The 133,408-nt window shown below is 45.0% G+C and overlaps 1 protein-coding gene across 2 annotated transcripts; it reads right to left on the bottom strand.

The window, feature by feature from the left end:
* Nucleotides 1-15,002: 15,002 nt before the first annotated feature.
* On the bottom strand, nucleotides 15,003-126,060 carry rrh (retinal pigment epithelium-derived rhodopsin homolog). 2 transcript variants are annotated; one of them, XM_084309846.1, is made up of 8 exons: nucleotides 125,958-126,052; nucleotides 63,973-64,088; nucleotides 30,440-30,630; nucleotides 23,136-23,235; nucleotides 21,774-21,927; nucleotides 19,736-19,904; nucleotides 18,307-18,485; nucleotides 15,003-15,583 (listed from the first exon to the last, which is right to left on the bottom strand). In XM_084309846.1, exons 3-8 carry the CDS (start codon nucleotides 30,590-30,592, stop codon nucleotides 15,478-15,480), a joined length of 861 nt encoding a protein of 286 aa, XP_084165972.1. In that variant the 5' UTR covers nucleotides 30,593-30,630; nucleotides 63,973-64,088; nucleotides 125,958-126,052; the 3' UTR covers nucleotides 15,003-15,477. The 2 variants fall into 2 exon arrangements, with proteins under 2 accessions (XP_084165972.1, XP_084165973.1); XM_084309847.1 differs by lacking the exon at nucleotides 63,973-64,088 and having other exon boundaries at nucleotides 125,958-126,060.
* Between the last annotated feature and the right edge of the window lie 7,348 nt (nucleotides 126,061-133,408).

The following is a 133,408-nucleotide window of genomic DNA, read 5'->3' as shown; positions in this document are numbered from 1 at the left end:
GGTGTTTGTAAAAATGTGTTCACGAGTCACATTAGCAATGTATTGGTAATGTATTGATTAGGGATGGTGTATTGGTAATGTATTGATTAGGGATGGAGGCGGCTCGAGTACTTATGTAACCTTAACTTTACACCATGACGTTGACAAATGAAATTTCTACTAGAAATTCACACATTGATTTAGTTTTGTCTGAGACTGAATAGAGAAATATATTTTCACACTAAATCTCACACCAGAATCTTGCAATTACAATTGAATCCTTGAGATGGCACTGTTGTGCTAGCAAACATGGAGGCAGAAATGTGCTTGCAGACATCTTCCGTCTCTGACTATACAAATTATCCCATTTTGTTAAAGTTTGTTGAATAAATAGCCAAGTACACTATGAAATAAGATCTACATCATTTGAAAACTGTACTAATACGCAGGCTAGCTGGCTAGTTTAGACCACCCAAATCCGTATTTAAAGGGGTATTTCACTTTAGTAGAAATTGTCAGGTTTCAGCAGTCTATCAAGTAAGCTAGTGACAATTCAATTTTGGGGTATACTTTGGGGTATTTTGTGGTATACTTTGGGGTATTTTGGGACACTTTGGGGTATTGTGGGGTACTTTGGGGTATTTTCTGGTACTTTGGGGTATACTTTGGGGTATTTTGGGGTATTTTAGGGTACTTTGGGGTATTTTAGGGTACTTTGGGGTAAACTTTGGGGTATTTTGGGGTATTTTAGGGTACTTTGGGGTATTTGGGGGTATACTTTGGGGTATTTTCTGGTACTTTGGGGTGATTAGTAGGCCTACTCAAATGTATTCTTTCAGCGCTTTGAGCACCACAAGCCCAATGGCATTCAGTTCCATTTTATTGGAGTGACGACAGACATCTCTACAGCAGAGGTTGGCAAATCACACCAGAACTATCTCGATGGATAGATACTCCGGGAAAGAGGAAAATGTTTTTTATTAAATTTTTTGGGGGAACTGCCCCTTTAATTGATGAATTATTATGCTATAGTTATGCTTTTTTATATTGTTTGAAAGGCTATTGGCTAATGACACAACACATCCCTAGTTTTGACAGAGATGTCAACGCTATATGCAGCAGACCTAACTCACCTATAATGAGTGGCAGTAGTGAAATCCAAGATAAACCCACTTGTACAAAAGATTTTTTTTGCTCTTTGAAGTGGTGTGAATTTTGGATATTGGGTTCAGAAGGTAGATGCAAGAGAAAGACCAATGGCTTAAAGGAACACGCCAAAACCTCTCTAAAAGAGCACCTACGGGAGACTGCAATCCGAAACTGGCCGTTGTAAATGTCCAACCTCACTTTGTATCACAAACAGTACTGTATTTGTAGATCTGGTATGTCATAAATGTCTAGATGTAGCAGTACTGTATCTGTACAGTATGTCATGTATGTTACGATGAATTGAAAATGGGGGACCCCGATGTAAACAAGACGAAAGTCTTTCTCTGGTCTGCATCCCCTTAACAATTGTGTGTATTGAGCTGTACTGTATTGTACCCATTCTGCAATCTGTTAATAAAATGTTCAATCAATCAACATTATGGGAAATGCACTTACTATCTTCCCCAATAAGATAAATACCTATTCCTCTCTGTGCGTTTAGTAGAAAGCCTAGCTTAGCACATAATGTAAGATCGAATAGAGCTTCCTGATCATATAATATTTACTCTATTGCGTTGTGTTTCTATAGCTCTATGTCGTATTACTAAAAACTGTTGTTGCACGGCGGAGAGAAGGAATCAAATGAGAGGTTTCTATTTCCCAGATCTCGTTTATTTTCAAAGTACAAGAATGATCTGGTTCAATCAATGAAAAATGCAATGATACTAATGAAAACAGGTACTATGCCACCAGTCATTAATATCAGACTAATCAAAAGTAGTTTAAAGAATAATAATCTTCAATGGAGCTTTGGTTGTGGAGCCTCGTTGGTTGTTGATTCCCGTTTCCAAGGAGACAAAGAAATCTTTGTTCTCGTCCTCAGCGTCTTCAAGCAGTCCTCCCTCCGTTTTGCTGTGCATACAATGTTTTCAAGAGCTTCCTTTTTTGTCTGGTCTGTGCAGACCCCTTTTAACGGCTAAATCCCGCCTCTGAGAGAACATTGAACTAGTTCGTCAGAGGGCGGGTCTCTACGGCCTGATTGGCTAAAGCTCATAGCGGCCATTTTGAATTAGGGTCGGCGGCCATCTTGCTTCTTAAAGAGTCTGCCTCTATTTTTAAGGACAAAATACTGTTCTGGAGTTTTAGCGTTTAAAGTTACAATATTTGGTTTTACTAACTTGAAGGATAAAAGATTAGTTATTAATTGACTAAGACAGTTAGTTCAAGTCCTTTCCTGATTTCTATAGCCTTCCAGGTACCAAGTTTAGCCATATTTGTTGGTTTTAACAAGAACAAAGGAATCTATCTTTCTATATTTCAAGTAAAAGGTTATTTTACTATTCTTTTATGTTTAGTTTATTTCCACTGTTGTGTCTTTACTCCAATTAGGTTATTTTATCTAACATATACTTTAAAGGGTCTAAAATCAGCCTACGTTGTTTTTAACTGACCAGAATTAAAACATCTCTACTTTATGGTTATTTTCCTGTATAGTTCAAATGTCTAATACCATTATAACTACGTTTTAAACCAGAACTAATTTCCTGTCTTTTGCCAGGCTAGGAGGAGCCATCTTACAGACATTTGCTCTGTGCCTTCAGGGCCACCTAGTAGCTCTTTGAAGCGCTGGAGCAGATGGTCTCCTAGGAATGTGTTATCTGCAGTTGGGGGAAGTTATCATTCTAATGTTAGGCGTCTGTGCCAGCCCTTTGTTCAACTAACCAAAGGGCCCTGATGATTTCTATAGCTTTGACTGTTACAGAGAGCGGGGGAGAAGATTTAATCATTAGTCTACTGTTTTTACTGTTTACCTAGCAAGCCCTTTTCAGGTCCTGCTTAAAGTAAACAAAGCCATCTATTGAAATGTTAACTTTTAGTAGGCTAGATTGGACCCAAGCTCCTATAGATTTAAATACAGTCTCTGGTCTCTTGTGTCTTGCAGACCCGAGTCCTGTTGTATTTACATAGTGTGTGCCCTCTGGTAAACTCTATCGTTCCCAGAGAGACACCTTTTAGATTTTAGTTCATTCAACTAACTGACTATACCTCCTTACCAATAGAATTCCGACCTGTAGCTGAAAATGCTTGTGGGAATTACATTTTGATACAGAAATATACCACAGATCCACCCTTGTGGGTTTCACAACCCACATAACACCAGTATTTTCTCAATCAAACATGTCTTTCCTTATATATACCATACTATGTTAACCTTAGCAAAGTCACCTAAAAAATCAAAAAAATACAAAGAACTTAAAACAACCAGTTTCCTTCTGTACAGTACAAATTCTCCTTTCATTCATCACCCTCGTTAAACTCTTCCAGTCACACACATTTATCAGTTATTTAAAGTTGACATCCAGACTAGGGCAGTTCCTCTATACAAAGAGGACATCTTCCCATATCAGCTTTTTTGTTGTATTTACTATACTTATTGTGTAATATCCAAATGTGTCTATTTTGTGTGTCTGACTCTGAAAGAAAAGGATTAATACATCACACAAAAAGATTAACATTTCTAAGAAAAGAGGGAGAGTAATCAAACAATATACAATTTCTCCCTCCAAGGACCACTGAGATCTCGATTATCATTAGCTTTCATCCTGCCAGTTATCCCTGTTCAAACCTCCTGAGGTTTTTACTGCTAAATTGTTTTGATCGCAGACATTTCTTTGGATTTGTGCTAACCACAATTTCCTCTTGGTTGTGGGCAGCCTTGGTACTGCTCCAGTCTCCACAGAAGGAAATCATTTTCCCTCTGTCCTGTTATTGCTTTTTGGATTTGTTATGTACAACAGACAATTGATTGGAAGATCACATTTTTCCGCCAGATACATTTCTACTGTTCTGCATTGACAATACATTTTTTCCCAAATTAGTTATCTATATATTCCACGGCTCCTTAGGTTATTTATTCAATTAAAATCACCTTTCTCTCATTTATTTTTGTGCTGTACTATATTTACTAGATCAAATGTCTTAAGTTCAACACAATACCACTCCCTAACCACTCCACCCTTGAGAGTGGAATATCATTATTACACAATCATACCTTGTTTCCAGACAGTTCCTTGGTTTGGACAGCCAGCTCTGACGAGACCCAGTCACCAACAAATCCTATATGCATGGCCACAAACCACAGTCGCCTTAAACACATATCTCCCACACACCATGCCAGCCTCTAACAAGCCGTCACAGAGTCCCCCATAAGCCAATTATCAATTGCACATGTCCACACCTTACACAAAAACTATTTGGCCAATGGCGACCAAAATCTACAGAGCTTAACTATGTACAGAGAACCATGTTTTCCCAACACTCACCACAAATTGTGACACAACCTCCCAGATGCTACATCTGGACTCTTATTGAGCGGAAAACTAAATCATGAACCAGCTCTAGTCCATCCACCCTGTGTCCAGCCCATTATATAGATATTTCCTACCAGTCCCGCTGTGTCACCACCATCCTCCTACCCTGACCGGTGAGAGATCCCTCCCAGCCCGTCAGGTCCTAAGAAAAAATAGAGAAAAGAAACAAAAACAAAGAAAAAACGCCAAAATAATGAACAAAATCTTGAGGGTCTTCATGTAACCCAACAAACAAAAACAAAACTTCCAGCCGGAGGCATAAATCGCTTGTAAAAACTAGAAAAGAAAATAAAAAGAAATAAAACCCTATATCTATATCATGATTGTTACTGTCTATCTATCAATATCAACTTTCTTACTTTCATTTTTTTTTTTTTTTTTTTTTTTTTTTTTTTTTTTTAATTGTGCAGTCCACCCTTTGACCAATCTAATTTTTGATCAAGCATGGATAATTACTACTGATCACTAGCTGAAGTAGTACCATATCATTGCTCTGTCTAATATTAAAATGTTCCATTTTTCCTGTTTTTAAACCTACCATTTAGGTTAGTACGATTAGCCATGCAATTGCCAGTTACTCCATCTTCCACTTATCCATGTTAGTCACACACCCATTTAGTAACTTGCACACATAATCTAACCATCTAACGCTTCTATACACATTCTATATTTCTGTTTTTCTTTTTTTTTTCACATTTTTTTTTTATTATTACCATCTATCTATATTTTTCTATTCAGCCTGTGGCCTCCGCAGACATGACCTTTGATAATGACCCAACCTCCCACAGGTCCAGCATGTCTGTCCTTGTTCCCTTGGTTGTGGGGCCCTGTGGGCCCCCCGCCTGTAATCGGATGGCCCTGGGTTTGTCGGCCCCAGAGTCTGTCCTTGCTCTCTGCCATTACCGCTTTGACCCTTTCAACCTCCTTCCAGTTAAGAGTACCCTCCTCCCGTTCGGATGCACTCCTTCCCCTACTTGGATGCACCTTTCCCCAAATGAGTTTAGGAGGTGCAAAGCGTGGGACAACCGGTTTTTCAGAGCCGCCTTGCCTCCTACGCCGGCCCCCCTCTCCCCCAACAGGGATACAGGCCTCCACTTCCGGCAGTAAGGTCTCCTCTCATGAACGGAAGAAGTCCCCTTATTTTACCTTCAGGTGCAGTTTAAGGCTGGGTCCCTTTCCAATCTTAGGAGTGACAATCCAGATTCCTCTGAATCGACACCCCTTACCCCTCTGCTTTCCAGTGGTTCTTTTCAAACCTGCTGATCACAGAAGCACAACTCACCTACTAACGCATTCGGTTTCGGTTTATTGTGGCCTGACTGTACATTGAGCCAGACGCATTTATGCCAATCAGGTCATAATGCTCATCTGACCGGCCGGTGACGCAGTCGATAGAGATCTCATAGTCCATCATCAAGTCAGGACCCCAAGCGGCCGACTGTCCGTAGTACCTATCAGCCACTCAGTTTTGAAACCTACGGTCTGCTCCCCATCCCACTTAGCTATGGGTATGGAAACTTTGACCATTTTCACCAGCCTAGCCTGTTCACAGCAGGTGCTTTGCCCCCTCCGGCGCACTGCCCCGCTACTAGGTGTGGATCGTCATCCACGTACCACCCAGTGCCCACATTTACTTACATGCGACATTTCCTGGGCCGACTAGACGGTAACACAGTAAGATGTTGGTCACCTTCTAGACACGGGGGCCATTCAGTATCTCCCCAGCTACTATAAAAGGGATTTAACGTGCCCACGGAATCTTCAGATTCCACTGCCGCCTGTTGTGGAGTAGAGGTTCGGGGAGCCTACCCCCTCCCTACTCCACGGCCTTTTCCTCTGATGGTCCATCTTTGGGCCCGCCCCCCTTGAGCCTGTTGTGGGGAGGGGCCTGGAAACTCACCCCTCCTGCGGTCTCTGTCACAATGCCCTTGCGGCCCAGTTCCCTGTCCGGGCAACGGAGCACATGGCATTGTTTGATCACGGCGCCCTAGGTCTGACGCTCGAAGCATCACTTCACAAATCGCATCACTCAGTAGTTCATTCTTTTTAGCCAGTTCTTGCTCTAGTTGTACTTTCATCTCGTGCCCAACTTGATCAATCGCCCGCTGTGTCTCCATCAGGTCTCTACGAACTGTCTCATGTTGTTCGAACGCTTCTACAAACGCTCTCCGTTGTTTGTAGGTCTGCCCCCCTTCCTCCATCCTGGCGCTGGTGGTCTGACTGCCCATCACCGGGCCCCACCTCTCATTCTGGCTCTGGTGTTGGGGGGGTTCTGGACCAGGGAAACTGGTGGGCTGTGTTCCCAATCCTTGCCCAGCCGATGTTCCAGCCGTTAGGCCAGGATGGCCCTGTTTGGACTGCCGTTTCAATGCAGCCTTCCATTGTCCATATCGCACTCTTGACAATTTGTATTTACCTGAAATGGTTAGTCCAGCGTGGATCGGCTCTGGTTGGAGTAAAACCATTGTCTCTGTTTGTCCCGCTTCAATGACCCCCTGTGTTGGAGTCAAAGCCATCATTTCAAGTCCCTCTAACACTCGTCACATGAGAGGAATCAGTCATATCCAAATCAATCAGGTTAACGTCACTGTTTAATTCTGTCTGGGAAGTGTCTGCAGAGATTATTGGCATTTCCCCACTATTGGTCTGACTATTTTTGGCCATTTCTATATCACCTCTACTTGTTATATTCCGGGTTATTGAAATAGACTGATTGTCAACACTAATTTTTGTTATCTTATTTCCGCTTCTAGTTGCTCCTAACAAAAGTTTCACCAAGGTGAACTTGCTCTACATTTAACATTCACACTACTTTCACGCACTCGTAATATTACCGTTTGGAAAAACAAGTTTCTCTGTGTTTAAAACTATTTTTACAAACTTGAGTTAAAAATCACTCACTCTCAGATTTTTACTGGTGCAGACAGGAATCGATAAGTTTCTTATCATACTATACTATACCCAGGCTTTCAATAGCCACTTTTTCCCATTTGGAGTTGGAATCGTCAGAACTGCCTCTGTCCTGGCCGAGCAACTGTGGAGAAAGAAAGAAAAAACACTTAAATATCAGTGATATTCGCTTTTCATTCCATCATTATCTTACGCATGGAAATGTTGTGCATCTCTATACTAATACATTTGAGAGATTAGGTGTAATTTATTTGAACATAACGACACAGCCTTAGCTGCGTTTTGTCCTTTGTCCAATCGGAAAACTGGATGTTCCAATCACTTTGTCGTGTATCCTCTCACACGACTCTCTGAGGAATACCAATTTTGCATCAACCTCTCCCGTCCGTTCCTGGTACGTTGATGATCCTTCCTTTAGACAATGAGAATTAGTTCCACACAACCTATCAATGTCTAAACCTTCGTAATAGATATGGTAATTTAGTTGATTCAAATATTTTTTTTTCCTTAATGAATTTGTCATATAGATCTCATAAAATACTCTAAATCCCAACGTCAGCTTAATGACTATGTGTAGATGTAATTTTTAACATTTCCTTCTATGTGTTTATTTGTCTCTGAGAAAGTCTAAAATGTATTCCTATTTTACATTCCTATTTTACTATTTTATCGATCCTGAACGAAAAACCCTCGGCTCCCTTTATAAGGAATATCACAAACATCGTCCCACCATACACAAACTCAGACGGGCCAGCGCCCACACGGCACCCAGATCTACATACATAACAACACTCCTCTGCACAAACCTAAGCTAAAAAATTAGAAGTGAGTAAGGAGCTAGTACCTCGCCTAAATGAAAAAAATATACACCCCACGCCCCCTCATCATACTGTCCCAAGCAAACCCCAAACTAATAAAACCTTCCCCAACACAACCTACCACCCTTTTTTGAAGGGCAAATGTGTATGGAACCAGGGAAGGAGGAGAGAGAGAGAAGTGGTAGGGGAGAGAGAGGGAGAGACGGGGGGGGCCTCCCAAATGAATAATAACACCATCTCACTTAAACCCGAACTAGAACTAACCTACAGACTATTTAATATTACTTGGTCCCGTAAATAAACAGGACACACTAATAAATAAATAAACAAGTTCACACTATACTCCTAAGCCTCACTTGTAAAGGCATCTATCAAAAAGGAGAATAGGAGAGAAAGAGAGAGAGTGAAAAGAGCTCGTATTATTGTAAATTACCCATACTCAAACCCATTTAACACTACAACACAGTTGAATCGAACATTCAACACCCAAAGCAGAGAGAGAGAGAAAGAGAGAAAGAGAGAGAGAGAGAGAGAGAGGAGGGGGGGTAAGAGAAAGAGTGAGTGCTACCACTGTACCTCATTGCACTCCCAAATGTACACCTGTTTTAACTCCATTTGTCCTTAAACTAAACTTCAATTTTTTCATTACACCGCTCTAACCACACCAAATGCAATACCATCAACTTAGCAATGCATGATCCATTTCCTGGATCAAAATCACCAGTACTTAAAACCGGCCATAACTGCTTAGAACAGATACAGACTCAAGCGTAAAACCTTATCCATTAACCCCAAACTGAAAACATAATTCTATAATTGAATATAAAATAGCAAGTCAACCTAGATTTCAAGAGACGGAGGCGGAGGAGGGGGGGGGGAGAGACGGAGGAAAAGGAGAGCGATAGAGAAGGAAAAAGACGGGATATTATAGCTTCCTATATTTCACTTACAGACTATACCACCAATTACTAACTATTACTGCTTATCAATCTAATTTACTATTAATGTAATAAAGTTATTGCAATATAAGAGATAAGACCTCTTGAAAATGACACAACAGATGAAAAAATGAACTCAACTCAGAACGGGAGCCTAAGCTATAGCTCTACCGCCCCCTAGTGCATTTTTAACCAAATACCATCTTTGCTGATCATCACGGCTCTCATTCACACACATATGTACTCAGAAACCCAGTGCGCATGCGCGGGCGAACCACGGCCTACCGAACTCCTTAACCCCAACACCAAATGGATATTTAAAATACAAATGGGGTTCACTCAATCATACTGCAATCACCACACGCAGTCACACACACGAACGCATCCACATCATAACGTTCACCCAACAACACAATCCACCCATCCACAACATTAGCTACAGTAGCTACTTCCCGTAACGCTCGTTAGCTCGCAGCCTAGCTTAGCATTTGCTACGAGCGTAAACGGCAGTCTATTCCGTTCACCGATCATTTATAACAGGCCGCGACGTCAGCATTATAATGACGTCAACTTTTAACAGAACTTTAACCCAATGTAAGCGCTATTCTACAGATTAAGAAATACAAAAACATTACACACAGAACAACTTCCGGGTCAATGTTTGTTGACACCGGCCATGTAATTGCTAGTTTGACCCCTATCCCCGCGAGCCGTTAGCGTCCACCATTTTGTCTAGCTTTAGCTTAGAACGACTTCCGGTTCAAAGGTTTTGTTGTCATCAGATTTGAAAAAGCTAGCTTGACCTTTCCAGCCAGCCGTTAGCTCAGCCGTTAGCTTCAGCCATTAACCTAGCTTAGCCATAAGCATCGCCACGTAACATTACTTTTTTCAATACTTTCCATGTACACATTCTTACCGTGCTAAGTGCGTTCTTATCACAATACATGCAACAATCATTTACATTGTACGGTCTTAAACTAAACGAACGTTTATAAGAGCTTAATTTACTTATGTCGTGCGCCGAAACAGTGGTATAGACGCCCCAGGTGAGCATGCCCTTCTGGGATATCTGCCGAACATTGCCTTGTTTAACTAACTGTCTCACGGTTAGCAGGCAACATCGATCCCTCCTTAATCAAGCACTAAACGGCCAGATCACGGTAGGACAGCTGCTTCTTCCAGTGAAAGATCCCCGCCCGTAGAAACACCGGGTATCGGCTAGCCTGGACGAACCTCTAAGCCAGGGGTGTCAAACTCATTTTCACAGAGGGCCACATCAGCATTATGGTTGCCCTCAAAGGGCCAAAGACCGTATAAATGTTAATGTAATGTAAAATAAATGTAGCTACTCATTTACATATTGTTAAACATGTTGTTTCTGTATTTATTACTTATTCAAGTTATACATATTGCATATGCATTTGCATAGATGTAAAAATATATGTTAGCTTATGTTATTTTAACAAATAGTTTTAGTTTATCAGAACCCCATATTACTCCATTAATCAATGATCAAACCATTCAAGTAAATAACAAAGAAGAATATCATCAAATACAAGACAATACGTTTGTTCAAAACCTTTTTGTCACAGTCAAGAGGGGCAGAACTAACAACTGAGCTGCAAAGAACACGTGGGACAGATGTAGCAGATGTTACAAAAACAAATGGCTGCACACAACCTTGCAGAGGCCATACATCCAACTAATGGAAGATAGTTTAATTAACTTTAATTAACAGATTGCAGAATGGGTACAGTACAGTACAGCTCAATACACACAATTGTTAAGGGGATGCAGACCAGAGAAAGACTTTCGACTTGTTTACATCAGGGTCCACCATTTTCAATTCGTAATGAAATTGCTATTATATGTCTGCATGAACACACAACTGTAACTGTACTCAAAAATAACAAAATAAGGGTTGTCTCAGTTCACAACTATATTGGTCAAGTTTTGGGTGGGACTTGTTTGCGTCCCTACAGCTTCTTATTCAATTGAGCGAGATGCTCGGTTATGTCACACAGCCAGTTTGCATCTGACAGTTCAGACAATATTTCTTCAACCCTTTGTTACCTATTCCGCCTGGATCTTTTTTGTATTTTGGTCTGTAAAATTGTCAAAGAATGTAACAAATGCAAATGCAAAAGAACTGTAACACGCAACACTTTGATGAACATTGTTACTCAGCTGATAGAGTTATACCCTTCTTGCTGTCTTGTCGCACAGAACTTGTAAGTCGCTTTGGATAAAAGCGTCAGCTAAATGACTAAATGTAAATGTAAATGTAAAGAATGTCTGAGGAGTAAGTGCTTTTGGCTTTTTTCCTTTGTTACTTCATCAATACCTCAGATGTTCAACATACATGTATGTGTAAGAATGTGTAATAACTAAGGCTGTCAAAGTTAAAGCTTTATTAACGCATTAACCCACAATTATTTTAACGCCGCTATTTTTTAACCCAAGATTAATGTTTAATTTTTTTTATTTAAATTTTTTTTACCAGAGCTCTTGGGGGGCCACATCAAATGATGTGGCGGGCCACATTTGGCCCGCGGGCCATGAGTTTGACACCTATGCTCTAAGCTGTACATGCTCACCCAAAGTAGGCCCCCATTCGTCTACACCCAACCATTTGGGACCCCCACGACCGTAACGATCTGTCATATGTGAGCTATCTTCCATAACCTTCTGATTCCGTGTACTGTACAGCGTTGAAATGAAGCCTGGAATATACCATTGCGTTATGGCCGACATGCTACACATCCAGTCTACTTCGCTTGAGAGGCGACGGTCGATGGAGGCATAGATGTAGCAGGCACATAACCCACGTTCACACACAGTCGCTGCACATAACACGAAAAAATGTCCCTCTTACCTCTACACCTTCTGAAAAAGCCAGCAGCCCAGCTGGTAATTCAGAATGTACACTAGCGCATTTCCAAAACGCCATAAATGATTTGGCAACGATCAGATACCAAACATAGAGACGCAGCGCGCTCCCGTCAATTACGAGTGATCTCTGAGACCCCCGCTTGAAATTGATCCTGCACATTATGACATTAATGATCGTCACGCTATACCCGTTACCATTATCGCGCCCACCGAGACCCCCGCGACACACACGGAGCTCCGGCGGGCGTTCCCAGCAACCCTACCCGTCCTGGACGCTCGGTATTCGGCATTACTGCCTTGTGTATCACTCACCTGATTTACGCAGATTGTAGAACGTCTCGAGATGTGATTCCGATCGTCAGGCGCTGTAGAATAACAAGCGTTTTGCTCGTATGCCGAAAAAATGAACGTTCCAGCCGCAGGTCACGAGCACCATCTAATGTAAGATCGAATAGAGCTTCCTGATCATATAATATTTACTCTATTGCGTTGTGTTTCTATAGCTCTATGTCGTATTACTAAAAACTGTTGTTGCACGGCGGAGAGAAGGAATCAAATGAGAGGTTTCTATTTCCCAGATCTCGTTTATTTTCAAAGTACAAGAATGATCTGGTTCAATCAATGAAAAATGCAATGATATTAATGAAAACAGGTACTATGCCACCAGTCATTAATATCAGACTAATCAAAAGGAGTTTAAAGAATAATAATCTTCAATGGAGCTTTGGTTGTGGAGCCTTGTTGGTTGTTGATTCCCGTTTCCAAGGAAACAAAGAAATCTTTGTTCTCGTCCTCAGCGTCTTCAAGCAGTCCTCCCTCCGTTTTGCTGTGCATACAATGTTTTCAAGAGCTTCCTTTTTTGTCTGGTCTGTGCAGACCCCTTTTAACGGCTAAATCCCGCCTCTGAGAGAACTAGTTCGTCAGAGGGCGGGTCTCTACGGCCTGATTGGCTAAAGCTCATAGCGGCCATTTAGAGGCAGTCCCTCTATTTTTAAGGACAAAATACTGTTCTGGAGTTTTAGCGTTTAAAGTTACAATATTTGATTTTACTAACTTGAAGGATAAAAGATTAGTTATTAATTGACTAAGACAGTTAGTTCAAGTCCTTTCCTGATTTCTATAGCCTTCCAGGTACCAAGTTTAGCCCTATTTGTTGGTTTTAACAAGAACAAAGGAATCTATCTTTCTATATTTCAAGTAAAAGGTTATTTTACTATTCTTTTATGTTTAGTTTATTTCCACCGTTCTGTCTTTACTCCAATTAGGTTATTTTATCTAACATATACTTTAAAGGGTCTAAAATCAGCCTACGTTGTTTTCAACTGACCAGAATTAAAACATCTCTACTTTATGGTTATTTTCCTGTATAGTTCAAATGTCTAATACCATTATAACTACGTTTTAAACCAGAACTAATTTCCTGTATTTTGCCAGGCTAGGAGGAGCCATCTTACAGACATTTGCTCTGTGCCTTCAGGGCCACCTAGTAGCTCTTTGAAGCGCTGGAGCAGATGGTCTCCTAGGAATGTGTTATCTGCAGTTGGGGGAAGTTATCATTCTAATGTTAGGCATCTGTGCCAGCCCTTTGTTCAACTAACCAAAGGGCCCTGTTGATTTCTATAGCTTTGACTGTTACAGAGAGCGGGGGAGAAGATTTAATCATTAGTCTACTGTTTTTACTGTTTACCTAGCAAGCCCTTTTCAGGTCCTGCTTAAAGTAAACAAAGCCATCTATTGAAATGTTAACTTTTAGTAGGCTAGATTGGACCCAAGCTCCTATAGATTTAAATACAGTCTCTGGTCTCTTGTGTCTTGCAGACCCGAGTCCTGTTGTATTTACATAGTGTGTGCCCTCTGGTAAACTCTATCGTTCCCAGAGAGACACCTTTTAGATTTTAGTTCATTCAACTAACTGACTATACCTCCTTACCAATAGAATTCCGACCTGTAGCTGAAAATGCTTGTGGGAATTACATTTTGATACAGAAATATACCACACACAAATTAATGGAAGTGGATACAGACCACTAGCCTAGCATAAAACTCCAGGAGAGGAAAATCGATATCCATCTTCTTGTCTGAGAAGACGGTAAGCTCATAATGTTGGTGTGTTCCTTTAATGTGGTCTTTTGGAGTGGTCAAACATGGTTTGATAGTGTACCACAGCTGTGTAACTAACATAACTTGCTGCAGCAACCTATTGCACATAATGTTACTTGTATAGCATAATGAATAGGCAAAATTCAAAAACAATGTTTATTACATAGTAGCCTTAATGAACAGAAGATATTGACACATGTGTTATGCTGCATCTCAAATTAATCTTCAGGGTCCCAGTGTTCTGATGGTGTGTAACACTTCTACTGTATGTGGCATGTTGACCTTGTATCCCCCTGTCAAGACCCCCCCCCCAGCCACATTGCTAACTCTAAAGGAGACTGCTTTGATGCACTGAAACTGGTGACATTGGAGGACCTGAGCTGCAATGCTAAGCTAGTTTTAGCTAATGAGTTTTCCTTTTTTTCAGGTGCATTCCACGTGGGGAAGTGGGGAGGGGATACATGCACGCAACATGTAAACAGCAACATTCATTTTGGACCCGCCAAAATGTTTCAAATGATAAATTAATCAATAATCAATCATTAGTAGGGATGCTCGATATTGGCTTTTTTACCGATACCGATATTCCGATATTGTCCAACTCTTAATTTCCGATACTGATATCAACCGATATCAACCGATACCGATATATGCAGGGTTTCCCACCCCAAAAAACGGAATAATTTCAGGTAACTAATAATTTCACTGGATATATATATATAACAAATATTGTTATTGTTTTTTTCTTTTTTTAAACCGATACCGATATTTTCCGATATCACATTTTACTGCCGATATCGGCCGATAATATCGGTCGGCCGATAATATCGGACATCCCTAATCATTAGTCATTATTAATGAATATCTTTTGGGGGGGGGAAGCAATACTTTTATTCTGCACCTTTCTAAAAGCTCTGTGGATGTATTATTATTTTTAAAATATTACTCTACATAAAGATTTTATCTATACCACCTTTAAAGCCAGACCCGGATACATGCCAGTGGGGTATCGGGATATATGTATAATTTATGTAAACAACTATGTGCACCGTATATCCTACAGTGTATGTACACTCAGTGGCACATGCATGCACTACAAGGGGCTGGCTACTGGCTAGCAAAGGTTAAGCCACTAAAGCACCACAACCACCCACCACACAAATGGTAAATGTTCTGTATTTTACTACACAGCAGAGGCAACCATGCAAGGTGCCAACCTGCTCATCGGGAAGTCACATTTGTCCCATCCTCAAGGATCCATACATCTTTTGTAGCAATAATAATAATATTGTATGTAACATTGTAGCAGTCCTTAATAAATCACTGGGTGAGAGGGAGTTGGGAGGTGGTCATGGGAACCTGGTTATTGATGGTAATCCGCTGCCTGGTTTGACAGCGGATCAATCCTATGATGGCTCTTCTGAACCTGAAGGAACAATTCATAGGCAGTGAGTAGAATAGAATCATTAAATACAGCTATAACAATTCAGTCTTATGGAATTAACATCAAATGCCTGTGCACACACACGCACACACACACACATACATACATATATATACATACATACATACATACATACATACATACATACATACATACATACATACATACATACATACATACATACATACATACATACATACATACATACATACATACATACATACATACATACATACATACATACATACATACATACATACATACATACATACATACATACATACATACATACATACATACATACATACATACATGGCCGCCTAGTTATAGTTGAAAGTGGGGGTGCAAGTATTTTTTTTATTCTTTTTTTTTAAATTTTTTTTTTTTTTTTTTTTTGCAAGGGGTGGTTTGGAGGGGGTCCGGCACGACCCCCTCCACGGCAGATTTTTTTACATTTAATGAACACCTGTATGTGCAATTTCCTGCAATATAGAGCCTTCAATCTTGACCAAAATAAAGCTGCTCTTTTCACTATAAAACTCAGTTTATATTGCAGTATGATAGCTATAATAACTTCACTGCGAGGGCTCTTTTAGCTAACGCTAGCTAGGCACGTATGATAGCCAATTACTATTATAATAATAATAATAATAATAACTTTCCCATCCTCCCAAAGCCCCTCCAGCCCTGTTCACATCCGCCGCACCAACAACAAGTAACAACAACAACTAATTGACGCTATCAATAGCCCCAGTGAGCGCGGCGGCTGAATGAATGAAAACTTTATTTAACAGATTGCAGAATGGGTAAAATACAGTACGGCTCAATACACACAATTGTTAAGGGGATGCAGACCAGAGAAAGACGTTTGTCTTGTTTACATCAGGGTCTGTGCTGCACCGAGTGAATCCACAGTCACTTGCTCCTCAATGGGAAACCAACCTAGATTTACCATGAAGGACTGGTTCTGGCCGAACCGTTCGTTATACAAGTATCACAGAGACATTACAAAGGTGCTCACAGTTGCACGAGGGGTTCGCACAGAGATACGGGATGGTTTGAAAGCTCGGCGTTGCTAATAAATATTTTTTATATTTTTTTTATAAACTGCTCAAAGCGGCATTATTTCCGTCGTTGGGTGATCACAGCGCCTGCGCAGTGCGCACCATCCCGTATCTCTGGATTCACTCGGTTCAGCGCCGAGGCTCACCATACGAGAAATATTCAGTTTCAATCTGTTTGCGCATTTAGTATACAGTCACAGTGTTCGACTTACGTGATGATTTGCTCCATTTTAATGTAAACGCCGAAGAATAATCCTCACGAGTCACAATGTTATCCAATATCCAGCCTGAATTTCGAAAAAGGTTCGAAAAAGCCGCCTCCCCCAACATGTCGTATACGTCATGCCGACAAACGCCCGTGGGCACTGGATCAAACCATTAAAGTGGGGGGTCACACAATCTTTGGAAACTTAAAAACTTGCTATTAAGTGTCATTGCGTATTATTAATTTGATTGAAATTACGTAGTTATGGTTCGATAAGATTTATAAATTGGGGGGGGATATTTATATCATATGATATGATCAAAAAGTGAGGGAGCAAAAAGACAAGCTTGCTCCCCCAAGTTCAATAGTCCTAGAGCACCCGCATCTTCTGCTCCATTAAGTGGGCGCCTATGCATACATACATACATACATACATACATACATACATACATACATACATACATACATACATACATACATACATACATACATACATACATACATACACACACAAACATAAATATAGACATACATACATACACACATATATATACATTATACAGACATACACACGTTACGCATATAGACTGCCCTTCCAACTGAAAAATGTCAGGATAGAATCAAAATATTAGGTAAAGAGAGAGAGATGCCCCATATTCCATTGCAGTTTGCACGGCCTCCTCACCGTGCCTCTCCGCGGACCTATATATTTTATGCATAGCGTGGGTGGTGATGATGATGATGATGGAAACCGCTGTGGCGCATACAGTTGAATGCTGGTATTACACTCATTGAGGGACACGAAGAAGTCAAGTCCGATGGGATTTGGGAATCTCAAATACAAATCGGGATTGGAATAAAAAATGCATTTATATTAAACAATACAGAATATACAGCACTTCTTGGGGTCTGTAGGGTAAGCACTTATTCCCTCCCCCCTGAACATTTATGGTGATGTATGGGCCTTTTAAGTCAGTGATAAAAGTGTCTTTCAAGGATAAGTGAGCTCCTGCACTGATTATTATAGTTCAATATTCAATATTTGATCACCAAAACCCCCCAAAAAGCATAAAAAGGGGGCCCCCGCCCGAAAAGGGCCCTTAAAAATCGTGCTTGCGCGCTCGGTTAATATATACACACAAGTGTAGTGCCCTTTTCAGCCTCTGAGCACCTGCCCCTCTAAAGTCCTGTGCATGTCCCTGCACGCGCGCACACACACACACACGCACACGCACACACACACACACACACACACACACACACACACACACACACACACACACACACACACACACACACACACATACATACATACATACATACATACATACATACATACATACATACATACATACATACATACATACATACATACATACATACAAAGAAACGAATCTTGTATCATGATAAAGTAACAAGTAGGGGGAAAATCTCACTTTTTGTTGGCAATGACGTAAATACAGGGGTTGTAAAAGGTGGAGGACTTGGCAAAAAGTGGACCGATGATGGCCATGGGAGCAGGAATCATCATGGGGTCCCCGAAGGACGCCCAGAGACACACAATGGCGTATGGTGACCAGGCCACGAGGAACATGACAATCATCACAATGGACATCTGCCGGCCACACACACAGAGCAGCAGACCATAGAATAGTTTTAGTGTCCTGGAATAAACAGATCACAACTGCTTAAACCTCACAAGAAGATATGGTTGATTTCCCTGTCAATGATCCCCCCACTAAGCTCTGACTTAAGATTAGAATTGTGAATGGCTCACATTGTCATATTTTATAGATATGATTTTATCAAAAGTCCTTACTAGATATTTAGAGCAATTAGAGAGACAATCTGTAATCAATCTGAGCACCAACCACTCTGAACATTTAGGAACACTGGGTTACCGCTTTGTTAAATGGTAAATGGTGCATTTATCCAAAGCACTGTTCCTCACGTTCACCCATTCCCTCACATATTCACACACCGACGGCGGAGGCAACCATGCAAGGTGCCAACCTGCACATTGGGAGCAATTAGGGGTTAAGTGTCTTGCTCAAGGACACTTCGCCATGCTGCCCGGGAGGAATGGAACCGGGAACCTTCCGATTACCAGACAATCGCTCTATCTCCTGAGCCACTTTAACTTAACGCTTTGTTAAGTTCAGCAACCTACTGGTCCTGGGATTTCACACTTATTATTATATGTGTGATGGACCAACATTTTTCTTCTCTAAGGAAAAGCTATTCTCTTTTAGTGAAATCAAGAATTCTCTCTATTTTAAAGACTAAATAAAACTGTTGTTTTATACTGAATTTGAACCTGAAATATGTTGTAATGTGTCACTTAATTCAACCTGCCAAGTGCCTGATACAAAGGTTCCTTCCAGATCAACTCTCACATCCAGTCCATAGTCTATTACTGCTGCCACCTACTGGACTAGCAGTATATACCACAAAGAACAGCAATGCAAGTAAAACATGTAACAGCCATGGTTAAGTATAAAGAAACATGTGCAAACTTAAAGCAAATTAAGTATACATTCCATCATAATAAGAAATTAAATATAACATTTCTGCCAGCTATTATCTTCCTGGATCTTTGCTGATAAATGTACACACAATTAATATGATTGAAAATATAATATAGATAACTAAATCTTTTTAGAACAGCGTTACAAATGGCTGCAGAATGAATAAGCTAAGAGAAAAACAATGAAAAACATACATTATTGTAAATAACAGAACGCAGCCATCGCAAACCATTTTTGCATTGCGACGTATTGTGTCACAATGTACCGTTGCACCCCTAGGGCCCCCCTAGCCACATACATAGATCCCAAGCCTACATTTCTTTCTCTCGCTTTTCACCTTGGTGACGTCCATCTGGTCCGACCAGTCTATGTTGATGCTGTCCAGGCGGCTGCTGGCTTTGTGTCTCGCCATGGTGACGGATACGTTGTAGTAGCAGTAAAACATGATGGCCAGAGGCAGAATAAAGTTCACGGCGATCACCGCCATCGTGTAGGAAACGAAGGAGCTGTGAAGAGTAAACAAGAGCCGAGTAACAGTGTCTGTGGTAAACCTTGGTGCATAATCTGTTCCAGTGATGATAATGTGACTGGTATAATGGTACATGATTACTGTAACACGGCTACTGTCGTTCCCACATTAACATGAGAGCTGCGATTTTTATCTGATTTTGATCATCTGAACGGTTTGGTCAGTATTTGTGAACATGCACCACTCACTCCTAAAGCTGAGAGAATCCTCATGGGTGTACAATATGGAACTGCTTCATAGACAAATGTGACATTGATTTTGTTTTTGTGTGAGTTAGGGTTAGGATTAGAGGGTCAGGGTTATGGTTAGATGGTTGGGGTTAGAGGGTAAGGGTTAGGGTTAGAGGGTTAGGCTTAGAGGGTTACGGTTAGAGTGCTCTTACACCCAAATTATGTTTACAATCTGGTTCAGACCTGGTTCACACCTCAGCAATACTAGAATATATTATGGCTCCACAAAGGCAGTGCAAGGAAATGCATTTGTAATTGGGAACAACTCTAACAATTTACACTATGTACTAACAGTGCATATTAAATATCATGGTCAAATGTGTCAGGGTTGTGTTCTGAGTCCCCTCCTCTACTCCCTGTACACACATGACTGTGTGGCTCAGCGGAGCAACAACGCAATCATCAAATTTGCTGACGACACAGTAGTGGTGGGCCTGATCTCTGCAAACGACGAGAGGGCCTACCTGGAAGAGGTCAAGGTCCTGGCGGGATGGTGCGAGGAGAACAGACTCTCCCTGAACGTCAGCAAAACAAAGGAGATGATTGTGGACTTTAGGAGGTCGGAGGTCAAGGACTACAGCCCCCTCAGCATCGACGGGGCACCGGTTGAGAGAGTGAACAGTTTTAAGTACCTCGGAGCCCACATATCCGAGGACTTGACATGGACCACACACATTGACAGTGTTGTGAAGAAGGCACGACAACGCCTCTACTTCCTCAGGCGCCTAAGGAAGTTCCAAGTCAGTCAGAAGATCCTTAAGAACTTCTACTCATGTACAATAGAGAGCATCCTGACTGGCAACATCACCTCCTGGTTTGGGAATAGCACTGCACAAGACCGAAGCAGACTACAAAGAGTGACACGTTCAGCGGAACGCACAATTGGAGGGGGGCTTCCCACCCTCCAGAACATTTACAACAAGCGGTGCAGGGGTAAGGCTAAGAGAATCATCAAGGACTCCAGCCACCCGAACAACTGCCTCTTTGAACTGCTGCGGTCAGGCAAGCGATACCGGAGTCTCAAGGCGAGCACAGAAAGACTCAGGCCATCAGGCTGCTCAACGAACAATAAACACTATGCAACAACCATCAAATGCACACAGCACACACATCCACATGCACACACTCACTTTAAACAAACAACACACTGCAGCACCCACTCTCCACACTTTAGATCACCTAAACACACTTTATATTTATTGGTAAAGGATTTGCACTACAACTCGTACACCTTACTGTAAATTGTACCTAAATTGTACCTCATCCCATTTCTGCTTTGCACTATATAGTATTGTATATTAGTATATTGCATAGTATATTGTATATTGTATGGTAACTCAGTTACTTCTAGTCTGCATCGAACATTGTACATATGTCTATACTGAACACTGGGACCTCTATTTTTACTTCTTTTTACATGCTACTTTATTTTATTTCATACTTATCTTGTCTAGCAGTCTCTGGAGCGTAACAGTAAGAAGCATTTTGTATAAAAGTATTCTGTACTTCTGTATGACAACTATTAAAGAAACTTGAACTTGAAACTCATGTTGGAGTGGGGAATCTTTGTAGAATCTGAGAGACTCTAAAACATTAACATATAGAAAGTAACTCACGCATCGTTCTGTCTCCAGTTGATGGTGCAAGTAGCTCCAGTTGGGTCGGGGGCATAGCCAGACCAGCCTATTACGGGCATGGAGGACCAGAACACAGCATTGAGCCAAGCCGCTACGATCAGGAGGGTGTACGACCGCGTGGTCATCTTTTGTCCTGTAGAGGAAAATGATACAAAACTCAAGAGTAACGTTGTAGTACCACTTTCATTCAATTCAGTGATGAATTCACCTTCTTAATTGACATACTGTCTTAGTGTCTTGACACTTCACCCTGTAGCGGTATGTATTTTGAAGCTGTAAAACGTTTGTTTTTATATGTGTACTGTGTGTAAACAGCCAAAAGGAACCATATTTTGTGTCACAGTGGACAGTAAAAGGTTGCAAAACTTTATTTTTCATCGACAAATGTGCAATCGCTCAAGAAGCTAGGGGGAGGTGTAGTACAGGTAGTACAATGGGCCCTTTAAACTGGAATAACTCAACTTCCAGAGAGATAGGGCTCTATTTTCATCCATCATTTTGTGGCTCAAAATGAATGTGATTGTACTGAGGTGGGCAAGTAATGGGAGCAGCCTGGACACAGAAATGACTGGGCCCCTGAAAAAGTCCAGTGAATGGGCCCTCCTCAAAACTGCTTAACTCGTCTCATATATTAAAGGTGCTATAGATAACACTTTTATGTAGAGTAATCTTTTTTTAAATCTTTGTTTTATATAGATAATAAATCCACAGGGCTTTTAGAAAGGCGTGGAATAAAAGTATTTTGTAAACAGTTTGTTTACATGCTGCAGGCATGTATCCCCTCCCTACTTCCCATTCTTACAAAATGGCATGGTGACATGGTTTGAAATATTCCATCTCCATGAACGTTATTCAACCTAACGTGCACCATGGATAGTCTACTACATACCCAAGTCTTCCTCAGGAGGGTAATGGATTGTGTAGACTATACATCCACAGGGAAGAAAAGTATATATAATTTCCCCCAGTGCCTAACATTTCAGACAAATCTATGCAAAGACTACGCAACACCCACTTCCCATAAGTCCCCTTTAAAGGTGGTGATACACTGGTCAACTTTCTGGCCAACATTGTTGGATGTCTCAACATGTTTGTACTGATTGCATGGCAACCTCTTGTTGCCCAGATCAATTCGAATGTATATTCTGCCCTCTGTCTCACTTAATTTCCTGTTGGCAAGCATATTGCCCTATCATGTTGCCCAAAATGTTGACCAGTGTATCGTGTAAGGCATGGCTACAGTGTGTTATGTGCAACTGCATTATTCACAGGTTAAATAATACTCACAAAATTATTTTAGTATTAAGCAGTTAAATGAATAAGCGATAAGTGAAAAGATACCTATATCAGGCCTGCAGATGGTAAGGTAGCGATCGATGGCCACCACAGTCAGCAAGCCAATACTGGCCATGCCGAAGAAGATGTTGAGCGCTGCGTAGATCTGGAGACAAACACAAGAAATAGTCCCTATAGTCTCTGGTTCACACATTTACATTTAGTCATTTAGCTGACGCTTTTATCCAAAGTGACTTACAAGTTCTGTACGACAAGTCATGAGGAAGGGCACAGCTGAGTAACAATGTTCATCAAAGTGTTGAGTGCTACAGTGTAGGTTAGTATATTAGGACAAGTGCATGACAATAAGTTAGTTAGGGTTAAATATTACATATTTCTTTCAGATAATGGTTGAAGAAGTGCGTCTTTACTCGATGGCGAAAGATTGGACGGGTTTCAGCTGTCCTAACTGGTGGGCAGTTCGTTCCACCATTGTGGGGCAAGGACTGAGAATAGGCGGCTTCTCCTTGATGACCCTCCCGGAGCTCGGATAGGAGTGGGTCTGAGACGGCCAGAAGATGCAAAGCGTAGGGGTCTTGAGGGTGTGTAGTTACTAGAGACCATTGGCCGGAGGTAGGCGGGAGCGGTTCCCTTTGCCACACAGTATGCCAAGTAGAGGGCCTTGAAGTGGATTCGTGCGGCAATGGGGAGCCATTGCAGTGCGTTGCAGTAGTCAAGGTGGGAGATGACTGTTGATTGAATGAGGAGTTGTGTGGCTTCTTTTGTAAGGAAGGGGCGGATCCTTCTGACGTTGCTTAGGAGGAATCTGCAGGTTCTGGTTGTCGCTGCGATGTGAGCGGAGAAGTTCAACTGGTCGTCGAGGACAACACCAAGGTTCTTGGCGGTCAGGGACGTGGTCACAGCTGCATTCTCGACTGTGATGGAAAGGTCGGTCAGGGGGGAGGATTTGGCGGATTTGGCATTTAAATCAGTTGGAGCCAACGTATTAAGCAGGTAATATATACAATGTTTTGTTAAATATTGTATACTCACCTTCATCAAAATCATATTGACAAGTGAATGCACATAGTTGTAGTGGTATTCTTTGATAATGCATAACTACACGAACATAGCATCAGAGTAAACTAATTGAGGCCTTGCACGGCATGTTTGTGTGGTTATTAGGGAATATTGCACTCCGGTTACATATTGGTGCACGCACCGGAAAGGGAAGTAGTTAGGCTACTGCTCTGATGTGAACAGACACACGTTTCCCCCGGCTCATGACTTGTTTGATTATTGTCATTTCGCCTATTAAAGCAAGTGAACAAATAGAATGTTGTTCTTATTTATAATCAAACAATGCTGTACCCTCCGGGACGCCGAGGGCTAATACCAAAATGGAGAAGCTCAGGCGCCCCTCTATAGCGCTAGCCGGGACAGCAGAGACCTGGTCATACTTTATAACCCGCTGGGGTGAATATAAGAGGGGCACCAAACTCATCGGGCCCGATGTTGTCACACAGCTTCTAGAGTGCTGCGAGGAGGATCTGAGGAAGGACCTCACTCGCTCGGCGGGCAGGAGCCTGGTGGACAGTGATGAGACAGATGTCCTCGCGGCCATGAAGACGCTCGCCGTCCGCGCGGAGAATATCATGGTAGCCCGAGTGGCCCTGTCTAACATGCGACAGGGGCACGAGGAGCTCATCCGGTCGTTCCACGCCCGCTTGAAAGGGCAGGCGGACACATGCAAATACGAGATGAACTGTACAGGTTGCGATCAAGTCAACGAATTCACAGAGGAAATACTACGTGTCGTGATCGCCCGCGGCATCGCAGACCAGGAAATACAGCTCGACTTGCTTGGTGAAAGGAACCAGAATATTCCGTTAAGGGACATGATAGAATACATCGAAGCAAAGGAGTCTGGAAAGCGCTCAGCGTCGCACCTGCTCGACCCCCAGAGCACGGATATGGTCAGTAGCTCATACCGTCGGGGGAAACAGCAGGATCTCCGCACCAGAGGGGCTACCAGGCCTGAGGCACCGAAGGCCAAGCCTGAAGGAACGTGCGTTTACTGTGGCAGGATGGGCCACGGCAAAACGCCCCCGTGGCGCGCCAGGCGCGACGAGTGCCCCGGATATGGCAAGACGTGCCGGAAATGTGGCCGCCAAAACCACCTTGAGAAGGTCTGCCTGGGTGGTCGGTCGGACAAGCCCCCGTCCAAGAGGACAAACGAGGTGTCCGACGAGCAGACGGCAGCCTTTGTCGAGCTATGCACGCTCACCGTGGCCAGCGCGGGCGGCCAGCTACACACGCTCCCCCTCGCTCACCACCTATAAGACGATATGTGTGACAAGTGGATGAAGCGCACATCCAACCCGCAGCCCTACATTAACCTCTCCCTCACTGCCAAGCGTGAGGATTACAGAGCACTGGGCTTCGACCTCCCGAAACGCACCCACACGGTAACCCTGCCCGCCATGGCCGACACAGGGTGCCAGAGCTGCCTGATCGGGATAAAGGTAGCACAACGAATGGGCCTGAGTACGGAAGACCTCATTCCCACTCCATGACCATGAAGGCGGCAAACAACGAAGGCATTCGGATTCTTGGCGCCGCGGTGGTCAGATTCTCCGGTGACAGCAACGGCGCTCGGATGTTGGAGACGCGCCAAACCGCGTATGTGACGGACTCTTCCGATCGCATATTCCTCTCCCGCTCAGCCTGCGTGGATCTGGGTATGATCTCCGACAGTTTCCCAACACTTGGGGAGGTGAATCTGGCAACCTCAGGACTATGCGACTGCCCGCAGCTTGCAGAGCCGCCAGCTAGGTCGACCACGCTCCCCATGCCGGCGACTGAAGCTAACAGGGAGGCCCTACGCGAGCACCTACTCAAGGCATACACTCAAAGCATGCTCATGCTCGACGAGAATGCGACGCCGGTCGCCCATCACACCCCCATCCCCATAGCCATACACTGGCAGGATGAGGTGAAGGCGGCCCTCGACCAGGACGTTCGCCTTGGGGTGTTGGAAGAGGTACCTGTTGGTACACCGGTGACGTGGTGTCACTGCATGGTGATCTGTGTGAAGAAGAACGGCAAACCGCGACGCACAGTTGATTTCCAGGCGCTCAACAAGCATGCGTTCCGCGAAACCCACCACACGCAGTCCCCATTCCACCAGGCGAGACGCGTGCCGAGCGGGAAACGGAAAACCGTGTTCAACGCGTGGAACGGCTACCACAGCATCCCACTGCACAGAGATGACCGCCACAAGACAACGTTCATCACTCCGTGGGGGCGCTACCAATACCTCTCGGCCCCGCAGGGGTACATGGCATCAGGGGATGGTTACTCACGACGGTACGACGAGGTGGTTGCGGACATTGGTAACAAAACCAAATGCGTGGATGACACACTGCTGTGGGCTGACACGATCGAGGAGAGTTACTTCCAGGCGATAGAATGGCTGGATGTGTGCGGCAGGAACGGAATCATCCTCAACCCAGAGAAGTTCGTCTTCGGCGCGTCCATGGTAGACTTTGCGGGCTTCACGATCACCATGGACAGTGTACGAACGTGCAGCCGCTACCTGGAGGCGATCCACGACTTTCCACGTCCACGCAACATCACTGACGTCAGATCATGGTTTGGGCTCGTCAACCAAGTGGCCTACGCCTTCAGTATGGCCAAACGTATGCTGCCGTTCCGGAAACTCCTGCAGAGCGGAGCGCGCTTCGAGTGGTCTCCGGAGTTGGAGGAGATATTCTGCGAGTCGAAAGACATGATTGTCCAGGAGATCGAGCGCGGTGTCCGCATCTTCGACAAGGCCATGCCGACATGCCTTGCCACAGACTGGTCGAAGGAAGGCATCGGATTTTGGTTGTTTCAGAAGCACTGCCTGTGCACACCAGTTAGACCTTTCTGCTGCACCGACGGGTGGAAGATCACCCTAGTCGGCAGCAGGTTCACCCACGCAGCAGAGTCCAGATACGCGCCTGTGGAGGGCGAGGCCCTCGCGGTTGCGGACGCCCTAGACAAGGCACGCTACTTCGTACTGGGCTGCGAGAACTTGATTGTGGCAGTCGATCACAAGCCGCTACTGAAACTCCTTGCGGACAGAGCACTTGACGACATACCCAACCCCCGCCTCAGGAACCTCAAGGAGAAGACCCTGCGGTATCGCTTCCGCATCGTCCATGTCCCGGGCATGAAGAACAAGGCGGCAGATGCCATGTCCCACAGGCCGGTCGGCACCTCGCGGCCGTCACTCATGAACCTTCCAGACGACAGCGCCGCCGAGGTGACCCACCTCTCGCCCTGCACGCAAACCGACGTGCTGTCTTTCCTGCGCCGAGCTGAGCTGGAGGACGACAGCGACATTGAGGATGGTGACCTGACGTGGTGCGCCGCGGGGCTGGAGTCATTGCGGTCTGTGACATGGGATCGTGTCAGGGATGCCACTAGCAGCGACGGCGATATGCGCGCGTTGGAGGAGATGGTGGCTGATGGCTTTCCTGTGTCAAGGGTCGGGATGCCGGAGGCGATTCGCGGCTTCCACCAGTACCGTGAGGACATCACATCCACTGACGGGGTGGTCCTGTTCAAGGACAGGGTGATCATACCGCCTTCACTACGAGGTGAGGTACTGAGCACCCTCCATGCTGCACACCAGGGCGTCTCGATGATGACGGCTCGCGCGGAATCCTCTGTGTTCTGGCCGGGCATGTCAGCCGACATCAGCACCGCTCGGAACAGCTGCGAGCAGTGCCACCGGATGGCGCCCTCGCAACCTGGGGCCCCACCGACCCCGCCCATCCCCGCCATTTACCCATTCCAGGCGGTGTGTTCTGACTTTTTCATGCACAGGGGGGTACACTACCTCGTGACGGTGGACCGTTACTCGAACTGGCCGATTGTCTCAAGGACATCAGGTGGCGCTCCCGACCTCATATGCCACTTACGTCGTGCCTTTGCGACATACGGGACGCCTGAAGAGCTCTCGTCAGACGGGGGGCCTGAGTTCACCTCTGCCGAGACCAGGTCTTTCCTGCGAAGATGGGGCGTCCACCACCGCCTTTCATCAGTGGCGTTCCCCCACAGCAACTGCCGTGCGGAGATTGGGGTGAAGACCATGAAACGGCTGATCACCGACAACACTGGCCCGAAGGGCGACCTCGACACCGATGCTGTGCAAAGGGCGATTCTGCAATACCGCAATACGCCTGACCCAGACACGAAGATTTCCCCGGCCATGTGCGTGTTCGGCCGCCCGATACGTGATTTCATCCCGATTGCCCCCGGAAAGTACAGGCCGCATGAGACTTGGCGCGAGACACTGACAGCGAGGGAGGAGGCCCTCCGCAAACGCCACATCCGCACAGCGAGCACCTGGGCAGAGCACACTAAACGCCTCCCTCCGCTCGTAGTGGGGGACTTGGTCCGTGTGCAGAACCAGACAGGGCTCCACCCCAACAAGTGGGACAGGACGGGCTGCGTCGTGGAGGTGCGTCAGCACGATCAGTATGTGGTCAAGATTGACGGCTCCGGCAGGGTCACACTTCGGAACAGGAGATTCCTGCGCAAGTTCTACCCGGTTCACGATGACCGGCTTCCGCCCCGATCGATCTATGATGATCTGCCAGTCCGCGTCGCCGCGCCAGCGCCCGTCGTGATTCCTCTGCTGCCTGGCCTCACACGCAGCTCTGGGTTGCCCGTGACGGGGCCTCGGTCCGGCCTGCCACCTGCACCGCCGTCGGCAAGCTCTCCTCAGCGCTGGACACGGCCCGCCTCTGCCCCGCCGGTGACACCGGCTCGGGACCCGCTGCCGGCCCCCGTGGCCCCAGTGGCTCTGTCTCCGCCGGACTTTGTTGCGTCGCCGCCGCCGCTGGCATTGGGATTATGCCGGTTTGCCAGGGCGACCTGCGTGCCCGCCTGGCACAGTGACTTTTCTATGGACTGACTTTACGTGGATGGTGCTCATGTTGTATGTTATACTTGTTGGTTCGCAACTGGTGCACTTGACTCTGCTGTTTACTGTTTGCTGTTGCAGTGTTACTATTCTAGGATTGTTTTATTTTAGCCTTTATTGTAGTCGTGTTAAAGACTCAGGAGGAGATAGGGAATATTGCACTCCGGTTACATATTGGTGCACGCACCGGAAAGGGAAGTAGTTAGGCTACTGCTCTGATGTGAACAGACACACGTTTCCCCCGGCTCATGACTTGTTTGATTATTGTCATTTCGCCTATTAAAGCAAGTGAACAAATAGAATGTTGTTCTTATTTAGTTATCTTACTTCCAGCATGGCTGCCCATAACCATTGGTAACCATTTTCAAAAGGAAATGCCTGTTCAGTGCAAAACATAGGAAAGGCATGCTATTACTGTTCCATTGCAACAGTAATTCTCTCTCTCTCGCATACTCAACACATACTGTAGCTACTATTGTTTTGCACATACATTAGCAACTGTTGTTTCTTATAACATGGAGGAATTTTATTCAGCATTCTAAACATTCTGTGAAAGGCCTCTATTGACACATTAGATGGCAGGGGTTCATCCAAGGCACACCATCCATGTTCTAAATAAAGCCACTGAACTTTGATACTGGCCTGTAGCAACAAAAGGCCAGAATTAAAACAGTCTACAATCCAATCTGCCCCCACCCCGAGTCCCCAGATTAATCTCACGTCATGTGGTGCATTAAACACTCTGAAATGACAAAGGGTCACAAAACAGCCCATAATCTCCTAAAAGAATCCAAATGTGTAGCATGCACAGAAGAAGTAAACTTTAGGAATGTCTGCTTTCAACCAGTTTACAGCAGCCCTGCTGTGGCAGGAGTCTGACAGCGTTGTAGAATTACTTTTGGGTTGGTTGGTCACATGAGCATAACATCTAAATGTAAAACTTGATAACTATTTATTAATGGACAATGTTTACACCTTTTGAATGAATACAGTATGTGAAATTTTGGGTGGGCTGGGTGATCACTCGATTCGGATTAGCTGGAAGGGCGGTGATTAATTTGGAATATTTTAGTCCTAAATTGGCCACTGATAGACCCAGTGTTGTTGTCTTAAGTGATGTTGCACTGTTACGACATTAATACTAGGTTATGTAACAAATCCTCTTAAAGGAACAGTAGACATACTCATTCTCCATGTCAGTGGAAATCTGGACACACAGCTCTCAGGGTAGAGGATGAGATTTGATTATAATTGTATGCCCGTTTTGGAACTCTAAATGGTCCCCATTCACTTCAATTGCTCAGGAGGAGGCTTAAGATGGAGCAGCGCTAGCAACTTGCTATATCTGACACAGATGGACAATAAACACAGAGGACTCACACGTTCCACTAACCTGGCAACCCGTGTAGCCAAATTTCCAGCTGCCGTGCAGGTCTGAGGCGGCAGACATGGGGTAGCCGATGCCGGCCACACCGATGTCAGTGAAGGCCAGGTTGATTATAATGGCATTGGTGGCATTGCGTAGCTCCTTGAACTTCACAAACATGAGCAGCACCAAGATGTTGCTAGCTAAACTGATGACACCTGACAGGAAAAACAAAGCGGAAGAGACAAAGAGAGATCTTAGTCTAGTTTAGCTCAAATGAAGGGAAGCGGATACAGACCAGCTAGCCTAGCTGTTGGGCAAAAACACCTCTCCCGCAGTTTTAATCTAGGCTAGTGGTCTGTATATGTATCTATTATCATTATTATTACTGATTGAATTCTGCCTTTCAACTCATTATTACTATGTTCTACTTACTTATTATTACTATTGCTATTATTATCTTTTCTGCCCATACCTCCCCTCCCCCCTCCCCTATGCTGCCATGACACCTGAATTTCCCCAAGGGGATTAATAAAGGAACACTTGTATCCGCTTCCATTCATTTGTGCTAACCTAGGCTAGCTTGCATCTGGATAGCGTTCTATTGAACATACAGAGAGGAAATTGGTATCTATCTTCTTGTCTGACTCTGTAGAAGATGGTAAGCGCATTTCCCACAATATTGAAGTGTTCCTTTAATTGCAGTTGATAAGGTTTAGAGAAGGGACATTATTGATTCACGTGAGACAGTATACATGTTTTCACTTCTCATTCATACAGTATGCTTCAGATTCATTTAGATGGTTGAGAAAATCACTCAGACCTATTCAAGAACGCAATCACCTGTGATACCTCTTTTTAAGCCCGGAGCCCTATTTTCTGAAAATCCGCCTATAATACATACCTAAGTAAATGGAATATTGCTCCACTTCTACAAGGTCCATTTGCATGTTCTTGGTATCTAGGGACATCTATGGACCTCAGTGAATGTATTCCCAGTGTCAGAAATATTGTGTCTATTACTAGGCTTGCTTAAATTGTGATGAAACAAAGGAGAATATGAATTATGATTTTTCTTTGCATCTTTGACAATGAATAACACCATGCTAAAAATGACCAGACATTCAGTACCTTCTTGAAATCACGTGTACAAAAAATCAAAGGAAATGAATAAAGGGAAGATGATTAAACAGAAGGTTTTGTAGATACAGTACTGAATTCTCCCATCCGGATGCCATTTGAAATATTATTATAGAATATAGAATAGGAGGCTTATAAATGACCTTATTATAGCCAATTCGCACATTTATGGATTGTGCCAAATCTTATCTTTCAAATGCCCAAGTTCAATTTGAATTTAGTATCACCAGTCGTGCATAAGAACAGATAATGAAATCTACTGCATGTACAGTAGGTTTATTATTCTGGCCAGAGTGACGCCATTTTGAAACTGATTTCAAATCTGATTGTTGCTTAATGCTCAAAACAGGGGACACAAACGAACTGCGCTCCAATATATGCCAATAACGTTCAGTTATATTTCATTGGCTACGCTTTTCTGCTTCGCCTATGGGGATACACTCATGCGCCTGTGCGCGTCAACTGAAACTTCTCACATGCACCTTTCATCTGCCCGACCAGGCGACCACGCCCACCTCCGGCCAGCATATAGCCCAGGTGTGGTGATCAACTCCCCCTTCCTCATTCTTTCAATGAAGCGTTGTGCTCACAGGCCTTCGGCAGTTGGAACAGAAGTTAGTTAGTTAGTTAGATAAGAGCTGTATGGATATACCACCGAAGTCCTTGTTTCAGGACTTCCCCGGTGCGTTCGGAAAGGGAAGCGCTTGGGGTGCCGCTGTAGTGCTCGTTATAGAGTTTTCCTAGCAGACCGGCGCTTCTCTTCAAAGGGCTGCCGGTATGCTGTGGCGAACCAGGGGAGAGACTCGTTGTCTTCTCTGGCGTGCTCCCCTCTGAAATGCTTTTTTACTCCCGCGTGGCGTGATGGGGTTAATTGCAGTATGAACAGGGCGAGGCGCGTCTTCGAGCAGAGGGATTCCCCGGACAACAGGAGGATTCCCTGGGCCTCGTCATCACCAGATACGGGGAGAGCAGCGCACGCCGTGGAGGCAGACACGGAGCGACAGGTGTACAGCAACAGCCCCAGGTGTAGTGCGATGCTTGTGTAACCCTGAAGTGTGTGTGTGTCCTTTCTCTCGAGTGGAGAAGGGACCCCACCCGTCAGTTTCTGCTGTGTGTTTCTTGGTCATTGCAATCTATGTCATGCTGGCTCGCACTGTATTTCGCCTGTCTTTGACAGCGAAGTACCACGCTTGGCTGTGCAGTTTCCTCACTCCTCACTCGTGTTTTCGCGACGTCGGGGGTTATGTTTTTAGACATATGTGTGTATATGTATGTATATATATATATATATATATATGGCAGATTGAAAACCGTTGCCATGTCTGATGTGGTGCCATACAGTGGCTTGATTGTGTGTGTTGGATATGACGTTTTAGTCTTATCTCCCATGAGAATATACTTGGTATGAATTCTGACTGTCTGGTATCTTGTGAATGAGGTACGCTGGGGTAAATAAGACTGTAATGTATTTTCCTTGGTCTGCATCCCCCTAACAATTGTGTGTATTGAGGCGTGCTGCTTTGTACCCATTCTGCGATCTGTTGATGCAATTTTCAATCACTATATCATGCGACTCGCGCCTTGTGTCACCTGTTTTTGAACATGGTGAGGTGCCGCGGGGCCATGCCGTGTGTCCACACTTCCCGCTCGTGTTATGTACGCGACGGCGGCGGATTATGGTTTTGGGCATATGTATATATATTTGTATTAGAGCTGGGCCGTTAACGGCGTTAACGTGCTGCGTTAACGCGATACTAGTATTGCGCGATAATATAATGGAAAGCGTTCCCCCCTCTCGCCCACGTTGTACATAATTCCTCTATTCTTTGCACTGTACATGCGATGTTTGTTGTTGTTTACGTGGGTTTTTTGTAATAAAAAAGCCAGAGTGAAACCGGTGGGTTCTGTTCAACAGACGTGCAATTATTCCTCCGTTACCATGTCTGATGTGGCCTTTTCCGTCGGCAGGTCCTTTTTCAGTAGAGAAAAGTGACTGTCTGGTGTGTTGGATTTGGTCAGTGGCCCTCCATCCTATTATTATTGTAATGCGCTTTGAACCCGCTCCCCCCTGGCATTTAGCCCGGGGGGCTGCGAGCGGTGCTTGAAGTTCCATCTTTTCTATTGAAAACTTGAACTGGCATTACGCTTGGTGGGGGCCTTTGAACCTAATCATGTGTGGGTTGGGTTGTGATATGACGTTTTAGTCATATCCCCCATGGAATATGCCATTTTACCTCTCCTCTGGGAGGTGAAATGGTGGCGTGTCTAAGGCGAGAACGTGCTTTTTCCGTCAGCAGGTCCTTTTTCAGTAATGTAAAATGACTGTCTGGTATACTGGGTTTGGTCAAGTGCCCCACCGATTCTATTATTATTGTAATGTGATTTGACCCTGCTGCCTCCTGGCGTTTAGCCCGGAGAATTGCGAGCGGTGCTTGGAGTTCCGTTTCTTTTTATTTGAAGAACAGGAACTGGCGTTACACTCGGTGGGGGCATTGTACTTGATCGTGTGTGTTGGATATGACGTTTTAGTCTTATCCCCCATAAGAATATACCCGGTATGATTATTTTTATTTATTTATATATATATATTTTTTGCCTGATTTTTCTATGCTTTCCCCCCCCAATTTAGTCGTTATGCCAATTCCCCCCCTCCCCTACCTGGTCGTTGTGCGCATGTTCCCCCTACTGGTCGGTACAAGGGAACTGTAACGCGTGGGAGGTCACGCTGCCTTCATCACTTCCTGCCTTTCGCTGAGCAGGCGCCCAGACCTGACCTGTAGGTGTCGCTGTCCACAACGCCAGATTACCACCCACGGCTTCCCTCCCCCTAACTCAGCCAAACGAGTTAGTATGACGATCGGCCCAAGCCACAGGCAATGCTAACTCCGGGAGTCGAGACCACAGCCTCTTGCATTGGTGACAAGCGCAATCTCCACTACGCCACCCGACCGCCTTACCTGGTATGATTTCTGACTGTGTCTGATAATAGACTGTCAGTGACCCTACAGTCTGTGTTATTTATAATAATGGTAAGGCCGCTGGATCCGGTGGCGCTCAGCCCGGAGGCAGCGGGCGGTGTCTGGTCCCATGTTTTCAAATTGGAACCGGCATTATACCTGTAGGGGGTCCTTTACAGTCTGTTCATGTGGGTATATGACGTATCGGTCTTCTCCCCCAGGAGAAGGCCTGATGTGGGGGGCTGTACTATATTTATTCATTAAATATATTACATCCAGCTCCTCTGGTCAACCATGAGCACGGACAACACGCCGCGTTGCCACTCCCACTGGGAGAAGGTCAGCGGTGACGTATGGTATTTACATCTGTATTTACATATCTATCCTTTGCATAGACAGGGTTCCCCGCTATCCGTCGGCGGATATATGGGGACCCTTGCTGGCCTTGGCGTTAGCAACCAGGGGAGTTGCGTGCGCACCTCCCCGGTTCGGGTTGTTTATTCAAGGTTCTTTTAAGAAAAGAGTAAAAGTCGTCTTGCCCTGTTTCTGGCTCTGCTGTGATACAAAAGCCAAAATCAGTTCGTTCTGGATTTTGTTGGCAAAATAGGTAGATTTTCCGGTCCCAGTAATAGGGACTGGTTAAGGGGTCTGCCCCCGTTTTCTGTGAAAACAGGTGGAGTAATTCAGACCAATGCCACGCATGTCTCCCGATCGGTTGATTTGGGAGGGGACATGGTGAAGGTTTCCATCCTCGGTATGGGCTGTTAGACAGCCCCCCCCCCCTACTGCTGCAAAGGGGGGATGCAATCTGCCCACACAGAGTGGCCCTGCTTGTCATTCGAATATGGGGTTGAAAGACGCACAGTGGTACTGTGCTGTGTTTCTCTCCCCGACTCGTATGTGAGTGGATGACGAGTAGAGGGTTTAAGCTGAGTTCCACATCTCTGATCGTCTTTTACAGCTGTGTGTATTGAGCGTGCGGTGGAGTACCCGTTCTCCAAGCTGTTAAGTTGGATTGAAAAGGTAGTGTGGAATAATATAATGATTCCCCAACTCCCTCATGTAAAGACATTCCCCTCCCCTTTCTCCCCTATCCTGTGTCCCCCCCACCACCCATTTGACCTATCAAATGGGACCACATCCCCCCCCTTTTAACTATATAAGGCTCCTCCCAACAACATTCCAGGTCGCTACCTGGGTCATTCAGCTGATCACCTGGGGCGCAAGCCTCAGCCATTCTCTCTATGTACTATGTATATTTCTATCTGTCCAGTTAATAATAACCTTGTTATTAACTGAACCTCGGTTGACTGAGAACCTTCTTCTTCAGGATATCCACAATATCCCACAATTGGCGTCACGAATGAAGAGAAAAGTGAGTAACTGTGGAATAATATATTGATCCCCCAACTCTCATGTAAAGACATTCCCCTCCCCTGTATCCCCTATCCTGTGTCCCCCCCCCCCCAATTGACCTATCAAGTCACCTCCCCCCTTTTAACTATATAAGGCTCCTCCCGACAGCATTCCAGGTCTCTCTACCTGGGTCATTCAGCTGACCACCTGGGGAGAGCCCCTCAGCCATTCTCTCTAACTACTATTTGTACATTTCTATCTGTTTGGTTAATAAACCTTGTTATTAACTGAACCTCTTCTTGGCTGAGAACATTCATCAGGATATTCACAATATCCCACAGTAGTTTTCAATTGGTTAGTCGGTCATTGATGTGGGACCTCGGCCACTGGGCTGTGTCACATCTCATGTGGCGGACTTCGCCGACTCCCTCTAACGTGGGGTGCCGGCCCAATACGGTGGGGAGGTAGTGGGCCTATTCTGCCTCCCTACGGCCTAACGTATTGGTAATTAGAGGTCAGTGCTCCCGGGTTCCGGTTCCTAAAACTGCCGTTAGGAACCGGGCACGCCCCCGGATCTGTCGGAACAGCATAGAAGCAGCGTTTTCTATGTGTACAGTGGGGAAGGACAGTTTTTTTTTTTTTTTTTTCTTAAATTTGTATTAAACATTTATAGACACACAACGCAACATATACAATAACTTCAACAACACTATTAAACAGACATAAATAATAAAGAAAAAATGTAATACCCAAAAGACTAAAAATGAAAAATACTGACTTAAGCAAATAAAAAACATAAAACAATTGTCATATCTTAAACAAAAATAAAATTAGAAAACATTAAGTGTGTGATATGGGTTCAGAGACCCTCTTTGAACCTCTTTCCTCCTTTACCCTTTGCCCTCTTGTGGTGTATTTGGTTCTTCCTCTGTGATGTCGTTTTCGTTCCCCTTGTAATCCTCCCACTTTCCCCATCTTTCTCCAAATTTCTCTTCCTGTAAACTCAGCATGTGTGTTATCCTCTCCATATCCTGTATCTCTTCCACTATTCCTACCCATTGTGCTATTGTCGGTGGGTCTTCTTTGTACCACAGTCTTGTTATTGCTTTTCTGGCCGCTATCAACATTATCTTTATTAAATATTTGTCCCCCCCTTGTATTCCCTTGTGTGTCAGGTCTCCTAAGTAAAGCACCAGTCCTGTTTGTGGTAACCCGTATCCTAATATTCTGATCATTGCCTCCCCTATCTCCTCCCAATACCCCTTCAGCTTCTGACATCCCCAGAATCTGTGTGTGTGATTTGCCCCCTCCTTCCCATCCTCCAGCATGCTCTTTGTGTTGGTGCATATTTTCCCTTCAGCTCTGGGGTTATAAAGAATCTGATTATGTTTTTCCATCCAAACTCTTTCCATATCCTCGATCCTGTTGTTGAATGTTGCACCTTGCATATGTTCCCCCATTCCTTCCCTGTTATTTCTATCTCTAGCTCTCTCTCCCATTTCTCCCTTATGTAATCGGTTGTGTGTCCCTTGCCCGGTATATTGCTGATATTACTCTTCCTTGCCCCCCTTCGTATGCCCATACTATCATCTTTATTATTCCATTCTGTTCTTTGTCTTTGGCCCCCCTTATTTCTTTGTTGTAGTAGTCTCTAACCTGTAGATATCTGAAGTGGTCCCTGTTTTCTAGTCCAAATTTCTCCTTTAATTTTTGTAGTGTCTGCATTTCCCCCTTCTCTATCATTTTGCATATCGCTGTTGCCCCCCCCTATCCCACCTTCTGAATCCATGGTCTAACCTCCCTGGTTTGAATCTCTTGTCATGTGCTACCCATCTCAGAACCCCTGACTGCTTCTCCAATTTGTGTGTTTTTACTACTCTGTTCCATCTGGTCAAGGTGCATTTGGTGATTGGATCTAATAGTCCCTCTTTTTCTTTAAATAGTTCCCTATCTCCCACCAGAGCTTGTACCTTGGGAAGGACCGTTTTTTATGTAGGTTTCCCTCATCCGGGCTGACAGTACTAAAGTATTGGTCAGCCTGTAGGTCCCTGTAACCCCTGGGGGGCTCGTGAGAGGGCTGGTTAAACGCAGCCTGAGACCCCCAAGAGAGGGTGACAGGGCAGGCCTGTGGTCACAGGGGGGGGGGCCCTGTGGTGGGCCAGTGGAATGCTGCTCTCTAGCGCCTCTGTGACTTACGGCCACTACAATAAAAAAAAATAAAAGAAAAGAAAAACTAAAACTAAAATCTATCTAATAACACTTTAACCTATTGGTAAACTAACGTATTGATGATAATATACATTATAACTGCTGTTGTGACATGGTTATGATGTTTATACTTGAATACGTTTGACAAAAAAAATATATAATTTTGTCAGACAGTCTGGAGAACTTGATTTACAGTATGACGTGATGTCATTTTGGGACCGGTACCTGTCCCGTCGGGCTTAAGAGGTTGATTACTGGCCCCATTTATACTGCAGTTGAACTGTTGCAACCTCTGTGGAACAATTAACGTTAGGTTATGACTATAACCAAGTTCTGTTAGTATAGTGACGCTCGGCGTCACTCTCTGCACTGTCCTCGCACACGTGCACACGCACTGAATAAAGACCACAATGTACCTTTAATCCCAATATTTGTCTGACCACACCCCTATCAGCTTACCCATATAAGCAGGGGTGGGGCCACCCACTCGCCTCCTTCCCAAGCTTTCACCACAAGGCGAGATCAAGGGCTGCAGCGGCGTCGGACGCCGAGCGTCACTATACTAACAGAACTTGGTTATAGTCATAACCTAACGTTCTGTATCGTATAGCTCTCGCTCGGCGTCACTCTCTGCACAAGGGAGGCCGAGCGAGAGCCATCGGCCGACAAATACACCCCGCTGAAAGCCCCCCACAACCATCAGAACAGGGAGGGCCGAGCCCCCCCGACCCACCCTAATGGAGGGCACCCCCCCTATTGGGGGCTTCACGGGAGGGCGACGGACCCGACCGTGCGAAGAGGCACTCAAGCAACTCAACGCACAGGGTGAGCAGACCGTGGCTTGACCCCACGACTACACACACGCACAACCTGCATGCCACCCGGGAACGAACGGAGGGAACAACCTCGTTACTGCCCCCAGAATCACGGGGTCAAGGGCAAACCCAACCCCGTGGCAAGGCCGTAGCAGCGGAGCGCGAAGGAAGACCCAGACCCACCAAAGGGACTGGACCCCCTGGAACGGGGGCCCGGAGAAGTCCATGATGCCAGCATCAAGACCCTACCAGGTGGGCACTTAGTGACCCCGCCCCCCACATCGCCAGCGTATTCGGACAAAGGCCCCTCAGCCGAGCGGGCCCTGTCCCCCCAATAGTACACCGCCTGGCACACTGACCCTGCAGAACAGGCAGTCAGCATGGCCGTAAGCACACAAAAAAGGTTAACCAACGGAAGCAGGCAGCGCACCGGGGAAAAACCAGGCAACAGGCTGTTAACCCTAGCCTGGAGACTGCGGACGAGACAGGCGCCAGAGGGGACAGCTGAACACAGCCGCCCCGGCGGAAGGGGCGTATGCTGGCGCTGTTGCATGACCAAGCCTCCATTTAAAAACCCCCACCCAGAGGGGTTGAGGCAGATAAGGCTGACACGATTGGCAGACGTCATGAACGTGCAGGGGCACCCTCAACCGGGTAACCCGGGAGTTGACACTGCTCCAACACACCAGGGAATCAACCACCTTGGTGTTACCCAATGCGGTGGTTGTTCCTATAACCCCTCAAGAAAAAACTCCAAAACACACCTGCGGGTATACACCGGCTATACCGCAGTACAAGTGTTTCAGTTTTCAAAAAAGGGTTAACCCAGGCCTACGGGTCGACGAAACATGACTTCGGACCGGGCCCGGCGATACGGGAAGCACAGGGTCACCAGAGGAGGTCAAAGACCACCCCAACAGGCCCCTCTTCGCCATGCGTGAGAGAGGAGCGAAAAAGAATGGAGAACCAGCCCCAAGCACACCGTACTTGGTATTCCCAGGCGGTCTCCCAACCATATACTAACCAGGACCAACCTGTGTAGCGGCCGAGATCCGACGAGATCGAGCGTGTACAGGTTGGCATGGCCGTAAGCCAAAAAATTTACCCAACCAGGGTCTCCATAGCGCTTAACCCTGTGACACCCGGACCGACCTGGCATTTTTCCCACTGAAAAAAGCCCAAGTCCCTCAGGGTACCAGAACAGCAGATCTGCATCCCCGGCGGACAACGGGTTCAACTGATCCGGACCAGCGTGACCAGAACCAGTCCCGTGCCCTAACCACGCCGACATGCCTACTCCAGGAGAAGGGGCAGATATGCGTGTTGATCTTAAACATGAAAAGAAGGCGCCACCCAGACGTTCGGGCGAAACGCGCCCGGTGGCCCACCCCCAGGGCGTGAGACCCCTCTACATATGTTCATATCCATTCCGTCATCATCCCCCAGATATGAACGAGAATCCGTCGATAACCAAACCAGGTCGTCGGATTTGGTCGTCGGAAGAGGAAAAACCTCCATCCCAGTTGCTTTATAAAAACGCCATTTTAACCTCAAGCAACCAAGGCGTGCCAGTCAGTCGCCTGTTTACAGAACACCCCGAGCTAGCACTATACGTGCGTCGGGACACACACACATCAATGAACAGGCTATTTAGACCTGTCATTGAATCCCCAAGGCGCCCAGGGGAACGACAAGAGGGGTGTGACACTTCCTAACTCCAACTCTTTTTAATAGAAAAGCAGGAAGCACCAACAGTATGTATCCCAGTCTACACAGCCGGGGGTAAAAATTGTTCACATTTTTACATCCCACCACCCTCCCATAGGAAGGAGACGGGAATCCCCAGAGAGACTTCCCACGCGAGCTGTACAGATTGAAAAGAATATATTGCACCTTGAGCCATGTAAAAAATTGGTTTTAGGGCTCTCCGGGGAGGAGGCACTGAACCCATACACACTCAATAATCGAATTGAATCGAATACATACACAATAGAGTAGGACTCCTTCTTGAGGGTCCACTCACCTTGACAATCTGAGGAGGAGGCTCTGTACTCTGAAGGAGGCTCCCTCACATGGAAGGAGGAGTCCCAACTCACAGAAGGCCCGAATAGGAACTTGGTGAGGAGGAGCCCTGACCACCCCCCGAAACAGATCCATCACATGGACCTGAACAGCACGCGGAAGTCCTACCAACAGAGACGCGCACGGTGACGTACTCTATGGCGGGGGAATTTCTGCGGTGCACACGCCCAATATTCCAGGCCGTGGGACCAGGAAACTCCCCCCCCCCCTCACCCTGTAACGTGCCGAACCGCAACGTGACAGGAACCTTGAAGGACAGGTGGGTTTACCCCTGACCAACAGAAAAAAGGGGAAGGAAAGGTTACCAGTTCACCCCTTTACGACCCCACACCCATGATACGATGTAATGACAAAAAGAGAGTATGACACAGTCATAGTCAGCTCTATGAAGCGTCTGACAGCTTCACACAGCGCATGAGCTAACCTGCTATCTGATTTTTACTAAGGAAAAAACACAGAATAGAGAGGGCTCTCCAAGAGCCCCGGTACCAAACTTACACATGTGCTTCTGTGGCCAGTCCAACCCAGTTGTAGGTCACATGACACACACAACCCATCATCACCTACAAAAAATGGCAAAAACACTCTACAGAGGAACGCCGTTTTTCATAATGAGAGAATACATAATTCTCGATTAGTATTGGCCACAGGCCTTGCTAAGCACACACGAAAGCGACCAAACAATCTTTTCTTTTAGGAAAATAAAGTTTCTCCAGCAATTTTAGCACAACCTCAGCAATCAAGCTAAGGGTTACATCGTATCACTACCACACAGTGACACAATGTAGTGCAACAACATGTCTGAGAGGAGGATGAAGAAGTCCCCAGGGAACCGGGGGGAAACACAATCCTCCTACTTTACCCTTAATACGGCCAGTTAAAACAGGAAAACCTGTTAATATGTGAACACACTGTTCATTGTCATTACAGGCTGAGAAAAGAATCATTCTTTACTCATTTGTCACTAAGCATAGCTTTATAGGTTAGTCAACCCCCTTAGTTGTGAGTACACGGTACATATAAACACACATGATGTTTCTCAACACAACAAACCAGATCATTTTCACATCTGTAACAACAACCCGATTTGCATGGAGAAGCTAAATACCAGTGACAAGACAATTCACACACAACTCGCGTCGTATCCTAAATGTAGTGCAGCAACACTGGTTTTGGAAAACATCGTTATTTACAAAACATTTAGAAGGGAAAGCCAGAAGAAGTGTACAAGGTCTGGCCAAACCTTGCCTACCCGGAGTGTAGATCAAGCGAAGTGCAGTCTCAAGGCACCGTAGTAAACACAGCCGTACCGTGTTGTCGATCTGGGCAGCGTCGCCGCTCCACCCCGTCGCTACGGTCCCTCTTGTTGACGCAGTCCTTGCCGTCCTGGCCCAGGGCAGGTTCGACGAACATCCTCTGTCAAAGATGACGTCGTAGTCAAGAGTGTTTAAAACATGTTATAATCAAAGCACGTTCAACAGAGTAGCATTAAGCTAACGGCCGCTCCAACCGTCGGTCGCTACCGCCCCTGCCCGCGAGACGCCGAGCGAACGGCGCACGCGACCATGAGGGAGAGGGGAGTTGGGAACCGCGGCGGCGCGCGAGGGGCCGGAGCCACCCCGCGCTGGGCCTCGGCCGATAGCAGCAAGCTAACGTTTCCTAGCCTAACCTAGGTAGGCCACCTAGTGATCACAGTAGGCCAGCGCCGCAGCTAACAGCTGACTGGCTAACAGGCCACCACTAGCACGTAAGCTAAGCAGCGATAGCAGCAAGCTAACGTTTCCTAGCCTAACCCAGGTAGGCCACCTAGTGATCACAGCAGGCTAGCGCCGCAGCTAACAGCTGACTGGCTAACAGTAGGCCACCACTAGCACGTAAGCTAAACAGCTATCACCTGAACTTGTACACAATGATATAACACTCACCCAGACAGGCCGCCGTTCTGAAACCCTCCTCACTTTTTAAGAGAAAAGAGAAACAAGATGTCAACACAGTTTTACAACGGTGATTTTACCAACACCCGACGGAGCCAGCACAATACCCAACTGGCCTGTGTAGCTGACTTTGAACACAGATCTTCCGCTAATGAACATCTATGCCCATATCTCCTCGTGAGGGAATACTCTCATTTGGATATGAAAGATGGGGCCTAACACGGTGACAGAGAGACATCCACTCGTCCAGAAAACACAGGGATCACCAGTGTTAATGGTCGTGGCCCACTAGTTAAACTATAATGGGCTTCAGACCAAGGTCTTCTGTCGCCTAAGAGGCTGAACAAAGGACCCTAGTCTGGGGCCGGTTTTCATAAACATTGTCAACTAGCCCCCATAGCACTAACAGACAAGTGGAGCTTGCCAGCAAAACATAACTCACCAAACCTGGAACCCACCGCTTCTCACAACAGCGGCGCGTCCTACAGCCCAGCTGTGTCTTTACCGCAACCAGCACACAGCAAGGACTGCAGTTGGAAAGGCATGTAGCGGCGCGAACTCCCAATACGAAAACCGGTGGAGGATTTTTAGAATGATCATCATCTTCCAGACACTCCAGTACGAAGACAATATCGCCGTATTTTCTCGAAAATAGTGAGAGAGAAAATAAAGATATGATGTCAACGTATCCTTGTTTTCCATCTCTTCTCCTACCATCACATCACTTCAAGTGGGGATCTACCGAGGCACTTCCTTGTGGTGAAAGCGAGAAGGAGGCGAGTGGGTGGCCCCACCCCTGCTTATATGGGTAAGCTGATAGGGGTGTGGTCAGACAAATATTGGGATTAAAGGTACATTGTGGTCTTTATTCAGTGCGCGTGCACGTGTGCGAGGACAGTGCAGAGAGTGACGCCGAGCGAGAGCTATACGATACAGAACATGCTGCATATGTCCAAATACAATACTGACATCATACAAGGCAAACATTCACTGCAAGTGTATCATTATGAAGGACAACAGAACTTTGACTGTCCAAACATCAGGTATCCTGGTCAGATATTGGGCACAATGAGCAATTTAGCAGCCCTACTTCTTTCTTGACTAATGCTTTATTACAAATACAAATACAATTCATTCAAACCTTTATAAAAGACTCTGAGAATCTATTAGGATAATCAAATGAGTCTGTACAATACTCAATACACGTGCATGCATATTTCCTATTTTCAATATCTGAATATTATGCAACTTCGGCAATGAAGTATTTTATTCATGACAATGACAATAAAGTCATTCAACAAAATAAACTCCAGAAATGAGGTTCCACTATCAGCCATTTATTTTCCAAGCTTTAAAAAGGCACTAAACCTCAAAATGACTAGGAGTTCTATACGGTACAGAACTATGAAAATGAACTATAGTAAAAGTAACAATGCTGCTGTAAACCATATAGTATTTTCTATGATAAGTCTCTTTATGAAATGAATCACAGGAATACTGTAGTGTTTCACCATTTTATTTCTATAGTAATTCACTATAGAAACACTATGGTGAATTGTTATAGTATTTCCGTGGTCTATAGTGTGGATGAAATATCCACTGGAATTCTACAGGGCTTTTTTTTTACCAAATATTCCACTATTGAAATATGACTACAGTATTTCTGTGGTAAATCTACATAGGCTATAGTATGAACGCAAAAAAACACAGGAATACTATAGTTGTACTATTTTTGTATGGAATGGGAGAGAGCTGAGCCTGGCATGGTCTTTATGGAATGGGAGAGAGAGAGCTGAGCCTGGCATGGTCTTTATGGAATGGGAGAGATGTTTACAGACATCACAGACATACAGAGAGACAGCTGTTGCCTAGGTAATGAGACGGGTAGATAACAAATTACAGAAAGGCAGTGGTAAGTCACTTATTAAGTTCAGTTGTTTCTTGCTACCAGAACAGACAGACACGCTGAGAGAAGAAGAGCACCAACCCTCCTGATGGGGGCTAGTGGAGGGGAAAGAACGGACCACGAGGAGAGAGCTAGCAAGCTAGGAGAGATAGGCCGCAGGCACAACCAAGGGAGATAGAACTTATTAATTTAGTTTCTTTCCTTAGACCTTTAAAGACTTTGTTCTTCCTACTTCATTTCATTCTGGATGATAACCTTTGTTTATATAAATAAGCTATCCTTAATGATACAATGGACTTTCAACGTTTGTTTTTTAATGCACAGGGAGAAGAGATAGGGTTTCAGCCAGTAAGCACGTGGGAGTGAGAATTCCACCAAACGATTGCCGCCATAAACCAAACAAACACAACGCAGAGGATCGATAAGACGGAGGCGATGAAGGCTGATAACGATCAACGACAGGCTGAAACTACTATAATATAACAATTTCCATTTCGATTTTATCAATCTGAAAAGGTTACTCAGCTGTTGCTCCCCATCCCAATGGTTGGATTTCTGTTTGGAAGGTTTTTCTTAACCTAGACCAAAAGGACTAACATTGCAGACATATCTATAATATAAGGGTAATATTAAACCTGGGTTTCATATTTAGCATTTCGAAAGATGCACAAAAATTTATTTAATTTGAAAAATGTGTTTAGGAATGTCATATTCTTGGTTATAATGATCTGGAATTTGTACTGCAAGGTTTAATAGAGTATACTATCTTGCCAAACTTATATCATGGGATGCCCTGACTTGGCTTGGGTAAGTTACATAATATTATAATATCATTAACACTTTGAGTGCCAGCCACGACATATGTTGTTATTTCGCCCCGCCCGTTGAATGCCGACGACGATAATTGTCGTTTTTTTTTAGCGATCTGAATTCATATTTCATCAACCGAGTCTCCCGTTGGTACAGCAGCCCCTCTAGGAGCTCCGATGGGAAAATACCGCCCCCTATCGTCTATCCCTGTGTAACTGCAGGCCATTCGATTACACTGGTGGATCTGTGGGGGGGAGCCTACTGGCTCCACTATGCTGGCGAGCCGTCTGATAAAGAGGGAAGTGATCCCGAGATGGAAAGCAGCCTGGAATATATATTTACAGCAGCCAATAATCAATCAATAAACGTGATCGATATTTGGAATGGCGATCAGGAATTGGAATAATCTTTTTGGAGAACATCTGATCTAAGGTAAGGAGTCTATTTTACCAGTTTTAGGATAATCAGAGCTGTTTTCACTGAGATAACAGCGTGTCCCGTATGTGTATATATGTGTGTGTGTGTGCTGTTGAGGAAATAAGAGAATCGATTTCTCAGCTCGCTTCTATAGCGTGCATAAGTACACATATACTATCGATAATCTAGCATTTATTTGAAAACGATTCATAAATAGGCCGACAAATGACAACGTGTCTAGTGTATTCGAGAATATTCCAATAAATGCCGTTTATGACGGAATTTTTCTATTTTCCTGAAATTTGAGAAAACGATAGCTTTTCGAAATGCTATAAAAAGGATATGAACCGATTAAAATACAATCCGTTTCAACAATGTTGACTGCAAACAAGTCATTGATAAGCGACGGGCAGATTAGACACATAATTTAAAACATAGATTATGCGTTTTTAACGCTATCATTGAAGTGGGTGGCGGCATTCAAGGGGGTAAAAAGGAAAACACGGCCGGCACGGAAAGTGTTAATGTAAGTAGAGAGAGAATAACTAATACAGGCTTTAACTAAGACAAATACTACTGTATACAGTACACATATTATACACATGGCAGAGACATAATCACGTTCAGACCAGATTCCATTGGCATTCCACCTCCCTAATAGGATTGATTCCACTACTGCTACCCGTTTGACTGTTCCTTGGTCATCTTAACATTCATACTGTTAAATGGAAAATGTGAATGCGAATGGGAGAGAGAGAGAGAGAGCGAGAGCGAGAGAGAGAGAGAGAGAGAGAGAGAGAGAGAGAGAGAGAGAGAGAGAGAGAGAGAGAGAGAGAGAGAGAGAGAGTCTGCATGCAATTTTGCAAATACATTCTCCGCACCCAGCGGAAAACACCAAATAATGCATGCAGAGCAGTACTAGGAAGATACCCACTAATTACCAAAATCCAAAAAAGAGCATTTAAATTATATAATCACCCCGTTGTCACGTGATTCATCAGATATTGCTGATTGGCTTGTGTGTTTACAAACAGGAAACAAAGTGCAATATCAAGTGGAGCTCTTTTGCCTAGATGTCACGGTTTGACTGCATTACAGATTCAAACTTTAGGGAGAGACTTCAAAGTAACTAGTAACTGATTTCCACTTCAGATAAATGTAGTGGGGTAAAAAGTACAATTATTTCCTTTGAAATGTAGTGGTGTAAAAGTATAAAGTTCCCTAAAATGAAAATACTTACGTACTGTAAAGTACAAGTAGCTTGGAATTGTACTTAAGTACAGTACTTGAGTAAAAATACTTTCCACCACTGGTCGTAAAATATAAGTAGCGCTTGCAATTGAACAAATTAAGTTTCTTTCTGCCATCAGCCACTATTTAAAGATGTGAATTTAATTCAGCATTTGACTATTTTACACTATTACACAAAATATTTGTGATACATAGACAGTACACACTATAGAAAAATACATGCATACGGATAAAAGCATCATACTAAAGCAAGACACAGTTCTGAATATATCACACAATGACAAGATACATCACCATTTAGTTATATAGTATGTGTGTGTGTGTGTGTGTGTGTGTGTGTGTGTGTGTGTGTGTGTGTGTGTGTGTGTGTGTGTGTGTGTGTGTGTGTGTGTGTGTGTGTGTGTGTGTGTGTGTGTGTGTGTGTGTGTGTGTGTGTGTGTGTGTGTGTGTGTGTGTGTGTTTGTGTGTGTGTGTGTGTTTACCTGCAGTGATAAGATATCCAGCCACTATGTTGTGTTCCAGCTGTGTAAAGGCACTTTTCCCCCCATAAGGTATGACATCACCTGAGGTATTGACTTCAGTTTCTGGCCCCATGTTCAGAGGTTTTCTCGCCAATGAAGCTAGCAGTCTTAATGAAAACAGTAAATAAAACTACACAGATGTCCCTGAGTCTGTATGGGGGAACAGGCTCAATGCTCCAAAAGGGATCAGTGGAAATTGTTACGTCTGCATGAAATCTGCCTGGTATTCTAGAGACATTGAAAGGAGTGGGAGGTGCATGTGTAGGGTTTGTGAGGATTACAGCATAGTTTCTCTCCTTTATTACTAATTACTAGAGAGGGGCTGTTGTTGGTACGTAACACGGGCAATAGGGATACGTGAGAGGATTACATCTCACGTGGATTCTCTTAGCAAGTGTGGCCCTTGCCAACGTGAGCCCTGAGATCATTCAACTCTAAACTGGGCCGGTGTTCTGCTGAATTCTGCTGCTTTCTCGAAAAATGCATGCCGTAGCGCGAATCGATAGCCGCGTCTGCCGATTTCTGCTGTTTTGTCGAAAAATATATACTTCTGGGGTAGCGTATTTCAATAGACCAATATATCTCTATCAAATAATGCTCCCACTACAGAATAATTTTATATTACCTCACAACTAACTCCATGTATACTGTATGCATATGGGGAGCATATTTGTATACTCTATCATAACATTTTTATGTAAGATTTCTGGGGTAGCGTATTTCAATAGACCAATATATCTCTATCAAATAATGCTCCCACTACAGAATAATTTTATATTACCTCACTGCTCACTCCATGTATACTGTATGCATATGGGGAGCATATTTTTATACTCTATCATAACATCTTTATGTAAGATGTATGGGGTAGCGTATTTCAATAGACCAATATATCTCTATCAAATAATGCTCCCACTACAGAATGATTTTATATTAACTCACTACTCACTCCAACATACATATGGGGAGCATATTTTTTATACTCTATCATAACCTCTTTATGTAAGAGTCATTATGTTTTGTATTGGCTCAATACTCACAATGAGTCAACAAACTACTCATAAATAATGAAATCATGCCAAAATATACATCAACGTCCATAACTACACAGTGATTAACTTTGCAAGGTGGGACATAAACCTTGTATAGCTAACTATTGAGCTAGCTAGCTATGATGGTCGATAGTCAGAGGCGAGAAAGCTAGCCTGACCCACATTTGTAACGTTAGCTGTGGTCTAGCAAAAATAGTTCTCATGTAAATAAAATTGCACTGTAAAATAAGCAAAGAAAGGTAAGGTAGGTGGGGTGGGGAAACTGTACATTGGAGGTGGTTGGGTGGGTGGGGGGTGGGGGGGTCAGGGTAGGCGGGGTGGGAATGAGCAAATCAAATCAAATAAAATGTATTTCAAACAGGTAAAGAAGAAACAATCTAAATACATTAAGAACAATCTGTCCCCACCACCTATTTCAGTCAGTCAGTCAGTCAGTCAGTCAGTCTGTGTGTGTGTCAGTGTGACTAGTATAGTGTCATGGTAGATCTCGGTAGTTTATGTTGTGGATCGATGCAGCTTCTGAGAGACCAGCAGGGCTCTAATGTGATATTCTGAGTGGATAAGCTTTTCTTCAAATGCATCTCTTAATCACATCACAGATAAATCTCAACCGTGGGTGTCCCGGCCTCATGGTGTGTGTGTGCGTGTGTGTGCGTGTGTGTGTGTGGTAAGTGTGTGTCTGTGTGAGGCAGGGTTTCCGTTAGAATTTTTTTTTGCAGGTCCGAGTGTCCGGTAGATTTCAATCTACCGGACAAATTCCGGTCAGAGTTTATTGAGCTTAAAAACAATTGATAGGCCTATATAAAGTATGACATCCTCAAGGCATTTATAATATTTGACTTAAAACTAGGCTACTTTTGCGTATATACAGTCATTAACACTTTAACTGCCGGAGGTTAAATTCATGATATACCATCCGTTGCCAGCTCTATTTAACATGGAGAAGTTCCCCTTCTTTGCAGGGCTATAACTTTTTAAATTCTATTGCTAGATTGCCATTATTAGGGCCCATTCAAGGTCCTATATGTATTGTTCATTGTGTAGCAACGTTAAACTTTTTCATTCACATATTCATACTAAAATATGGTCTAAAGTATAAGTATGTTTTCATCTCTTTCTGCAGCTTTATCCAGAACGTGATCTATAGCCCCAAATGTATTATATTGATGATGAAATACAGTTTGATAGCAATCGGCGCGATATAAAAAATTCCAACTGGACGTACTTCTGGAAGTTACTACACGTCATCTGATGTTGACCGGATGGGCGAGGGGGCGTTTATAATTCCGTGGGCAGCGTTATACCATTCATCTAATGTGGGTCAAATGTTCATCATAGCAGTTAGTGTCGAACACGGTAATACTACACGCTAAAACTCACCCCAGTCTCCTCGGGCCGTTGGGCGATCAGCGTGGAGTAGACAGTTTTCCATTATGGGATGTCGAAATACCCGGTCCATTTCCAGGTTGTATAATAGTATATACGTCCAAATCATGTTGTTTATCGAGTTATTGGCAACGGATCGCTATGTATTGTGTCGAGCTCGAGTCCCGGGACCTATAGCGAGTGCCCGGAAGTAATATGGGTGATCACCACTTCATCCACATGACTTCCTGTTGGGCGATCTGCCGATCGGCCACCAGATGGCGCTCTTGAACCGCTAGAGGATTGAGAGGAGATCAGAACTGTGTGTGAAGGCTGCAGAGGGGAAATATGATTCCGATCACAGATTTTTGAAATATTGATATCAAAGACGAGTTTATGGCGTCCTAGGCAACTTGAGCATGGCTAGGAAAGACGCCTAAACACGTTTCCGGCACTTAGAGTGTTAATATATTCCAAATAAAATAAGTCCCTCGAGACTTCGTGCTGCTGCCGACTTGAGGTGTCGGTGGGCAGTCTGCCCGACATTAATAAACAGCAGTCTGTTATAAGTCTCATTTTTATGAGCCAATGAATTCCGTTATATTGGACATTTGTATTAATTATATCAAGCGAAGAACTGAGAAATTTGGCAGAGAGAGACGGCAACATTATCGTGGGTTTGCGTGATGTATATCTCCACCTCCCAACGACTTGGTGCTGGTCATAATGTCCGGTGAAAATAATTCCCTCTAAGCACAATTTGATTATTTGAATTGTATTAAAATAGGCTAAAATTAAATAGCCTATGCGATGAACGAAACAATCATTACATTTGTTTCATTGTTGCTTCACCAAGCAGCCGGTCTAATGACATCGCTGTTGTCAGCGCGAGCTTGCTGCTGCTAGATTTGCGAGAAGCATCCAGCTGCAGACCCGCAGAGCAGCGGTGTTTTCAGGTCCGGTCTGGGGACCGCTCAGCAGCACCCCCCACCCAACAGCTGAATTGCCAATGGCTGAATTGGAGTACTGCACTGTGCCGGCAAAGCTGGCGGGTTCTGTGGGTCTGCAGCTGGATGCTTCTCGCAAATCTAGCAGCAGCAAGCTCTCGCTGACAACAGCGATGTTATTATTAGATCGGCTGCTTGGTGAAGCAACGATGAAACAAATGTAATGATTGTTTCGTTCATCGCATAGGCTATTTAATTTTAGCCTATTTTAATACAATTCAAATAATCAAATTGTGCTTAGAGGGAATTATTTTCACCGGACATTATGACCGGAGAGATTAAATATGTCGGACTTCAACAGATTTTGCCGGTCAAATACAGTACATTGTTTGGGTGTTCAGAGACTGCCTTAAGGTACACAAGGTTTGTTTGCACTGTCCACTGTGCTCCCTGCTCTCCACGGTCTGTCGTCCTCAAGAAATTCCTAATTATTGTTCAAAAAAAGAATGAAAAGGGTCGGCTGATTGGCGCAGTGGGCAAGGCGCTCACCACTAACGCATGAGACGCTGGGTTCGAGCCCAGCTCTCGGCGTTGCTACCGGCTGGCGGGTCGTTCGTACTAACACAATTGGCAAGTGTTAGAGGGTGGGAAAGCCGGTGGGTGGGGATTGGACGTTGTGGACAGCGACTCCTACAGGTCGGTTTGGTGACGCCGGTGCGGCGTGTGGTAAACATTGACTGTATTTCATAACTAATATGTGTGAATAATTAGAGAATCATAATGTAAAAGCCAGGCTCAGCCAAAGGTGATATTATTGGAGTTACAAGAGACAGACATTCCAAACCAACCCCCACTCTAACAGATGTAATCAGTGGAGAACAAAGACTGTATGTAAATATAAGTCACACCCAGCGCCTAACAGAATACAGGCAGAGGAACACAGATCTAACTTGTTTTTGCTAAGAGTTCATGGAAACTAATTCACAAACAAGTTATCTATTAATCAACTGTTTAGTATCAAAATGCACGCAAAAGAGTAGAAACTGTGATAAAACTGGAAGAGTGTAATTCAGAATCCACTAGAGATATTTGGGTAAAATGTTTAAATAGGAGATGTCTCTGTGGAAGAAAGCCACAGACCCCCTGGACTGAAGCGACCTGAGCAGCAAAGGAGGGGGTCATCAAAAGCACCCTCCTCTGTTTACTGAAGGAAGACACCGACAAGGAGATCGAGGAGGGGGGGGGCAGCCAGCCCCCACAGAGGAAACCAGGGGGAGGGGCGGACCGCCCTCACAGAAGACCACCTGATTGGACCAAAACGTACTACGTTTTGTTATGATTGGGGGAAAATGATAGTATTTAAGATCGAACACAGTGTTAATTCAGGAGCCCAGACACCCCAGGTCTGCCACTCCCCGACCCATCCAGAGAAGGCTGTCTGCTGATTTTTCATGTGAGTAAGCTGGATGGAGTAGTCACTGGTTGTGATATATAGATTTAGATGCTTATCTTAGAAACCAGGCTTACTCATGTGTAAAATGCTTACAGTAGATTTTCTATTTTCATTGATGTTAACGTGACTGTTTGTATGTACATGTTAGGGTTTGAGATGCAAACCTTGTTGATCCTTTGTACAGACATATGTTAATGTGCTCTGAATAATCCTTGTATGAGAAAGCAAACTTCTAATTCACTCTGAGCCGCAGAGGCAAATAAATGAGTTTGAACCATAGTTCCTCTTTTGTCTGGCTGCACAAGCTTATTTCTCATCTGACTAAGTCAGTTGAGGAGACCATTTGAATCATTGATGACCTTCTTTCCTCCTTCCAGATAGCAACCTCATTGTACTGTAAAATCACCTTAGATATTGAGCAAGAATATACCACAGGCGGAAACAGGATGTAGCGGGGGCAGCGTGAGCCTCCCACGCGTTACTCCTCGCCACAAAGTTCGAGCTGCTGCAGTGAAAAGATGCGACAGGCTGCCTCCTCGTGTACCGGAGGGGACACGTGATGCAAGGCTTCTGTCCTCACTACAGCCGAACAGTGAGAGGCATAGTCTAGCAACGTTCAAGACAGGGGAGGGAAGAATAGGATAATACGAAATTGGGATGGGAGAAAAATAGAAAATGGGGAGAAAAAGTGGATAAAAAAAAAGAATGAAAAGAAGACAGTAAATCAGGGATATTCTCATTAAAAAAGCAAAAGCTTCCAACTTTGCAAAGGTCATTTAAAAATCTGACCAATCTGTCTTGTAAGTTGAAACTTCAGCACAAGCACTGTTACCTCCAGTTTCATAGTAATCTACGCTCATAGACACCTTCACTTGCCACTGGATCAATCAGCACAAGTGCTTTATCTGACATGTTGACAATCTAAAAAAGTTTAGTACATTCATGTTATTCTCTCATCACATTACAATATTTATATTTATTTAGCAGATCCTTTTATCCAAAGTGATTGGATTATACTGCATCAGAGGTCAATTGAAAGCAATACATGCAAAAATAGGTCTCATGTAAAAAATATTGCACTGTAAAATAAGCAAAGAAAGGTAACAAACCACTAAAATCCAGTGAGTTCCAAAGTTTACAGGGCACATCCACATTTCTTCCACTGGAAACTTCATCTGAGGAATGGGTTTTTAAGACAAAGTTATTGTTACGGACGCTGTCCTATTATATATATGGGGAGTTAAGTATGTTATGTGTGTAGGCATGTATTGTTTTGGTTGTTGTTGTCTTCTGTCTCTCCTCCTGTGTCTCCCTATCTGTTCCTCAGATGCATTCCCTGGTTTCAGTCACCAGCACCAGCTTCTTCTTCTTCTTCTTCTTTGTCTGATTTATTGGCAGTTGGCACCTACATAGTGCATTACCGCCACTTCCTTTAGTTTGACACGATCGCAACTGCACAATACCGCCATCTCCTGGCCCCCTTCACCTCCCATACTGCCCCTCCTGCGTCCACCACCCTGAATTGCAGCTAACGCTGCTTCCCCCTGACTGAGTCCCCCTCCACGATACATGCTTCATCACCCCCCGTAGCCTGGCTCCGAACCACCCGCTCACTCACACCCCCCTTCTCTAACTCCACCAGATCAGCCACCCTCTTCAACTCCCTTATAACATCCTCCACTGTCAACCCCTCCATACCCAAGTGTCCCACTGCTGCTAAAACTATCAACCTAGTCCTCTCTGTCCTACTGCTAACCGTCGCTGTCGTATTCACTACCCCTGCCACAAAGGCCACTAAATCCAACTTCCCCCTCCACACCCTCCTCTCCTCCTCCTGTACCTCCTCTACCGTCAGCTGCCCTTTCCTAAAACCCTGTGCCCTCTCTTGCTGTCCCTGATCCTCCTGCACTATCCTCACTGCCAACTGCCCTTCTCTAAACCCCTCTCCCTTGTCTTGCTGTCCCTGTCCTACCTTCCTAGCTGCCTCCGCATATGAAATTCTACCTTCCCTTCTCACCTGCTGGACCACTACCTCTCGCTTCATCGCCTCACAACCCCAATACCCTACACTATGCTTCCCACCACAACTACAACACCTCGGCTCCACTCCCTGTTCACACTCCCCATACTTATGCTCCCCACTACATCTACCACACCTCTGTCCCTTCCTACACAACTTAGCTATATGACCAAACCCCTGACACCTGTAACACCTCAACGGATTCGGCACAAACTCCCTAACCCTATATGCCATAAACCCTATAAATACCACTCTCGGCCTAACCTCACCCTCAAACTGAACGACTACCGTCCCTGTCACCACCTTCTCTGCCCCTCTCTTCATCCTCTCTACACTCTTAACTTTCCCATTACGTTCGTCACTCCTCAACTCTCCTAACAGCTGCCCTTCACTAACCCTAATTGGAATTCCACTAATCACCCCCTTGCAACCACCATCCCTCTTCTCCCCTACTATCCCCACTCCACAGACCTTCACTTTTCCAACGCTCTTCATTTCCCTAGCCTTCTCTACCTGCACTACACTTACACATCCTATAAACAAGTTCCCATCCCCTAACGTCCTTGCGTACCTTACCTCTCCTACCTGCGCCTTAATGATTCCTGACAGCTGTCTCGGCTCCATTTCCCTAACCCCGCCTCCTCCCTCAAACCGCACCACTACATTCAACCCTTCTACAAAATCCTTCCCTCTGCCCTCATCCTCTGACCCACTCAAGCTATCTCCCCTCCCTTTCTTCCTCTTACTCCCCTTCCCCTCACTTACCCTACTCTTCTTCCCCACCTTCGTCCACCCTTCTCCCCCGCTCCCCTCTCCCTCACTACACTCCATACTGTCACTATCCGTCTCCCTTTCCTTGGCTGAAGTCTCCGTCACCTCACCTCCCTCTCCACACGTCACACCCCGAGGGGACACTGGGCTCGCACCCGATGACTCGCGTCCCTCCTGACGCAAGCCCTCATTCCACTCGCTCCCATCTCGATTCACCCAAAACCCTGGACAGTCTTCTACCGGCCGGGGCCATTCACGAGGACCCCACTCCCCCTGCTCTCCATAAGCTGCCTCGCTCGCCTTCCACCACCGCTCACTCCCCTTCATCCGCTTCCGCATTCTATCTCATTTCCTTCTCCTTCTACCAGCACCAGCTGGTCAATCAGCACCTCAGTCCTTCCCCAGCAGCACCTGATGCTAATCTGCAATCAACCTCCAATCTCCCTTCATATATCCCAGTCTTTGGTGGTAACTCTCTGTCGTTTGGTTTCAGTGCCGGCCTCCGTTTCCTATTTACCCCGTTGAATGCCACCACCCACTTCAATGATAGCGTTAAAAACGCATAATCTATGTTTGTGACGCTGCCATTTTGGTTCTGGGTGATTTCAACAGCGCGCGTCTTAAAAAGGTGTTGCCGAATTTCTATCAGCATGTGACCTGTCCCACCAGAGGCGAGAACATATTAGACCATGTATACTCGCAATTTAAGAATGGGTACGAGTCACAGGCTCTTAGTCCATTCGGTAAGTCCGATCACGCCGCAATATTTCTTTTGCCAAAGTACAAACAAAGTCTCAAGCGAACGCCGGTGGTCTCGCGAGAGGTTAAGCGTTGGGCCGTGACGTCAGAGGAGTCACTCCAAGCTGCACTTGAATGCACAGACTGGAGTGTATTCCGTGATAACACAGCCAATATTAACGAATACACCGAAACGGTGCTTGACTATGTCTGTACTCTGGTAGAAGAAACAATCCCCTCCACCAAAATTAAAATCTACCCAAATCAAAAGCCCTGGGTAGACAAATCCGTCCGTGAGGCTCTGAAAGTGCGCACATCAGCATACAACACCGGGCTGGTGACAGGCAACATGGAAGAACACAAGATGGCAAGATACAACGTCAGGAGAGCAGTAATAGAGGCAAAACGGCGTTACAGGGATAAAGTTGAACTTCAGTTTGAACAGGCTGACTCTAGAGGCATGTGGCAGGGCCTCAGAACAATGCCAGATTACAAAGGCACCCCCCTCAAACTGAACAGTGACATCTCCTTAGCAAATGATCTCAATTCCTTCTATGCGAGGTTTGAGGCTGTGAATAACAACACCAGCCTACAAACCACGGCAATGGGGGGGGGGGGGGGTCTGCTGATGGAGACTCAGTGTTCAGGGTAACAGAGCATGAGGTGAGACGGATCTTTAAAAAAGTGAATATCAGGAAGGCAGCAGGACCGGACGGCATCCCCGGCCGCGTCCTAAAAGTCTGTGCCGACCAACTGGCCCCGGTATTCACTGACATCTTCAACCTGTCCTTGGAACAGGCTGTCATCCCCACCTGTCTGAAGAAGTCCACCATCATCCCTGTACCAAAAAAATCTACGCCCGCTTGCCTCAACGACTACCGCCCTGTAGCCCTCACCTCCATAGCCATGAAGTGCTTTGAGAAGCTAGTGAAGGGCTACATCTGCTCCTCCCTCCCCATCAACCTGGACCCTCTGCAATTTGCATACCGCCCCAACAGGTCCACGGAGGACGCCATAGCCCATGTGCTGCACACAGCAGCATCACACCTGGACAAGAGGCAGGGGAACTATGTGAGAATGCTGTTCATCGACTACAGCTCAGCATTCAATACCATAGTCCCCTCCAAACTCATAGCCAAGCTCAGGGACCTGGGCTTGAACTATGACCTCTGCCAGTGGGTCTTGGACTTCCTGACGGGCAGACCCCAGGTGGTAAGAGCCGGCAACTGCACCTCCTCATCCATCACGCTCAACATAGGGGCCCCCCAGGGCTGTGTTCTGAGCCCCCTCCTCTACTCCCTGTACACACATGACTGCGTAGCACAGCGGAACAACAACACCATCATCAAATTTGCTGATGACACAGTAGTGGTGGGCCTGATCTCTGCCAACGACGAAAGGGCCTACCTGGAAGAGGTAGAGAACCTGTCACAGTGGTGTCAGGAGAACTGCCTCTCCCTGAACGTCAGCAAAACAAAAGAGATGATTGTGGACTTCAGGAGGTCGGGGGTCAAGGACTACAGCCCCCTCAGCATCGACGGGGCACCGGTTGAGAGAGTGAACAATTTCAAGTACCTCGGAGCCCACATATCCGAGGACTTGACATGGACCACACACATTGACAGTGTTGTGAAGAAGGCACGACAACGCCTCTACTTCCTCAGGCGCCTGAGGAAGTTCCAAGTCAGTCAGAAGATCCTTAGGAACTTCTACTCATGTACAATAGAGAGCATCCTGACCGGCAACATCACCTCCTGGTTTGGGAATAGCACTGCACAAGACCGTAGCAGACTACAAAGAGTGACACGTTCAGCCGAACGCACAATTGGAGGGGGGCTTCCCACCCTCCAGAACATTTACAACAAGCGGTGCAAGGGGAAGGCTAAGAGAATTATTAAGGACTCGAGCCACCCGAACAACTGCCTCTTTGAACTGCTGCGGTCAGGCAAGCGATACCGGAGTCTTAAGGCGAGCACAGAAAGACTCAGAAGAAGCTTCTATCCCCAGGCCATCAGGCTGCTAAACGAACAATAAACACTATGCAACAACCATCAAATGCACACAGCACACACACCCACACGCACACACTCACTCAAACAAACAACACAGTGCAGCACCCACTCTCCACACTTTAGATCACACAAACACACTTTACACTTTATATTTATTGATAAAGGATTTGCACTACAACTCGTACACCTACTGTGAATTGTACCTAAATTGCACCTCGTCCCATTTCTGCCTTGCACTATATAGTATTGTATATTAGTACACTGCACAGTATTGTATATTGTATGGTAACTCAGTTACGTCTACTCTGCATCGAACATTGTACATATGTCTAAACTGAACACTGTGACCTCATTTTTTTACTTCTAATTTTACTATGTTTTTTATTTCATATTTCATCTTGTCTTGCACAGTCTCTGGAGCGTAACAGTAAGAAGCATTTTGTATAAAAGTATTCTGTACTTCTGTATGACAACTATTAAAGAAACTTGAGAAACTTGAAACTTTTAAATTATGGCTATGTGTCTAATCTGCCCGTCGCTTATCAATGACTTGTTTGCAGTCAACATTGTCGAAACGGATAGTTTTTTTAATCGGTTCATATCCTTTTTATAGCATTTCGTAAAGCTATCGTTTTCTCAAAAATTTCAGGAAAATAGAAAGATTCCGTCATAAACGGCATTTATTGGAATATTCTCGAATACACTAGACACGTTGTCATTTGTCGGCCTATTTATGAATCGTTTTCAAATAAACGCTAGATTATCAATAGTATATGTGTACTTATGCACGCTATAGAAGCGAGCTGAGAAATCGATTCTCTTATTTCCTCAACAGTACACACACACACACACACACACACACACATATACACATACGGGACACGCTGAGATATATGTCAAAACAGCTCCGATTACCCCAAGACTGGTAACATAGATTCCTTACCTTAGATCAGATGTTCTCCAAAATGATTATTCCAATTCCTGATCGCCATTCCAAATATCGGTCGCGTTTATTGATTGATTATTGGCTGCTGTAAATATATATTCCAGGCTGCTTTCCATCTCGCGATCACTTCCCTCTTCATCACACGGTTCACCAGCATAGTGGAGCGAGTAGGCTCCCCCCCCACACATCCACCACACATCCACCAGTGTAATCGAATGGCCTGCAGTTACACAGGGATAGACGATAGGGTGCGGTATTTTCCCATCGGAGCTCCTCGAGGGGTTGCTGTACCAACGGGAGACTCGGTTGATGAAATATGAATTCAGAAAAGAAAAAAAACAACAATTAGCATCATCGGCACTCAACGGGGGGCATGAAATAACGACAAAACACGTCGCTGGCACTCAAAGTGTTAAAGGAAAACTCCAACATTTTGGGAAATTCGCTTATTTAACATCTTCCCTGGAGTTAGACAAGAAGATACATACCTTTTTTGTCTCTGTGCATGCATTAGGCTTAGGGAACGCCCGCACCGTTAGCGTAGCTTAGCTTCATCACTGGAAGTGGGGCAGTCCTTTACCCTGAAGTTCCCTACAGTCCCCTACAGTCACGAAATACACTCCAAATACAACTCCAAAACGTTCCTGTAAACATGTTGTGACCTGTGTATTTACCACGTGGAGAAATAAAAAATAATTGAATTCGACATTTACGTTTTCTAAGCAAATATACTCTGAACAATTTTTTGCCGAACCACTCCTCTCTGGGCGCAGTGATTTCAGTGCTACTTTCTAATGTCGAGGGAGGTGGCCGGCCAGTGTTTACCAATGTGACGAGTAGCTTAGCGACATGTGTAAACGAGAACTTAGTTTGCCCCATGCATCATGATGATTATAATAGTCACTTACTCGATAGACAACTGTCCGTTAGGTCCACTTTAAAAATAGTATAGTAACAGTGTATTGCACTACCAAGGGACCTAGCATGTCCTTCATGCTCTGTAAATAACTATGTACAAATACCGTGATGTCCCACTATGTTACCTGTTTATTGCACAATGTTGTTTATTGTTTATTTAAGCATTACATCACGCGCAGGAGTGGTTTGTGACCAATAAACCATGCCTAGGGGTGGTCGTTAGGCCCGAGGCGCAGCCGAGGGTCGTTAGACCCCCCTAGGCATGGTTTATTGGTCACAAATCACGACTACAAGTGGTGTAAAGCTTTTATACAACTGCCAGATTCATCCAACCTTATTTCTATACAATAAACACACATTAATCGAAGATTTATTGAAAAAACCATCCGCCAGAAAAAGTAGTTCCCACAACTACAAAAAAGACAAGTTGCCTCCATGTGGAAGCAGCTTGAAGTGCATCCAACCAAACTAACACATCCAACTGTGTATTATTGGAATGATTGAGAGAAGTTGCCTCATGTGGAAGCAGCTTGAAGTGCATCCAACCAACTAACACATCCAACTGTGTATTATTGGAATGATTGATTGAAAATTTTATTACCAGATGCAGAATGGGTACAATACAGTACGGCTCAATACACACAATTGTTAAGGGAATGCAGACCTACTTTCCATAGAACTTCATTCTTAGATGCTTCTATATAAAGTAGGTAAAACAAATTAAAACGTTTTCTTTGCCCTATAGGAAAAAAACGTTTTCTTCGCCCTATTTTTTTATTTATTTATTTTAGCCTAAACTTAACCAGTTGGAAACCAGGGGTACAGTAATAAAATTAGCAATCAACCAATCAATCAATTCAATAGACCATGCTCACTTAAAACAGCGCTGCTTCTCTCTCAGTCTGACTCCCCCGCTGTTGCAGACAGGAGTGTGTGTGTGTGTGTGTGTGTGTGCGTGTGTGTGTGTGTGTGTGTGTGTGTGTGTGTGTGTCACAGTGTGTGTGTGTGTGCGTGCGTGTGTGTGTGTATGTGTGTGTGTGTGTGTGTGTGTGTGTGTGTGTGTGTGTGTGTATGTGTGTGTGTGTGTTTGTGGGTACGCCAGCGTCGGACAGTGTGAGAGAGAACGCTGCAGTCAGTAGAAAGTAGGAAGGAAGAAATTTAAATCAATCAATTAATCAATCAATCAATCCGCGATTTTTCTTTTGTTCTAGATTGACTCAAGACCCATCAATTACATCATCCAACATTGTTTAAAGGACTAACACATTCCCCTTGACAGAATCGCTTCATATTTAGTCGTTATGGTGCTTTCAACATAACCATTTGTTGTCCGCGATCTTGTTTTCTCCCGGAGTGAGCCGGGGAGTGATATGTGATTCGGTTGTGGGCGGGTCCTGAGCCCAGGACCGTGGATTGTTGCCAATAAAGACGTGTAAATGGCCAATCAGAATCGAGAAATTTGCATGCCGTTGTATAATGGATTCCATTATATGTTGTACTACTGTATTGCACATCGTTGCGGGCAAGACCACCCGCATTTCATTGTATACTTGTATGCCGTGACAAATAAAACTCTTGACTTGACTTGACTTGACTTGACTTGACACTCGGCACGGGGCGTCTTTTCCAATTTATTTTCGGAACATGGTAAAAAGTTCCAACCACTTCTGGATGTGTTAGCGCTGAGAAATGTTCCTTGCTCGTTAGACAGTCTCGTTGTGCACTGTCCTCTTCATCCGATATATGAAGCCTTCCGATCATTGATGGCAGCACAGAGTCCCATTCATTACAGCAGAAGCACTCTATTTCTGTCGGCATAGGTTGGCATAATCCACATTTGCACCACCAATCCGTGTCTGTTCTGACTCTCCCCATGGCCCCAAGTAGCCCCTTACGTGACTGCAAGCGAGCCTGGGCTATGCGGTAGAGACCCCAGGCTCGCTCGCAGTCACGTAAGGGGCTAGGCCCCAAGCTGTTCTGCTTCATCCTCGCGTCTCGCCCGGTCAGCTTCCAAAACACGTAGTTCCTCCTCTGTGTATTCGGGTTCAAAAAGATAAGCTTCTGGATAGTATTCATCATCCTCTGAGGATTCCTCTCTTTCAAAGTCGGCCATGATTAGCAGCAGTCAAATTAGTCTGTCGCTAAGCTACTAGTCACATTGGTAAACACTGGCCGGCCGCCTCCCTCGACATTAGAAAGTAGTACTGAAATCACTGCGCCCAGAGAGGAGTGGTTAGGCAAAAAAATATTCCGAGTATATTTGCTTAGAAAACGTAAATGTCGAATTCAATAATTTTTTATTTCTCCACGTGGTAAATACACAGGTCACAACATGTTTACAGGAACGTTTTGGAGTTGTATTTGGAGTGTATTTCGTGACTGTAGGGGACTGTAGGGAACTTCAGGGTAAAGGACTGCCCCACTTCCAGTGATGAAGCTAAGCTACGCTAACGGTGCGGGCGTTCCCTAAGCCTAATGCATGCACAGAGACAAAAAAGGTATGTATCTTCTTGTCTAACTCCAGGGAAGATGTTAAATAAGCTAATTTCCCAAAATGTTGGAGTTTTCCTTTAAGGTAGGTTTGGTAGCGCTGGTTAAAGCTCTGGTTCGTTGCGCGGTGGGTTTGTAGAACATTATCTTTAGTGTTATTCTTTATTGTAAAGCTGTATCTTTGAGTGTTGTGTGTTTTGTAGAGCTGTGGCTTTTTGGTGTCTTTTGTGTGAGAGCTGGTGGCAGAGCTCTGGGTCTTTGCGCTCTTTAGTGTCTAGTGAAATATCTTTTGTAGAGTCATTATAGTTTGTGCACATTTCTGTTCTAACCCTAACCTGTATATATTTGTTTCTCCTTTTGTCGCCCAGCCTATGGTGATTATCGTTCTGTAGTGTTTTGTTTCGCACACAGGGACAATTGAGGACCGGAAGATACCCTGGGGTCTACACATTTTGTATCACGTAGGTGACCTGATGTTAGAGACACCAGCTTAGAGTGAGCACCACCACCTGTACTTTTGGGCGCTTGTCGCCTGTAAGGGGGGGGGGTCGGTCTTTTCCTTTTTGTGTATTGATTTGGTGCCACTGGTAGTCCTTCTTGCTTTGTGTTGCTGTGTTTTATAAATAAATATTATTATTTTGGCAAACTGTTTAATAGTTGTGTCACTACACCCTCACCTACTATGTCTGTTGCCTTGTGTTGCGTCCCCATACTGGGGTGCGTAACAGTTATTGTTATTGATCATCAATGCTGCTAAATAACTGACAAATAAATTACCTTTCTGAGACACTGGAATCTTCCAGAAAAACAGGCTTCTGTTAAAAACGATTAAAATGGGGACGCTCCAGTAGCACACCATGTAATGCGCTGCGTCGCGAAACGGCCGACCCGAGTTCGACTCCCGGACCCGGCGTCCTTTGCCGAATGTCTTCCCCTGCTCCGTCTCCCATTTCCTCCTCTCCCTCTCTTTCTACCGCACTGCCTGGTAGTACAAACCAATAAAATTCTACAAAAACATATTAAAAAATATATATATATTAAAATGTATATGCCAAATGAACCGGAAACAGATTGATTTAGCCAGGTAGGTTTTCACACATTTGTACGGATGAAGGGGGGAGGGGGGATTCCCAGCTTCACATGCTGCTTCCTGTCAGACAGGAAGTCAGTGATCCACCTGCAGGTGGAGTCAGGCACGTGTACCTGGGAGAGCTTGTCCTTCAGCCGGGTCAGTAGTGTCCCGTTGTCTTTCAAATCGGCAAGTTATATTATAGTGCAGGAAACATCTAACAATATAATTTCCACTTGCCTGCTGTTTTCCAATAAGGATGAGCATGTATGCATCAATGACCTGCGTTGCAAAAAAATATTAGTAATAGTAACGATAATAAATAAACTATTTTAAAATGTCTCTTTTAATAAATGTTCAACAGTGCCGTTTAGTCTCTTACTTCATCAGACAGCCACTCTGTTCCATGCAGCGTACGGAAAGATGAATCATGCAGTTTATATGGTCCAACAACTGCTTCCACCTGGCCGTGATCTTCTGCAGCCCACATCATTCTAACTGAAAACACAACATGAATGTTAAACCACAGATATACTTTTATTTATATTATTATTCTTTTTTTTTCTCGCCGTACTATTACTGTTGCATGGCCAAAAGTATATGGACACCTAAATGCCAGGGATGCACCGATCCAACTTTTCCAGTCCCGATACCAGTACCTGGGCTTTGGGTATCGGTCGAGTAATATGCTGTATGCCTCACTATGTGGAAGAGACTAGGATCATTCTTTTATGTGTAAGGCTACATCCTGTTCGACTTAAACATTGCTTTCCTAACTTTTTTAAACAAAAAAAATCTAATAAATACATACTGTAGATACAAATGTACTGAATTGTTATTTATTAAAATAATGGTATCCGATACCAGATCGGCCCATTGTCACTGATACCTGAACCAGCTATTTTGAGTCAGTAAGGGACCCGATATCCAATATCAGTATTAGGGATGTCAATGGTTAATCAACAATATCCATCAACGTCAGAATAATAGTGAGCTATAGGGGATACTAGGATGATTGCTCTTGTCTGATCCCCATGAAGATCGGCCATGTCAGAGCTCAAGAGTAGCCTACAGCCTATCACATGTTGTTAGGCTCTCTGACCCAAGTGGGATACCATCGCAGCTTTACAGATTCTAGCCCAATGGGTTTGCAATACACTAGGCAAAATGGAGAGAGAAAATAAAAAGAGACAATTTTGGTTGATTAATTGATAGTTAACGTTGTCTATGATCAAGTAAGGAAAGTCTAACCGTTAACATCCCATTAGTATCGGCCAACAGGCCAACATAAACAGTTTGAACAGGCCAAACACCCTTCATGCAAACAAACGTGGGTAGGCCAAACAAATGGCCAACAGGTCAGAACTCAGTAACTACAGTATACCTCTTGTACGCTCTCCTTTTTCAATGAGGAATCCTGTGGATGCTATGTTATTCATCACATACACAGTTATACAACATGAATGTGAAATGTAAACTTTACATAAACTGCATAAAGGAGGAATAGATTAAATAAACATTGAACAAGGGCATTATATTCAAGGCAGATGCAGGCTTTTCAGGTAGTGATTTTGCTTTACCTCTATTGCGACATCTTTTGGGGGGGCAAAATGAATAACTGAAGGCCTCTGTGGCATGGAAATGTCTTCAGTCCTCTCCAAATCCTCTCCCATGGTACAAGAGGAAAATGCACTGCTCTTGTTCTCTTGGATCTTGTGCGATTCCTCACTGGGGACTGGACTGTCATCAGTGTGGCTCCTTCGGTATGGCTTGATGTGGTCTACATTGTATTTTGTCTTTAAAGTAGCCCCTTCCGAATTGGACAGTGTAATAAGCTTGCCACATATTAACTCAATCACATAAGGTCGGGGTCCAGAAAAATCAGGCTACATTCTTCCTGCCTTCCTTCCCCACTTCCTCGCGTTGAACAGAAGCACCTCATCTCCAGCCTGATAAACTGTATTTCTGTACTTCTTTTGTACCCGTTTTGCATAGGCCTGCTTCTGCTTCTCCTGAGACTTGGAGATGTTTTCCTCTGCAGATTTTTTTTACAGTCTCCATTGACTTATTTTTTTCGTCCAAACATTTGACATAAGTCCTCTCCTGAGGAAGAATTATGGCGGAAAGCTGACATCACATGAAAAACAACTATTACTGGTAATTATCCAGATGAATATGATTAAAAACATAGCACTACAAGCCATTATGATTATTTTTAAAGGACTCCAGAAACAAACTGTCAACAGGAACCTCAGAGAAGACTGCCTCCCTCCCATACATCAAAAGAAAAGGGGAGTGTTTCGTGGTGGTGTGGACCTTTGACCTTAATGAAAACAACGTAGCATCCAGGAAGACATCCCAGTTGTTCTGCTTCTCATTGACCAATTTGGTGAGAGCTCTAAGATGTATAATAAGAGATAAACAAACTAAATTAAGCCTCTCTCAGAAATGGTTCAAAATGTCTTGCTCCAACCATGCACTGCATAACATACCAGAGGAACTATTTTGCTATTTCTTTCACTATTTTGGGCAATTTTACACTATTCCTGTGAGTCTATGGAACACATCTGTAAGGTTTCTTTCAATACAATTCATTGTTTTGTATTTTGAATCAAGTAATTTGGTGAACCACTTTCTCCACTTACAAAATCCAAACTGTTTTTGGCCTCCGCCCATACTCGCAATGCGCTTTGAGTGACAGTCACCCACCTGCACTGGCAGATACCATTGGGGGAGAGAGAGAGAGATAGAGGGACTAATTTTGCCGCGGGTGAGCATAATCCCACGAGACAATGCATTGGTAACTTGTTTCAAATGACAATATATACCCCCATGAATATTATTGCACAGATCGGAATATGGGCGTGCGCTATGATATTTTGCAACATGTTGATGGTGATACAGCGAGTGCTGATATGAGAGAGAGAGAGCGCTCCCCCCAGTCCCATTACCTCCCACCCGTTTTATCTAGTTCTCTGTGTGGTTCACGAACAGCTGAAGGTCTCTGCTAAATAACCGCTTCCGACTTCAAGATGGCGGCCGTGCAGTAGACAACTCGCACCACATGCTCCCGGTGATAATTGACTAAACTATCTGAAAACACCGCTTAAATCCGAATATAAAAGCGAAGGGGGAAACAGTTTCAAGACTACTCTATTGAGAAAATGAAATGGAAAACTCTGAGTCGGAAGGAAAAGGCGATGGAGAGTCGGAGATAAATAGGCGCTCCACTAGGCACAGACAGACCCATGTACCGGAGGCTTTGGGCCTAGGAGCGATTAGCAAGAAGCTAACGGCGGTAGACACCAGGACACAGATGGCTAGTAGAGCTGAAATAAGCGCTGGCAAAGAGGTACGCAAGGAAGAGATAGCAGCGGGTGTGGAGACTGGAGAGGGAGAAGGAAAGACGGCTATGACAATGGAAAACATGCGCTCGCTATTGAGAGAGCTCTTGTCAGAAGAAGCCGAGAAGAGAAACCAACAAACAATGGAGGCCATGCGCGCACTGTTGAAGGAAGAAGCGGAAAGGACGAACCTGCAGTTAATGGGGGAATTTGCACGGTTGGAGGAAAAGCTGGAGAAACAAAACGAAACTTTATTGGCAAGTTGGGAAAGAAAGATGAAAGACGGGGTGGATGGAAAGATGGAGGCATGTGAAGCTACCGTGGCTAACCTAGAAGCGAGGATGAAGGAACAGGAGAGACGATACACGGAAAGAGAGGCCTCGTTGGATAGCAGAGCTATGGACCAGGATCGTTGGGAGAGGGAGTGCCAGAGGCTCCGAACTGCCAGTAAGGAGATGGGAGAGAATATGGAAAATATGATCAACTATGCTAAACGGAAGAATCTGAGAGTGATCGACATACCAGAGGAACAAGACCCGAAAGGACCAAGAGGAACAAATACTACTCAAAGATACTCGGGAGGCTAGCGGGGGTAGGAGTCTTCACTAAAAATTCCAGGCTGGAAGCGGCGTACAGAGGGGCTCCCACGAGAAGGAAAAAGAGAGGCGAAAACGGAACCGGGAGGAGGCCACTCATAGTGGTATTCTCCAACCAACGGGACAAAGAAGCCATGCTAGACATCGCAAAAAAGAAGCGAGTTTTGACACACGAAGGATTACAAGTGAGGATATACCAAGACCTCGCCCCGTCCCTGGTCAAGAAGCGGGAGGAATACAGGGAAGTGAGAGACTACTGCTTTCAGGGGAAAGGACAGACGGGCTTTGTGAGAGGAGCCATTCTGAAGGTGACGTGGGAAGGAAGAACTACTTTGTGTGATACTCCAGAACAAGCATGACGAGCCTGTGGTATGACGGTGGGGACAGACCCAACGCGACTGAGACAGACACTTGCGGGGCAAGGACCAGAAGAAGAGCAACAGGAGAGACCGCCACAGGTGGATGACACGGGTAGCTAAGAATGGTATATAGAAGGGAGGGGAGGGGGGGAAGGGAAATAATCTATAAAATCGGGCAATTTCAATGGTTCAATATATAGGCTGTACAGGTACGGAGACACTATGGATTGTAATTTCTGATTGAATTCTCTAGGAGACATACCCCCATTCTTGAAATGCAAGGGAAAAGGCTTGTATATATATATATGGCAGGCCCCCCTTCTTGCCGGATAATTGTTATGAATATAAGATATATATAGGGGCTTTATGTAGGAATAAGAGGTACAAGGACCCAACTTAAAAGTGGGAAAGGGGGGGGGGGGGAGAATGGTATATTCTATGGAAAAGGGTAATTTCTATTTTTCAATATGTGGAATGTGCAGTTATAGTTAAGTAGTTATAGTTAGTTAAGGGCACTATGGAGAGACCGAGGGCCAAACATAGACAAAAGGAGAAGTGGTTAGCTAGGAATGGGGAAGGAAGGGAAAATGTATATTTCATAAAGGCACTGCAATTTTTGGTTTAGATAGGGGAAAAACTAATAGAGAGGGAAAAATGTATAGGGTATAAGGTCTGGCGACCTCTACCGTTCAGTATAGGTACTGGACACACACAGACAGGTAAACGGGATAGTTATATAGGGACACTACGGAGAGGTCAAGGACCCAACATAGTTGTGAGGAGGAGTGGAAAGTTAGGATTTGGGGAGGAAGGGTATAATACATAAAGGTGCAGCAAGTTCTGATTTAACTCTACAAAAGATACCCCCCTTCTTAACGGGTAAAGGGTATAGCTTGGAGGTTTTCGTAGGTCATATCCCCTTTCTTAACAGGTATTGGATATGGTCGATGCCCGGTTGGTGGCGGATTTGGTTTTGTTTCAATGGTTTTGTTTCAATGTTTCAATGTTTTAAGGTGATAGAGATCCAGGAGTTTGGAGGCTGAAATAGAGGGTTCCTCGAGATGGTTACGAGAGGAGGAAGGGGGGGGGAGTAGGGATACAGGATCAAGTTGAAGATAGTTTAGTCAAGTTAGACTTTAAATAGCAGAAATGAGAAAAAGGGAGCATGTGGTTAGAGCATACTAGGAGGGAAGAGCGGCAGGAAAGGGAGAAAGGCAGGTAAGATGCATCCTGTCAAAAGGAAGCAGGAAGGGTCCTATAGGAAGTCGGAAAAGAGGAGGGTCAGAGGTCCGTGCCCAATAGGGGGGGACGTTAGCTTTATATGTGGGGTTTGGGGGTACTTGTGTTTTTTCTCTTTTTTTATTTATTATTACAGGACACTTCGGCTGGATCACCACATCACAAAACATAGAGGAGAAAGGGGGGAGGAGGGCAAGAAGAGAGTGGGCAACATAGGACATAAGGATGAGTAGGAACTAAATAAAATATATGAGCTGGAATGTGAGGGGGATGAGCCACATTATTAAGCTAAAACAGATTCTAGGGAAGATAAAACAATCAGGAGCAAAAATTGTTTATTTACAGGAAACGCACAGCACTGGGGAAGATCTCAAGAGGGTCGAGAATAGATGGAAGGGACAGGTATACTCGGCGCCATTCAACTCACAAGCTAGAGGAGTAATGATACTAATAGACAAGTCGATACCATTTACTTTAAGAAATAAAATTGTAGACCCGGGAGGGAGATTTATAATATTAAGCGGTACTATAGTCTCCACGCAGGTGAACCTAGTAAATATATATGGACCAAACAATGATGACCTGCTGTTTTTTCAAGAACTGTTTATGAAAATGGCAACTCTCACGGGCCAGTTCATCATGGGGGGAGACTTTAACTGCGTGAGGAGACCGGAAATAGATAAGTCAGGGGGAATGGATACCTCCCACGGAAGAACAAGGAAAGTGATATATACGTTTATGAAAGACCTCGACTTGGTTGAGGTATGGAGAAAGCTAAACCCAGACAAGAATATTCGTGCGCTTCAAAATTACTAAGTAGACAATCGTTCTCGAGAATAGAAAATGTTTTTGTTTCGACAAGCTTGGTATCTAAATTTACAGGAAGTGAATATGACAGTAGATTACTGTCTGACCATTCTCCAATGACGTTAACTATGAACATGCCGGAAATAGCGAAGGCACCCCCTAGATTCAGACTCCAAACCAAGTGGCTCAACAACCCGAAATGTATGACTTTTATAGATGAAAAAATAGACATATACTTCTCCATAAATACAAACCAGACAAGTGCAACGATGAGATGGGAGGCATTTAAGGCGTATATAAGGGGAGAGATGATAAGCTATACTAAACATAAATCTAAGGAACACTATAAGCAAATGGAGGACATAGAAAGACGGGTAAAAGAAAGACCCAGCAAAACAGAGAGAACTACGGGTATTAACACTTTCAGTGCCACCAGGTGGCGCCAGACTTAGTGCATGAATGCCACCATCCACTTTAATGTTAACGTTAATATCGCCTAATCTATGTTTTAAATTATGGCTATGTGTCTAATCTGCCCGTCGCTTATCAAAGAATCATTTTCCAGTCAGTGCTGTCAAGGCAGATTGGTTTTTTATCGCTTCATTTCCGTTTGAGAGCATTTTGAAAAGCACCCGTTTTGAGGTAAAAAAACAGCCCATTCTGGGCCATTCTGTGATAATCGTCTTTTACTGGAATATTCCAGAACGTTGATATTTGTCGGCCTATTTATGAATCGTTTTCAAATAAACGCTAGATGATCAATATTATACGTACACGCACGGCCATTCGAGCCGCGCGCTGATAATAGCCGTTTTCATTTCCTCTTGGATTTTACAGTGAAACCGCTGGAGCACATTTCACAAAACAACTTATATCTTCATCAAAACGAGTCTGATTATCCTAACACTGATAACACAGATTCCTTACCTGACATCAGTTGGTATCGAACTGGTATATTCCAATTCCTGATCACCATTCGAAAAAATCGATAAGTGTATAGATCTAACGTGTATACAGTAGAACTCATGATCCGCGGCGCTCAGAGGATCCATAATGAACTCTGGTAACCGCGGCTGCATCAGTGGACTGGAAAATGTGGAGTACAGGATTTTTTTCCCCATCCATTTTCATTGAGTCCATTCCAAAATCCCTGATGTCATCTGGGAGACGATAGGGGGCGTTTTTTTCCACATCTGATCGCCGGCGGCTCTCGGGTAGACTAGGGTAGGCTCGCGTGATGCAATATGATTTCAGATCGCAAAAAAAAAAAAAATCCGAGAAATCTCGTGAGTGGCTTTCAACGTAACTATTATAAATCCGAGAAAACTCGTGAGTGGCAATCAAAGTGTTTAAGGCCCAGTACAAGCATCTATCCACCACAAAGATAACATCGGACTTAGAGTGGCTAAAACAATCATACTACGACCAAGGGGAAAAAGCAGGCAAGATACTGGCATGGAGAATTAGAAAGGCACAAACGGAAAGGTTGATAAATACGATCAAATTAGGGAATGGGGTGGAAACGAATGACCCAATAGAAATAAATAACGCCTTTAAAGAATATTATGAACAATTATATAAATCAGAATACCCAAAGGACACAGAACAACAAAATGAATTCCTGGACAAGTTAGAATTCCCAAAAATAACGGAGGAGGAACAGAAACAGTTTGATCAAGAGCTAACAATAGAAGAATTAAACGAGGCGCTTACGGTTATGAATAGCGGGAAGGTGACGGGCCCAGATGGGATACCAACAGAAATATACAAGAGATTTGCAGGGAAACTGCTACCCCACCTACTGGAAATGTTCAATGAAGCATATGAGGAGGGGACTTTGCCTCCATCCTTAAGATCGGCGATGATTTCGGTACTTAAGAAACCGGGAAAGCCACCCTCAGACACAACTTCATATCGTCCTGTGTCCCTCATGTCCTTTGATACGAAGATTTTATGTAAGTCTCTGGGTTATCATAGATTCAGAACTGAACTTCAATTTTCATATTAACAAAGTGACCAAAACATCGTTCTTCCATCTCAGAAATATAGCAAAATTACTTATTTTTAAGTTATTATTAATATATGCAATACATTTAATACAATATTTTAAATATTTACAGACTTCCAGCTGTAACAGAGGAAGATCTACAATGGATGACTGGAACACCTTTGGCAACTATCCTGTCTACCAGTGTGCCAAAGATCACAACCCTCAACCCATTTAGAAAAGTAATCTGTGGCTGTTAGAATATACTGGAACCCATCCACAGTTTTTGGAAGAGGTCCAGTTAGGTCAATGCCAATTAGCTCCCAGACAGCAGACACCTATCAAGGTAAAACAAATATTTACTTTTACATTTTCAATACTTCTTTATTAACACTTTCAGTGCCCGGCCATTAACATGGGAAACATGGACCTGCATGGCAACTGCACCTCCTCATCCATCACGCTCAACATAGGGGCCCCCCAGGGCTGTGTTCTGAGCCCCCTCCTCTACTCCCTGTACACACATGACTGCGTAGCACAGCGGAACAACAACACCATCATCAAATTTGCTGATGACACAGTAGTGGTGGGCCTGATCTCTGCCAACGACGAAAGGGCCTACCTGGAAGAGGTAGAGAACCTGTCACAGTGGTGTCAGGAGAACTGCCTCTCCCTGAATGTGAGCAAAACAAAAGAGATGATTGTGGACTTCAGGAGGTCGGGGGTCAAGGACTACAGCCCCCTCAGCATCGACGGGGCACCGGTTGAGAGAGTGAACAGTTTCAAGTACCTCGGAGCCCACATATCCGAGGACTTGACATGGACCACACACATTGACAGTGTTGTGAAGAAGGCACGACAACGCCTCTACTTCCTCAGGCGCCTAAGGAAGTTCCAAGTCAGTCAGAAGATCCTTAGGAACTTCTACTCATGTACAATAGAGAGCATCCTGACCGGCAACATCACCTCCTGGTTTGGGAATAGCACTGCACAAGACCGTAGCAGACTACAAAGAGTGACACGTTCAGCCGAACGCACAATTGGAGGGGGGCTTCCCACCCTCCAGAACATTTACAACAAGCGGTGCAAGGGGAAGGCTAAGAGAATTATTAAGGACTCGAGCCACCCGAACAACTGCCTCTTTGAACTGCTGCGGTCAGGCAAGCGATACCGGAGTCTTAAGGCGAGCACAGAAAGACTCAGAAGAAGCTTCTATCCCCAGGCCATCAGGCTGCTAAACGAACAATAATCACTATGCAACAACCATCAAATGCACACAGCACACACACCCACACGCACACACTCACTCAAACAAACAACACACTGCAGCACCCACTCTCCACACTTTAGATCACACAAACACACTTACACTTTATATTTATTGATAAAGGATTTGCACTACAACTCGTACACTTACTGTGAATTGTACCTAAATTGCACCTCGTCCCATTTCTCCATTTCTGCCTTGCACTATATAGTATTGTATATTAGTACACTGCACAGTATTGTATATTGTATGGTAACTACGTCTATTCTGCATCGAACATTGTACATATGTCTAAACTGAACACTGTGACCTCATTTTTTTACTTCTAATTTTACTATGTTATTTTATTTCACACTTATCTTGTCTTGCACAGTCTCTGGAGCGCAACAGTAAGAAGCATTTTGTATAAAAGTATTCTGTACTTCTGTATGACAACTATTAAAGAAACTTGAAACTTGAAACTTGGTTAAATGCCAGGACCCACTTCAATGATAGCGTTGTGAACGCATAATCTCTGTATTAAATTATGTGTCTAATCTGCCTGTCGCTTATCAATGACTTGTTTGCAGTCAACATTGTCGAAACGGATAGTTTTTTAATCGGTTCATTTTCGTTTTATAGCATTTTGATAAGCCCTCGTTTTTCAGGAAGATATATAGATTCCGTAATAAAAGGCATTTACTGGAATATTCTAGCATACACAAAAACGTTGTAATTTTTCGGCCTATTTATGAATCATTTTCAAATAAACGCTAGATTATCGATAGTATATGTGTACTTATGCATGCTATAGAGGCGGGCTGAAAAATCGATTCTCTCATTTCCTCATCAGCGATCACAGCCACACACACACACACGCATAGGGCAAACGCTGATTGATTGATTGATTGAAAACTTTATTAACAGATTACAGAATGGGTACAGTACAGCTCATTACATACAATTGTTAAGGGCATGCAGACCAGAGAAAGACTTTCGTCTTGTTTACATCAGGGTCTCACATTTTCAATTCATCGTAACATATATGACATACATGACATACAGATAGACAGTACTGCTACATCTATACATTTATGACATACCAGATTTGCAAATACAGTACTGTTTGTGATACGAAAACAGTCCAGAAAAAAGAGTATATACATTTGACGTAGAAACTGTACATTGGAGGAGGTTGGGTAGGTGGGGGGGGGTGGGGGGGACTGTACATTGGAGGTGGTTGGGGGGGGGGGGGGGGGGGGGGGGTTGGGTAGGAGTGGGGGGGGGGGGGGGAGGTTGGGTAGGAGGGGTGGGTGGGGGACACTGTACAACTGTACAAGCAAAACTGTACATTGGAATATTGACAAGACCATACTTGGTAATTTACTGTACATTGGAGGGGGTTGTGTTAGGACATTTACAGGGGCCAGTTTCGAATTGCAGTCTCCCGTAGGTGTTTTTTGAGAGTGTTTTTGAAAGTGGGTTGTCACGTACGTGGGTTGATTCATTATCATTATTGCCATATTTAGTAGTAGTTGTGTTGTTTTTGTTTGTGTGATGTGTCATCTTCTAATTTTGTTTTTCTTTCTCTTTTCCCCAGATACCACTCATTCCCCTGATTGAGCTGATTGCACCTGCTTCGTACACCTGTGGGCAGTCAGTGGAATGAGGGGATATAGTCTGGAAGATGACACACACACGGGGCGCTTCATTTGAATCACTGCCACGTTCCAGAGTGGAGTGAGGAGGTTGCCTTCTTGCCTAGCTGTAGCTGTGGAATGATATCGTGTGGTTTTCTCTTTGTGTCCCATGACTGGCACAATTACATTTATATTATTTACTAAGTGTTTGTTTGTATATATGTATGTCTTGTTTGTCCTCCCCTACCTTTTCCCCTGTGCATTATGGTGGAGGTTTCAATCCCTATCACCATAAATATATAATTTACTATTTGGAAAACGTCTTGTGTTGTTTCTTACTTGCTCGGGACGGTGCTTAAAGCATCCGCTGGACGGGCTGGTTTTCATGTACAGCCCGCTCCAGTCATATTCTATACGGTCATTGGACCTTTGTACATGACATGGGTAGTGATTCACATTCCTTTACAGCTTTGGGTAGGGCGTTCCACATTGATGTGGCATAATTGCTAAACGTGTTTAGTCCCTTGTTTGAGCCGAATCTGGGTTTAACATGATTTGTGGAGCTCCCTCTGGTGTTGTGATCGTGCATTCACTGACCTTTGGGAAGTATTTTGACATGTACATGGGTACCTTGGTCGTGTAGTGTATCTTGTAGACCAGGCCCATTGCAAGTTGCTGTACTCTGTCGTCTACTCTAAGCCATCCTAGGTTGTCAAAGTGGGCAGGGGTGAGGTGGGTTTTAGGAGTAAGGTCAAGCAGTAGTCTGACCAGTTTGTTTTGAGATGTTTGTAATTTTGTTTTTAGCGCCTTTGAGGTGCTTTGGTACCATGAGGTGCAAGCATAGTCGTAGTACCCTTGAATGAGTGCTCCTGCCAGAGTCTTCAGGGTATTCTTGTTTACCAGTGAGGAGATCCGGTACAAGAATCGAGTTCGTTGGTTGACTTTTTTTATTACATTGGATGCCATTTTGTCACAGGAAAGATTTGCCTCTAGGATGGAACCCAGGTAGGTAATATCTTCTTTCCTTGTGACAATATTGTCACCCACTGTAACTGAGAAGCCGTCGGTCTTGCTGAGTTTGTTATTTGAACCGAAGAGAATGGACTCTGTTTTGCCCATGTGTAATGATAGTTTGTTAGCAGCGAGCCATATGCAGATTTTGCCTAGTTCTGAGCTGAGGGTTTTTTCAACCTGTAACTTGTTCTTGTCAGAGACCAGCAGGGCTGAGTCGTCCGCAAACAGGAACAAGTTGCAGTCACAAGCTGACGACATGTCATTTGCATAAATTAGGAACAGTAGCGGACCTAGTATGCTTCCTTGTGGAACACCACAGCTTACTGTGAGGGGGGGGGATAGGGTACCGTTTACCTCCACCATCTGCTCTCTCCCCTCCAGGTAGGATTGCATCCAGCTCACTGATAGACTATCAAAACCAATTGCTTTTAGCTTGTCAATCAGAATGGTGTGATTGACAGTGTCGAAGGCCTTTTGTAGGTCCAGCATGACCATGCCGTAGTATTTGCCCGCGTCCACCTCTTGTTTGATGTGGTCGTTTAAATAGAGAAGGCATGTGTCAGTGGAGTGGAATGTTCTGAAGCCAGATTGGAATTCGTAGATTAGATTTTTTTCCGCAAGGTATTTTTCGACCTGTTCGTATAAAAAAATGCCATGACTTTCGAGATGGAGGTAAGGATAGAAACAGGGCGGTAGTTGCCTGGGTCTAATTTACTGCGTTTTTTGTGCAGGGGTGTTACTCTCGCAATTTTGAAGTCCTTGGGGACATGTCCCTGTTTTATGGAGAGGTTTATTATGTGTGTGATGACTGGGGTGATGGCGGCTGCTGAGTCTCTGAGGAATTTGGAGGGGATGTTGTCATGGCCAGTGGCCTTGTTAGGTTTAAGGGGCGCTCAGTTTTTTGAGTACCTCATCTGTTGTTACCATTTCCAATTTGAAGTCGTCTTTGTGGACCCCTAGGTTCTTGTAGTATGCTACTATGTGTTCTACCCCATAATGCCCTGAGTGGGAGGGTAGTTTGTTTACCAGTGTGTGGCTATGTTTGTGAAGAAAGTGTTTAAGTAATTGGCTACATCCAGCTTGTCTGTGATGAGCGTGTTGTCCGTCTTTATGTTTATGTTTGAGAATCTGGTTTTAAGTTTTTTACTGCAGCCTAGTTGGTTATTGAGTCATTTCCAAAGTTCACGTGGTTTGTTTTTGTCATGTTTTGATCATGGAGTTTACGTCATTTCTTAGTCTGTTTCTTTCCAGTTTGAGTTCAGTCACGTGGGCTTGGAGTTCACTGCTCGTGCTTATGGTAAGCTTTGACTGACTTTTACGAAACTCAGAGCATTTTTTGTCTCTGGTTTTCATAGCGGTCAGTATTTCAGTGTGCATCCACGGCTCAGCGCGGTTTTTTACCCTGGTGGTTCTTAGGGGGGCCATGTTGTTTAGTATCGTTGAAAATTTGGTTTTGAAGCCAAGCCATGTTTCTTCAACCAGTGTACCATTGAGCTCATCTGACCAGTCCAGACTCTCCAGTTCAAGGTTAAAGGCCTCGCTAGAGTAGGTTTTGAGGTCTCTAGATGTGACTGTTTTGTGACAGCCAGCCTTTTGTTTTAGCTTTTTGCGGGTACAGAATATCATATAATGATCACTTAACCCGCATGCTATAACCCCTTTATTGGAGATCTTGGACTTGTCAGAGGTCAGGATGAGGTCAATGGTAGTCTGAGTTGACTCACATACACGTGTGGGTTGGGTGATTAGCTGGCTGAGGCCGTGCAGATCACAAAACCTATTGTAGGATTTGAAGACGGTGCATCTTTTTGTTGCATATCCGTGTTCCAATCCCCAATAAGAATCTTTTCTGCATCCTCAGCTCCAGCTAAGCACGCATCCAACACATCATAAAAGCCATTTTGGTCTGGCGGTCTGTAAATTGTGCCGACTAGAACAGATTTAGCCCTTTCAAATAGAATTTCTACAAAAATGTCAATAGCCTCATGATCTAGGTCCGTACGGTTAATGAATTTGGTGTCTTTATGAATGTACATACAGACACCTCCTCCATGCCTGTTCCTGTCATTGCGGACTATAGAATAGTTCTCCAATTCAATTTCCGGGTCTGTTATTGATGAATCCAGTTTAGTTTCAGAGAAACATAGAATGTTTACCTTACCGCTAATGAAATGTTGCCTTATTTCTCCCAGTTTGTGTCTAAGGCTGTTTACATTAAGATGGAAAATATGAAGACCGTTTTTATTTGCTGTGTTGTCTATATCCTTGAGAAAAAGGTAGGGTTCTTCTTCTGTGGGGAGGGGGGGGGGCTCTGTGATGTCCGGGGGGGGTGGGTGGGGGATCCTTTGATCAGGGTGGGTGTCCCGCGACAGGAGGGGGGTGGGCTGTGTTGTTATTATTTGGTCCGTGTGTGGGAGGGGGGGGTGGGTGTGATTCTTTGTCATGTCCTGGTTCATCTGCTAGCGTCTGTGTTGATTCCGTCTCGATGCCCGGGTGGTGAAATTCCGTGGGGAGGGGGCAGGGGGCTGTGTTAATTCCATCCCGCCGGCTCCCTGTGGCGATGTCTCGCTGACCAGGTGGCTTTCGGTGGGGGAAGGGTAGGGTCCTCTGGCTCCTGTAGTTTGCTGTGTTAGCTTGCCGGCTACCTGCGCCACCGTCGAGTTGATTATCCCCGGTACCTTCACTCCCATCTCGTCCTCCCGTGTGTTCCTCTGCGGCGGCGTCGGGTGTGTTGATTGCTCCGGCGTCGGGTGGAAAGTAGGCACCCGAAGCCATCGTTGCATCCTGTAGTGCCAGACCCAGTCGTCGCGTCTGGGTTCGCGTCCTGACGGGGGTCCTGACGTGGCTGGGTCCGGGGTTTAGCTGCATGTCTCCCGAGAGTAGCAGGATAAGGGACAAAAAAGTATTTCGGTCCATTCTGCCAGTCGGGGGTCTGTTCTTTCTTTCAGGATTAGCCGTTAATGTTGCGTGAACGGTCGCTGTCCCCACGGCCAGGTGCTTATGCTCCGTGCCGTTTTGGAAATAGAAGTCGCTGTGGACCTCCTTTTCTATTTTTGTTCTTCTCTCCTCTTCTGTCTGGTTGTGCTTCATCGTTGAGTAGAGGTACGAATCCGTTATCCAAAACATAACCAGGAGAAAATGTGCGCAAAATCTCTCTGATATCTCTGTGAAAACAGCTCTGATTATCCTAAGACTGGTCAAATAAATTCCTTACCTGAGATCAGATGTTATCCAAAAAGATTATTCCAATTCCTGATCGCCATTCCAAATATCGATCACGCTTATTGATTACAGTGTTGGGTCCTGTAAATACATAATCCACGCGTTTTCCGGGCCGGCGAGCACAATCGATCCCTTCAGTTGGCTTGAGGGAAAAGTTAAATGAGCAAACTGGCCACCCCCCCTTCAGCAGTGTAAAGTAATGGGGTGCAGTACCACAGGGAGAGACGATAGGGGGCGGTATCTTCCCAATTGAGCTCAGAGAGACTCTGCAGCACTAACCCGAGGCTCGATTGATGAAATATGAATTCAAGGGCCGGTTCCGGGTCAAGGATGGAGTAGTCGCTCATGGCCACGATGTGACTCCCGTATTTTTATATTTAGTCCTAAAAGCCTCTTTTTATATTTTCAACTCGGTTAAACCTTTTTGTATATACCCCCAGGGCCGCCTCAGGGGGTGTGCGAGCAGTGCGGTCGCACAGGGCCTCGCGGGAAGGGGGGCCTCGCACAAAAAAAAAAAAAAAAATTATTTATTATTTTTTTTATTTTTTTTTTTATTTTTTTTTTATTTTTTTTGCGATGCCCCCCTTCCCGCGAGGCCCTTTCTCATCACAGACCTAAAATCTAGTTTTGCTTATATGCTTATATATTTCACATTAGACACGTTTGTAGAATGTGTGTGACTTGTTCCTGGCTCTGCGGCTCTGCAGCAGACATACTCACTATTGGAGCTCTGGGGCTCTGCAGCAGACATACTATTGGTTTCAACGAAGGGAGGGGTTACATCATGTGTACGCCGGCGTGCGTCAGCTGCGTTTGACTATTTCGCACGTGCAGCTTTGGAGGTTATGCTTAGTTATGCCAGCCAAGAGGAAGAGGACGGTCATTCAGCAGATGGACTGAAGATGAAAGTTGCTGCATGTTAGACAGTTCAGTCAGGCTAGCCATGTCGGCTTATCTAAAGGCAGGGACAGCTAGTTAGCTTTAGCTACGTTATAATATCGAGTGCTAACGTGTGGTTCAGTCGGGATAGCCATGATGATGTCGGCTAGTAGCTAGCTTAGCTAAAGGCTAACTAGCGTTAGCTAACCTAGAGAGAGCGCTTGGAGCATTGTTATGCCAAGATGAAGAGGACGGTCATTCGGCAGATGAACTTCGTCAACTCCACGCGGTTGTCTCCATCCTCTTGGACGTTTGGTGAGTTTTTAATGCACTCTATTCTATTCCCGCCGTGGATATATCTCTCTCTCTCTCTCGGGAGCCAAACGGGCCGGCTAGCTGTTGTAGCTAATGTTATATTGAGCCAAAGCGGGCCGGCTAGCTAACGTTATATTGAGCCAAACGGGCCGGCTAGCTGTTGTAGTAGCTAACGGTGTGTGGCCTGGTGTCAGTACCTGGCTACTCTATTTGCACTCTATTTAGCTGATGTCGGCCATTGGCTCCTTGCTACTTTGTTTTCTCTGGTATAGACCCTCTTCTCTTTGGATTTAAGTGTTGATCTTTGTCCTTTTGGATCTATGTATATTCATGTTGCCTTTGTGAAGTTATCTTTTCCTTCTGTTTTGTTCTTCCATTAAAAGTTGAATATCCTTTAGGGCAGGGGTCAGGAACCTTTTTGACTGGGAGAGCCATAAAAGCCAAATATTTCTAAATATATTTCATTGAGAGCCATATAGTATTTTTAACGTATAATAAATTAAATATGTCTTACTTTTAATGCGACTTCTGGTGCTGCATGGTTTTGCTGATGGCCTTGTAATCTGGTTCATACGTGGTGAGGTTGAGTTTAATGCAGGCGTTGAGGCTTCCATCAGTTAAACGTGAGCGTAGGTTGGTCTTAATGTTCCTCATATGCGAGAATGACTGCCCACATGCATATGTAGAGCCAAACATGGTCAATACGGCAATACTCACGCTGCATTGTGTGGTATGTCACAGGAATTTCGTTCCAAGTTTTAAGAATCAGCTGGTCTTCAGGTTGAAGATTCTTAATTTCTGTCCACTTGTGTTCCCTCGCCAGCTCTGCTCGCTATATCTTCAGCTACAGATACTACTAGCTGTATCTTCAAAACTAATTTCTGTTTACTTTAAAATGACACAGTATTATTAAGAAATATCACAAGTATTAAAAAAAAAAAAAAAAAAAAATTTACTCAAAAATTTCTGGGAGCCATATGCTGTCACCAGAAGAGCCATATATGGCTCGCGAGCCATAGGTTCCCGACCCCTGCTTTAGGGGCTCATCTTTGCTTATCTCTCTCATACATGCTCTCTCTCTAACACACACACACACAGACATGCTCTCTCTCTCTAACACACAAACACACATGCTCTCTCTCTCTCTCTCTCTTTCTAACACACACAGACATGCTCTATATCTCTCTCTAACACACAAAATGACATGCTCTCTCTCTATATATTTCTCTCTCTTTCTAACACACATATACATGCTCTCTCTCTAACACACACACACAAACAGACATGCTCTCTCTCTATCTCTCTCTTTCTAACACACACAGACATGCTCTATCTATCTCTCTCTCTTCAATTCAAATGGGCTTCAAACGCGTTTAAATCTCGCACAGGGCCTCGCATTTCTCCCAGGCGGCCCTGTATACCCCCTTTATGTTTCTACCTATTTATTTTGGCTGCAAGAACCACAATGGCGACGAGACAACTGAGAAATGAATCCAAGAAGGACGACGCTCCCGCTGATATAACCGCCATTGCTGGGCTAATTGAAGAGCTAAGGCAGGCCCTAACCAACGAAATCAGAGCGTCCGCTGCCTCGCTCGAAACCAAACTCGACAGCCTCTGGACGACGGTTAACGACCATGCCGAGCGTCTGACCTCCGTGGAAGGCGGTTTAAATACTTGGACTGACAGGGTGGACGAGCTAGAGGCTAGGTGTACGCCTGGATGCTTTATTTTTCTCGGCGTCTGACTTAAGGGGGGGTTGGCCTGGTCTGTTTTGTATAACTATTACATAATGCCACTTTATTTTGTTTGTTTTTTACATCCACTATATGCCGGGGAGCTAAGCGCTAGCTTTGTTTAAATGACCTAGGACTTCTATGCGTGTCACTTACGCCTCGTCACGACTTGGCTTAATGCCTCCGTGATGCACTTTTTTTTCTTTCTTGTGTGTATACATATTTTTTCGGACTGGGGTCTCTAGATCCATCAGCCACGCTCTTCCAGCTACGTTCTGCTAGCCACACACATGGCAAGTGGTCGCGTCTGCGGCCAGAGGCGTCAGCATCTGCTGTTGACCTGCTCAATAGGGTCAAGCTGCAGTGCCGGAGAATCCTCTCACTGGGAGTGTGGCAAGCAGCCACTGAGAGAGTAATCTACTTATGGTAGGTTTGAGGGTTTTAGGCCCTATGGTGAGTCCCTGTGTTGTTGGGGAAAGGCCCACCGGTCCCGCACCTTTATATGTTTTTTATGTATGTTTTATGTATGGCTCAGGACACATGTCTACTACTGAAAATATTTGTTTTATGTATGGCTCTAGGTACATATGCTTAGTGGTTAAAATAGGTGAATTTGGTGTGCCCACAGGCCTTTTTAGGTCTGTGTGATGCCCACTAGAAGTGGTATCACGTTAATATCTTTAGATAATGTGTCAAAACAGTGTGAACATACTGATACAGGATTACCTCCATCAGAAACAAGGTAGAACAGTCATATTATATTTAATGGGAGACATTAACATACTTTGGTCAATAGGTGGCAGTATAGGACTTGTGTTTAGTGGCTTCGCCTTCCAGGGAACCGTACCTTGCCGTTTAGGGACACACGAGGCGAACTGAGTCTCACAACCGGAGAGGACTCAGAACCAGTAACACCATGTCTGTGCCTCCCTTTGTCAAATGACTAACTACAACCTGTTTCATAGGTGGGTAATATACTACAAAACACACATAAAGGTTAACAAGGATACATGCAATGTCGAGGGTCCAATGAAGTGACTATTGTCGATGTTTGAGTCAAGTTTAAGAAGTTTAAGACGACAAGTAACATGGTTTAGAAGTTGACCGTCTATTGATGGCGCCGTGTCTCGTGGTACATTTAAATAGTGTTGAAATACAATTGCCCATTTAATCACTAACGTGTCGGAGTTAAGTATCTCCAAGGGGATTATAAAGGTTTATGTTTTGAAGTACATACTGTTTGGGTTGAATTGCTGTTTAGTAAATGTGTATATTGTGTACTGTTATGTACCAGGAGCTGATCACTTCTGTGTCACTGTGCAGGCAGGCCTGAGTACTCCTGTGTCACAGGGCATGCAGGTGAGGGCTGCCAATTAGCCAATTAGTGCTGATTGGTTACCTGCTGGGAGCTTTAAAGGCAGACCTAGTAACACACATGCAGTGTCTGTGCTTAGAAGAAGAGCTGTCAGCTGTTTTTGGAGGACTACCGTGTTGAGTCCGGGGATAGGCGTCCTGTTCAGGGGGGCCGTTTCCCAAAACCTGTGTCTGCTGGTCAGTTAACTTCACCTCCTAGGCGGGGTGGTTCTGCTGGTGCATTCCCAGAAGGGATTATCTGTTTCTACTGTAAAGAACCTGGTCATATCGTTGCTGGGTGCCCGGTGCTTGAGCAGAAGAATGTCAGAACCGTGGCTCTGGTAGAAACCATATGCAGAACGCCTATGCCAACGTTAGATGGGGATGGGGGAAGTATCAAACATGTGGACAAAGAGCTTGAGGGTTCCTCAAGGTTTATGATGAATGGATTTGTTTCCCTGACTAATGCACTAGAGTCCAAACAGGCTATAACAATTTGGAGAGATACCGGTGCTTTTCAGTCCCTCATTCTGGAGGGGGTTTTGCCGTTTTCAGAAAACTCTTCTTTGCATTCCGGTGTCGTTGTTCGGGGCTTTGGGGGTGGATTTGTGGATGCACCTTTGCATGAGGTCACGCTCAATTCTCCCTTAGTATCAGGCAATGTTGTTGTGGGGGTATGTTCTTACATTCCCATAAAGGGGGTGTCCTTCATTCTAGGGAATGATTTGGCTGGTGACAAAGTGTTGGCTACTCCGGTTGTAACTCCCATTCCTGTGGTTTCTGAGGTCCCTAATGAGCTGGCACAGAAACATCCAGGAGTGTTTCCTGTGTGTGCTATGGCTCGGGAAATGTCAAAGGACAAAAGTGATGTTGTTGACACTTCGACTTGGGACATTACACTTAGTGACACATTCTTTGTTGAATTAAAATGTGTACCTGTTGAGAATTTTGGAAAGCACACTGTGGATCTACCTCTGCATAATGATTCTCTTGATTGTGGCTTTGTGTTAGGCCCGGTGGTGAAACCAGAGTTGACATGCGTGCCGGAGAAGCATGTGGCAGGAGATGGTACGGCAGCGCAGTGTCTCAGGGTCTTCCCAGCCTGTATGGTGGCTGAGGCCACGAATGAATTGGAGGAGGAGTGTGGGAAGGATGCTATGAGAGGTGCTGTTGTTTCATGTGACACCGTTCTAGTTGGAGAGGCTACTAAGCCTGACTTAGGCTGCCAGCCTTCCCACAGTAGCTCTATTGTCCCTAATGTTTCACTTGTGGGCAGGGATGGTCTCAGTATGTCAGTTGATGATTCTGACATTGATCCACATGTCCACACTGATTCTCTGCCATGCACTAGGTGTGATGGTCAACCTAGTTACCTGTGTCCTGTGGGGCAGGAGCCGCCTTCGCGACCTGGTCTGTTGAGTGGCAGCCATTTTGATTTTGATCAGGACAATGTTATTTTGGGTGACGCCATTTTAGATGGTGTTCCAGACGTTTTTGTGACTGTCGTACTGCCATGTTCCAGGTACGGTGGGGCTGTACCTGAGGCGGTACATCCTACTCTGGATGTTCACGGCTTGCAGTATCCTGGACTGCCAGTGCCAGGTGGGATGGATATGGGCGCGGTGGTGGTATCAGTGATCTATGGTTTTTGTTTTGCTGTGTTCTGTTCTGTTGAGCGCAGTTCTCAGGTTGATTTTGGTTTGCAGTCTATTTTTGACAGGTCGGTATCGGTGGAGGGGCCTGTTGAAAGGGAGCATACAAAACGGTTGGTGGTCGTGTTCGACAGGGGCCGACCCGCTATCGCTGTTGTGGTAGTGGCCCTGACAACTAATGGGTCACAGTGGGTTTTTTTTGTTTTTGTTTATGGGTTGTTGTGTGGTGGTTGCCTCTGGGGCAACCAGTTTGGTGGGGGAGGTGTTATGTACCAGGAGCTGATCACTTCTGTGTCACTGTGCAGGCAGGCCTGAGTACTCCTGTGTCACGGGGCATGCAGGTGAGGGCTGCCAATTAGCCAATTAGTGCTGATTGGTTACCTGCTGGGAGCTTTAAAGGCAGACCTAGTAACACACATGCAGTGTCTGTGCTTAGAAGAAGAGCTGTCAGGTTCTTCCAGTCCTTGTCCGTTGGGTTTACCTTAGTACTTTAGTTTACATTTATATTAATAGTTCCTTGAGATAGTAGCACTTCGAGTTAGAGCACAGGGTTTTGGAGTTGGTTTGCACATAGGTTGCGTGCCCATGAGCCAGGGTCGTAACATGTACAAGTATTGAAGACGGTTAGAGGGAAATTACTTTAGCTTACACTACCTAGAGGGTAGCTAAACACCGGAGCGTCCCACATGCTCTGTCTGTCTCTCTCTCTCTCTCTCTCTCTCTCTCTCTCTCTCTCTCTCTCTCTCTCTCGCTCTCCGTTAAATGTAAATATAAATCTATTCCCTTGAGTTACACCATGGTCACGGTTTAGCAAATTCCTAGTAAGGCTGAGAACGGCCAGATACATAAATATATATAAATGCACTTTCATTGCACATTTGAGTTTCAATTGAACTTGAGCTGGAACACAAATATGAGTGACACTGAGGTGTTGAGGTATTTCTGTACACTAGAGAATAGTGGATATGACTGATGATAAACGAATGATGATAAAGGTAACAGCTATTGTTGATATAAGGAATTGTTTGACAGACAATGAGAATGACAGTGTTGTTAAAAGAAGACATACGATGGTCTCTTCCAACATGCCTAGACATGCCTAGACAGAGGTTAACAGGAGAATGTTTCCCTTCTCACGTGCTTATACTTAAGACGTCAAATATGTATAAAGACATAAGTAATTACAATGTACAGTATATAATACTGGATAACAACATTTGAGAGGAAAATGCTATTAGAGTGAACCAGGGTATCCTAAAAGGGTAGAATGTGTGTTGCAATGATGAATATGCTTTTGAATTAATAACAAGAATGGAATTATAATTGAATGTATTAAAGTAATGTAACTAATTGAACTGAATGATGATACAATGATGATGATGATTTATTGATTATTCTGTTGAATAAATAAACGTTGTTGAAATACACAACCGGAGAGGACTCAGAACCAGTAACACCATGTCTGCGCCTTCCTTTGTCAAATGACTAACTACAACCTGTTTCATAGGTTAAATATATCTCTGCTATCAGGTGCCATATCCTGGTACCTGTAACAGTTTATTGGGGGCTCGTCCGGGATCAGCGCCACCTGCTGGATGGGAGCTGATCCAGAGATCTTGACACCTGGACCAACCGCGACCCGATGAACCAGGAAGCAACACCCGGTGTAAAGGTCCGCCGAATGAGGGATTGATCTGCGCAGTATCGACAGCAGTGAAGTGCCTCATCTGATGCCAGACAACAACGAGAGCTGCGTCCACTACTCCACCTGACGAGAAGGAAGACCGGTGTCGTGTAGAGGAGATCCACCCACCACGGAAAGTCGCCACAGTGATCCTGAACTGAGAACCAAGTGCGAGGAATCGGGAAGCAGCCATGGGAGACAGCGAGAGGAAAAGCTTGGTGTGGGACATCAAGAAGAGCCTGCTCACTCTACCTGCGGATGAACTGTTTCGCATTGCCGAGGCATTGGAACTGGTAGCAGGACTGGAGGCGTCTGACCGAACCCACCTTACCGTAGATGACGCGGAGGGGTGCTTCAACTTTATCAACGACTACCTGTACAGTAAGGTTTTACTGGAGTTAGAGGATACGGGGTTGTCTTATTTATTACAGATAAAAGATGTGACTGATGGGCTTATGCAGAATAAGGTGGTGGGTCCAGAAGAGGGTATAACCGAGGGCCTACGGTCCACCAGTCAAAGTGATGCAGTACCAGTCGACCCAATTAGTGTCTTTTATGATGTAAGTGAAACAATTGAGAGTGTGCCCACTTCAAAAGTAAGCAACCAGGTTTTACAGCGCCTGCCAAGTGTGCCACCACCCACAGCTCAGGCTGTGCCATTGAATGAGAGTGTACCAGACACCAAAAGTAAACAGGAACCCCCTGGTGTGTCGCCAGATAAACTAGTATCTTTAAGAGAACTGTCGTACCTTCACCGCAGGGAGTTTAAGCTGCAGGGAGGTCAGATAGGAGACCAGGGATCAGACATTAGTTACAACAGTGTCTGCAAACAGATTGACGAAGGTCTGAAGGAACAATTCAGCGATGCAGAGGTTGTTAGAGCCGTCTTGAGAGTGATCAAAGCTGGCAGCTTTAAGGATATGTTAATGATAAAAGACGATTTGACTATCGATGAGCTGAAGGGTTTTCTCCATTCTCACCTCGGTGAACAAAGTAACACAGAGTTGTTTCAAGAACTTATGTGTACAAAGCAAAAGGATAGTGAAATACCGCAACAGTTTTTATATAGTCATAGGACTCAAGCAGAAGATTTTACTAGCATCAAAATATGCTGATACTGACGTTATGTACAACGAACGCACCGTTCAGGATGTCTTTCTCCACACTGTGTACCAAGGTTTAGGACACAAACATGATGACATTCGTAGGGAACTCAAACCCTTACTTGAAGACAGAGTACCTGATGAGGCCATTCTCAGACAGATGAAAAAGGTAATGAGCGATGAGAGTGAAAGACAGCGACGGTTAGGGCCTACCAATCGCAATAGACCCCCCCATGTACATAGTGCAGGTGCCGAGGTGAAGGGAGCACAGTGTCGTCGTCCCCCCATTAGGGAAGAAAATACAGGAAAGAAACTTAAAGTAGACCCGATCCAGCAGTTAGCAGAGAAAGTAGAGAAACTTACCAATCTAATTGAGCTCCTGCAACAACAGCCCCAGGTCAGAACAGGGAGGATAAATAGGCCGAGGGACAGGCCATATGGCTGTAGCAGATGTGTAGAACAGAATTTACCTAACTGCCCCCACTGTTTCCATTGTTGTGAAGAAGGCCATAGAGCGTTAGGCTGCCAAAAGAGACCACCACGTCAGGGAAACTGGGGCCGGTCCCTGCAAGAGGACAACCATTGACCGGTTCCCCTTTACTGTCCCAAACTGACAACCGTCGTACTAGTGAGCCTGAGAAGGAAAGAGTAAGAGAGGAGAAGACTGCACCTAGAACAGGAACCAAGATGGTAAACCAGATACAGAAGCACACAGACCCCCCTGATTTACCAAACACCAAGAGTGAATGCCTCGCCAAGCTCGTAGGGAGAAGAGCTCTCACCCATTGTAACCTAAACGGTTTAGCAGTCCAGGGGCCCAAGTAAGCATGATTGACAGAACTTGGAAGAATAGATACTTACCTGACATGCCAGTCAGACCCCTTTAGCGAAATCATCGAAGAAGAAGAGGAGTTGAAAGTCTATGCGGTAAACGGTGAGGTCCTCCCATTTGATGGCTGGGTGGCCCTTACAGTGAACTTAAAGGGGAATGAAGATCCTAACCTGTCAATCACTGTGCCTTTCCTTGTAGTTCAAGTTCAAGTTTCAAGTTTCTTTAATAGTTGTCATACAGAAGTACAGAATACTTTTATACAAAATGCTTCTTACTGTTACGCTCCAGAGACTGCTAGACAAGATAAGTATGAAATAAAATAGTATAGCATGTAAAATAGAAGTAAAAATAGAGGTCACAGTGTTCAGTATAGACATATTGTAGTATTTTCCCAAGCTATATGGTTCTAGAGATGTATCAGAACCTGCTCTAATCTGCTCTGCGTTGTGATTCAAAAACTTTAAAGCCCTGGAAAATACTTTAAACAAAGACTTGAGGGTCTTTGTTATGACGATCGGCGGTGCAGCAGGAGGAATGGACAGGAGAAAAGGGTATATAACAACAGCTGTTTTAATCAAAGTTAAGAGTGTATACAAATTACAATAAAGAATGCTATAAAAGATTCAAGGTACCGGAGCACTATGCCGCTCTCGCCCTATCTAAGAAATCAGATTAAAGAATGATAGTTGATAAATTGTTGATGGCTTTGTTCTCTTGGCTAGTGAACAAAGTATAGTTCTGTTTTTCCCTCCAAAAGTGATGTCCTTTGTCCGTTGATCCTCCTCTGCCCGCGTTGGTGTGTAGATCTGGGTGTGGTTCCTCCTCTGTGATTTGGGTTTTCAGACTCCTCTCACCGTTCCCCCACCCCAGCTTATATCCCAAACCTAGAGCCTTCTGCGTGATGTCATCAAAAATGACATCATCAAATCCTTTCCTCCAATCCCAGGCCAGCTACGTTTGGATTTGAAACTAGGGGTTTGGCTTATACAGCCAACTCTATACTTTCCTTTGTTTAAGCCCAGAGAATAGTTTCACTGTATATTTAATACTTTGGTTGGTGAACCCCAAGATATATTGATTACATAAACACAGATATATCATAATTGAACAGTTTATCTTGATGCTAAATGAGACTTATAAACATTGTATATTTCATATCAGTTTCACTCAAGATTGTTACCACAATATAACAGGCATTTGCAGTTGTTTCACATTGTTTTGAGTGATTGTCTCTGAGCTTAGTATAATCACATCATATTATCACACCACTCTATTCAGCCTCATCAGTCCAGCCTAACAGTCATATATGCAGGTATGTCATATTGATGGTAAACCTCCTATCTCTTTAAACACACATTTAAGTTATTTAACTATAATTCCTATTTGAGACTTTTCATACTAATCAGACCAGTTGGCTACACCTGTGTTGTCCCTAGGCCGCGGGGCAGCCGATACCAACTGCCTGTGATCTGATCATCTCATTGTGTTAGCTGTTTACCCACCCCCCTTGTAAACAGTTGCTCTATTGTCTTGAAGGAAACCGGTTCTGTCGCACCTTCCAAGCTGTTGATTACTTCCTCCTGCGCTAACTTGGCCCGTGGACTGACTGAATAAGACAGCTGTTTTGACTAAATCTTATGTTTGCTTAGAACCTTTTTGATTGGCATGTTTCTACAAGACTATTACACATTAGTTTGATTTGTACCAGTTATGATCTATTGTTCATTAAAAACTACCACAATATGTACAATGTTCGATGCAATGCCCTCATGTAAAGACATTCCCCTCCCCTTTCTCCCCAATCCTGTGCCCCCCCCCCCTCTCCCCAATCCTGTATCTCCCCTCCCCCCCATTTGACCTATCAAATGGGACCACATCCCCCCCTTGTTAACTATATAAGTCTCCTCCCGAGATCAATCCAGGTATTTTACCTGGGTGATTTCAGCTGACCACCTGGGGAGAGCCCTCAGCCATTCTCTCTACCATACTATGTATATTTCTATCTGTTTGGTTAATAATCTCTTTGTTATTATCCAAACCTTGGTTGACTGAGAACATTCTTCTTCAGGATATCCATAAATATCCCACAATTGGCGTCTACGAACTTGTGACAGACTCTTTGCGTCCCCCCGGCGTGCTGTACTGTTTCATCTATACAGAGAAAAGTGAGTATAATAGATGGTCGACCAAAATGTATGGCAAGGAATTAAAACCTTCCCGCTTTTCTCTGTGCCAGGTGAATGTTACAGAATGTTGTCAAATATTGAGATCATGGCTGAGTAAGAATAATGTGCATTAATATATCTGATCTGTATTGAGAATCGTTACCAGGGCAACGCATGCACCTGGGTCCTTATCAGGCGGTTCTGAGAGGATGGGTTATATGTGCTATTCCCGAAAGCTTTGGCACAAAATAAGGTTGTAGGATTGCTAACCCTAGCTTAGCTGATGCAGGCTAAAATATAGGCAACAAAAGAAGATACGTGGGCTTATTAGACGTGATATCCTTGGAAAACGCTACTCTGTTAGAAACGTTCTGTGATTCTTCTACAAAGAGGCGGGAAGTTAGGACCGAGAAGTTGATAGAATCATAATTAGATTTACCAGAATAACGTTGCAATTCATAGTTTCAACCTCAAACTAAGCCCACAATCTCTTCCATTCCTGAAAACGATGTATTCGGATTAAATTAACCAATTGATCATACAGATAGCGGGAAGGTGATTACGCGATGTCCCGGTAGTACGTGATTACGCGATGTCCCGGTAGTACGTGAATGTACATTAAACGGGACATTAGTCGCGGAAAGTACATTAAACGGGACATTAGTCGCGGGTTGAAGAGACCGAGAGTGTGATTAAACGGTATATTCACATCTAATATAACGCTGTTAAATTTCGAAATTCAGGTTCGGTCGTTATGTTTTAATAACGATGTATAGTTAAACCGAGGGTAACCAAGCCTTGTCGCAGCAGAGTGCTGGTCGACTAAACGAACAGCGATCCGATACAATCAGGTATACACGTTAACTTATATGTATTATTGTTTGTTTGTCTGTTTAAGTCTTGTTTGTATGTGCACAGTATTAGAACCCGCTGCAGTGCTTCATTGAGTTAAGAACCGGCTGATAGCGCGCCGAGCATTGGGAGAGGAGTTACCGTTATACAGAGAATAACATTGGGGTGCAACTCACGCGACAAACTAGGATAGTGATTTCTGGAACCAACAAAACCGGCCCACGGGAACGACCATTTGGGAAGTATAGTTTTATCGTTTCTGTTTGTTTACGTTTCACATATGCACAGTGTAACTGAGGGGTACAATTCCCTGACTGTATTGATAAGTATGGTATTATTAAACCACTACCGCTTGTACTTTAACTTCTGGCCATCCAGTACATGATATAGATATGATGAACACTTTCCCACCTGATGAAACGAAGTCCACACAAATGTATAAATCGAATATTTTATATAGCAAAGGGTATATACAACGTTCACTTAATGACATTTATGATTTGAAATGCACTTGTAAGGCAAATGAGTATTCGTAGGTAAATCAACATTGAATGTCCAATCTCTGGTTACGCAGGGAGCAAGTATACAACCTGGTTCTTTAGGGGACTATAGCAATGGTACTTAAATGATTATAGCTGGATACACTAAAGGGGGGGGGGGTCCCGCTGGTTGTAAGACAGTAGGGGGGGGGGGGGTTAGAAGAGCCGCTGGCGGTATCCCATCTGGCCGACGATTTCTTGGGAGAATTCAGAGTGCTGAACACGGTGCCCACAGAACCTCGGTCCACAGATGAATACAGCTGGACCCTCTGGTGGACGGTAGCTGCCGGTCCACAACGAAGAGACGTGAGGCGACCTCACTCGGGGTAGAGCGCCGTCTCACCTGGACTCCTCTCCGGGGGGTAGTTCCAACACTCAGCAGTGTTGGCCGTTATCCATGGAATAATCAAAGCACCCAAAGCATGTAGATAATCCAAGCCGTGGAAGGCTCGCCGTCGTCCGGGTAAAGTAATCCAATGTACAGGTCCACTCGTCCTGGCCCGGAGCTCCTCGGATGCAAGCACCACACGTGGTCTGCCCAGCCTGGTTAAGACTCCAGATAACGTCAGGAACGATGGGGGTACTGCTCACTTTATAACTCTAACCGAACGATGCACCATACATAATAGACTATTATTAACTTAATAGAAATACGTCCCACTCGACGGTATAGTGCCAAACTATGACAATTCAACTATTAATCCACACGATGTCTCAATGCCTATTCTGAGGCCAAGTAGGCCATACTGCACCACACGTGCGTCGTGGGTGAGGCTTCACGTCTGTTACTAGGTTGGAGGGTAAAGGACTAATGGACTAAAAGAAAGTTCTACTTTACTTGCGCCATATATATATGCGCTGTGAACAAATAGTACCATTCGTATTTCGCCAGACGTATTCCTACGCGGAACCGGGCTTGCCACGACATGTTTGTCGGCACGATTGAACTTGAACCAAGGGGCATGGCTGCTGGCGCCAGGTTCTCGTCCAATGGTAGAATGAAACTATTATGGGCTGTTAGTAGACTAAAGGGATATTCAGTGCATATTGTACAAGGAATATACAGGGGATATCAAACGATATACAAATACTATTAAATATATATCCATAAATAAATATATATATTCGGTTTAATCTGATCCTTCACAACAGCCGCCCCCTAATTAGTCCCACCTAATTAGCTAAGCAGAGACAGATTAACCGCACTGTCTACCACTCAAGGTCCGCTGTAAGGGTCAGTCAACTCACAAAGTCATGGGTCATGGTCATCATCGATAGTGTCTGGGAGTCGGGGCAGTTCTATTAGCCTCGCCACGGGTCGTGTGTAAGTTCGCCCTTGGACGAGCACTTCAGCTGCTCGGACCTTGCCATCGGCACCGGTGATCACTTTGCTTACGCAGCCAGCCGGCCACATAGCTCTGGGTAGTGACTGGTCGATAATCATGACGACTGTTCCTTCTGTCAAATTGTCTCTCTCTTTTACCCACTTCTGGCGGGTCTGTAGAGACGGTAGGTAGTGGAGTAGGAAGCTGTTCCAAAACTTGTCAGCTAGTACTTGACTGTACCTCCACATTCTTCGGCCGTTCGCTTCTTCAGGCCTGTACATTGTCTGGGGTAGCGCGGGGTCCAGCCGCCCCATTAAGAGTGTGTTGGGGGTGACTGGGTCGACATCTGCTACATCACTGGAGACGTAGCCGAGGGGCTTTGAGTTCAATACTCCCTCGATCTCCGTGAGGACTGTCATTAGGACTTCTTCCGCCACAGTCTGGGCCCCAAGCACGGCGTACAGGGCTGTCTTTATAGAACGTACTTCTCGTTCCCAGGTTCCACCGAAGTGGGGTGCGTTCGGGGGATTAAACTGGAAGTCAATCTGGGATGGAGCGAGGTGGGTCTTAAGTTCTGGGCCCATAGCTTGGAAGCTCTCTCTCAGCTCTCTTTCTCCGTCTTTGAAGTTTGTCCCGTGATCAGACAACAATGTAGACGGTTTTCCTTTCCGTGATGTGAATCTTCGGAAGGCCATAAGGAATGAGTCTGTGCTCATGGTCGGAAGGAGTTCGATATGTATCGCTCTGGTGGTCATGCATTTGAATACAATACCCCACCGCTTCTCGGTTCCTCTTCCTCTCTTTATATACAACGGGCCAAAACAGTCCATGCCTGTGGAGTGGAATGGCTTGTCGCCGAGTCGGAGGCGACAGGGAGGTATGTCAGCCATCCGGGGTATGCTGGGCTGCGCGCGGCACTTTCGGCAGTCTAGACAGGTTCGCTGGAAGCGTCGCACCGCTTCTCTTCCTTGAAGTATCCAATAGCGACGTCTGATCTCCGCGAAGACTCTCTCTGCTCCTGCGTGGTGTACATCCTCGTCGTATTTCTTTATGATCAGCTCTGTGACCTTGTGTCGGCTGTTCAAGACTATCGGGTACTTAACGTCATCCGGTAGATCGGGGGCTCTCCGCAGGCGACCACCCACTCTGATGAGATTATGGGCGTCACTCTCGGGTGCCAGGTGGAGCAGTCTGCTGTCTGATGGGACGGGCTTTCCTCCCTGTAGACAGTCTAGCTCATCAGGGAACGAGTCTCTCTGGGCTCGTTGTAGTAGAAGAAGTTCTGCTTCTTCGTAGTCAGCTGCTGAAATGTCAGTGGTGGACTGAATCTCTGGGTGGTGCCACAGGAATGTCTTTAGCTGCGCACTCTGTAGGGTAATGCAATCATCTATGTTGGGGTCTGTGGAGGCGACTGTGCTCAGTCCACAGAACATAGGTTTCTTGTTCTCAGCCTCCTCTTTACTTGCTTCCCGTGGGGTGGGCGTAGGCCACTCTTCTTCCGGGAGCTTGAGGAATTCCGGTCCGTCACTGTAGATGTTGCGACGGGTGAGGTCATCCAGGGACATTCCCCGGGTGATGACGTCAGCTGGGTTGTGTTTGGTGTCCACATACCGCCAGCTCGCTGCTTCTGTTAACTCTTGAATCTCGGTGATTCTGACTCCCACGAAGACCTTGTATCTGCATGAATCAGACTTGATCCATGTGAGTACTGTCGTGGAGTCTGACCACAAGATTGTTCTGTGCACCGGAATGGTGAGTTCACGTTGGATTAACGTGGCTAGATGCGCTCCTGCTAGGGCTGCGCAGAGCTCTAGACGCGGGATAGATTGTTGCTTTCGTGGGGCTATTCTTGAGCGAGCCAGGATGAAAGCAGTGTGTATCTCTCCTCCCTTCTCTTGGGCACGCAAGTAGGCCACCGATCCATAGGCTACTTCGGAGGCATCACTGAAGACGTGTAGATCCATCTTGCATGTCTCTGGCCTCACCGTGGGTGGGAAGTAGCTGCGGCGTATATTGACGCCTGGGAGTGAGCGGAGCTCCGTCTCCCACTCTCTCCATGTGGAGGCAAGGTGTGCGGGTATTGGGTCGTCCCAGCCCTGGTCCTTGTCCCATAGTGCTCGTACAATCATCTTTGCCCTGGTGGTGTAAGGTAGAATACATCCCAACGGGTCATATTGTCTGGCGAGTGTTCTGTACACACTCCGTCTGGTGGTCGTAATCGCCGTCGACCTTCCCTGCTCCGTGGTCAGGGGTTTGTGTCTATAGTGGAGCGAGTCTGTTTTGAAGCGCCAGACTAATCCTAGTGTCATTTCTTGGGCTTCTCCTGGGATGGTCGCCATCCAGGTCTCGCTGCTGGCAGCCTTGTCCGCGGGGGAGAGGCTGCGCAATACGTGCGGGTCACTGCTGGCCCACTGCCTGAGATCAAAGCCGCCTTTGATCAGGGAGGCGCGTAGCTTGATTAGGAGAGCCTCGGCTTCTTCTTGAGTCGAAACGCTTTGTAAACAGTTGTCCACGTAGAAACTGTTCTTCACACTGTGTCGGACCTCTTCATCTGCTGCTGGGTCCTCTGCGACGTGTTTCTGTAGTGCAAATGTAGCACAGCACGGGCTGCATGTGGTTCCGAAGGGGAGTACTTCCCACTGGTAGATGGCTGGGTGCTCATCTCCGATCTTCTCTCTCCATAGGAACCGCAGCAGGGGCTTGTCCTCCTCCACTAGTCTCACCTGCAGGAACATCCCTTTGATATCCCCGCTGATAGCCACCTTGTCCTGGCGGAAGCGTAGTAGCACGCCTAGTAGAGAGGGGCCGAGTGTGGGGCCGGGCAAGAGCTCTTTATTCAGATTTTGGGATCCGATCTGGTAGCTGCAGTTAAACACAATGCGATCCTTGCCATTGTGGTGGACCTTGTGGTGCGGCACGTACCATGATTCGGTCGTCTGATCGGCCTCTTTAATGTCAAACTTTGTCACGTGTCCCGCTGTGATTAGCTTCTCAATCTCAGCGCGGTACACACTCTCTTGAGCGGGGTCTTTGGCTAGGCGCCGCTCTGTGTTCAATAGATACCGCTCCGTGGCGTCTTTCTTTGCGTGAAAGGTGGGCATTCCCTCTCGCCTCAGGAGTGGAGTTGCGTATCTCATCACTCCGCCGACTGTGACTCTCTTTGTCCCTTGCTCGAGTAGGTTGATGGCGTAAATGTCTTCTTTAGAATGAATATCTTTCTTTTCGTTCTTAAAGGGCATTGTCTCTAGTGTCCATAGCCTCTCGACATGCTGCAGGAGAGTGGTGTCTTCTTCTGTCGTTCTGGAGTGGAGGCAGCTAGTGGCTGCTGTTCGGTTGAGAGATTTAGCGAGGGGGCCTTGTAGTGTCCACCCTAGGCGGGTCTCGACTGCTGCAGGACAGCCTCGGGGTCCTGTATGGACCCGGTCTATCGGGACGATGAGGTCTGCATGGTCGGAGCCTATCAGCAGGGTCGGGGTGGCGCCGTCTATGAGCGGGATAGGTAGTTGACGCAGGTGCACATATTTATCCATCAGCTTGGCGATGGGGTAGGTGTACTGCGATAGTCCTATTTCTTGGCTGGTGAAAGCATTTGTAATCCTATACCGTCGCTCTGGCTGCCCGCTTGCTGCGATAGTGAAGGAGACATTCTCACCCTTTATCGTCTTTAAATCTCTTCTTATTGTCCGAATCGTCATTTGGTTCTCGCTCCCCCGCAGTCCCAGCTGGGCCGCAGCGGACGCAAGCAGAAGGGTCTTCTCTGACCCGTCATCAAGGACGGCGTAAGTGTCCATGACTTTATCTTGGTAGCTCAATGTCACACGGACTACCTTTAAGAGCACTTGGGCGCCGCTGCTGCTGGCGGGGTCAATGTACATGACACTTGCCTTGGTGCCGCTCGATGGTGCAGGTGAAGGCCGTCTTCTGTTACTGTCGTGTAGTATATCTAGATGGGCTCCGTCACACCGACTGCACCTTTTCTTTAGGCGGCATTCGGCTGCCATGTGACTGCGCGCACATCGGTAACAGCGCCTGTTGGACTTTATCCATTGACTCACTTCTTCTGCATTCATCTTTGTGAACAGGTCACATTGTGACAGCCAGTGTTCCTTCTCACAGTAGGGGCACACCATCTTCCACTTCTCTTTTCTCGAGGGGGTACTGTGGCTCTTACTGCTCGGTACTGACTCTGATTGGTGCATGACAGTCACCGATCTTCTTCCATCGTTTATTCTCCTGGGTCCCTCTCTGGAGCTTGGCGTGCTCCGCACGAACGTATCCAGTCGTAAGCTGCTGACTTCTCTCGCCAGGAAGTCGGCTAGATCGAGGAGGGATGGTTCGGGACCGTTAGGATCACGGTGGTCTCTCTGCCGCCTAAAACGCTCTTGTCTTGCGGGTGGCAGCTTCTCTAAAATCCTCTCGACGTTAGAGTTGGCGTATAGCTTGTGCATGCCCTTTTCCCGTTGCGCTCCCAGCATCCCTACCAGGGACTGCACTTTTATCGACAGGTCGTCTAATGAGCGATTGTCTGTTGCTGGGGGTAGGCGATCAATATGCCTTATCTCTTGGATTACGTAATCCCATATACGTCCATATCTCTGGTCCAGCGCTGCTAGAGCCGCGGTGTATGGGGTCGTAGAGGTGGCATAGGCTAGCGCTATATTGTGCGCTCGCGGTACTTTCAGGTGCTTCAGTAATATTGCATACTTGTGGCGTTCATCAGCGACATCCACCATCATTGTCTCTAAGCACATCCGGAGCTCCGTGTACTGTGCTCGATTCTCATAGGTGAAGTCTGGAAACGTCGGCGTGGCAATGTATGACGCCGTGGATGGCTGATACATCGGCGAGCGTTGGGGGAGAGACCTCCTAGGCGAGTCTCCTCTTGCGCCTCTCTGTGGGCTGGTACCGACAGGGTACCATGGCCCGCTGGTCCAGGTGCTATTCCTCTGGGCTGGTCGTTCGTCATGCTCACCCGTGAATAGAGTCGGGGGTCTGTAGCGCAGCGCCGCGGGGGTATAGCCTGGGCTGTACTGGACCTCCTGGTCCGGTGGAGTACTGTGCTGTCGTCGGGCTTGGTTCTCCTCCTCTCCCTCTTCTTCTTCTATCCGGTCCTCTAGATCCTGTAGTCGTTTATTTAGCTTCTCCGCAGTGTATGCCGCTCCTTCCTTGTAGCTGGGTCTCACTTGGACCGGTCTGGGAAGGGGGTCTGCGGGGGGTATAGGCTTGGTCTGTTGGTCAAGTTCAGGGTCGCTTGCTCGGTTAGGAGACGCTGCCCTTGACTGTTGTCTCGACGAGTTCCTTGAACCCCTGGCGGAGGGAGAGGGTGTTGCCTTGAGGATCAGCTGCTCCATTAGTTGCGCTTGTAACTTGTCGCGCTCGGCTTCGCGCTTGGTGAGATCTGCTTCTCTTTGGGCACCGGCAGCGGCGCGCTGGGCGTCGGCCCGGTCTCTTGCCATATTCTCTTCCGTCTGAAGGCGTCTCATCTCCAGGCGTATGCGCTCTTCTTCGCTCCGTTGCTGCGCTTGGAGTTGTTCGCGCTCGATAAGCATCTGTGCTTGGAGTCGATCGCGTTCGCCCTGAAGTCGATCGCGTTCACCCTGAAGTCGATCGCGTTCGGTAGAGGCTGTCAGGCTGACGAGGAACGCCTGTTGTAGCATCCTCTCCGCTTCGCTGGGGGAAGACGGTTGTAGAGGTGAGCCGCTCCTGGGTGAGCCGCTCGTTGGGGAGTCCTGGAGCTCTATTTCCTCGGCGCTCTCCTCCTCTTCTTCCGTGCAGAGTTCTCTCTCTGTAGGGTTGTCTTCCTCCCGGGGCTGGTCGGGGACTACTTCTTCGGTATTGGCGGGGGGTAAAGGCATGTCAGCTCCCTCCTGGTCCCCACCGTGAGCTTGGTCAGTTACATTAGAACCCACTAGGGCCTCTGTGGTCGGGGAAACCTGTTCGTTAAGGTCAGACATAATTTTACTTTCTACTTTTACCGCGTTTACCGTTTGTTGAAGGCTAGGTAGTTGACTGACAGCGTAATCCTCTAAGTACTGAGGTGGCTGTCGTCTGCGCTGCGGGCGTTCTACGTTAGGAGGACCGTTTCGTGGAGTGTTCATCATAGGCCATTTTAATATTAATAACACTATATTAATATTACACTAGTTACCCTCCGGCTCGAAGGACCAATTGTAACTGAGGGGTACAATTCCCTGACTGTATTGATAAGTATGGTATTATTAAACCACTACCGCTTGTACTTTAACTTCTGGCCATCCAGTACATGATATAGATATGATGAACACTTTCCCACCTGATGAAACGAAGTCCACACAAATGTATAAATCGAATATTTTATATAGCAAAGGGTATATACAACGTTCACTTAATGACATTTATGATTTGAAATGCACTTGTAAGGCAAATGAGTATTCGTAGGTAAATCAACATTGAATGTCCAATCTCTGGTTACGCAGGGAGCAAGTATACAACCTGGTTCTTTAGGGGACTATAGTGATGGTACTTAAATGATTATAGCTGGATACACTAAAGGGGGGGGGGGTCCCGCTGGTTGTAAGACAGTAGGGGGGGGGGGGGTTAGAAGAGCCGCTGGCGGTATCCCATCTGGCCGACGATTTCTTGGGAGAATTCAGAGTGCTGAACACGGTGCCCACAGAACCTCGGTCCACAGATGAATACAGCTGGACCCTCTGGTGGACGGTAGCTGCCGGTCCACAACGAAGAGACGTGAGGCGACCTCACTCGGGGTAGAGCGCCGTCTCACCTGGACTCCTCTCCGGGGGGTAGTTCCAACACTCAGCAGTGTTGGCCGTTATCCATGGAATAATCAAAGCACCCAAAGCATGTAGATAATCCAAGCCGTGGAAGGCTCGCCGTCGTCCGGGTAAAGTAATCCAATGTACAGGTCCACTCGTCCTGGCCCGGAGCTCCTCGGATGCAAGCACCACACGTGGTCTGCCCAGCCTGGTTAAGACTCCAGATAACGTCAGGAACGATGGGGGTACTGCTCACTTTATAACTCTAACCGAACGATGCACCATACATAATAGACTATTATTAACTTAATAGAAATACGTCCCACTCGACGGTATAGTGCCAAACTATGACAATTCAACTATTAATCCACACGATGTCTCAATGCCTATTCTGAGGCCAAGTAGGCCATACTGCACCACACGTGCGTCGTGGGTGAGGCTTCACGTCTGTTACTAGGTTGGAGGGTAAAGGACTAATGGACTAAAAGAAAGTTCTACTTTACTTGCGCCATATATATATGCGCTGTGAACAAATAGTACCATTCGTATTTCGCCAGACGTATTCCTACGCGGAACCGGGCTTGCCACGACATGTTTGTCGGCACGATTGAACTTGAACCAAGGGGCATGGCTGCTGGCGCCAGGTTCTCGTCCAATGGTAGAATGAAACTATTATGGGCTGTTAGTAGACTAAAGGGATATTCAGTGCATATTGTACAAGGAATATACAGGGGATATCAAACGATATACAAATACTATTAAATATATATCCATAAATAAATATATATATTCGGTTTAATCTGATCCTTCACAACACACAGGCTCGTTCATTCGGTTACAAAACGCTGGTTTTAGGTGAATTCCAGGCTATTGAGAGCTTGTGGAAAAGTACTGCATGGATTGCAAAGCGTTATTTCCGAGGTGAATGGGAACGCGTGAACGTCGCTTGAAGCGATGACGTCATACAAATGTGCGCCATGAAATTATGATTTTGATATGAAACTATCCATGGGCGAACGTAAGGTTTAATATGCCCGAGGCCGAGGGTATATGAAATCCACGTGTAGTATATGTTTTAATTGTATGTATAAATACACGCTGCAAGGGGGTAATATAATATGGTTATTCAATAACTGAACTGAACTGTGAGGAATGGATCCAACGTGAACACAACAGCTTTTTCCGGTGAGTATGAAACAAACCTTGATGATGCATGACACATATGATATCAGTTACTGGGAATTACAACTATTCAACAAATTTGAATTTCTATTTTAAAACAGTGTATGTTTTAACTCCCACACTTTTGATACGGGGTACCATAGAGAAGCATGCATCAAATATAACGTATTCTGCAACAATAGATTAGACGTTATAACCTTAGATTACAAGGAGTGAGAAATTAACATGTTTTTGTGTTTACAGACAACCAAGAGATCTGGCTTTGGGTCAAGATGCAGAATGGGGTGTAAACACTCACTTGTATCACAAAAGACGGAAACTCCAATGATTTGCATCTGAACACAGACATAACACAGACTGAGTGATAATCTACATTTGAACACAAAGCAGTTTGGAGCTAAAGTGAAATCAATTGTGAGACGATAGCAGACACTATTCAGGATGGGCACTTGAAAACGCAGGGCAGGAGACAGACAAAGCTATGCAACAGCATGCACTCTGACCACACAAAGTATCATGATTAGATTTACCACACAAAGGGGCTTGACTTAGCACCATGAGCTCTACAGAAACCAAGAACACTAAAGTATCGCTTTAGATGCAGATTTTCTCTTTGTTTACCACCGAGACTCACCTGACAATGCAAATAGCCAGAGAGGACTCTGACCACACCTAGAGACTCAACTTAGTATAGTATATTCACTGGTAACTGATGAATGCAGTCAGGAAATTACTCACAATCCTATTTTTCCACTAACTAATAACATGCATGACTCTTTTAACAAACTAATACATTTCTATGACTGCAAATATCAAACCACCAGGGAGGTACACAATGATTATCTAAATGTACAAGGTGTACACTTACATTGATCATTTAGCTGACACTTTTATCCAAAGCGACTCACAGATTCTGTGCGACAGGTCATCAGGAAGGGCACAACTCTATCAGCTGAGTAACAATGTTCATCAAAGTGTTGAGTGCTACAGTGTAGGTTAGTTTATTAGGACAAGCGCATGACATTAAGGTTAGGTAGGGTTAGATTTATTTGTATCATTTGGAAGCAGGATAATCAGTTACACAATGATTATCAAAAAATGCACAAGATGTATTAGAGGATAATTGAATTAATGCTACTTAAGAGTAGACGAGAAAATGAATGGATATATTTCATGCAAAATTAACTGGCTCCCTAGATTTTTATGTTTTTTCCCATGCTAAATTATGATGAGCACACTAGAGGTGTGAGGAAAGCCAGAGAAGTCGTGACGAGGTAAGTATCCTGAGGTACACCCAACCCAACGCACGCATCCTGAGGTAAGATCAACTTCAATTTGACATCACAGATTATAAAGATAAAAAGAAATGTTTCTGATTCCATGCAAAGATCGGATCCAAACGATATCAAATGCATGATGATATTACACAATGAAATGAATTAACCCCAAAATGATTTTCCTCTTTAGCAGAAAGGCGTTGAATCAATTATGTGAGGAGGTTTTCTAAGACAATTTTATCATCCTCGGATCACAAATTGGTGAGAGGACAGGACGAGTGAGACAACGCGTGACCTGAACCACGAACGACGAAGGACACCGCCAAGGAGCTGCGGACACAACCAGGGCGACGACACAACCTGAGAAAGCCGCCATCCAACCCAGCCCACACAACGACAGACGTCCCCAAAGGAAGGGGAGCAGACACAGAAAGGACGACATGCTGCGCCACCCCGGCAGCCTACGACAGACCAAAGGCCATGTGTATCTCCACCATCCGTGTGAGAGAGAGCGTCCGGCAAAACTTCGCCCTCCATCAAGTGGTGCCACGGTGACGGGGAGAGGACAGCGAAACCAGCACAACACGTTCGGGAACGCCCTGACCACCATGTCTCTGGGCCTGATAGGGGCCAAGCGTGAGCACAGTGGCGGATGTGTGGTGGTGATGGAGAGCAGCGCAGGCTCCAGGAAAAGAGTCTGCAAGATCACTACAGCTGACCGCCCCACTGCTACTTGTGACCCTGTGACCTGTGACAAGGTACACAGGGAGTGGACGGCGACCTCCTGTAGGCCCCCTCTGAATGATGGAGGAGTGAATGTTCCCGACTGCACCGTCAAGAAGAGAGACATCATCAGAGACCTGTGGACCAAGAGGCATCTGAACACACATTGTCCACATTATTATGTATTTATTTAATTTACTGTGTTACTGTTTGGCCCTGCCACACGACACACAGAGAACAGATGGTCAACAGCGAAGCAACATCTGTCAGATTCATGCCTTCACAAGCAGGAACTGTTTCACAGAGTTCATATATACCTGGAAAATTATTGACTAGGAATATGATGAAATACAATCAATAAGATTGCATTAACCAATTTTATAATGGCAATGAGGAATGATCACAGAGTCACATTGCAAATTATATTGTTAAAACAGGGCAGAACCAGTTGATTTGTTCCAAGACACCAAGTTTTGTTTTGACCATTGACAGTATGCACCACAGCAAAATACTAGAACAATGCATAACGATTATCATAATCACCTTTTATATCAGTTTTTTATACAAACCACTAGGTTAACGGTTTTTAAATGTTTTTTTTTACACATTAGCCACTAAGGTAATGTCTATTGTAAATATTACTATGTTTGTATGTGTACAACCATGATCTTAGCTCCCATAGATATTATCACTTAAATATCTGAGTCACGACGTGAGCGACTGGAGGTAGGCCAAGATATGTGTACAGCTATAGCTTCTAATGAGTACAGTATGTTAATTGTTGTTTGATATCAGAGTTGAGGACCACTCATTGATATAGGTATTTGAGTGGCTAAATCAGACCATTATTAATGAAAGAAAAGGGAGATACTCACACATCCCACATCTCTGATATCAAAATAACAAAGACTTTAGTCCAGTCAATCATGTCATGAATCACGTATGTAAATATTTCTATTTTAAACTGTTATGCCAACCAACAAATCACATTGGCCAAAATTTTCATTATTTTAATTGTTTTCTATTTCATTTATTATCTGATAACCGATGGATTACATCGGCCCCATTCCTTTACCATATCTATTCACTCGTCAATATTTTACCTGTTCCAAATAATCCTGGTATAATATATATTAATCTCACCCACATTATGAAGAGAAAAGTGAGCAACTGTGGAATAATATAATGCTCTCATGTAAAGACATTCCCCTCCCCTGATAGTATACATTAATCTCACCCACATTATAATAGATAAAAGTGAGCAACTGTGGAATAATATAATGCCCTCATGTAAAGACATTCCCCTCCCCTTTCTCCCTAATCCTGTGCCCCCCCCCTCTCCCCAATCCTGTATCTCCCCTCCCCCCCATCAAATGGGACCACATCCCCCCCTTGTTAACTATATAAGTCTCCTCCCGAGATCAATCCAGGTCTTTTACCTGGGTGATTTCAGCTGACCACCTGGGGAGAGCCCTCAGCCATTCTCTCTACCATACTATGTATATTTCTATCTGTTTGGTTAATAAACTTTGTTATTATCCAAACCTCGGTTGACTGAGAACATTCTTCTTCAGGATATCCATAAATATCCCACAATATAAAGTGTAAAGTGTGTTTAGGTGTTCTAAAGTGTGTAAAGTGGGTGCTGCAGTGAGTTGTTTGTTTAAAGTGAGTGTGTGCGTGTGGATGTGTGTGCTGTGTGCATTTGATGGTTGTTGCATAGTGTTTATTGTTCGTTGAGCAGCCTGATGGCCTGGGGATAGAAGCTTCTTCTGAGTCTTTCTGTGCTCGCCTTAAGACTCCGGTATCGCTTGCCTGACCGCAGCAGTTCAAAGAGGCAGTTGTTCGGGTGGCTGGAGTCCTTGATGATTCTCTTAGCCTTCCCCCTGCACCGCTTGTTGTAAATGTTCTGGAGGGTGGGAAGCCCCCCTCCAATTGTGCGTTCGGCTGAACGTGTCACTCTTTGTAGTCTGCTACGGTTTTGTGCAGTGCTATTCCCAAACCAGGAGGTGATGTTGCCAGTCAGGATGGTCTCGATTGTACATGAGTAGAAGTTCCTAAGGATCTTCTGACTGACTTGGAACTTCCTTAGGCACCTGAGGAAGTAGAGGCGTTGTCGTGCCTTCTTCACAACACTGTCAATGTGTGTGGTCCATGTCAAGTCTTCGGATATGTGGGCTCCGAGGTACTTGAAACTGTTCACTCTCTCAACCGGTGCCCCGTCGATGCTGAGGTGGCTGTAGTCCTTGACCCCCGACCTCCTGAAGTCCACAATCATCTCTTTTGTTTTGCTGACGTTCAGGGAGAGGCAGTTCTCCTGACACCACTGTGACAGATTCTCTACCTCTTCCAGGTAGGCCCTCTCATCGTTGGCAGAGATCAGGCCCACCACTACTGTGTCATCAGCAAATTTGATGATTGTGTTGTTCCGCTGTGCCACGCAGTCATGTGTGTACAGGGAGTAGAGGAGGGGGCTCAGAACACAGCCCTGGGGGGCCCCTATGTTGAGCGTGATGGATGAGGAGGTGCAGTTGCCTGCTCTTACCACCTGGGGTCTGCCCGTCAGGAAGTCCAAGACCCACTGGCAGAGGTCATAGTTCAAGCCCAGGTCCCTGAGCTTGGCTATGAGTTTGGAGGGGACTATGGTATTGAATGCTGAGCTGTAGTCAATGAACAGCATTCTCACGTAGTTCCCCTGCCTCTTGTCCAGGTGTGATGCTGCTGTGTGCAGCACATGGGCTATGGCATCCTCCGTGGATCTGTTAGGGCGGTATGCAAATTGCAGGGGGTCCAGGTTGATGGGGAGGGAGGAACAGATGTAGCCCTTCACTAGCTTCTCAAAGCACTTCATGGCTATGGAGGTGAGGGCTACAGGGCGGTAGTCGTTGAGGCAAGCGGGCGTAGATTTTTTGGGTACAGTGATGATGGTGGACTTCTTCAGACAGGTGGGGATGACAGCCTGTTCTAAGGACAGGTTAAAGATGTCAGTGAATACCGGGGCCAGTTGGTCGGCACAGACTTTTAGGACGCGGCCGGGGATGCCGTCCGGTCCTGCTGCCTTCCTGATATTCACTTTTTTAAAGGTCCGCCTCACCTCATGCTCTGTTACCCTGAACACTGAGTCTCCATCAGCAGATCCCCCCCCCCCCCCCCCAATGCCGTGGCTTGTAGGCTGGTGTTGTTATTCACAGCCTCAAACCTCGCATAGAAGGTATTGAGATCATTTGCTAAGGAGATGTCACTGTTCAGTTTGAGGGAGGTGCCTTTGTAATCTGTCATTGTTCTGAGGCCCTGCCACATACCTCTAGAGTCAGCCTGTTCAAACTGAAGTTCAACTTTATCCCTGTAATGCCGTTTTGCCTCTATTACTGCTCTCCTGACGTTGTATCTTGCCGTCTTGTGTTCTTCCATGTTGCCTGTCACCAGCCCGGTGTTGTAGGCTGAGGTGCGCACTTTCAGAGCCTCACGGACGGATTTATCTACCCAGGGCTTTTGATTTGGGTAGATTCTAATTGTGGTAGAGGGGATTGTTTCTTCTACCAGAGTACAGACAAAGTCAATCACCGTTTCAGTGTATTCGTTAATATTGGCTGTGTTATCACGGAATACACTCCAGTCTGTGCATTCAAGTGCAGCTTGGAGTGTCTCCTCTGACGTCACAGTCCAACGCTTAACCTCTCGCGATACTACCGGCGTTCGCTTGAGACTCTGTTTATACTTTGGCAAAAGAAAGATGGCGGCGTGGTCCGATTTACCGAATGGACTAAGAGCCTGTGACTTGTACCCATTCTTAAATTGCGAGTATACATGGTCTAATATGTTCTCGCCTCTGGTGGGACAGGTCACATGCTGATAGAAATTCGGCAACACCTTTTTAAGACGCTCGCTGTTGAAATCGCCCAGAACCAAAATGGCAGCGTCAACATTAGCTATCTGTAGTTTGTTTGTTGTAAGCAGCCTTGTTCTTGAGAGACACCTACTGGGTTTTAATGTGCTGGAAGTGATGATACAGGAACAACCTGGAAGACTGATCCCAACTCTCACCAGCCTGCTCTGTAACGCCATGGTGTTACCAGCCGAGAAGGCAGAACTCCTGGTGAATTATATCCAGACTGACAGACCCCCTGTGCAGGTTGGTTGCCTACAAACAGGTAAACAAGCCACTGTCATCCCCGCCGATCAAGTGGCCTGGGTCAAGTGCCAAATCCCACCCCACGTGGAACTGTCTGACCCCACCTTCCTGTTCGAACCAGATGACAGCAGTTTATCGCTGGCAGAACTGGATGTTGGAGAAGGCCTGCTGCAAGCGCAAAACCCCAGGAAGCCGTATGTCACCGTGCCTGTGGGAAACAACACAAAGCATACCGTCACTCTCCCCAGGAAGACAGCTCTGGGCAGCATCCATTGTGTTGGGAAAGTCATCACGACAGACTCCCCACGGCAAACCCCCATCCCAACCTACTCACCTGAAATCTCCCAGCCCACGGTACCCCCCAACCGTGCTGCTACAACGTCAGCTGTTCCCAGCTCCATCCCGTTCAAACCCCCGTCGATCTCAGTCACCTCGACGACGAACAACAGACAATAGTCAACCGGATGCTTTGTGAAGAGGCTGGGTCCTTTGCACAAGACAGTAGTGACATTGGGTGCATCCCGAGCCTGCAGATGACAATCGCTCTCCATGATACTGTCCCGGTCCAGAAGACGTACTCATCAGTACCAAAGCCACTGTTTAAAGAAGTAAAAGAGTACATACAGGAACTGTTAATGAAAGGTTGGATAGTCAAGTCAAAGTCTCCATATTCTGCCCCAGTAGTCTGCGTCAGAAAGAAGGACGGCAGCCTACGGCTATGCATCGACTACCGCCTCCTGAACAAAAAGACTGTGCCCGATCGTCATCCATTACCTAGAATACAAGACCTGACTGACACTCTTGGAGGCTATACCTGGTTTAGTATCCTAGACCAAGGGAAAGCTTACCACCGAGGGTCGCAGAGGGTCGCCGAGGGTTCACGACCCTTCACCGCCTTCATCACTCCGTGGGGTCTTTACGAGTGGGTTCGCATCCCATTTGGACTCTCAAATGCCCCTGCAATGTTCCAACGGAGCATGGAGGAGATGCTAGGTCCCCTCAGGGACGAATGCTGTATCCCGTATCTTGACGACGTACTCTGTTACGCAAAGACATTTGAAGAACATGTGCAAGGTTCTCCAAGCCCTTCAACGTCACAGAGTGAAATTGAGACCTGAGAAGTGTGACCTCTTCAAGCAAGAAGTCAGATACGTGGGTCGCCTTGTGTCAGCAGAAGGGGTCAAGATAGACCCACGAGACATTGAAGCCGTGAAAGCCATGTCAAGTAAGACACCCAGAACTGTCGGCGAAGTGAGGAAAATAACAGGATTCCTGGGATATTTCCGTTCATACATTCAGGATTTTCCCGAATTGCCAGACCCATCTAAGAGCTACTCCAAATCAAGCCAGGAAAGACCCCAGCCCCAGCGTGGAGTAAGAACATCAGACGCCCCCAGTTGCTCTCCAGAGAGCCCATAGAGTGGACCACGGAACAGCAGAGAGCACTTGAACAACTGATTGACCTTCTCACAAACCCCCCTGTCTTGGCATATCCCGATTTCAACCTACCCTTCAGGCTGCACACTGATGCCTCCGACCAAGGCCTGGGAGCTGTTCTGTATCAACATCAAGATGGAAAACTGAGAGTCATCGGGTACGGGTCAAGAACATTGTCACCAGCCGAACGTAATTACCATATGCACAGTGGAAAACTGGAGTTCCTTGCATTGAAATGGGCTGTCTATGTAAAATTCCGTGACTACCTGTATTATGCCCCACACTTCACTATCTACACCGACAACAACCCGTTGACCTATGTAATGAGTACTGCCAAGCTCAATGCAGTCGGTCATCGGTGGGTTGGAGAACTGGCAGACTTCCGGTTTGACATCAAATACAGACCCGGAAAGTCCAACATAGATGCAGACACTATTTCCCGCCTTCCCCTGGATATGGAGAGATATGAAAGAACCTGCACAGAAGAGCTCTCCAATGAAGCAGTACGAGCAACGTGGGAAGGAAGCCAAGCAGCTGAAAGGAAAGACGTGGCATGGGTTGCGGCGCTTAACATCGCGTCCCCAGACTCAAACCAGCAGTCTCACCCACACCTACAAACAATCAGTCACGATGAACTGGTGAAGGCCCAAAAAGAGGACCAAGCCATCAACACGATCAGGGAGTTGAAAGAGTCGAACACGAAATTGTCAGACGACGTACGAAGAACCGTAAGCGCAGCAACCCGAAAGCTACTTCATGAATGGAGCAGATTACATATTGACAATGATCTCCTTTACAGAAAGACCAATCAATACCAACAGTTGGTCCTCCCTGTAAAGTACAGAACACTTGCCCTGAGCGGTCAGGTGGCGTAGCGGAGATTGCGTTCGTCACCCATCGCCTGTTCGAATCCAGCTCACAGCTCCGGCGTTGTCACCAGCTTGGCTGGCCGTTCACACTAATACAATTGGCAGTATTAGAGGGTGGGAAAGTTGGCGGGGTGGGTCCGGGGTGCGTTGTAAACAGCGACTCCTACAGTTCGGTCGGGGCGCCTGCTCAGCGCGGATAGGATCTAAGGGGGGTAGTGTGATCCTTCCACACATTACACCCTCTCAGTGAGAGTCCGCGCTGCCAGGTGAAAAGAAGCGGTTGATTGGCTAGACGTGTGTCGGAGGAAGCACGTGATAGCCTCCACTCTCCCAGACCGACTGTGGGGGGTAAGTGCGCAGCGACCAGGAAGGGGATTGGGAATTGGCATAACGACTAACATTGGGATGGGAGAAAATCGGAGGAAAAAGGAGGGGGAAAAAGATTAAAAAAAATAAATAAAAAAGAACACTTGCCCTGAAACATCTACATAATGAGATGGGTCATGTTGGAACGGAAAGAGTGATCCACCTCGCAAGAGAAAGATTCTACTGGACTTTCATGTCCAGAGAGATTGAAGAATATGTGACCCGAAGATGTCCTTGAGCTCCCATGGGCAGCATCACCTCCAACTTCCCATTAGAACTTGTGTGTATCGACTATCTACATCTGGAAACCAGTCGTGGAGGGTATGAATATATCCTAGTGGTGATCGACCATTTCACTAGGTTCGCCCAGGCGTACCCCACCAAGAACAAGAGTGGGAAAACAGCTGCAGAGCGTATCTTTAATGACTTTATACCCAAATTCGGGTATCCCTCGAAACTACATCATGACCAGGGTCGAGAATTTGAGAATAAACTGTTCCAAGCACTGCAACGGCTGTCTGGGGTCGGCCACTCTAGAACATCACCCTACCATCCACAGAGCAACCCAGCGGAGCGGCTCAATCGGACCATACTACAGATGTTGAGGACATTGACTGAAAATGAGAAATTGCAGTGGAAGGACAAAACAACTGTACCAAACATGAATCGACGGGTTACTCACCCTTTTTCCTCCTCTACGGTCGTCATCCACATCTCCCCGTTGACCTGTTGTTTGGGTTAACGAAGAAAAAGGAACCGTACTCACCCAGAGGATACGCGGAGCAATGGGCTGAGAAGATGTCTGAAGCCTACCGGATTGCTTGTGAGCATAGCAAAAAGTCCAGTGCAAGAGGAAAAGTAGCTTACGACAAGAAAACAAAAGGAGTAGTACTGCAGTCAGGAGTCAGAGTTCTGGTAAGAAACCTCAGTCAGCGTGGAGGACCAGGCAAGTTGAGATTGTACTGGGAGAATGCGATCTACGTGGTCAAAAGCCAGCTCGCTGAGAGTCCAGCTTGGCTAAACTGGCATATTTACAGTCAAATGTTTCTTAATATGCACTGTCTCTGTATTTTAAACCAATAAATACAAAAAAAAATACATTGTCTGCCCTGAACATGGAGACCAGAAAAAGACCAGAACACTACACCGAAATCTCTTACTGCTGGTAAATGATTTGCCCGTGGAAATGACTCCACCGCCAGCCAGAACTGTCCCTGCGAAGAAAACGAATGACAGACCAAGACAAGGAAGAATGTCAGACACACAAAGACAAGTAGAGACAAGGGACAGCACTGACAGTGATTCGGATGATGACAGTGGCAGAGGATACTGGCTAAGGATACCTGTTGAAAGGACAGAGGAAAAATCACTTGGACACCGTGAACGATGACCTGAAGTCATGCCAGGCCTGTGCCCTGAGAGTGAAGACGACAGGGGAGGAAACACGGATGGAAACGTACCTGTCTTGGCCAGACCGGATGAAGATGTTAGCGAATCTGAGGAAGAAGAGGAAAGGGAGGCCCCCCAAGCTCACTCTCCAATAACCCAACCCCATCCCCAAGCTCACTCCCCCGTAGCCCAGCTCAATCTCCGTACCCCTCCACTCTCACTGGTAGAGCAGGTCCAGTCAGAGGTTAGGAGGTCTGCCCGTGACAGAAGGCCTAGACAATGTCTCACATATGATGTGCTAGGTGAACCGTCAGTGCAGAACAAGGTGACCGTGAATTCAGTAGTAGGATGCACAGTACAGTGGCCACCGATAGCGCCCGCACCGCACCACAGTCCACTACCACATCCATTGATACCCTTCGTAATGTCATGGTTGCATCCAATTTTTTACAGCCTTCCACAACATGCCCAGTATGCTTACCGTCCAACCGACACCCACATGGTGAGTTTGTTAGGGGTTCGAGCCTGAGGGTGAAATTGAGTGGTTGTGTTTGGTGATTTTCGGAAATGTCAGGAGCCATTTTCTTTAAGGTCAGGGAGTGTGTGATACCCACTAGAAGTGGTATCACGTTAATATCTTTAGATAATGTGTCAAAACAGTGTGAACATACTGGTACAGGATTACCTCCATCAGAAACAAGGTAGAACAGTCATATTATATTTAATGGGAGACATTAACATACTTTGGTCAATAGGTGGCAGTATAGGACTTGTGTTTAGTGGCTTCGCCTTCCAGGGAACTGTACCTTGCCGTTTAGGGACACACGAGGCGAACTGAGTCTCACAACTGGAGAGGACTCAGAACCAGTAACACCATGTCTGCGCCTCCCTTTGTCAAATGACTAACTACAACCTGTTTCATAGGTGGGTAATATACTACAAAACACACATAAAGGTGGCGGTCAGGTGGCGTAGCGGAGATTGCGTTCGTCACCAACACCGGAGACGCTGGATTCGCCTGTTCGAATCCAGCTCACAGCTCCGGCGTTGTCACCAGCTTGGCTGGCCGTTCACACTAATACAATTGGCTGTATTAGAGGGTGGGAAAGCTGGCGGGGTGGGCCCGGGTCGTTGTAAACAGCGACTCCTACAGTTCGGTCGGGGCGCCTGCTCAGTGCAGATAGGATCTAAGGGGGGTAGTGTGATCCTTCCACACATTACACCCTCTCAGTGAGAGTCCGCGCTGCCAGGTGAAAAGAAGCGGTTGATTGGCTAGACGTGTGTCGGAGGAAGCACGTGATAGCCTCCACTCTCCCAGACCGACTGTGGGGGGTAAGTGCGCAGCGACCAGGAAGGGGATTAGGAATTGGCATAACGACTAACATTGGGATGGGAGAAAATCGGAGGAAAAAGGAGGGGGAAAAAGATTAAAAAAAAAAAAAAAAAAACACATAAAGGTTAACAAGGATACATGCAATGTCGAGGGTCCAATGAAGTGACTATTGTCGATGTTTGAGTCAAGTTTAAGAAGTTTAAGACGACAAGTAACGTGGTTTAGAAGTTGACCGTCTATTGATGGCGCCGTGTCTCGTGGTACATTTAAATAGTGTTGAAATACAATTGCCCATTTAATCACTAACGTGTCGGAGTTAAGTATCTCCAAGGGGATTATAAAGGTTTATGTTTTGAAGTACATACTGTTTGGGTTGAATTGCTGTTTAGTAAATGTGTATATTGTGTACAAGTATTGAAGACGGTTAGAGGGAAATTACTTTAGCTTACACTACCTAGAGGGTAGCTAAACACCAGAGCATCCCGCATGCTCTCTCTCTCTCTCTCTCTCTCTCTCTCTCTCTCTCTCTCTCTCTCTCTCTATCCCGCTCTCCGTTAAATGTAAATATAAATCTATTCCCTTGAGTTACACCATGGTCACGGTTTAGCAAATTCCTAGTAAGGCTGAGAACGGCCAGATACATAAATATATATAAATGCACTTTCATTGCACATTTGAGTTTCAATTGAACTTGAGCTGGAACACAAATATGAGTGACACTGAGGTGTTGAGGTATTTCTGTACACTAGAGAATAGTGGATATGACTGATGATAAACGAATGATGATAAAGGTAACAGCTATTGTTGATATAAGGAATTGTTTGACAGACAATGAGAATGACAGTGTTGTTAAAAGAAGACATACGATGGTCTCTTCCAACATGCCTAGACATGCCTAGACAGAGGTTAACAGGAGAATGTTTCCCTTCTCACGTGCTTATACTTAAGACGTCAAATATGTATAAAAACATAAGTAATTACAATGTACAGTATATAATGATGATTGATTGATTATTCTGTTGAATAAATAAACGTTGTTGAAATACACAACCGGAGAGGACTCAGAACCAGTAACACCATGTCTGCGCCTTCCTTTGTCAAATGACTAACTACAACCTGTTTCATAGGTTAAATATATCTCTGCTATCAGGTGCCATATCCTGGTACCTGTAACATCTGCCCTGTCTACACACCCCCTAATATTATATGGCTACGGTTAACTCTGAGAGCTTTAAGCTCTGCTCCTGGAATGTTCGAGGTCTTCAGAAACTAGCGAAAAGAAAGGCGATTCTGACCTTTTTAAAGAAGGAGAATGTTTCTATTGCTTTATTACAAGAAACCCATATGGGACCCAACGACACCATTAAACTCCAAAAGAGTTGGGTGGGACAGGTCTTCGCCACAAACTATTCTACATTTAGTAGGGGAGTGGCCATATTGATCAATAAAAATCTCCCCTTTAGACTCATAACTTCCTCTTTAGATAGCCAAGGTCGCTATGTGATTATCAAAGGGGTTCTTAAGGGTAAAGAAATGACATTTATGAATGTATACTGTCCCCCAGGCTACTCCCCTGACTTTCTATCCAAAATATTTACTGAATTTAATGGCCTGGCCTCTGAGAATGCTTTTGTGGGCGGAGACTTTAACTGTCCTAACCTTATACCGTCTCTTGACAAACTCCCACCCAGTTTGGCTCCCCCTCTAGGCAAGCAAAGATGCTCTCCTCCCTATGCAAAGACATTGGATTCTCAGATGTCTGGAGAACCCTTTGCCCATCCGAACTGAAGTTCACCTTTTTTAGCAGCCCACACAAGAGCAACAGTAGAATAGACTATTTCTTCATCCCTTCCTCTAAGCTCTTTCTAGTATCGTCCTGCACAATCTGAAGTATTGTTTTATCGGATCACGCCCCTATATATCTGGTCTACTCCTTGTCAGAAGAGAGGCGCTGTCGAGGCGTTGGCGTCTTAACCCATACCTCCTCAAGGATGATAGGTTCGTCTCCTATTTCGAATCGGAATTTTAAATGTTCTACTCAATTAACTCACATTCTACGGATAACCCATCTCTGCTCTGGGAAACATCCAAGGTCTTTTCTCGCGGACTGATTATGTCTTACGTGTCATCCAAGAAACGCAAGAAAAATGAACAATGCAAACTTCTTGAATCCAAACTAGCCGACCTTGAGAATCAACATGTTTCAAACCCAGCCCCGGCTGTGCTTATAGAGCTTACGGCCACCAGAACCGCGTTAAACACTCTTCTGATCCAGGACGCTAAAAGATTTGCCAGACAGAGAATGTACGAACACGGTGACAAGCCTGGCAGGTGCCTAGCTAACTTGGCAAAAAAGAGGGCTGACACCCAAGTAATAGCCTCAATTTCGGACTCCAACAGGGGCAGGTCCTTTGACACCAAAACTATTAATAAAGAGTTTGCCTCTTTCTATGCCCAACTCTATAGGACTGAACGACCCGATAGTGCTCTCTCTGACATGCAAGCTTTTTTCGCTGACTTGCACCTCCCTACAGTGGCGGACTGGGACACAAATTCAGCCCGGGACATTCAGACGCACCAGCCCACACACCGGCCCACGCACCGGCCCACGCACCGGCCCCGAAACCGGCCCACACAACGGGCGTTATGAAACACTTGTCCAGTATTAAACAACCCAAGGCTGTGGCTAAGGAGTCAACATCAGGGAGACCAAATCTACACACCGCCCCTAGATGTGCACTCATGCACAGTGCACACACACACACAGACACACACATACATATACCGTTACTTCCCGTCATTGGCATATGTTTTTTTTTTACTAACATCTTAGTGCCTCATTAGCCTAGGGATTAAGGATACATGAAGTATTAACTACACCATAATAATATTGAGGTTTTGATCCATAGAAAGTAGGGATGTCCGATATTATCGGCCTACCGATATTATCGGCCGATATCGGCATTAAAATGTGATATAGAAAAATATCGGTATCGGTTTTAAAGAAATAATATTTTATTTACATTTCTATAACCTTTATTTACCCAGGCAAGCAAGTAAGAACCAATTCTGATTTTATTTATTGTCAAAAGTATGCATAATGTTGTGTTAATTCCACAACAAGAGATATGTAATGTTAATTACCTGAAATTATTCCATTTCTTGGGGCGGGAAACCCTGCATATATCGGTATCGGTTGATATCGGTTGATATCGGTATCGGAAATTAAGAGTTGGACAATATCGGTATATCGGTATCGGTAAAAAAAGCCAATATCGAGCATCCCTAATAGAAAGGTCTGTGCTACACAATTTCAGTTAGATTGGATTTATTGTCCTTTAATTTGGCACTCATGACATTAGTTGCTTGCCGTTTAATCAACATTGAAAGACCCCCCACTTCCTCCCAGACACCCATTCCAAGAGCCTGTTTTCTCTCTCTCTTTCCTCAGAGTCAACTGCATAAGAAGAACATCAGCAATCAATAATAATGGCTTGAATTCATACAGCGTTTTTCAGCCTTTTGAAAACACCCAAAGTAGTAGTAGTAGTAGTAGTTTATTCAGTCATCATCTCACACAATACAATATACCCCATCATTTAACAATATTTGATTTTACAGTGACTGAAAAGGTACAGACTGAAGCATAATGCTTATATATGCCTGTCCTATATTCTTAACAAAAATTTTAAAAATTGGCGGCTACGTGGCGTAGTGGGCAAGGCGCTCGCCACAAATACTGGAGACGCTGGGCTCGCCTGTTCGAGCCCAGCGCTCCACATTGCTTTCAGTTTAGCTGGTCGTTCATACTAATACACATTGGCCGTATTAGGGGGTGGGAAACTGATGGGTGGGGATTGGGCGTTGTGGACAGCGACTCCTACAGGTCGGTTGGTGTGCCTGCGCAGTAGAATCAGGAAGTGTCGGGGGCAGCATGAGCCTCCCACGCGTTACTCCTCGCCACTGAGAGATCGAGCTGCGCAGGTGAAAAGATGCGACTGCTGTTACCTCAAGTACTGGAGGGGACTTGTGCTATGTATGACTTAGTCCACATTGCAGCCGGCTTGTGGGAGGCAAGAAACAGCGTTCGTGACAGGGGAGGGTTGAATTGGATGATACGAAATTGGGATGGGAGAAAATGTAGAAAATGGGAGAAAAAGTGGATAAAAAAAAAACAGAAATTAAAAAAATTAAGACTCCAAAACAGTATTCTAAAAGAAAATAGCAAAAGAAAACAGTATTATTCACCCCTGTAGTTTTCAAAAATAGCTTTACAAATTTTTCTTAAAAACCAAAAGCGAATTACTCATTCTTAACTGTATATCAGCATTGTTCCACAAAGCGCTTCACAGAAACCATCAAGCATTCACACTCACACAGTCATACACTACTGGTGGTTGTGAGCAGCATCAGCAAACACAGCTGCCCTGTGGCAGACTGACGGAATCATGTCTGCTAATCAGCGCCAACCACCATCAACAACCTTCATAAATACATTCAACATTAATGGAATAGGCTAACTACCAACTTAGCTGTAGCAGTTATATGCAATCACATATGTTTAACTACGGGGTAGTAGTTGACCTAGTTGTTAGCTTAAGCTAGTTAGCTGTGGTTATTTACAAACATGTAGATGAGACTAATCATATACAGATCGAGAACATGGCTAACAGTTGGGAATTCTAAGGTAGGCCTACATCTTATTTAAGCATGTAAAATGGCAACTAATCAATTCAATCAATTAGATTACCAATATTATATCAACATGAAAATTTGGAAGGGAACATAATAGTATTTTATTTTAGTATTTACTATTATAATATTAGTAGCCGATTCATTTGCAGCCCGTCCTAGGTTCTGATTGGCTCTCTAGGTTAGCACTTTAGCTTCTGATGCTGTGGTGGGCACTAGTCCTAACATTGCTAACTAAACTTTTAGTCAGAGAAAAAACGTCACGAGTCACAACTATTTATGTCCACGTGCTGTAAGGAATCAGGAATACGGAAAGCACATTGTCTTGTAATAGAATGACTGAAATCACTGCAAGAGCTAGTATAGGCTAGCTAGCCCTCATGAACCGGCAGACACCAACAGTAGAATATGCACTAGGCTACTGCATGCACCTGTCATGTTACTGTTGGTTCCTTCCACTTGAACTTCATCATCATTAGCAGCAGCAGCGGGTAAACATGTCTGTAATTTTAGAACATTGTTCTGCGTCTTTTACTAGCAATTTTAGTTTTTTAATTCTAGCTTTTTCAGCTCCACCCTTTCTTTTTTTGCATTCTACATTTCTGCGCTTCTAGGCCTACTCGCAGTTGGGAGGAAACGTGAATCTCATTCACTGATGTCTCATGTCTCATTCAAGACTGGCTAACAAAAGCATGTCTTTCACTTAACACCAAGAAAACAGTGTGTATGATGTTCACAAAGTCACCAGTAGAGGTCACTCACTCTAATGTGTTTCTGGGAGAAGCGGAGCTGGACATTGTACATTAATTCAAGTATCTTGGGGTCACATTGGACTCTACATTGACCTTCAAAAAGTCATGTGAAGAAAGTGACAAACAGTCAAGTTTAACATCGAAAACTTCAGGCAGATCAGGCCCTGCCTGCCAGTTAATGCTGCAAGGATGTTTCTGCATTCAATGATTTTATCACACATCAAGTAGGCCTACTGTTTTATCAACTGGTCTCTTTTATATGTCACTACTCTTACACCAATATAATTACTCTACAAAAAAGCCATAAAAGTATTTGATAGGAAACCAATTTCATTTCATCACTGTAATGTTTTAGAAAAACATAACATGCTAAGTTTCGAGAATTTCCAAGTTTTCAAATATACTTGCTTCATGTACAAGGTTCTGCATGGACTTGCCCCTCCCCCATTGAATGAGTTCATCCAACAGAAAGCAGACACTGGCATTACCACCAGGGCCATCAGTAGAGGGGACTGTAAGGTGCCTTTTCGGTATACTACCATTGCAAAAACTGTGTTCTCTGTTAAAAGTGGTAACTACTGGAATAGCCTGCCAGTTGTGATTAGAGAGTGCCCTACATACTCCATGTTCAAGACCCATCTTAAACTGCATCTTAAGGCAAACCAGAACTGTGATCATTTTTAATCTGATTTAGGTTATGCAACTTGTTTATTGTTTTATTGCCGGCCCACACACTGGCCCACACACCGGCCCACATAATGGCCCACACACCGGCCCACATATGGCCCACACACTACACCGGCCCACACACTACACCGGCCCACACACCGGCCCACATTAGTGGCCCACACACTGGCCCACACACCGGCCCACACACTGGCCCACATACTGGCCCACACACCGGCCCACATACTGGCCCACACACCGGCCCACATACTGGCCCACACACCGGCCCACATACTGGCCCACACACTGGCCCACACACTGGCCCACATTAGTGGCCCACACACCGACTCACACACTGGCCCACACACCGGCCCACACACTGGCCCACATTAGTGGCCCACACACCGACTCACACACTGGCCCACACACTGGCCCACACACTGGCCCACACACTGGCCAAAAAAAAAGGAAAAAAGTAAAAAAAAAAAAAAAAAAGGATAATTTTTTTTTTTTTTTTTGGACCAGCCCACTTTGGTCCCGGCCCATCGGGATTCGTCCCGAACGTCCCGATGGCCAGTCCGCCACTGCCTCCCTATGGTATCGAAAGATCAGAACTTGCTCTTTAACACCCCAATTACGAAGGAAGAAGCTCTGTGCGCCCTTAAGGGTATGCCATCTGGTAAGGCTCCGGGCCCGGACGGTTTCGGATGCGAATTCTATAAGGAATTTGGTCATATTCTCTTGGATCCCCTGCTGGCAATGCTTAATCACTCCTCTGAGGTTGGGATATTATTCCAGTCCCTACGGGAGGCTAATATTTGCCTTCTCCTTAAAAAGGGTCAATGCCTCCTATAGTCCTATAGCCCTACTTAATTCGGACCAAAAATTGCTCTCCAAGATCCTGTCCATGCGCCTAGAAAAAGTACTCCTGTCGTATAATCCTATCAATATCTAAGGTTATTGTACAGTACAATGAGATCGCTATCTGGAAGGAGGAAGGAAGGGTCATAAGTGATAGAATTTGGTCTCCTCATCTGACTTCCAATATAGCCAGCAAGGAATAAACGTGCAGTCCAGACAGGAGAGTTCGAATTCAAACTCATGGATTTATTTGTCTCGGCGGCCCAGAGTGAATAAAAAGGTTGCTTTTCACATACAAGGATTATCAGAATACATTAACATGTCTGTTTTGTACAAAGGATCAACAAGGTTTGCATCTCAAAACCCCAACATGTACATACAACAGTCATTGTTAACATCAATGAAAATAGAGAATCTACTGTAAGCCCCTTTTCATATGAGTAAGCCTGGTTTCTAAGTAATGGAACCATAAGTAATGGTTCTAACCAACCATTGGGACCATCCAGCTTACTTACATGAAAATCAGCCGACAGCATTCTCTGGGTTGGGAGCGGGGAGCCGCAGACCTGGGGGCGGTCTGGGTTCCTGAATTAACACTGTTTTGCTCTTAAATACTATAATTTCCCACCAATAGTAGCACATTTTAATAATACGTTTCCTGGTTTCCTCTGTGGGGGCTGGCTGCCCCCACCTCCTCGATCTCCTGTGTGGGTCTTCCTTCAGTAAACAGAGGGGGGCCGCCGATGGCCCCCGTCGGTGTGGTCTTTTGATGAGTACAGAGGAGGGCGCTTTTGATGACCCCCCTCCTTGGCTGCTCAAGTCTCCTCTGAATGCATCAACATTCCTTCGTATAACTGTGATAACTATACCAGGATTCTTAATTCTAAATATCTATATAGTTGTTTTTATTGATTTCTTTATAGAGTTGTCAATCCAATCAAAGCCAATCAAGTATCATGCTTTTTCATTTAACTTTGAACCATGTCCTTGTTGATTAATGATCTTTAGTCCTGTCTTATACTTATCAGAGCCAGTTATCTGGTCTCTGCTGTCGGCTGACATCTGCTAACATTTGAGTGTGACTTTTCAGTTCCTTTGTTAGTGTTGCTAGTGGGGGTTGAAATAACTGTTCCTGCTGTTATCTGATGCAACTGTCTCTAGAATCGTTCCTCATTTTAGCCCTGCAGCCTCTCTGCTGCTAAAAAGTATACAAGGCATAATGTTATGGTTTTCTAATTATTCACACATATTAGTTATGGAATTCAAGGTCAATATTACCACACTCCCTTTCATTATTAACGAAGATCAGACTGGTTTTATTAAGGGTAGGAACTCTACCGACAACATGAGACGGCTCCTGTCTCTCGACGCGGAGAAGGCATTCGACCGTGTAGAATGGCCGTATTTGTTTCTAACCCTCGCTGAATTTGGCCTAGGAGACACTTTTATTGAATGGGTCAAGGTTCTTTACAATTCACGGATGTCGGCGGTCCTGACTAACGGGCTTAGGTCTAACAACTTTCCTCTACAACGGGGGAACCCCCAAGGGGACCCTCTTAGCCCTTTACTATTTGACATGGCCATAGAACCACTCGCTCAGGCCATAAGGCAGTCAGCCGCGATCTCAGGTATTAGGGTGGGCGAGAGGGAACACAAAATCACTCTTTACGCGGACGACGTACTGATCTTTATATCTAAACCTGACTCTTCCATTCCATGTCTAACCCGCATGATTTCCACATTTGGAACCTTCTCGGGGTACAAAATTAACTTTTCCAAATCCGAAGCAATGCCACTTGGGACACTTAAATCCATTCTGATCCTGCCCGAGCCCTTCCCATTTCGCTGGTCGCCCTCCGGCTTTGTTTACTTAGGAGTATTTGTGACACCCACCTATGATACATTGTTTAAGGCCAATTTCCCCCCCCTTTTAGACACCATAAGGGCAGGCTTAGTTAGATGGGCCCCTTTACCAATCTCCTGGCTGGGTAGGATAGCCCTCGTCAAAATGAACGTACTCCCCAGACTATTATACCCTCTCCAAATGATCCCAGTGCTGCTGACAAACAAGGTTATCAAGGTGCTAGAAGGCTGGCTAAGCTCATTCATTTGGAATGGGAAGAAACTGCGTCTGAAAATGGCCAAATTACAGATGGACAGTGAAGATGGGGGTCTAGACCTACCTAATATTAGACATTATCAACTAGCAGCACACCTTAGGGTACTTGTCGGCTGGTTCAGATCAGACCCACTATCAATCTGGCTAGACATTGAATCCTCGCAATCTAAGTCCCCCCTATGGAACCTACTATTTATCAAAGACTTTAAGTCTGTTAGGAAAATATGCTCAGACCCCATCACACTATGCTCCGTCAAGGCCTGGAAGACTGTCCATAAGGTGGAGGGCCGAGCTAAGCTGACCTCTCCTCTTACCCCGATCGTAGGCAATCCTGACTTTAAGCCAGACCAAATTGGCGGCGGCTTCAAGACCTGGGCCCTCATTCATCAACGTGTTCTACGCACAGATCTGTGCTTACCCTGTGCGTACGATCATTTCTAAGCAAAGAGTGGGATTCATCAATTTCGATTTGAACTTGACTCCGTGCTTACGTCTACGCACAGGTCAGAGCACACTTACCTGACGCCCAGTGGTAGAATATATTATTACAACAAGGAAATGAGCTTCTGTGCATAATAACACTGGCATGTTCTGTACGAACCGTAGTTCATTATAGTTCATTGTAAAATAGCAACAGTAGTGTAATTATGGTCAAAACCCTATAAATAGCATTTGGAATAATAGATCTTTCTCTCAGAATGAATGCAGCATGGTTTATATAGCGTTATCGGAATATACGGGGTGTAGGCTACTGACTGACTGCGCTCCGCGTAGCTTGATTGATTGATTGATTGAAAAGTTTATTAACAGATTGCAGAATGGGTACAGTACAGTACAGCTCAGTACATACAATTGTTAATTGGGGATGCAGACCAGAGAAAGACTTTCGTCTTGTTTACATCAGGGTCCCCCATTTTCAATTCATCATAAATCATAAAGCTCAACTCGTTATTATTTTGCGCAGACCGCAGAAACACGGGAACGCTTTGATTATATTTAAAAGGCTTTACGTTAAACGAAACAAGTGGAATTTCGAAGCTGTAAGCAGAATACAAGTCATATGAATATAGTGTTCTTCCCCCTTTTTACTGTATAAGAAAGAATAGAAAACGCATTGCAATGACACCAGATAGTGGACAGACTATGTATATGATGGGATTCAAGTTCGCGTTTTTGTTGATCATAGGCATGCTGTCAGAGTATGATATCTTAATCAAACATTCTAGAACATTTGTCGTCACAGATCATGTCCTAATAGAACATAGGCTATGGCATGGATCGTGATATTGTGTGGACTGTTATTATTACTGTACCGGTACCACCCATTGTGACAACAGCCTTGTGAGTCCCGCACACAAACATGATGGAATTCAAGTTCATGTATTGAAAGGCAGGCTACATCATACATGCAGTGAGATTCATTGTTCTTGTATATGCTCTCGTATTATTGTTTATATAGGCTACCCAATACTGACATCAAAATAGATTGTAGTATGCCTCTAGAAATCATATGCAGCAGGTAGAAAATTGACGGGAGATCCATCGCGATTTGGAATAAAATTGAGGAGAACTTTAATCCCTGGGTATTAATCAAACAACACAGGAAAAGGCAGTCATATTCCAGCGCGGTATTTATTAGTGTTTGCGCTGCCCAGGCAGCAATGGTTAATAGATATCATATCCGACATCACCGTAAGTGTACACGTCTGTCAGCCTGTCTCATGACACGCTTCCCTCGGCTTAGTCCATTTTTCCACATTTCATGGGTGTATTCCATTACCGTATATGGTTAATCGGGGCGTTTCTGGTATGCAAATACTTAAAACAGTGCACGAGCTCAAACGTAGGATCAAAGTCATATTCATCATGACAGGTGTGCGTAGAGCCTGCGTACACACGTGTGATGAATCCCGACTTCCCTGTGCGTACACTGGTTCTACATTCTGTGCTTACGTGTGGTAATAGAACATGTTCTACGCACACATTGATGAATGAGGGCCCTGGCATACGCAGGGCATAACTGATCTTGGCCACTTGTTTGATGGCCAGACCCTAATGTCCTTTCTACAGCTGCAGCAGCGGTATGGTCTATTGAAAACGGAATTTTTTAGATACTTACAAATTAGGTAGTTTATCACCAAGGACTCCTCACTGTTAATTAACAGTTCCACCTCGCAGGTGGAGAAAGCCCTCTCCTTGCAGATTCCTAAAAAACAAATATCTATCTTCTATAGTACTCTAAACCTTAATTCATCTTTATCTTCCCTTGTTACTAAACAGTCCTGGGAAAAAGACTTGGACATAGATATCACGGATGTAGACTGGCAGGATGCATGGACCTACGCAAAAAAAAAATCTCTGTTTGCAACCGCACCAAGTCTATCCAAGTTAGAATCTTGCACCGCATTCATATTACCCCTGCCCTTAAGAGTAAAATGGATCCCAATACATCCCCACTCTGCTTTAAATGCAAGATAGAGACTGGAAACCACGTCCACTGCTTTTGGTCCTGTGTAAAGCTTCAGAGCTATTGGTTCGACATCGTAGAGGAACTATCTGATATATTTCAGACCCCAATCGAACTGGATCCCCTCTGCCTCTTACTAGGCCTCCCAGATATTCATATTGCCAATTTCAAACATAAGAGACTGTTCAATCTGTTGACATTTGCTGCTAGGAAGAACATTCTGTTGTTCTGGATCAAGGACGAGGTCCCATCAAAGAGGTCATGGCACAATAACATAATGGAATGCATTCCCTGTAAATACATCACGTGCATGCTGCACTCTAAACTGGACACTTTCTATGAGATATGGGACCCATATCTGTCTCATATCGGACCTGCACTGTCTGCCACTGTACTTGGTGGGTTTCCCCATTACCCGGCCATAACCCCCCTATAGACCAATGCTGCCTTGTTTTTGTCCGATTGTGCTGGTATGGTTGCCGAGGGAACCGTAATTAATGTAAAGGTGCTTACATATACACGCACACATACACACGCTCACACCACACATATACGCATGCATGGCCGCCTAGTTATAGTTGAAATTATAGCGGATTTTTTAACATTTAATGAACACCTGTATGTGCAATTTCCTGCAATATAGAGCCTTCAATCTTGACCAAAATAAAGCTGCTCTTTTCACTATAAAACTCAGTTTATATTGCAGTATGATAGCTATAATAATAATAACTTCACTGCGAGGGCTCTTTTAGCTAACGCTAGCTAGGCACGTATGATAGCCAATTACTATTATAATAATAATAATAACTTTCCCATCCTCCCAAAGCCCCTCCGGCCCCGTTCACATCCGCAGCGCAGTACCAACAACAACAACAACAACAACAACTAATTGACGCTATCAATAGCCCCAGTGAGCGCGGCGGCTGAATGAATGAATGAAAACTTTATTTAACAGATTGCAGAATGGGTACAATACAGTACGGCTCAATACACACAATTGTTAAGGCGATGCAGACCAGAGAAAGACGTTTGTCTTGTTTACATCAGGGTCCATGTTAAGCCCTTTCGTGACTGTGCTGCACCGAGTGAATCCACAGTCACTTGCTCCTCAATGGGAAACCAACCTAGATTTACCATGAAGGACTGGTTCTGGCCGAACCGTTCGTTATACAAGTATCACAGAGACATTACAAAGGTGCTCACAGTTGCACGAGGGGTTCGCACAGAGATACGGGATGGTTTGAAAGCTCGGCGTTGCTAATAAATATTTTTAATATTTTTTTATAAACTGCTCAAAGCGGCATTATTTCCGCCGTTGGGTGATCACAGCGCCTGCGCACCATCCCGTATCTCTGGATTCACTCGGTGCAGCGCAGCAGCGCCGAGGCTCACCATACGAGAAATATTCAGTTTCAATCTGTTTGCGCATTTAGTATACAGTCACAGTGTTCGACTTACATGATGATTTGCTCCATTTTGATGTAAACGCCGAAGAATAATCCAGTCACAATGTTATCCAATATCCAGTCTGAATTTTTCAAGGGCTTTCGAAAAAGCCGCCTCCCCCAACATGTCGTATACGTCATGCCGACGAACCGTGGCCCGTGGGCACTGGATCAAACCATTAAAGTGGGGGGTCACACAATCTTTGGAAACTTAAAAACTTGCTATTAAGTGTCATTGCGTATTATTAATTTGATTGAAATTACTTAGTTATGCTTAGATTTATATATGGGGGGGGGGGGGGTATATCATATTTTTCATATGATCAAAAAGTGGGGGAGCAAAACCAGCGTTTGCCCCCCCATGTTCAATAGTCGTAGAGCACCCGCTTCCCGTGCTCTATTGCGCAGGCGTCTATGTACGCATGCACACACATAGAACACACATCACTCACACACATGCAACATGCACGTGTAAATTACACAGGCATATTAAACATTCACACATAAAACACGCACATAGGTAATGCACACGCACACATGGGTAGGTAGAACACACATATATAGCACACATAGGTAATACACACACATAAGAGCCACATTTATTTTAATTTTTATTATTTTTACCTTTTCTTGTTTGCCTGTCTCTTGTACTGTTATTATTGTAGTTGTCGCTGTTGTCATTGTTATTATTATTATTAATGTTATTGTATTGTGATGTCTTGTTCTGTGTATGAAAGAAAAAGAAAAGAAAAAACATTTAAAAAAATATATATATATATATATATGAATTCAAATCGCCAATACATTTTAAAAAAAACGACAAACAAACGCTATATAGCGTCGGGGGCACTCAAAGGTCGGCATGAACTAACAACAAAACACGTCCGTGGCACTCAATGTGTTAACTCTTTCAATGCCATGCCTGGTTTTCCGTTTTACCGCTTGAATGCCACCATCGGTGCCAATGTTAACGTTAATATCGCCTAATCTATGTTTTAAATTATGGCTATGTGTCTAATCTGCCCATCGCATTATCAAATACTATTTTCCAGTCAGTGCTGTGAAGGCAGATTCTTTTTTTATCGCGTCGTTTCCGTTTCAGAGCAGTTAGAAAAGCCCCCGTTTTGATATAAAAAACAGCTCATTCTGGAGCATTCTATGAAAATCGTCTTTTAGTGGAATATTCCACAACGTTGATATTCGTCGGCCTTTTTATGAATCGTTTTCAAATAAACGCTAGATGATCAATATTATACGTGCACGCACGCACATTACGGCCGCGCACTGATAATCGCCCCGTTGATTTCCTCTCTGACTTTTACAATGAAACCGAAAGAAGACATTTCACAAAACAGCTTATAACTTCATCAAACTTACTCCGATTATCCTACCACTGATAACACAGAGTCCTTACCTAACATCAGATGGTATCCAACTGGTATATTCCAATTCCTGATCACCATTCGAAAAAATCGATAAGTGTATGGATCCAACGCGACACAGTAGATCTCTATGATCCGCGGGGATCTGAGGCTCCAGTGGTAACCCCGGCTGGATCAGTGAACTGGAAAATGTGGAGTACCGGATTTTTTTCCCCATTCATTTTCATTGAGTCCATTCCAAAATCACTTATGTCATCTGGGAGACGACAGGGGGCGCTTTTTTCCACAGTGATCGTCGGCGCCCCTCGGCTATACTCGGGTAGGCTCGGGTGATGCAATAATTTTTCAGATCGCAAAAATAAAAAAAATAAAGAAAAATCCGAGAAATCTCGTGAGTGGCTAGCAACCACCTATAAAAAAACACGAGAAATCTCGTGAGTGGCACTGAAAGAGTTAGCTGTTGTATAATATCAAGATACCACTATACACATTTACCTTTATACACTGTAACGGCTGTGCAGCAGTCAAAGATTTTCCAGTTTTCTGGCAGCGATCACATTCCTCAGGTGCAAGCCTAGTTGACTGAATGCAAATCTGAATCTGAATCTAACACAAAACACCTCAAACACATACCCAGTTGTCAATATCAATGGTCATGCCAACAGTGTGCGAACCATACCAGGATCTTTGGGGGAGCGGGGGGGGGGGGGGGGGGGGGGGGGCGCAAAAAAAAATTCTCAGAGCGTTTCCCCGAGTCTCGCAACTGCCGACTCAGAGAGAGAGAGAGAGAGAGAGAGAGAGAGAGAGAGAGAGAGAGAGAGAGACTCCAGCTCACTGCCGCGGAGAGAATTACATTTCTTTTTCTTGCAGTTTTATTAAAAGTCACTCCTCATCTCCAGTAGGCAAAAAAATTCAACATTATCGCCACCCACCTGTCCTGATGGTCTGCCCAATTCTCAAAATCTGCATGTCACAGAAGTAGTCCCCGCAGCAGGTTGCTTCGCCTTCTTTGTAAAATCAAAATTGGTTAGAAGGCTTACTTCTTTGATATTCCGTTTAACTTTCGACATTATCCTGGATGCGTCTATTTGTGCCTGCAGAGTGCAGACTGCAGTGCAGCGCCGCCACGCTCCGAATGGTAAACGCAAGAATAGCATGCATGTTGCATGCGTATTACGAGTAGGGTATATCTGCAGTGCCGCCCGCAACCCCATAGATTTATGCTATTGTCTATTACGGTGAATTTGTGCGCAAATCATTAATACATCAAAATAGCCTAATTTTATTATTATACACGATGATGACGATACAGAAAATTACAGAAAAATTTGAAATGCATGGCAAAAATAGCATTTATTGTCAGTATTTTAGAGACCCCCCAAAAATTCACAAATCATGTTTTCAGGGGAGCTGATGTCTGATCTAAGGGAGCCATGGCTCACCGAGCTCCCCCATGATTCGCACCCTGCATGCCAAGCCAGTAAAATCTGGAGCACATTGCAGTGTGTGTTTTCAGCATGCCTGTATGCCCAGTATTTGAGAGGAGTGGAACTCCTTGAAGAGTTTTCTTCCATCCTCTTTGGATTTGATCGCTCTTCTGCTTCCAAAGAAGAGCTCTCCTTCTGCAGTGAACAACTATAATCATTAAAGAGTTATCTTTTTATATAGTTATATAGTTATATTTTAGTCTGAATTTGGAGGCATACCTTCTTAGGTTACAATTGGGGGATTTATCATACCCATCAGCCGTCAGGGTATATTCTCAGTGGATGCCTCGGGGTCTTGGCCAAGATTGCAGTGACTGCTCTACATGCACCACGAGGCCATGGATCAGCTACTTACCGTCATCTGTCCGTGGTCTGTCAACTGGTCTGTCAACGCGGTTTCATTGCTGGGTTAAGTACTTCTATTCTATTCACATAATATGCTTACTTCATATATCTACTCTATTCACATATATGCTTACCACTTGTATCTATTGCTATGTCCGCCCACTACAATCACGCGAGCTGTCTAACGCCTGTCCCGTCTCCCTGTGAGTTGCTGTCCTGGAGTGCTGACTGGAGTGTCGGACGTCCCGTGATGAAGGCCGGGAGGATGCGACCCTCTCTGCGTGCCCTCCTGTCTCCCTGTCTCCGGCGGTCTCGTAGTGGTGACCGGAGTGCTGGACGTCCCGCGATGATGTCGGGGAGGTTGCGACCCTCTCTGCGCCGCCCCCTATCTCCCTGTCTCCGACCGGAGTGTTGAATGTCCTGTGATTAAGACGGGGAGGACGCAACCCTCTTTGCGCCGCCCCTGTGCCTCAAATAGATTCGCTATCAGCTCTATCTTTAATCTTTCAAAATGTTCAGTTGCTATCGCTATCAGCTCTATCTTTAATCTTTCAAAATGTTCAGTTGCTATTGCATGCACTCATCTGTGTTTCACTACACACATGAGTGCATGCTTACCAACTGTTAGTCTGAAACACTACTATCACCGACATCTAAGAAGGGAGATCCCCCCTTGAATGGCCCTTCTAAGGTTTCTCCCCTCCACACTGCCTGTGGAGCATTTTTCCCTATTGTTAGGTTTTAGTGAGTTTTTCCTTACCTTCGCGTGGGGTATGTCTGGGAGTGCTTGCATTCTTTCATTTATTTTAAATTTGTTGGACCTTATGGTGTTCTTGTTCTGTTCTTGACTTATTGTTATGTTTCTTCTTGACTTGTTTAAAGAAGACGTGTACGGCCCATGGGGACATTAACGTGTGTTGTTGGGCCTTACAAATACATTTGATTTGATTTGAAAGAAAGGTGACCAGCTCAGTCCACCTATTCTCCATTGCTATACAGACCAGGGATAACACACAAGTGATGTTTGATGCATAAAAAAACAAGATAAAACGCTCAACTCACGCCTATATCTTTTGACAGCTGGTGCTATGTATAGTATATGCGCTCGCGCTGGTTAGACTAGGCTAGTACCTACAGTTTTAAGTACCTCGGAGTCCACATATCCGAGGACTTGACATGGACCACACACATTGACAGTGTTGTGAAGAAGGCACGGCAACGCCTCTACTTTCTTAGGCGCCTAAGGAAGTTCCAAGTCAGTCAGAAGATCCTTAAGAACTTCTACTCATGCACAATAGAGAGCATCCTGACTGGCAATATCACCTCCTGGTTTGGGAATAGCACCGCACAAGACCGTAGCAGACTACAGAGAGTGTCCCGTTCAGCCGAACGCACAATTGGAGGGGGGCTTCCCACTCTCCAAGACATTTACAACAAGCGGTGCATGGGTAAGGCTAAGAGAATAATCAAAGACTCCAGCCACCCAAACAACTGCCTCTTTGAACTGCTGTGGTCAGGCAAGCGATACCGGAGTCTCATGGCAAGCACAGAGAGACTCAGAAGAAGCTTCTATCCTCAGGCCATCAGAATGCTAAATGACAATAACACTATGTAACAACCATCAAATGCACCCACAGCACACACATCCACATGCACACACTCTTAAACAAACAACTCACTGCAGCACCCACTTTACCCACTTTAGAACACCTAAACACACTTTATATTGATTGGTAAAGAATTTGCACTACAACCCATACCTCATTACACCTTACTGTAAATTGTACCTAAATTGTACCTCATCCCATTTCTGCATTGTACTGTATAGTATATAGTATATTGTATTGTAACTCAGTCACTTTTCTACTCTGCATTGTACATTGTATATATGTATAAATGTAACACTTTTATCTACGTACTTGACTTCTATTTTAGGGATGTCCGATATTATCGGCCTACCGATATTATCGGCCGATATCGGCATTAAAATGTGATATCGGAAAATATCGGTATCGGTTTTCAAAATATTTTTTCTATAATTTATATAATTCTATAACCTTTATTTCGGGACTGCAAGCAAGTAAGAACAAATTCTGATTTTATTTATTGTCAAAAGTATGCATAACGTTGTGTTAATTCCACAACAAGAGATATGTAATGTTAATTACCTGAAATGATTCCATTTTGGGGGGGGGGAAACCCTGCATATATCGGTATCGGTTGATATCGGTTGATATCGGTATCGGAAATTAAGAGTTGGACAATATCGGTATATCGGTATCGGTAAAAAAGCCAATATCCAGCATCCCTACTTACTATACTTATTTTATATTTATCTATTTTTATCTAGCATAATCTCTGGAGCAAAACAGAAAGAAGCATTTTATATAAAAGTATTCTGTACTTCTGTATGACAACTAATAAAGAAACTTGAACTTGAAACTTGAAACTATGTAACGTACATTACTTGCGGCGCATTAAATGAATGGTTGGGGATTAATGAGAGGACAAAAGCAATAATGATTAATATATTAAAATTGTTTATTGAAATGTTTTTTCAGTTTTTTCTGTTGCGGCATGCGGGACAAAGGGCTAATTAACAGTAAATAACGGGACTGTCCCACGCAAATCGGGACGTTTGGTCAGCCCTGCACAACTCTATCAGGTGTACCCAGGGGTGCGTTGGTCATGGGACAGGGAAATGTGTTACATTCCATTCCTAGAGGCATTGTCTTTAGTCTGTGCGCACGCGAGGGAACATTTATGCGCATGCACGGGAGAGCGTGCACGCGCCCGGGAGCGCGCGTGCACGTGGCGTCATTAAAACACAGTGCAACCAGGTATGAAATCACCAACGCACCACTGGGTATACCCACTGTACCGACATTATCATCTACTTTATACATTCTGCTGCAAAGCCATGAGTATGTGCAAATATTTACATGTTTATACAGTTCAAACGGTGCAATGAAAAATATGTTTAAGATATTGCTCAGCAGAATTACCCCCCAAATAAAGACAATTCAGTAGGGTTGAAGAGTTGACAGTTCCCGCAAAATTCTTAAGGTGGCCATATACACTGGGGCGACATCCCTCCTGCTGACTTGTTGTACACAATTTGTAAGTTGATTTGGATAAAAACGTCAATAAAATGACTAAACGTAAATAACCTTTTTTCAGCAAATCTTCGGTTATCATTTATTTTGCACACCTGTTGATCGACAGGTGATGACAATAGTAGAAAAGGACTCCTGCACACCTTCCCGCACAAGTCTTCTACACTTTCAAATAAAAAACATCTACTGGGAACATTCTGGTACAAAGACCGATAACCTGATGAAGGTCTTTGTACAGAAACCTTATTCTCAATAAATATTTTTTTATTGCAAGTGAAGAAGACAAACAAAAAGATGAGAGACAATTAATATAATATTATTTATCAAATGATGTTAAGAGAAAATAATATATGAGTAAAGGGAGCACCTGTTAGTTTACTTCCTTCGGGCAGAGATGTTTGAGAGTGGAGCGTTGTCCATAGCATTACATATTCTATTACAGTACAGGCAACTTCACCTCAACTGGTTAGGTGCCATGGATATCTTTTTTTAATCACAACAATACAGATCCATCGATATTTACCCAGGTGAAAATATTCATGCACATAATTCTACCGGCTACAGCAAGAACGACAATTGCACGTGCAAATTGCAGGATAATTTCATCTCATCCATGTGAATATTAGTCTATTGTAGGTTACATCACAGCATACACTTGTTAATAAACAGTATTAACCGTAGTGACAACTGCAACTTTGATGTGATGTTCCATTTGGTGGATAAAATAATAATAAATCAGGTAACTATTACATTTAGTCATATAACTCACACACTGTCGTATAGAAAGGTGCTATCTTGGGGCGCCCTCGTGGCGCATACCATAGTGCCTCGCGCACCTACGCGGCCGACCAGGGTTCGATCCCAGCTCCCGTCGTCATTTGTCGCATGTCCTCCCCGCCTCTCCTCCCGTTCGCCCTCTCCTCTGTCGGTCCTGCGTGGCCAATAAAAGCTGTAAAAATGCTAAAAAAAAGAAAGGTGCTATCTTGAAAACATAATTCTATGCTACAGACTAGAGTATAAGTAATTTTTTTAGGAAATGTCAACATGAATGCAGTTGCACGTATTCTCCAGACAAAAAATGCTCTGAACTTCATAAAGGTCAGACAAAGCTTGTCAAAAGCTCAAACAGTGAAC

This window comes from Notolepis coatsorum (assembly GCF_963971535.1).
Source record: "Notolepis coatsorum genome assembly, chromosome: 3".
Lineage (NCBI taxonomy): Eukaryota > Metazoa > Chordata > Actinopteri > Aulopiformes > Paralepididae > Notolepis > Notolepis coatsorum.
Note: the sequence above shows the minus strand (reverse complement) of the source record. Positions and strands in the feature narration are given on the sequence as shown.

Bases quoted from the DNA above. Each gene is read 5' to 3' on its own strand.
- rrh (XM_084309847.1), bottom strand. From the start codon at position 30,592: ATGTTTGTGAAGTTCAAGGAGCTACGCAATGCCACCAATGCCATTATA. The intron at 21,928-23,135 runs GTATCTTTTCAC...TTTCCTCTACAG, and splicing joins CATCTGCAGGCCTGATATAG to GACAAAAGATGACCACGCGG. The intron at 15,584-18,306 runs GTGAGATTTTCC...TTGTTCCTTCAG, and splicing joins TACGTCATTGCCAACAAAAA to GTTCAGAAGAGCCATCATAG.